Source organism: Oncorhynchus gorbuscha, linkage group LG05, assembly GCF_021184085.1.
Source record: "Oncorhynchus gorbuscha isolate QuinsamMale2020 ecotype Even-year linkage group LG05, OgorEven_v1.0, whole genome shotgun sequence".
In the NCBI taxonomy this organism is placed as follows: domain Eukaryota; kingdom Metazoa; phylum Chordata; class Actinopteri; order Salmoniformes; family Salmonidae; genus Oncorhynchus; species Oncorhynchus gorbuscha.
Genome location: NC_060177.1, coordinates 53717024 through 53856415, shown reverse-complemented (window position 1 = coordinate 53856415; position 139392 = coordinate 53717024). Strand labels below are relative to the sequence as shown.

Genomic DNA, 139392 nt, shown 5'->3' with positions numbered 1-139392 from the left:
CCTGTATCCTCCTCTGTCAAAGTTGCTTCTTCTGGCAGGATGGAACAGCTTGACATTGGCTCACTTGACCCACTAAAAGCTGCTGCTGGCACTGATAATCCTACATCCTCTTCTGGTCCTGTTAGATTGCTTGTGCCAGCAATGGCTGCACTTGAACTGCATTTGAAAACGGAATATAATTTAACTAATTTTGATACTGTCACGCCTTGGTCATTGTATCTTGTGTTTTTGTTATATGTTTGGGTAGGCCAGGGTGTGACATGGGTTTATATGTTGTATTTCGTATTGGGGTTTGTATTAATTAGGAGTGTGTATTAGTAGGGGGTGTCTAGTTAGGCTTGGCTGCCTGAGGCGATTCCTAATTGGAGTCAGCTGATTCTCGTTGTCTCGGATTGGGAACCGTATTTAGGCAGCCTGAGTGCGTGTTGTATTTCGTGGGTGATTGTACCTGTCTTTGTGTTAGTCACCAGATAGGCTGTAATTAGTTTCACTCGTTTGTTGTTTTTTGTATTTTCAGTTATTTCATGTACCGCTTTATCTTCATTAAAAGTCATGAGTAACCTACACGCTGCATTTCGGTCTGACTCTCTTCAAATGACAGACGAAGTTCATTACAGATACATCATTTGCTTTCTCATTTTTGGCCTTCCTCTTTTGGGCTCCACTTGTGTTGATACGTTGCTTATTTTTAAATCCATAATTTTCTATTCTCGACTCTATTTTTTTTCCCGGCCATTGTCTCTCAATAGCTAGCTTAACTGTTGCTTAAAACGATGATAGAAACAACGACACTTTAGAGAGTATTTGCACAATGAATCCCAGAATGCGTTTCATTATCTTAACACGGTATTGAAACTATTAAATAATATGATTTATTTAGCAAATTAATTTGATTTATTGTCATCAATGCACTAAAATATCATGCTAACTTATGTAGTGTAAAAAAACAAACATTTTGTTGGTGAAACCATCAGTGGGATCACTTATCATATAGCCTACATTAAAGAAAGATCTTCTCCTCAAATTGTGGATGTGATGGACTGGTGTCAACAATTGATGCTTGGGCATGGTAGGGCGGTATTCAAATTATATATGGGGCCGCAGGTCCGGGCCTGTCACCGGCCCATGTACGTAGCGGGCCCTGGTGCGACCACCCCGGCTGAAGTACGCCACTGGTCTGACTACTATTTTCTGTATTTTTCATTTTCAAAATCAGTTTTGCAAACATTACATTTCTGAAAATGTAAGGGTTTTCTTCTGGTGAAAGAGAGGCGGACCAAAATGCAGCATGGTGGTTATTCATGTTTTTAATAAAGACGACTATACTTGAACAGACTAAACAAAACAAGAAAAGTGAAAACCTAAACAGTCCTCTCTGGTACAAACACAGAGACAGGAACAATCACCCACAAAACCCAACACAAAACAGGCTACCTAAATATGGTTCCCAATCAGAGACAATGACTAACACCTGCCTCTGATTGAGAACCATATCAGGCCAAACATAGAAATAGACAAAACCTAGAAAAACAACATAGACTGCCCACCCAACTCACACCCTGACCATACTAAATAAATACAAAACAAAGGAAATAAAGGTCAGAGCGTGACAGAAAATCTGTTTTTCACTTTATCATTATGGGGTATTGTGTGTAGATTGATGAGGAAAATGTTTTACTTTTAGAATAAGGCTGTAACATAACAAAATGTGGAAAAGGTTAAGGGGTCTAAATACTTTCTGAATGCACTGTATAGCTTAATAAGTAACTAATTCTAAAACAGTGAAATATAGAAATGAAATCAATTAATTATAAATTACATGACCCTTTCCTGGACTAGATTTTTTTTAAACACTAAACCCTCGCCTTGACTGAACTTGAAAAAGCATGACCCTCCCCCATTTTCTTCCAGGTAACCATTTGGTAAATTACAAACCATCCTTTACAGCCAGTTGCATGTTGAATAAAATGTTAGTGTACTACAAAACATCAGAACTTTTCCATGTACACCATTCATTGGGCAGTTCTACTTCAATCATCTTCTATGGCAATACTACACATACAATATATTTCATCCTACTGTGCTTTACTGCAACAAATAAGTTCTGCCCTTGCCAAGAATAATTTTATCATGAAACAACACAATGCCTATTCTACGATGTTGAACGTAATTCTCTTGGAAATGATGTGGACACAACGTTGATTCAACCAATGTGTGCCAGTGGGAAGTGTCCTTTGGTCCTACATTTGTAAATCGTCAGCTGTTTGCATTGAGCTTTAAATAGTAAATACAAAAACAACTATTCAGGTACAATGATAGTAAACAAGCATAAATCATAGGCTGTCATATAACATGAAATGATGAGTAATGAGGGCCAAAAACAAACTCAAAACCCTCTGTCTTCAATTAGATAAAACATTATACCGATTTTTAGTGTGACTACAAACTAATCCCATGATGGCCTAATCATTAGCATGACCAATACTGTATTATGTGACCGACGGAGGCCAGGAACAAACATCACGGAACTTGACCTCTTGAACCCAGAGTCAGTCATATAGAGAGATATGGCTCTGCCTCTGCCTGAACCCCCTCTCTGCTAGATCATAATAATACCAATCCCATCCAACCTCGGGATAAAATAATGTACCAGATGTTTCATGAGACCAATTTTCTGGTCATTTCTATTCCCTACCGGCACGCATCTTTAACTTGGGAACACACAAAACACAAACAGGGCCAGCTCCGGGCAGAAAAACCCATTTACGGATCTTCATGGAACTCAGACAAAGCTAAGTGGATTTTTCATTACCCATGTCTAATAAGGGGAAGGAAAATTACAGCTGCGAGTATTAGTTTGGTTTGCTGATGGACATTTTTCCTCTAAAACGAAAGGACCAAAAGGGTATACTACACGTGGCACGAGCATTAGAGAAATGAGCACAATGTCTCCACATGCGCCCACCACCACTCACCTGTAATTTGGGGAACATACAAACTCGTTGGAGAACGAAAAGGCACTTTTTAACTCCTACCTTGATTATCCCCTTCAGACTGCAACAGAAAGAGGGGGTGGGGCAGGGGGTGGTGTAAAATCAAGGAAAAAAACATTGCAAATGGCCTCTATTAGCAGTCAAACATTTTCTCATGTTTCTTCTCAAATAACTCATACTCTTTTCCTAAAACAGGAGAAAGATGCCTTGCTAGGACATAAGTCTTTATTTTCTGAAGTTCAGACTATTTATTGAATATGACCTGTTATAGTACCAGATAGTTCATGGATTATGAATAAGAAGAGTGTAGGGCATGAAAAAGCTCTGTAGACCAAGGTATTTATGCATTAATATGGTATTGTTATTTTGCAGGCATTCTATTAAAGTGATGAACAGTCGACACATAGTATAGCCTAGACAAGGCCTGTGCGGGATTCAAACCCACCACCATGTTCTTGCAAGCACCACACGCCAACCATCTATGTATCCACTTTACAGTAAGTATCAACATACAGTACCAGTCAAAAGTTTGGACACACCTTCTCATTCAAGGGTTTTTCTTTATTTGAACTATTTTCTACATTGTAGAATAATAGTGATGACATCAAAACTATGAAATAACATATGGAATCGTGTAGTAAGCAAAAAAGTGTTAAACAAATCAAAATATATATTACATTTGAGATTCTTCAAAGTAGCCACCCTTTGCCTTGATGACAGCTTTGCACGCTCTTGGCAATCGCTCAACCAGCTTCACCTGGAATGCTTTTCCAACAGTCTTGAAGAAGTTCCCACATATGGTGAGCACTTGTTGGACGCTTTTCCATCTCTCTGCGGTTAAACCCATCCCAAACCATCTCAATTGGGTTGAGGTCAGGTGATTGTGGATGCCAGATCATCTGATGCAGCACTCCATCACTCTCCTTCTTGGTCAAATAGCCCTTACACATCCTGGAGCTGTGTTGGGTCATTGCCCTGTTGAAAAACAAATGGTAGTCCCACTAAGCTCAAACCAGATGGGATAGCGTAACGCTACAGAACACTGTGGTAGCCATACTGGTTAAGTGTGCCTTGAATTCTAAATAAATCACAGACAGTATCACCAGGAAAGCACCCCCACACCATCACACCACATCCGCCATGCTTCACGGTAGGAACAACACATGCGGAGATAATCCGTTCACCTATTCTGCCTATCACGAAGACACGGCAGTTGGAACCAGAAATCTCAAATTGGACACATCAGACCAAAGGACACATTTCCACCAGTCTAATATCCATTGTTCATGGACCAAGCAAGTCCCTTCTTATTTGTGTCCTTGTGCACTGGTTTCTTTGCAGCAAATCGACCAGGAAGATCTGATTCACACAGTCTCCAGTTGATGTTGAGATGTGTCTGTGAAGCATTTATTTTGTCTGCAATTTCTGAGGTTGGTAACTCTAATGAACTTATCCTCTGCAGCAGAAGTAACTCTGGGTCTTCCAAGAGTGTGCAAAGCTGCCATCAATGCAAATGGAGGCTACTTGGAAGAATCTAAATTCTAAAATATATTTTGATTTCTTTTAACACTTTTTTGGTTACTACATGATTCCATGTGTGTTATTTCATCGACTAATAGTGAAGACATCAAAACTATGTCGAAAATAGTACAAATGAAGAAAAACCCTTGGATGAGTGCTACTGTATATGTATCCACTATTCAGCCTACAATTTCAGCCATGTAATGCACCCACCCAAACAAGCCCGTCTCCTACTTATGCAGATAATTCACCAGGCCTATAGGTTCTCACTACCCTGCACAACACGCTTTCCACAGTGGGCACAGTCATTAACTCATAACAGGCTAATGACATGCAATGCAGGTTCCTAATTTCGAATGTTGTACCTGATTAGGGCTTAATGAAGTCAGATGGATGCGTGTGGATGCGTGTGGACAACACGGAATAGCAATAAGCAAAGGCCGACTATTACTCCGTTTTTTTAAAACGGGGGAACAGAGCGGATTCCCCATGGCCTGAGCATCACTCCACTACTCACAGAAAAAAAATGCAGGAATTCTTCTGCAGTAAATGACTGAAAATGTGTCATTGTGTAGTAGCCCACATGGACTAAACTGCAGTAAAGGCCGAACTGTGAAAAGTAATTCTGAGTACAGAGGATACAAAGAAAATCATTAACTCAGATTTGATTACTTCAAAATTGTAGAATAAAATACTGTCATACATTAGCAAAAGTTATTCTCATCTATCATCAGTGAGAGACAATATAGAACAGTAGACCTACTATCAAAAACGTCCTTCTTAAACATACTGTATTTTCATACTGTAATAAAGCTCTTGTTTCTTTATACACACAAAAAGCTCATTTCAGAATTCAGAATCATTTTAACAAAAAGGTTTTAATCAAGAGTAGCCGAATGGCTGCATGAATTAACTTAACAACAGAGGTATTGTAAAGCCCAGTCATCAAAGTCCTCCACAGTCCACATCCCAGAGTCCTCCCGCCCGTGCCTACCTTTCACTCGCTCCTCCAGGGCTCGGCAGTTCTCCTCTGTGACTGCATTGACCTTGAGGACCACAGCCTTCACGTCAGCAGGGTCCAACCTCAGAGTCATTACACAGCACATGTCCACCAGGCCCTGCTAACACGCCTTCATCCCTGCGTCCATCTGGGCCAGGTCCAGCTTCAGCTTCTTGGCCACTGAGAACCCCAGCAGGCCCGTCAGAACCTGGTCTGAGAGGTCCACATCCATGTAACCCGTTCCGTCCGAAATGGAAGCACTGACCCGCCACTCCACCTTACTGTATTTGAGGTTCCCTTGCAGGGTGACAATGAAGGCTTTCACATGCACCTCGCTCACTCACTCCAGCACACCCAAGGGGCTCACACTCTAGTGCCACAAAGAGGGAAATAGGCTAATTACAGTTGACCGAGAATAGAGCAGCATGGCACTTAACCCTAACCCGGGTATAATTTGTGGAACGAATCAACAGGAATCTGTTCTAAAAACGTTGTAAATAACAAGGTTGCCAACAAATAATGCATACAAAGTTGTATAGCGGCTGAATACGATACCGGGTAGGGCGTGGGCTAATTCATTAAGTTTTTCACTCAGCGTGTTTATTCCGAAAAATGTCTGTCCTCACTCTGGTAGCCTATTGACAAACATTAAGAATAAGCTTTGTGGTGAGTTGTTGCCTATTTGGCAGCTATTTAGCTAACGTTAGGTGAATTGATCATGTTACTTTGTATGTGTTTGTTGACAACCTTGTACTTTAAAGTTTTTGGAACAGATTGTTGTTAGAACGTTCCACAAATTATACCCACCCCAAGCAAGTTAATGTTTCCGATATTTTTGGACTACTAAACAACTATTGATTTAGAACCATGGAGATTTACCGCAAGTCGCAAAGAAAACAGGAGCTGCCTCCACTATTCCAGCACCTTTTCAACATCAACATCATCAAATCACATATGCTGTCCACCATTCTGATTTGTGTGTTTGTGTGTGTGTTTGTGCAAGTTGAAAAAAAAAACTCGCCCTACTTATAGAGAAATGCCAATCCCATACTCCCATCTTTCATGTTGACGAAACGGTCTATGACTCATACAGTACAAGCTTTAATTTATTTTTGTCCTAGGCTACCTGGCTAAAATGCTTGCTCGCTAGCCTAACTTCTTTGATGGCCAACGTTAGCTAGTTAACGTTAGCCTTCTACATCTAGCTACATATTAACCTTTCATCCTCTCAGTCCAGGGGCACAATGTACCGTACGAATTTATGGTGGGATCAGAATCGCCATTACAATCATTGGCCAGTACAGAGAATTAAGTTAAACCACAAGTCCAAACCGCTATCCCCATCTATGGCTATGTTGGGAAAAAGGACCATTTTAACTGGCTAGCTAGCCATCAGAGGACAACACTTTTTTTTGGTGCTCCAGGACCATTCACAGTTGAGCTCGCTCCGTTTTTGCTCAATGCTGATTGGCTATTGTTTTCTACTTTTTTTAATCAAGTGAGGCCAAATGCTTGCTGGCTTCCCTTGCATTCAATGCTATGGGTGGCAACAATGTCATACTCTTCATAACCAGATAGAATCAGATAAATGGCCTTACACATGACATACAGAGACCGTAAGGCACTGTTTCCCTCGGATGCTGTCTCCAGTGAGATTACATTCAGCCTCTTGTGAATTGAAGGAAAATTCTGAAAACACAGAGATGAAATATACATTATTTTGTTTTTTGTGTGTCATTTTTGGTGTAAGACTGGCTTCCCTTGGCATCCATGAATACACGTCACTGCTTAGAAGTACTTTTCACATGCAAACTTTAAAAGTCTGAAATCAGAATCTAATATGCTTCCCAAAGATAACACGGTTGCTGTCATAGAACGTTTATTTTGATTGGCGATTTTCTGCATTTATCAGTGCCATCAGGTAATAATACTGTCCATATACCAGTATTATTAGGGACATTGTTCTTCTTGCAAAGCATATATACTTTTTAATCGAAATATTATATTGTGTGCATGTAACCGTACTCATTGAGTGATAGTCATAAACCTTAATTTACGTTACAATGGTTTGGGTTAGTTCTGTATAATTGTAGCTATCTGCCCCAAAGTACAAGTGCAGCTGTTTTTTGGCGAATCGCCAAGGCGCCAAAAGTTGGAGGCATGGAGATTCCAAATGTTTGTGGTGCTAAGGTTCCCAATAATCATTTTTGGACTTCGCGCGAAACACACTAAATATGTGATATATCTACATGTTAGAACGATAATATCATTAGCTAGCTACAACCCTATATGAACACAACTAGTAAGTATGATGACTAGTAAGCATTATGATCAAGACTGAAAGTAAAGGACTGCTGCAAGTCAACCAAACTATTTCGGTACGGAAGATGGTGGGAACTATATCTTCAGACCCGCCTCCATTATGTGAGTGACAGATGAGTTATCCAATGATTGCTATTTATTTACAATTCAATGTCACTTTCCACCAATCGAAGCAGCTACCTCTTTCTTCAGATACACATGATTTCTTAGCCATTTTTTGTTCTTGCGTTCTTCCTCAGCGAAGGGTCGAAAAGGAGTAGCAACGATACACGGTATAGCGCAGGTCTGTTTTACACACATTTCGATGTATCTCTGCAACGAATAAGTCCGTCATTACATGTTGATGCGATGGTATAAGCAAACACATTTGAAAGAATTCGCGTATCTAGCTATACCATTTCCAACTAAGACAACTAAAGTAGCTGGTTAATTATTGTAGTTAGCGATCCAGTGTAGCAGGCTAGCTAGCATAGCTTACACAGCTAAATTTAGAAATGTATCAAGTGTAATTAGATATGGCTTTCAGAGCTTTATCCTAAAACACGATTGTGTTTCTTGTCCCTAACTAACGTTAACAACACTAGCTACATATTACTGTAGCAGTCCAACTGCTCACGTCGTTAGGTAACGTTAACATTAGCTAGTTACCTTTACTAGCTAGCCACCTTTTCTAAATACTTTCACCAGGTGAATGAACTAAGTAGCTTCCCAATATGCTAGCGAGCTATGTTTTTCTCGTATACACAAGAGAACTAATAGCTTGCTAACGTTGTTTTCTCAAACCGTATGTGCACATATGGCCTAGGAAGCCGATAGTGGGCGCCATAATTCGCCACGGCACTGTCGTCTAGGACTGATGTGCATTCCCTGTATATGCTCTTGTCCCCGGTGGACCATCCCGTAGACAAAGCATCCTCCGTTCAGTTTGGAAAGGCATAATTTCCCTCAACTAGGAGAGCCGTCGGGGGGGGGAATGTGTAGTCTTAATAAATCTAGATTTTCTACCACCATTTTCTGACCATTTAGGATGTGGTACACCCTTGGCCTGACGTGGTGTGCAACGTCCTAAACGAAACGTATTTGATTACAGTAAGACTACACATATTTTTTCCCGACAGCTCGCTATTAAAAATTGTAAGGAGGGATGTGATGCCTTGCAGCTTGAATGGAGGATGTTTTATGTACGAGCCGATCCACGGGGGACACGAGTGTATTAACGAGAATGCACATCAATCCTAGACGATCATTGGATCAACGCTGTAGGCTAGCTCGCACCATTAATCAAAAATAATGCCAGATGAGCAGATGTATGATTGTTTCTAGCTATTTGTTTAATTACGATCAAGATAATTATCGGCGCGAGGTGATTCTGAGATGAGCCCTCGTTGCATTGTAATTTTGTCCCGACTCCGATATCATTGTGACGGGTCGTATTATCAAATACATCTGTTTTGTAACTTCACTCATGCATTGACTTTCTTTAGAATAATAAATTAAAAGTGCATTATTTCTCATCAATTCAGTACGTGTGTCTTCTGGTCGCCTTCAGAATTGTATTAAAGGCCAGGGGCATATTCATTAAGCCAATTCTACTGCAAAATGTTTGTTAAACGAGACAGGGAGGGAACCTACCTAAATATGTCCAATATAAATTCTAATTTAGCTCTGTTTGCTTCTTAAATGTTTTTTTTGTAATGAATATGGCCAGTTCAAGATAATACATTAATTTGAATCAATGCTGTTCCTCATCACACCTTTTAATTTTATGAATGTTGTCATTCATTGCCAAATGTTTATGCACCATTTATTACAATTTTATAATCATAGCGGTGTGATATACAATTATTCTTGGGTAGGTTATTTTTATGCCGCTAATCAACCTTTGCCTTTTTTCAGTAGGTTTGCAGCAGCTCTGAGACTTTGTTTAGTTCCGCCCATAACACGCCCATCTTCTCACCATAAATAGTAGTAAGTGTTGGTCACTAGTCTAGTCTCTCTCCTCTGTCGTACTTCGTTTCGTCAGTTCTGAAAACCCCAAACCCTGATCTCATCTCTTTCCCTCGACCATGTCCATCCACAGCCAGTCAGACAGAGGTGCCCGCTCCTCTCTCCCCGCTGTTACCTGCTCCCAGGACCGAGGTGCCTGCCCTACCCAGCCCGGTGTTAGCCGACAATGGAGACAGAAATTGAGCAACAAGAAAAAGAGACCTCATTCAGCAACACAGAGACAAACGGTGAGTTGTAATCCTTTTGTGTATTAATTAAATAATTGTAACTGATCTAAAAAATGAATAAGAACAGTGTAGTTATTTTTTAAGCGGCGTGGTGCAAGGTTTATGCCCTCCTGTGTTTAAGACTTACTAATAATCAATGTCTGGTCGAAAATATAAACATTTAGATTCCTAAATTGAGGCTGCCAGATATGTGCCAAAAGAAAGTGCAGAGCAGTTTTAATATGTAAGGACAATGAGTGGGCTATTAGTATTACATGTATATCATTTCTACATCAACTGAATGCAGATCCAGAGAACCAGTCAGTGTGTTCAGGGCTCCAGACTAACATTTTCCCCCGGTGACACTAACTTTTTCAGTTGGTTGCACCAGCCTATGATTTGGTTGCACCATTAGTTTTTTTTTGCAATAGAACAACATAGTCATAATCACCTTCAAGTCATTCACAGTACTTTAGACAGTGTACTAGACTATAGAGCTGGTAGGCTATTCAAGAAACAAGTTGTATATTTAACATGTCCAGGTAGGAATGCATTATTGAATATATTTTGATGTGGTATCTAATCCATTGATTGTCATGAATTGTGGGTTGACAGTTGGATATTGTAATATTTTACTGTTAAAATAGGGCTCCAGAATTGTCTGTAGTTTGTTGTTCAATACAGGTGAATTTGTGTGTGTTTATGTCCACTAATTTATTTTGGGCTAATTCACCACATGAGGAAGTGAACTCAAAACACATTGGCAATACTGAACTAAAATATAAACACAACATGTAAAGTGTTGGTCCAATTTCTCATGAGCTGAAATAAAGATCCCAGAAATGTTCCATACGCACAAAACGCTTATTTAACTCATTGTGTGCACAAATGTGTTTACATCCCTTTAAGTGAGCATTTCTCCTTTGCCAAGATAATCCATCCACTTGACAGATGTGGCATAACAAGAAGCCGATTTAAATAGCATGGTCATTACACAGGTGCACCTTGTGCTGGGACAAACGGGCACTCTATAATTGGCAGGTTTGTCACATAAAACAATGCCACAGATGTCCAAAGTTTTGAGGGAGTGTGCAATTGGCATGTTGACTGCAAGAATGTCCAACAGAACTGTTGCCAGAGAATTAAATGTTAATTTCTCTACCATAAGCCACCTACAACGCCGTTTTAGAGAAGTTGGCAGTACATGCAACTGCAGACCAAGTGTAACCACGCCAGCCTAGGACCACGACATCTGGCGTCTTCACCTGTGGGTCGTCTGAAGAGGGAAAGGGGGGGTGCTGAGGTGCATTTTTTTAAAGCCCTTTTGTGTAAAAAAAAAACACATTCTGATTGGCTGGGCCTGGCTCTCCAGTGGGTGGGCCTATGCCCTCCTAGGACCACCCATGGTTGCGCCCCTGCCCAGTCGTGATATCCATAGATTAAGGCCTAAGGAATTCATTTCAATTGACTGATTTTCTTCTGTGAATTCTACTCAGTAAAATCTTAGAAATTGTTCTATGTTACAAATATATTTTTGTTCAGTATAAATCATTAACACCAAATATAATGCCTACTGCTAGTAGTCATGTATTAATCTAACAGTACATTTAATGTCCTCATGCTGGGTAAACAGTCGCCACAGCAGCCATTATGGAATGGCATGTTGCGCTGAACAACAAAGGAGCTGATTGGCTGACACTGCCATTCCAAAATGCCGGCGGTGGCTACTGCTAGCTAGCATGAGAACAAAAAGGGATGTTTTCTGGAAAAACAAGTATTTCAATCTTCTCAGGGTATCAGTTTGGATGTAGGTGAAATACAGCGGCACATCCCATCCCTGGGTTGAGGTATGTTTCTGACCCATATCTCGGGCGGGCTCTGCGGTGTCTTAATCTAACCATGATTGCATTCCAACCTCAGTGCGCTCAGTGTAAAACAAGCATAATGGTTGGGTCGGAATCTGCTTGCGACTACTGAGCTCAATATAAAATATTGAGAAATAGATATTATACCCACATAAAGCTGGACATCCTCTCGTCAACGGTTTCAACAGTAGTTGCTTCTACAGCTGTGTTTTACCTGCAATTGGATTTTGAAATGTTATACAATCAGAACCCTCCTTTGTTTTGTGTGTGTGGGGAGCGCACATCAAGGAAAAGGAAGAGAGAATGGCTCACTCATCACTAGAGGTCGACCGATTATGATTTTTCAACGCCGGTACCGATTATTGGATGACCAGAAAAGCCAATACCGATTAATCGGCCGATTTCGCTCTCAGAGCGAGTGACGTTTGAAACGCTATTAGGGCGCGCTAACTAGCTAGCCATTTCACTTCGGTTACACCAGCCTCATCTCGGGAGTTGATAGGCTTGAAGTCATAAATAGCGCAATGCTTGACGCACAACGAAGAGCTGCTGGCAAAACTCACGAAAGTGCTGTTTGAATGAATGTTTACGCGCCTGCTTCTGCCTTCCACCGCTCAGTCAGATACTTAGATACTTGTATGGTCAGTCAGATTATATGCAACGCAGGCCACGCTAGATAATATCTAGTAATATCATCAACCATGTGTAGTTAACTAGTGATTATGATTGATTGTTTTTTATAAGGAAAGTTTAATGGTAGCTAGCAACTTACCTTGGCTTACTGCATTCGCGTAACAGGCAGTCTCCTTGTGGAGTGCAACGAGAGAGAGGCAGGTCGTTATTGCGTTGGACTAGTTAACTGTAAGGTTGCAAGATTGGATTACCCGCACTGACAAGGTGAAAATCTGTTGTTCTGCCCCTGAACGAGGCAGTTAACCCACCGTTCCTAGGCCGCCATTGAAAATAAGAATGTGTTCTTAACTGACTTGCCTCGTTAAATAAAGGTATAAAAATATTTTTTAAATCGGCGGCCAAAAATACAGATTTTCGATTGTTATGAAAAATTCGGGCCGATTTCAAGTTATCTGCCTTTCCGATTAATCGGTCGACCTCTACTCATCACAGCAGCAGGGTCCAGTGAAACAGTTACTTCGAAACTTGCGTGAAGGGAATCATGAGGATAATGCACTTTACTGTTCGACCAAATCGTGGTTTTAGCTGCCCGAAAAAATAGGACTTTTTAAACTTTTGATTGGGGTGACCAGCTCGTTCCCATGTGGCCCAAAAAAATTTAACTTGCGAAGTCAAAAGGTTGAAAAATACGACTAAACGGTCACATTCTGGGGCCCTGGTGTGTGTGTGAGAGAAAGATTAGACTCTGTTTTTCATTCTCAGGTAAGCGTCCCACAGAAGACGTGGAGGAAGAGCAGTCCTTTAAGCGCTCCAGGAACACAGACGACATGGTGGAGCTCCGCATACTCCTGCAGAGCAAAGTCAGTCCTCTTTCTCTTCCTCATTCACAATCCCCTGCCTACCTTCAACAGCCACAATCTCTTCAGTGACTTAGCCTCCTATGTAGCCTAACTTTTTTCCCTTCCCCAGTTATCTATTTAACCTTTTTTTTTTACAAGATCTATGGAGGATATTTTTTAAACTTTGTTATATCACAATAAGTTAGGTATCACCTGACTTTTTTTCCCCTCCGGTTCAGAATGCAGGAGCAGTGATTGGGAAGGGTGGTAAAAACATCAAATCCCTGCGCACAGACGTGAGTACATTTACACCACTCTTTTTGTCTGGGAATTTACAGTACCCCCCCCCCTTCCGTGGTTGTACTTTGGTAGTGTCTGATTTGACTAGTTTGTCTCAACTTTTGCATACAATCTAAATTGGTAGGTTGGGCTTAAGAAAATGGGTCTTGTTAACTATGGTTGGGGGAAGTAAAGCTGTGAAGTTTTTGGGTAACTGTTAATGGTGGGATATGTTGTGTATTGAGACCTGCTCTACACCTGTTGTGGTGTCATCATTCGAAAGTGTAATGTCTTTTATCAAAATGCCCCCCCGCCTCGCATAATCGATACGAAACCCATGGCCTTTTTAGCTGAAATGTATTTTTGTTTGCGTAATGAATAGTGATATTACTACCAGCCATCAGCACCGCTAAGACTGTCATTAATGCTTGAGTGGGCCCAGTGTATTTTAGGGTGGAGCTGTTATAGCACCCGACACCAATTCAACCTATAGGAAATGTCTTGTATATAAACAGCCTGGCCGATTCTCAACTAATTTCATGTCATTACCCCTCTCTCTTTCTCCACCTTCCATCATTCTCCACTCTTCTCCCTCTCTCCTCTACCGCTATCCCTCTTTCTCATCTCCCTGTCTACATCTCCCTCTCCTTTTCTGACTCCATTCTACCCCCAAACTATTTCTCTCTACCTGAATACCTTTGTCTCCTCTTCTATCTCCTTCTGTTCTTAAAAAAAAAAAAAAACATTCTGAGAGAATATCAAAATGAAGAATATTAGCCTGTATTAAAATGTATTCCTCTTCCCCCTCCCTCTTCCCTCTCCTGTTTTTTTATTTTTGTTTATTTTTGCCCACTTCCTCTGTTGCCCATGTCCTGGATCGCCCCTCCTGCGCCCGCCCACCTGACACCCTGGCTGGCCCTGCCCATAATCGTGCCCCTCCCTAAATGGGCGCCTTACTTCATTGACATCTGTGTGCTCGAATGGCCCTGGCCCCTGCCCATGCCACGCCCACGGCCCTTGCAGTTCAATGCCAGTGTGTCAGTCCCAGACAGCAGTGGGCCTGAGCGGTATGTCCCTAAGCTCCTCCCTCTCACTGCCTGACTTCAGAAATAAACAAACCTGCCTCTGTTCCTGTGACAAACATGTCAACTTTTGTTCAGTGACAGCATTATAAGCCTCTGTTTTCAGTGAGGGTTTCAACAAATACTTTAAACCTGCCTTTGTTCTAGTGACGGTATTTCAACATTCTATTTTATTTCAATGACAGTATCTCTCCCTTCAACGTTCCTCACCTCCCTCCTTCCCCTCTCAGAGTTGGTGTACTGGTCTGTTTTAGCTTCTCACATTCCCCTCCTACCATCTTCCTCTTCCTTGTTACCACAGATCTTTTTTAGGGGGTGGTGGGGGGGGGGTTGAACCACTATAATTACGTAAGACTTATTCCAGGCAGAGCTGCTAGGGTTCAAGTGTTGTGTGTCTTTTTCCCTTCTACTCTCCATATTACCTTTGCCGTAGTTGGAACTGTTGAAAGTTAACTTATTTGTCACCTCATCCCTGTGGCCCATGTCGCTCCTCCTTGCCTTCCCTCAACATCCTCCTGTCCATTGGTGGGAGCATAACGCACTGTTACCCTGCCATCTCTCACCCATCTTTAAGTTTACTTTAAACTGTTCCTTGTTTGATTATTTTGATTAGCATAGCGTACTACTGTCATTTTTTTATTTACCTTTTTGTTCTTTTTTTGTGTTTTTTTTCTCCCCCATGTTGTGTTACAATACAATTGCATTAGTGCTCTGGCAGCAGGCACCATCGGTGCAAACCGCTACCGCCCCCCCAACCTTTCCTTCCTTACCACCCACCCACCCACTTCCAGTGGTCACTAAAACACACCTGCTTTCTTTGGGTTCCTTTTACCTGTTTAACAAAAAACAAAAAAATGGTGGTCTCCTTTGTCAGACACACTGGGGGGGTTAATTTTCTTTATTTGTGTATTTCTGGATACCTGCTGATATGTTATAGATATAAATTGATATTGGGGTGTTCGGTCCTCTTATTCCTCTGTTGTAATTTGAATGGGGTTTGCACATAGAACCAGAATTACTACATATGGCCGCTGGTCCAATCATCACAGAACATTGACTTGAATGGGAATGTCCATTCTAGTAATTCTATTTCTATGGGACTGTACCACAACAGCTACCCGGTTAACCCCCACGGCTGGGACCAGGTGAAAGGGGGAGGATCTTCATTTATTGTCAGATGTTATGGTTGAAGTTCTGCTGAGGGAGAGTCAACCTTGGTTTTGAAATACTGTTTCTTTCCTCTCTAACACCTGGTCACCATTTGATTGGTCCCCCTGGGAATATCCTGCGCTGTTATTGGTGGCTCTAAAGCATTCTGAGCATCAGTGCTGAAATCGAGACCGTGGGAGAGATCCTCCTCAAGATCATCCCTACTCTGGAGGAGGTGAGCCTGCGGTTGGAGATGAGGGAGAATGAGACCAGCATTATGGCTGCCTATATTTTTCAGTTATAGTCCTGTGTGGTACTACTAGATATTGAGTGTGCAGATAAAACAAAACATACCATTTCCATTGGGATATAGATATAAAATGCTAAAGTTTTACCCCCCCCTCCCCCTAGTACCAACAGTATAATGGGATGGACTTTGACTGTGAGCTGAGGCTACTGATCCACCAGAGCCTGGCAGGTAGCATCATTGGTGTGAAGGGAGCCAAGATCAAAGAGTTACGAGAGGTACAGTTATGCGCTCTGAACTACTCCCACTCTTTTCTCCTCACCTGGGTCATGTCCAGTACATTTCTAAAATACTTGATGGGCCTACTACCTGAACTTGTCCAATAAGAATGGAAATGTTTTACTCTCGTTTAGAGCTTATTGAAGGTGACCCTGGTTCAGTCTTTCTGTGGGTTCATCTCAGTCCTAAGGCCTTGCTTTGTCTAATTTGACCTGTGTTGACTCTGACTGTTGTAGAACACCCAGACCAGCATCAAGCTGTTCCAGGAATGCTGTCCCCAGTCCACGGACCGCGTGGTTCTGGTCTGCGGAAAGTCTGAGCGCGTCGTTGAGTGCATCAAGATCATGCTGGAGCTCATCGCTGAGGTTGGTGCTCTTATCAAACTGTTGGTTCTGTTGTCGAACCATTTGACTGAGCTGTAAATACCACAGCCAGCCGACTGTAGAAATGATGTATGATCCTATCCCCGTCAGGCTCCCATAAAAGGGCGCGCCCAGCCCTACGACCCCAACTTCTACGACGAGACCTACGACTACGGCGGCTTCACCCTGATGTTTGAGGAGCGCGGGGGTGGCGGCAGCCGGCGCCCCATGGGGGGCTTCCACATGCGAGGGGGACGAGGTGGCGGAGGTTTTGACCGAGGGCCTTCTGGACGAGGGGGTCGAGGGGGGCCCGTGCCTCCCGCCCGCAGGGACTACGAGGAGATGAGCCCCCGTCGTGGACCCCCGCCTCCCCACCCAGTGAGAGGGGGGAGGGGTGAGAGTCGTGACCGCAACCTGGCCCCACCACACAGAGGAGGAGGGTAAGAGAGCTTCACCATCGCTCATCTCCATTTCTTTTTCCCTACACCTCTTTCTATCCATTTTGCTTTGTCTACATCAGTTTGCGCTCAAAAGTGCAGGGACATATGGTCTTTCATTCATAGTGTGTGTGGGCTCGTGTGTTTTCCATTTCCACGTTGTTTGCAGAGATGACCAGTACTCCTATGACTCCTATCGAGGCAGTGCAGATGCCAGACCCAAGTAAGTCCTTTTCCAGCCTTGTAGGCCACTGGTCTGGAGTCAGTGAGTACTGTTACATGCAACAAAATGCCATTATCGTGGATATTCAGATTAATATAAAAGTTTGATTAAAACGTTACATACAGTTCCAGTCAAAAGTTTAGACACGTCTACTCATTTCAAGGTTTCTCTTCATTTTTATTACCATTTTTTTTACATTGTCGAATAATAGTGAAGACATCAAAACTATGAAATAACACATGGAAGTAACCAAAAAAGTGTTAAACAAATCAAAATACATTTTATATTTGAGATTCTTCAAAGTAGTCACCCTTTGCCTTGATGAAGGCTTTGCACACTCTTAGCATTCATCAAGGCAAAGGGCGGCTACTTTGAAGAATATAAAGTATATTTTAATATGTTTTGGTTACTACATGATTCAATGCGTGTTATTTCATAGTTTTGATGTCTTCACTATTATTCGACAATGTAAAAAAAAAAATGGTTTAAAAAATTATGAGAAACCCTGGAATGAGTAGCTGTGTCTAAACTCTTGACTGGTACTATACTTTGTCAGGAGGATTTCTGTAATAATACTGTTTACATGAACACATCTGAAATCAGGGTACTTGATGCCACTGATAAATGCAGACAATCGGTAATCAAAATAAACATTCTACCATGTTGTTTTTTGTGACGCATATTTTCGGAGTTTATATAACGTTTCAATGTGACCTACTTTTAAGACGTACATTGTTGTTCCGAACTCACTTCACTCGCTCTGAAGACCCCCTGAAGTGAGTTCGGAACAATTGAATGTACGCGTCTTAAAAGTAGTTCACAGCTCGCTTGGCTGGTACATGCGCAGAACAAATGCACTGCTGGAACGCCGATTTTGAAGGTCTTCACATTTCCTAATCATTTGAAAGATTGCTCAGAAGACCAGGTTTTAATCGGTTTATACTTACTTCGATTTTGACTTTACGCAAATTAAGATAAGCCGAGTACGGTTTTTACATGACTTCTACATAATCTGCCTACTGCCATAATCTGGTTAATATTGAATTACTACTTTGCATGTAAACGTCCTCAGTCGGTGCTGTGGTCAGTCAGTCTAGCCTGAGTCTGTTCCTCTGATTACTGGCCTCGTCAGTGTTTCAGCCCTGCCATTAGTCTGTCAACGGCGCTCACTTTTGTGTTCTACATGGGTCTGTGAATGTGTGTGGTTTGACTTGGATCAGAGAGCTGCTGAACAGCCCTCTGCCTTGTCAATATTTTTCTCAAGTCAGACTTTAATTTTCTCTGTCTTTCTCTTAGCAGTGACCGAAGAGGGAGACCAGGAGATCGCTATGGTGATAACATGGTTAGTGACCCTTAACTAAATGCATGTCGCTGTCGTCTTGGTATCTATTGGCTGAAGCATCATATGCTGAAAATTGTTGGTCTTTCCTAGACAATGATTGTGATTGCCTGATAATAACCTCATCGCCATGGCCACAGCTAACCCCACTATAAAACCCAACAACACCTTTACCACTAACATGTAATAAACATTACTTTACCATAGTTAACCATATGACCAAACCATAAAAACAGGTAATAGGTAACTTCAGTAATAATTGACCACCATAACCACTACCATCTATGTAATTGTGGTTGGGGGGGGGGGGGGGGGTTGCTAGGTGTTAATAATAATGCTTTGTTGACAGACTGGTAGGTTATCTTTGAGAGCTGGCAGGATACTGCCTCCGGTTGCTCGGCAACTGATTTTTGAATTGCTTGTTGCCCTGGTGACTGAGCCGCTGAATAGCAGGTGAAAGCTGTGGAGTGAGTGGCGGATGGATGCAAGCGGAGAAGGGGGCAGGGGTCTCCAGCATCAAATAGGGGCTTTTGTAAGAACTGGCCTCCTCAACCCTGACTTGATCGGAGGGATCGGATCGATAGTTACATATCACAATATTATTTTGGACAATATTATATTGATACTTTGACTCCAAGTGTCATTGTTTTATTTTACGCTACCATGTTGCTAAACTCAGCCATTTTTAAAAATTCTATAGCATGTTCTCCGTCTTATTTTTAAATAGTGAGCCAATAGCACTTTTTTTCCATGGCTGATCAAAAATGTATTTTCTAATCCTCCGGTCTCTCTGCACCAGACTTACAGTGAGCAATATGTTTGGACATCAAATCGCAGTATCGAATTGCACTACATATAGAATTGTGAGAATCAATACATAATGTATCGGCACCTAAGTATCGAGGTAATATTATATCTTGAGGTCCCTGCCCTAGTCCTGATCATGCAAGGCCAGGGTTGCTTGCATCCATGAGTGTATACAACAAATCACAAGGGAATGTGTGTTTAACCCTGCTCTCCCTCTCTTTTCTCTTTCTCCAGGGTGGGGGTGGATATGGTGAGTTGTTCCGTTCTCCCTATGTGGATCTGTCTGAGTTCAGTTTGTCACGCTGTCCCCGTGGCACAATAGTATTTCATTTGTAAAGCGCATATCCCATTCGCAATGCGTATCAGGTAGAAAACGAACCAAACCAAATTCAACGACAAAACATCAAAAAGTAGGATCATTTCAATACAATAAACCATTACCTGCTAATAAAAAATAGACTGTGAACAGATTAAGCAATCAAAGATTAAAAGCTAGCTTGAAAAGGTAGGTCTTTAAATGTGTTTTAAACAAGGAAATGGAAGCTGCCTCCTTGACATGCAGGTAGAGCGTTCCAGACCTCAGGAGCCACATGTGAGAAGGCCTTTTCACCTGTACTGCACAGGTTTGTGTCCAGGCAGTTTGAGTCTGGTTATCGTAGCGGTGTGCTGGGGAATAGTTCTTTAGAATTTGGCATATGCATTTAGAAGTTGGCATATGCATCACCCTTGAGGGCCTTTTAAGGTGAGCAGCAGAATCTTAAATGTGATCCTGTATTGAACAGGAAGCCATTGGAGGCTGAGTAAAACAGGGCGACTTGAGTTTTTTTTGTGTAGTTTGTGAGCGCATCCTGGCAGCTGCGTTCTGGATCATCTGGAGTTGACAGGAGCCTTACTGTCAGCAGTGCTGAGATGTTACTAGGGCATGCACACACTTCTCATCCTCCACAGTGAACAAGAAAGACCTGATACAAGGTGGCAAAATTACACTTTATTTTGCGAATGTGTGCTTCAAATAAGAGGCTAGAGTCAAAAATTACACACAGGTTTCTGGCAGTGGGGGAAGCTGTGATGGAGTCATCATCCAGAGGAAGGGAGAATGTGCTCATTTTGCTCTGTGTACTCTTATAGCAAATAAACACACGCTCTGCTTTGCTTTTGGAAGTTCAACTGCATCCATCTCTTGATTGCATCTAGACAGTCTGTTAGTTTGATTGTTAGTCTGACTTGTCCTCACATATTTGTGTCATCAGTGTAAAAATTCAAGTTTAGTCCAAATCTCCGTATAAGTATACCAAGTGGCTGCGTGGGTGTGTATAGAGAACAGGAGTGGCCCCATAGCAGAGCCCTGTGGAACCCCTTGAGTGACTGTGGCAGGGTTGGATCACAAATTATTGTTTGTAAGTCAGGAGCTAAACCACAGGAGTGATGTGCCAGAGAATCCAAGCTAGTTCATAAGTCTGCTGATAATCGCATGATTCTCTGTGACAAAGGCTGCTGTGATGTCCAAAAGTTTTAAAAAGATGCTAGTGTCTCCATCAGCTGTCATCAAGAAGTAATGTGTAACTTTTACCAGGGCTGTCTATGTGCTGTGCTGTGCATGCAACCCGGACTGGAAGGGTTCATGGATATTGTTGGTTAAAGGTAGTTCTGTAGCTGTATTGAGACCACACATTCAAGGATCTTTGATAGAGAAGGGTAGGTTGGAAACAGTGGTGGGAAAAGTTCCAATTGTCATATTTGAGTAAAAGCAAAGATATGTTAATAGAAAATGACTCAAGTAAAAGTGAGTCGCTCAGTTAAATTCTACTTGAGTAAAAGTCTAAAGGTATTTTAAATACACTTAAGTATAAATAATTTATAATTTCTTATATTAATCAAACCAGATGGCACCATTTTCTTTTTTTAATTACAGATAGCCAGGGGCACACTCAACACTCAGACATAATTTATAAACAAAGCATTTGTATTTAGTTAATCTGCCAAATCAGAGGCAGTAGGGATGACCAGGGATGTTATCTTTTTCAAGTGGGTGAATTTGACAAGTTTCCTGTCCTGCTAAGCATTCAAAATATAAGGAGTACTTTTAGTTGTCGGAAAATGTATGGAGTAAAAAGTACATTTTATTTAGGAATGTTATGAAGTAAAAGTTGTTCAAAAAAATAGCTAATTACAGATACCAAAAAAACTACTTATGTAGTGCTTGAAAGTATTTTTTACTTAAGTACTTTACACAACTGGTTGGAAATTGGTCTGTAATTGCTTAGGGTGTTAGGTCCAGGTTTTTTCAAGATTTGTATAATGGAGGCAGTTTTCAGGGAATTAGGCACAGTGCCTGAATTAAATAATTTCTGATTTTGGTTATAGTTGGACTGAGAAGAGTGAGGCTGGATTTTGCTTTGGCAATAGGGTCGAAGGGGCAGGTAGTTGACCTCATATTTTGGACAATTTCAGAGACCGATGTTGGGCTTGTCCTTGATAATTTGTTGAAACTGCAACTAGGAGGCTCAGTATGAAGAATAGGGGCACACCCCAAGCAAGGGGTAGTTTGTACAGTGCGGTACTTAATTTTAAATTGGAAAAAAATCAAGAAAACTCTTCCATCAAGCGATGCAACAGTAATCTGGGGGTTTACATTTCTATTAGGACAGAAAATAGCATTCTGGGGTTTCCTCTCACAATTTGCAATGCGACTGCGTGCAGTGTTCAGTACTTCTGTATGCAATCTGATGATATACCAGGGCTTGGGCATGCATATGACTGACAGTTACACAATCAAGGCAGCATAGGATATAATACTCAACAGCCTTGAGTGTATTGTTTTGAACCAGTGTACTTGTCGGCTATCTTTGTTTTGTCATTTCGACTGTTTATTGGAAGATCCTCTTTGAAACGTGTTGGCCTGCTCTGTATCAGGTTGGTAAATACGTGTTTGTTTATGGTGCCAGTCTGCAGTGGGTGTGTACATTTTAGCATATTTTCTTCTTTTTTTTAAAACTTTCCCTAACTGTAGCTCTATTTTCTCTCTCGCCTTTCAAACAGATAACAACTCTTCCTGGGACTCCTATCAGTCTGGTGAGTCTGTAGAAGCACTTCCCACAGCTTGGTATTCAATATGTTAGGTTATGGTGTTGTTAGAGCCTAAACACTTCCTCAAGCTGTTTCTCTGATCTCTCCTTGTGTGTATGTCACTGTATGCGTCCGTGTGTGTTAGGTGGACGCGGTTCCTACAATGATATGGGAGGGCCAGTCATCACCACACAAGTGACGATCCCTAAAGATGTGTGTATAACCAGAAGAGGGGGGACTCCCCATTTACCTCTCACACACACACCGACACACTATGTTCTCACACAGCAATGGCTCGGCCTGTCTCGCCCTCCATGGCCTATGAAACCCTTATGCAACATTCACACGCATACACAGAACACACTTTTCCTGTATTTTAACACTATTGTGCACGACATTCAGTTGACCCTGGTGTTTTCTACAGCTGGCCGGCTCCATCATCGGTAAGGGAGGTCAGAGGATCAAGCAGATCCGGCATGAGTCTGGCGCCTCTATTAAGATCGACGAGCCACTGGAGGGTTCTGAGGATCGCATCATCACCATCAGTGGCACCCAGGACCAGATCCAAAACGCTCAGTACCTATTGCAGAATAGGCAAGTTCTGGACGCCCTCTGAGGGAATAGAGTTTCATGTCTGCCTTTTCTATACCTTCCTGTTTTTATAGCCACATTTTGATCTCAAAATATATATGTGTAGATATATATTTTTCTACCTCCTTTTAATCTCTTACTGTATTTGTCTCTGCTGATGTTGACTAACCTCTCTCCCATGCAATGTGAAAGTAGTTTCAGCTTCCTCTTGTGAAATGTCTGTATTAAAATCTGTACACAATTTGTACAAAATACTTGTACAAGTATTCTTATATTGATACAAAATTGTAGGTCAATATTGGTTCGTGTTAATCATTCAACATGTCATATTTTTTAAGAATATGATCGGTGAAATGTTTGGTTTTATGACCTAAGAGCCTTTTCGGTGTGAAGCAGGGAGTGGACTTCTTCCCTGCCTGTTGCTGTGTGGAAGACTAGTGATTTTGTTGTTTTTAGTTAGATGAATCGACAACAAATCACAGTCCGCCAAACGGCACAGGCTCCTCCTCTTCTGTCTCCCCGGCAACCGGCAGCGTGTCTCATTGCGCAGATGTTGAAATGCTAACGCTGCCTCGTAGCCATGGTGACTAACCTTGTCTCCCTTCCTCCTCCCCCAGCGCACTGCACCTGCTCGGACACCAGGACTAACCCTCGCCTCCGACTAGGCCCGCATCACGTGCTCTCTCCCCATCTCAGACTCTCCCAACCCCCTCTCCCACCCTCAACCACCTCTCCCACCCTCAACCACCTCTCCCACCCTCAACCACCTCAACCACCTCTCCCACCCTCAACCCCTCTCCCACCCTCAACCCCCTCTCCCACCCTCAACCACCTCTCCCACTCTCAACCCCTCTCCCACCCTCAACCACCTCTCCCACCCTCAACCACCTCTCCCACCCTCAACCCCCTCTCCCACCCTCAACCACCTCTCCCACCCTCAACCACCTCTCCCACCCCCAACCCCTCTATATCTTTATTGACTCCTGTGAATTTTCTTTTTACTCTTTCAGTGTGAAGCAGTACTATTGTCAGTTCCTCTAAACCAGGAGACTCAGATTGAAGCAAATCCCTCACATCCCCATCTTATTGTCCTGGTTTGTGGGCATTTTGTTAATTTTTTATTTTATTTTAAGGTCCAACATTCCTATGTTAAATGTAGACGTTCTGCATTTTTTTGTGTAGTTCTCTACTCCATCTCTTGTATTTGTATAAAATCAAAATAAAACATTTGTCAAAATATTTGGAGTCTCCTGACAGACAAGTGAACATTATCTTTATTTTTGGATGGGTTGATTTCTATTAGTGTGTTTGTCAGTAGAGTACGACTGTCCCATGTGTGTTTTCTTTCTGTCGGTATTAGTTACTCACACACACACACACACCACCACTCACACACACACCTTACCACCACTCACACACACACCATACCACCACTCACACACACCCCTTACCACCACTCACACACACACCTTACCACCACTCACACACACACCTTACCACCACTCACACACACACCATACCACCACTCACACACACCCCTTACCACCACTCACACACACCTCTTACCACCACTCACACACACCCCTTACCACCACTCCGTGCAACATGCAGAATGTACGCCTTTGTTTTTTTTTAAGGAACATTTTATTTTATGATTTAAAAAAATAAATGTAGAAAATTGTCATTTGTCATGTTTTTAATTTTAATGAAATGTATCGGGTGACATGGGGATTATACACAAGTATTTTTATTATTCATCACATTTCCTGGCTGTACACTTTTGTAGTACTTGTTTTTTTTTAGTCTTGGCGATATAGTCATGCCATAAAGCCTGCTTTATTAGCCATGCTGAACAGTCCTTATTTTTGGCATGGGACATGATAATATGGTTACAAGCAATGTCTGGTGTATGCGTCTCCTAGGGGGTTAGGCTTTTCTTCTAGAATCCTTTAAAAAAAAATGTTTTTAAATAAAGATTGAAACGTCTGCAGATGCTTGGCTAAGTTTTATGGAGATCCTGCTTAGTAATGTTCTTGATGTCGCCAATGTCCCTCTGACATTCCTGTGGCCCCATAGGTCAAAGAAATACTTCAGCCTGGCCCATGCCCTGCTGTAGAGAAAATGGCTGTCTTTTTATTTTATTTAAGTAGGTAAATAGGTTAAGAACAAATTCTTATTTACAATGACGGCCTACCAAAAGACAGAAGGCCTCCTGCAGGGACAGGGCTGGGATAAAAAGAATATGCATATATATATATATATATATGTGACAAAACGCACATCACGACGAAAGACAACACAATAGTACATCAAGATAGACCTAAGACAACAACATAGCAAGGCAGCAACACAGCATGCTAGCAACACAAAACATGGTACAAACATTATTGGGCACAGACAACATCACAAATGGCAAGAAGGTAGAGACAACAATACATCACGCAATGCAGCCACAACTGTCAGTAAGAGTGTCCAGGATTGAGTCTTTCAATGAAGAGACTGAGATAAAACTCCAGTTTGAGTGTTTGTTGCAGCTCGTTCCAGTCGCTAGCTGCAGCGAACTGAAAAGAGGAGCAACCCAGGGATGTGTGCTTTGGGGACCTTTAACAGAATGTGACTGGCAGAACGGGTGTTGTATGTGGAGGATGAGGGCTGCAGTAGATCTCTCAGATAGGGGGGAGTGAGGCCTAAGAGGGTTTTATAAATAAGCATCAACCAGTGGGTCTTGCAACAGGAATACAGAGATGACCAGTTTACAGAGGAGTATAGAGTGCAGTGATGTGTCCTATAAGGAGCATTGGTGGCAAATCTGATGGCCAAATGGTTAAGAACATCTAGCCGCTCAAGAGCACCCTTACCTGCTGATCTATAAATTATGTCTCTGTGATCTAGCATGGGTAGGATGGTCATCTGAATCAGGATTGTTTGGGCAGCTGGGGTGAAAGAGGAGCGATTACGATAGAGGAAACCAATTCTAGATTTAACTTTAGCCTGCAGCTTTGATATGTGCTGAAAGGACAGTGTAACATCTAGCCATACTCCCAAGTACTTTTATGAGGTGACTACCTCAAGCTCTAAACCCTCAGAGGTAGTAATAACACCTGTGGGAAGAGGGGCATTCTTCTTACCAAACCACATGACCTTTGTTTTGGAGGTGTTTAGAACAAGGTTAAGGGTTGAGAAAGCTTGTTGTAGAGCATTTAACACAACATCCAGGGAGGGGCCAGCTGAGTATAAGACTATAATCTGCATATAAATGGATGAGAGAGCTTCCTACTGCCTGAGCTATGTTGTTGATGTAAATTTAGAAGAGCGTGGGGCCTAGGATTGAGCCTTGGGGCACTTTATACACTGCACTCTGAGGTAGTTAGCAAACCAGGCCAAAGACCCCTCAGAGACACCAATACTCCTTAACCAGCCCCCAATAATGAAATGGTCCGCTGTATCAAAAGCTTTGGTAAGTCAATGAACTTTTTTAAACATTTTATTTCACCTTTATTTAGCCAGGTAGGCAAGTTCTCATTTACAATTGCAACCTGGCCAAGATAAAGCAAAGCAGTTCGACACATACAACAACACAGAGTTACACATGGAGTAAAACAAACATACAGTCAATAATACAGTAGAAAAATAAGTCTATATACGATGTGAGCAAATGAGGTGAGATAAGGGCCATGGTGGCGAAGTAAATACAATATAGCAATTGCTTAGAATCAAGGGCAATGGTGACATCATTAAAGTTGCAGTGACAGATCCATAACCTGAGCGGAAACCAGATTGCATACCAGAGAGAATACTATAGACATCAAGAAAGCCAGTCAGTTGATTATTGACACATTTTTCCAACACTTTTGATAAACAGGGCAAAATATAAATATCGGCCTATAACGGTTAGGACCAGCTTGATCTCCCCCTTTTAAATTAAGGATGAACCGTGGCTGCCTTCCAAGCAATGGGAACCTCCCCAGAAAGGAGAGACGGGTTAAAGAGGTCAGAGATAGTCTTGGCGATGATGGGGACAGCAAACTTTAAAAAGAAAGGATCTAAATCCTCATCTGGGTCAAGTTTCAGGAGCTCCTTTAGCACCTTGGACTCAGTGACTGCCTGCAGGGAGAAACTTTGTAGCGGGTCAGGGGGAAAAAGAGGGAGAAGCTTTGTGGCTAGTCGCATTAAAAGGGGTGAGAGATGAGGAAATGTTGGACGGGCAAGGATGCATGGCTGAGTCAAATAGGAATCCTGACTTAATGAAGTGTTGATTAAAGAGCTCAGCCATGTGCTTCTTGTCAGTAACAACCACATCATCACCATTAAGGGACATGGGCAACTGTGAGGAGGAGGGTTTATTCTCCAGGTCTTTAACTGTTTTCCAGAACTTCTTGGGGTTAGACCCACAGAGAGAAAACTGCTCCTTAAAGTAACTAACTTTGGCCTTCTGGATGGCCTGAGTGCACTCATTTCTCATTTGCCTGAACGAGAGCCAGCATGAGTATGCGGGTGCTGAACCTTTCACCAAATTCAATTCTTGAGGTGGAGTAACTCTGCAAGATCACGGTTGAAAATTATGAAATGTAAGTTTATGCCACTGGTTATGTGTAGTACACAACCTAGTGTGTGTGTATATATATATATATATATATATATATGTATACATGTATACATACACACAAAGCAATTGAGTAGATGTCCTGGAACAAAATTCTCATGATCACCATACTCATCTAGTGTTTTGACAGACTTTCAACTTTATGTTCATGCTAATTTCACTGTTTCGGAGTCATGGCCAAGCAACAAAGGGTTCAATGTCCAAACAATGTTCCTCTCTGCTGTATAACGGATCTAGGGTGCAATATGGCATGGGAATCCAAACGTAATAGCTCCATTTAGCTTGTTACACTTACTGATAAGATAACCGAGTGATTCATTTTGGATGAGTAGCAACAACCTGAAACGGCATATCCTTTGATACTGAAAAGTCAGTTTCAAAACCCAGAGATGCAACATTGAGAGACTTCCTGGAACGCATGTGAAACATTTGTCTGACACGTGTTTTTCGACCCGAAGCACGCAGCCAAGACAACGCAGGGGTGGCTTCGGGACAAGTCTCTGAATGTCCTTGAGTGGCCCAGGCTGAGCCCGGACTTGAATCCGATCGAGAGACCTGAAAATAGCAGTGCAGCAACGCTCCCCATCCAACCTGACAGAGCTTGAGAGCATCTGCAGAGAAGAATGGGAGAAACTCCCCAAATACAGTTGTGCAGAGCTTCTAGCGTCATACCCAAAAGACTTAATACCATCAATACTGTTGAAACTATTTCTTTGAATTGTTTCAATAAATGTGAATATTTGTTGCTACTTTTTAAGTAAATACCTGCAGTCAACTTGAGCAATACGTTGGAAGATGAAGCAGATCACATTCATTTCACCTGTCACATTATTTTACATTATGAAGCTTACCGTACTTCCCCAGAACAGGTGAGCCAGTCACATGTTTGTTTGTAAATAAAGTGAGAAAGCAGGAGCAGATGAGTCCTACTGAAAGTCAACCATTTTTTGTGATCAGGGACGTGCAACTATAGTTTTACTTCAAGAAAATACATTAGTGCAACACATTTGGCAGAAAATAGCTTCATCAGATGACAACAGAACTACAATGTTACTTGGCTGGCAGCCACACAAGCAAAGGAGCTTACAATGTAAAAGCACTGTATTTTTTATTCCTGTTTACCATAGAATCAGCTACTAATGGTTTGCATCAAGTTGCATTTTAATCTGGCATTTTAGCAGAAAAGTAGGCTACATCGAGAAAAGTCCAGGAGAAAAGTAGCTACACATCAGTCAGAGCGTTGTCTGCTGATTGAATGCCCATTTGTGAATTCTCATCTGAGTGGAGAAACCGCAACTGAAGCACAAAATTAGTCTGATGCCAAACATTTTTGATCTGCCTTTACAAAAACGCAGCAAGATATTTGTTAAGCATTTTATTATTTTATACTGTGTGAAAACGCATCCTTCTGCATTACCGCGACCCCTAAGTTTAAACTTGCTACTTATCTAAGTAAGTGTCTGAATTAACAAGGCGACGGGGACAGCATATTGTGTTAGCTTTCTGATGTGTTTGAGAAGTCAAAGCGTTTTGGATGAGAGTTATCTGTACAGCTGCCACTATTATCTTGATTTCCTTGCTTTTTTTCTCCTCTCCCTTCTCTGGCATTCTGCTCCTCCACCCCTCTTCTCTGAGCAGAGTGGGCAGGCCCATTGCCCTAGCGACTCCAGACTCAACACAGACACAGTGTGTACACATGCTGCGCCAGTACTGTTCCTCCTTCAGACAAGCATGTGTCAAGACATTTTCACAGTCTCTCGTTCACATTCACTTGTGATATGTCCAAACTCACCAAAAATGACATTCGGTAGCTCCTACCTGTACTGCTAGATTGCCGTCTTTGCGATTTGTATATTTTTGTTTGCACCCATTATCATAATTAGCTAATAACCTCCATAAGAATTCGCTATTACTTGTGTTAAATTTGTTAGCATGCCGGTAATACCGTAAATCCGGGATGAGAGAATGACAGTATTCTACACCCTATTCTACACAAAATACCCCATAATGACAAACTTAAAACATGTTTTTAGAAATGTTTGCAAATGTATTTAAAATAAAATACAGAAATATCTAATTTACTTAAGTATTCACACCCCTGAGTCAATACTTTTTAGAAGCACCTTTGATGGCGATTACAGCTTTGAGTCGTCACGGGTATGTCTGTATCAGCTTTGCCATCTGGATATGGGGATTTACACACAATCTTCCTTGCAGATTTTCTCAAGCTCTGTTAGTTAGATGGGGAGTGGCGGTCAACAACAATCTTCAAGTCTTTCCACAGATTTTCAATGGAATTCAAGTCTGTTCTTTGGCTGGGCCACTCTAGGATTTTCACATTATAGTTCTGAAGCCATTCCTGCATTAATTTGGCTGTAAGCTTGGGGTCATTGTCCTGTTGGAACATAAATCTTCACCCCAGTCTAAGGTCGTTTGCACTCTGAAACAGGTTCTCATCAAGGATTTGCCTGTATTTGTCTCTGTTCATTGTTCCCTCTATCCGTTCCAGTCTCCCAGTCCATGCCACTGAAAAGCATCTCCATAGCATGATGCTGCAATCACCATGCTTTACAGTAGGGATGATGTTAAATGGGTGATGAGCTGTATCTGGTTTCTCCAGACATAGTGCTTTGCATTCAGGCCAAAGAGATACATTTTTGTTTCATCAGATCACAGAATCTACGAATCTCTTGCCTTATGCTCTCAGAGTCATTTATGTGCCCTTTTGCAAACTCTAGGCATGCTGTCATGTGCCTTTTTCTCAGGAGTGGCTTCTGTCTGGTCCTTCTCCCATAAAGCCCAAATTGGTTAAGTGCTGTAGAGCCTGTTGTCCTTCTGGCAGGTTATCCCATCTCAGCCAAGGAACTCTGTAGTTCTGTTAGAGTGGTCAATGGGTTCTTGTCACCTCCCTGACCAAGGTCCCTCTCCAGTTACTGATTTTGGTCGGACGGCCAGCTCCAGGCAGAGTCTGGGAAGTTCTATAATTTTTCAATTTCCCAATGATGGAGACCACTTTGCCCTTGGAAACTTTCAACACAATTGTTTAATACCCTTCATCAGATATCTAGTTGAAATCGGAGGTTTACATACACCTTAGCCAAATCCATTTAAACTTAGTTTTTCACAATTCCTGACATGTAATCCTAGTAAAAAAATCCCTGTCTAAGGTCAGTTAGGATCACCACTTTATTTTAATAATATGAAATATCAAAATAATGGTAGAGCGAATGATTTATTTCAGCTTTTATTTCTTTCATCACATTCCCAGAAGTTTACATACACTCAATTAGTATTTGGTAGCATTGCCATTAAATTGTTTAACTTGGGTCAAACGTTTCAGGAAGCCTTCCACAATCTTCCCACATTCATTTGGCTGAATTTTGGCCCATTCCTCCTGACAGAGCTGGTGTAACTGAGTCAGGTTTGTAGGCCTCCTTGTCTGTACACGCCTTTTCAGTTCTGCCCACACATTTTCTATAGGATTGAGGTCAGGACTTTGTGATGGCCACTCCATTACCTTGACTTTGTTTTCCTTGAGCCATTTTGTCACAACTTTGGAAGTATGCTTGGGCTCATTGTCCATTTTGAAGATGTCTTGAGATGTTGTTTTAATATATCCACATAATTGTCCTTCGTCATGATGCCATCTATTTTGTGAAGTGCACCAGTCCCTCCTGCAGCAAAACACCCCCACAACATGATGTTGCCACCCCCGTGCTTCACGGTTGGGATGGTGTCCTTCAGCTTGCAAGCCTCCCCCTTTTTCCTCCATACATAACAATGGTCATTATGGTCAAACAGTTCTATTTCTGTTTCGTCAGACCAGAGGACATTTCTCCAAAAAGTACAATCTTTGTCCCCATGTGCAGTTGCAAATCATAGTCTGGCTTTTTGATGGCGGTTTTGGAGCAGTGGCTTCTTCCTTGCTGAGCGGCCTTATGTTATGTCGATATAGGACTCGTTTTACTGTGGAAATAGATACTTTTGTACCTGTTTTCTCCAGCATCTTCACAAGGTCCTTTGCTGTTGTTCTGGGATTGATTTGCACTTTTCGCACCAAAGTACGTTAATCTCTAGGAGACAGAACACGTCTCCTTCCTGAGCCATGACATAATTTTATGAAATTTCCTAAGCTGTTTAGAGGCACAGTCAACTTAGTGTATGTAAACTTCTGACCCACTGGATTTGTGATACAGTGAATTATAAGTGAAATAATCTGTTTGTCAACAATTATTGGGAAAATGACTTGTGTCATGCAAAAAGTAGATGTCCTAACCATACTTGCCAAAACTATAGTTTTGTGGAGTGGTTGAAAAACAAGTTTTATTGACTTCAATCGTATGTAAACTTACGACTTCAACTGTATGCTTCATCACAATAATAGCGAAGACATCAATACTATGAAATAACACATATGGAATCATGTAGTAACCAAAAAAGTGTTAAACAAATCCAAATATTTTAACAAATCCAAATATTTTATACTTGACATTCTTCAAATATAAAATATTAGGTGTGTTCAAAAGTTAGGTGTGTACACATTTTTGACTGGTATGCATGTAAATAAAAAAAATGCTACAATTTCTTTAAACGTCTTTTCACGGTCATTATGGGTTATTGTGTTTAGATGCGTGAGAAAAAAACGTGGAATAGGTCAAGGGGTATGAATAATACATTCTGAAGGCTGTAAATTGTCCTTGAACCTTTGAACCTTTGAATGTCTATAAATGTCAATAAAACTGTACTTGACAACAACTTCATTTGATAACTCATATATGTACCGTAATAGTATTATAGCTGCCCATCACAGAGCAGCATCCCTCAGGACACGTGTTGGAACACCTGTTGTCACTGTATCTTAGTTGTCACTATTAGACTAAGCATAGATGATTTGATGATGTTGAAATATTGAAGTTGAAATGGTGTTGGAATAGTGGAGGCAGCTCCTGTTTTCATTGCGACTTGTGGTTCTAAATCTATAGTTGTTTAGCAGTCCGAAAATCTCTGAAACATTAACTTGCTTGACTGTGCGGTCATGTAACTATTTGAACTAGATGTTCATCTCCGGATTTGTGATTAAACAAATCATTTATTCTAGCATTGTGTCTTCTTATTTTCTCATCCTTAGGCCTATACATCACTGTGACAAGGGATGTGTCACATGTGCTCCCTCTCCGGCCTCTAGGTCACCAGGCTGCTCGTTTAGGGCGCACACCTGTCACCAGCATTAGGCGCATAATGACACACCTGGACTCCATCACCTCCTTGATTACCTGGCCTTTATATGTCACTCCCTTTGGTTTCTTCCCCAGTCGCCATTGTTCCTGTATCTGTTCTTGTCATGTCGGTACGCTGTTTGTGTTTCTTGTTTTGTTCATTTATTAATTAAATGTATTCACTCCCTGAACTTGCTTCCCGACTGTCAGCGTACATTGTTACTATATGAACTAACAGGTTATAGAGAAAACAATGCAATTATCACAACATAGGTTGTAATATGGCTTTTTTCCCCTTGCTGGGCATCCTCAGTGACCTTTACCCACACACCGCTACTGCACACAACACAAACTCTCCAACATAATGTATGTGTGGAGAGTGGCTATTTGAAGCACAAATTGGCCTCAAATGCAGTTGGAGTAATGTGGGAATGGTGCACTGTGGAAGCAGGGGTTAAGCCGCTTTTCAACTACACACAATACAGTATACTATGCTATACATACATTACCTTATTGATTATACAGTGGCATATAGACATCCTACATTTGGTTAAACACCCACACTACTGGATATCCATCTTTTAGAGCTGAAAGACTATAGAGCTTAGCCATGTTACACAATGATTTAGATCAACAAGTCATTGTTTTAGTCAAAGTATGATATATTTGGGCTTGAAGTACCAATTCTGAACTGCCCACTTCTCGCAAATCCGTGTGAATGCGGTGTCTTTTCCTAAGACATGACATACAAATTATTTTCAGCCTAACTTTTGTTTCAGGCATAACCTCAGGAAGTAGGGATGCAGCACACCCTGAAAAATCATAATTTAAAAAACAAGTCAAACATGTTTTGCCAAACATTCTAAGCACCCCCAACCCCAAACTGCTTTCCTACGGCTATGGTTTCAGGGCTGGGTTTTATTTGAATGTTACCATCTGTAGTGGAATTTTACTGTGTCTCTTTCTGCTTAGTGTCTCACACTTATCGTACATGTTTGACCTGTTGCATACTTAGAAATGCGCCTACAATATAGACAGATAGGGTGCCTGAGGTTTGCTCTCAAAAGGTCGGCCCGGTAGGATTGGAACATTGGCTGAACACCCAGACTGCTAGATAAGGTTTGGTTGCCAGGTGTTCTTCTCCTGGGCAGCCATTCTCTGTGAGCAAACGCTTTGCTGAGAAAGGATGCACTTTTTTGAAAAAGTGATAGTATAAATATCCTGAGGGGGAAATACCTCCTCAGAGCTTCTGACTAACTTGTAGTGTGAAGTGCTGTTTGTAATCGCTTCACTGGCGTGAATTAACATAAATTAATTTCAACTTGACTATGGGATCCTTAGTGGTAATTTCCTCAACACACCCACCAACATGGCATTGTTAATTATTCAGAAACAGCTGCAAAGTTATTCCACTTCATGACTGAGATGAGCCAAACAGCCTTGTGTCCATCTGCCTGAGCCATGGAAAAAAAATCTAATAAGTGTGTTTTTGCACATCCACTTGTTTTGTTTCCCAGAAAATTATCATAATCCATTGGATAATTTGTCAATTTTCACTTATTTTCAAGCTAGTCTGTAGAAAAATTATATAAATCTGACCATCTTAAAAATGGCATAATTGTGTGATATGATAGCATTGACCACTAAAGTGTTGCTTCACTACACGTTCCACTTTGATTGGTGTAACATTAGTTAGAAACCAGATAATGAAAAGGCACCTGCAAAATAAAATTTGAGGAATTTGTAGTTAGTTACATGTCATTTGCGGCATGCATGATAAAGATAAAAGTCCTTGTAGCCTATCATTTCACTTCCCCTGTGAGAACCATAAGCATGGGCTAACTTGGCCTACCTATCGAAGGTTGCACCGTGTCCAAGACAATGTAGAAAAACTCATATCAGCCATCTTTCAATTGTTATCCATATTACCGGAGCGTCAAACTTATTCCTTCTAACTATTTCTGTGGTGGATTCGCAGCCGCAATTTATGGAAGATGCCAAAACTTTGGAGATAACAATAGATGGCAAGGTCAAAGACAGGTCAGTGATTTCCATCTGTTGTGAAGTTTTCCCTAAATTAATGCTTATGACAAATCCAGCTCCACAAACAGCCAGAGAGTCAGCTGGCTAATCTTTTAAATATGGTGTAGTTAAAAAAAACCAAGCAACAGATAAGATTAGCTAGCTAGATAAGGTTAGCATGCTAGCTAGATAAGGTTAGCATGCTAGCTAGATAAGGTTAGCATGCTAGCTAGATAAGGTTAGCATGCTAGCTAGATAAGGTTAGCATGCTAGCCAGCTACACTTACAGCTGTCAGTGCCCTATTTGTTGATGTTTATCAACTTCACATGGACATTCCCACACTCAATTTGTGAATTTGTATAAGTAGCCTTCGTCAATTGGAGGCAGGAACCTGTTCAATCTTATGCTTACAACTCGTGCTAAGTTGAGATATTATATTGAATTAAATCAACCAGACTCAGAGGTCAACTTCAACATGTCTTTACTCCATCACGGTCCGTGTAACCCCTCACATTCCTTCACCGACGTGGTGACATCATATCTCAGTAAGTCACATCAGTACACAACAGAACCCAAACGTGTATGCTCCCCACAAAGGCAACTTCAGATTCTTGTGGCTGATTTTCTGGTTCTCATGGAGGCTAGGGGAGAGGAGGCTACTCTGCTGACTACTGTACAACAGGCCCTAGTCCACCTGGGGACACTTCACTACTCAGACACCCTGACAGAGACATTAAGAAACTGTAAGTATTTTTCCCCTGTTATGTGTGCATGTACCTTCTTTCTTCTCTCAGGTGAGTTGCTCAGCTCAGGCGACAGTAGAAATGTGGAGATGTGTGTCTGCTCTATCTGGTGTGTGGGAGGATCAAGGTGCACCTGTGGAGTCTGGTTGAAGAGCGAGATGGCCAAAGCTACAATATCAACTCTTTATCTCTGACACAGGCCCACACAGAGAAACTGACTATTTTTGTGATTAAAAAACAGCAGAAAATCTAAATGTAGTTGTTTTCCTATTTTTTAAAAAGTGTGAAGAAAATGGGGAAAATAGAACAAATGGGGGAAATCCGAATAATGGAAAAACAGAAGAGAAAACGAAATTTTGAAGAGAAAAAACTTGAAGTAGATAAAAAACAAATACCGAATATATAAGGCCCTACTAACGTTTTTTGCTGTGCATGACTGCACTTTAGAATGTGTGTCATCTTGCAGCACAGCATTTTGGGCAAGGTTGAGGTCAGGTCCAATATTGACTATGCACCCAAGAGGAAAAGAGGTTGGCCATCCTACATTGGGCCATCCATTTAGAGTAATATAATATATATATACAATTTAGCAGACACTTTCAACCAAAGTGACTTACAGTCATGCGCGAATACATTTTTACGTTTGGTAGATCCTGGGAATACCAAGATGCATGACAGGGTTATAAATGCTTTGTGAAGCCTCAATTTAATATGATTTATAAGGCCTTTATTAAGAGGTGCATATGTCACCCTTTACAAAGCACAGGTTTATGTCTTATTTCAGTTGAAGTCATTCAGTTGTACAACTGACTAGGTATCCCCCTTTTCCCTTTCCTTTTCTATTTGACATAGTGGTTTTTTTCACATTTGACATTGGTGGTTATGGCACACAGTTATGCCACATTTATTAACCTTTTATAAAGCATGACATGCGGTTGTAGATGATTTGTAACAAATGTAGTGTTTATGAAGGCTTTATAAGCTGCACTTAATTTAAAGCAGGACACAGTTTTGACTTAAATCACAAGACCTGAAAATGATTGTCTAACATAGACTGAGCTCCCGAGTGGCGCAGTGGTCTAAAGCACTGCATCTCAGTGCAAGAGGCGTCATTACAGTCCCTGGTTTGATTACAGGCTGTATCACATCCGGCTGTGATTGGGAGTCCCAGAGGGCGGCACACAATTGGCCCAGCGTCGTCTGGATTTGGCCGGGGTAGGCCGCCAAATAATTTGTTGTTAACTGGCTTGCCTAGTTAAATAAAGGTAAAATTTATTTTGCAAAGTCCGGGTGTACAAAGCTCTTAGAGACTTACCTAGAAAGACTCACAGCTGCAATCGCTGCCAAAGGTGCTTCTACAAAGTATTGATTGACTCAGGGGTGTAAATAGCATGCTTATGCAAATGAGATATTTCTGTATTTAATTTTCAATAAATTTACACACAGACAACAAAAACTTTTTTTCGCCTAGTCATTATGGGGTATTGTGTGTAAATGGGTGAGATTTAAAAACATCTTTTATCAATTTTGAATTCAGTTTGTCACACAAAAAAATGTGAAATAAGTCAATGGGTATGAATAGTTTCTGAAAGCACTGTAAACATTGCCTTGTATTTTTTATCCGTTTTTATCTCAATATCAAATCATTTCTGGGTAACACCGTTCTGTGATTGTTTTCAAACAAAATCATCATAAGAAAAAATAGCTTCTTAGCAAGAGCAATTTTATATCTGTCTGGCAGTGGTCTGAGTGGCAAGGGGGAAACCGAAAATGAGCTGTTATTGGCAGAGAGGTTTGGAACATTTTCTTATTTGGTCTATTAACTCATTTATTGCTTGGGGATGTCACCAGGCAGGACAAACACCATCCCACCAAAACAGGCTGAAATTTCAGGTGGTCTTTTAAAACAGCTCCCACTCTAAAAAGGCATTATTATAGTTTTCACAATTTTACAGTATTATTACAACCTCATGGTGTGGAAATATATATAAAACACAAGGGGGGAACAAAATCACGTTTTTGACTGCACTGGACCTTTAATACCTTCCTAATTTGCAAACAGAACCCATGGTTTGATTAACAACACTTCCCAATTTTCCAGTTACCCACTGATATGTATAAAAGGGGTATACCTGCAAGAAACTATTAAAATAAGAGCTGTTTGGAAGGGGGTTGCCTTGTATTATTTTTTTTTACCGGTAATACCGGTGTCTGAATTGTGTATTTGATAACTTAGAATTTTCCTGCAGTAGCACAACCACGCCGTTGGGCGGCGCTGTAGCATCAGATTGTGTCTTACAGCGAGTCTCTTTCCTTGGATAGAAAAGCACGAGCTTTCCTTGATTTATCGGTGAAATCCATGGCAACTAGAGATAGACAACAAAAGTAGTCAGACAAGTAACAACAATGGAGATGGACGGTAAGATAGTGGAAAACTAAACGTTAGCTAGGTACTGTAGCGAACCCAGCAATCAACGGTCAGCTCGAACAGTTTGTTTTTGCCAGTCTGTTTGTTCGAGTTAAAAAGTTGAAAAAGTTGAAGTTGAACTTTGTTCTTTCAAATCAACAACGCCAGATATGACAGCTTTTCATTTCACAGTCCAAAGTGCGAAAAGTCGTGGTTTCTGAAGTGAACAAGTTACTGTACAACTAACGTTAGACGTATTTCTTTCAACAAGCCTTTATCGAGAAAACAAAGTGGGTGTCTTGTGTGAACATCCCGAGAGGTAGACAGGGTGACTCATTTAGTATCAGACGTTACCAGTGACGGGTTTGGTAATGGGAGAGGTTGCGGTTCGGGTCAGACCGTTGTTTCCCAAAAAGGTGCTCCACAACCACCAGCAGTGTGTGGTGCCCGACACCGTCCAGGTGATGCTGGGTAGCGACCGACCACGCCTTTGGACCGACGGGTCAGGTTTACAAGTCCTGTGTCAAACCTCTGGTGGCATCTCTAGTTGACGGGCTACAGTGTTCGCCTATGGACAAACCGGGTCTGGAAAGACATACACCCTTGGTGGGGGACATGTAGGTAAGTTATTGGTCCAATGCAGCCGCTTTTATCTCAATATCAAGTACTTTCTGAGTAACAATTAAGTACCTTACTGTGATTGTTTTCAATTAAAATGGTCAAAATCAATTCGCTTCAAGAGCTAGACTGTCAGGGAGGGGTCTGGGTGGGAGGGGAAACCTGGAAATGTGGTTGATGTCACCATGGAAGGCTAAACTCCATCCCACCAAAAACAGGCTGAGATTTCAGGTGCTTTTCAAACAGCTCTTACACTAAAAGGGCATTGTCATTCTTTTCACCATTTCAAAGTATTATTCCAACATCATAGTGTGGAAATATATATAAAACGTAGGTAAATCTAGTTTTGACGTCACTGGGCCTTTAAAAGTGTGAGCCCAATTGTACTCTTTGACATCATGCAGACACCAAGTGCATTGAGGGATGATGATGTTCTGACATGAATCATTGAATAATCTATCTACTATGATTCTACCCTGAACTGTCATTTGAGGCAAATGCAGAGAATCTTATGATTATACAATTACACTATTATATTATCATCAGACAACTCTGCTTTTGTGTTTTCACCAAGGAAGTTGCTCTCTCTCTGTACTTGTACCCTTGTTAGCATCTCTGCCGGAGGAGGAGAGTGGCATCATTGGTCGGGTTGCAGCAGATCTGTTTGTGCTCTTGGGGGAGAGGAGAGCTGCGGATGCCAGGGCTGCGGTAGACGTTAGGGTGTCCTACATGGAACTGTACCAGGAGGAGCTCAGGGACCTGCTGGAGGTCCAGACTGGCAACAAGGAGCTGCATGTCAGAGAGATGGTACACTGGTAACACCCCTCGCTCTGTCTGTGCTAGGGTGTGTGTGACGTGTCAAGTGTGTGTGTTTAACCCCCTAAGGCCGATGTCCGCGCCCCATAAAAATCTGTCAGTTTGCATGGGATGTATCTCAATCCACTGCATATGCCTATGTCGTACTTCCGCATCCCTGGTGACAGAGCTAGACCGTGGTTTGTCAGACCATAAGACATCCCGAAAATCGGTCTTCTCACAAAATCATCTGTATCATCCGAACGGTTTGGCCTACAAAACTATGGAAAGATGAGACTCAAGAACACCAGGATGTTCTCCGGTTTTCTCTACGCCCTCCACAAGTCTCAGGAGACTCGTCTGAAGTTGGTACAACCAATCTGACATCTTCTTTCTGTGGTGTCCAAACTGTTAGGGCTACACACTAATATGACCCCTCTGCACAAAGGTGAGACTCACACACACATGTTTTGCTCTAGGAGACCCACAGGCCTCACAGGACTCATCTGAAGGTCCCCCCGGTACAAGTTGAAAAAATGAATGGAAGTACAATGCATTCGGAAAGTATTCAGACCACTTGACTTTTCCACATTTAGTTACTTTACAGCCTTATTCTAAAATTGATTAGAGCATTTTTTCCCCCTCATCAATCTACAAACAATACCCCATAATGAATGACAAAGCAAAAACAGGGTTTTTAGAAATTTCAGCAAATATGTAAAAAAGAAAACAGAAATATGACATTTCTAAAAACCTGTTTTTGCTTTGTCATTCAGTATGGGGTATTGTGTGTAAATTGATAAGGGGAAAAAAACAATTGAATCATTTTTAGAATAAGGCTGCAATGTAACAAAATGGGGGGAAAGTCAAGGGGTTTGAATACTTTCCACATTTTTGACATTTATTTTTATTTAACCAGGAAGGGCTCATTGAGATTTAAAATCCATTTTCAAGAGGGTTCTGGCCAAGATCGGCAGCACCAAGTCATTACAAAAATTACAGACAAACAACATGGAAAAACTACAAATAATCTAGTATAAAAAAAACATAGAATTCACAAGAGTATAACAAAATCAAAAACAGCAAATTAAAAACATTGACAGGTCAGGGAATCAGTCTCAAGATCCTTCATCAGTGATTTAAAAATACTAATCAGGGCGAGTTCTTCCAGTTTAAAAGTATTTTGTAAGGCTTTCCAAGACGATGGCGCAGAGTACATAAAAGCCCTTTTATCAAATTCAGTTTGGACATTTGGAACAGTTAGCAGGATAAAGTCCAGCGAACGAAGAGAGTACCCACCACATTTCTGAACAATAAAAATGCCCAAATAAATAGGTAGTAAACCCAAAATGGCTTTGTAAATAAAAGTATACCAGTGACTGAGCCTACGAGTGACTAGAGAAGGCCAGACAACCCTGGTATACAAAGTGCAGTGGTGCGTAAGGGTTTTGCAGTTTAAAATAAATCTCAAAGTGCCAATGGAAAGGGTGTCAATTGATCTCAAACACTGAGCGGAAGCATTCATATATAAAATATCCCCATAGTCTAGTAAAGGCATAAATGTAGCTGATACTAGCCTCCTTCTGGCTTCAAAAGAAAAACAGGCCTTATTCCTAAAATAAAATCCCAATTTCAGCTTCAATTTTGTTGTAAGTTGTTGAATGTGCAATTTAAAAGAGAGGCCGTCATCAATTAAAATTCCAAGATATTTATATTTGGTTACAACCTTAATCTCCTTGCCCTGACAGGTAGTAATAGGTGAAAGGTTCAGAGGTCTATTTATTGCTTTAGAAAACACCATTAGTTTAGTTTTGTCAGTATTGAGGATAAGCTTCAATTGACACAAGGTATGTTGAACAGTATAAAAAGCTGTTTGCAAGTTCTGGAAAGCTTTTGTAAGAGACGAGGCACAACAGTAAATAACAGTATCATCAACATAAAAATGAAGTTGCGGATGTTGGACATTTGTCTAAATCATTTATATAAATAGTGAATAGGAGAGGACCAAGTACAGAGCCTTGGGGCACACCATTAAAGACAGACAATTTAACAGCCCATCAAATTGAGTGCACTGAGTTCTATTAGACAGATAGTTAGCAAACCATGCCACTGCATGCTCCGAAAGACCTACACTCGACAATCTCTGCCTTAGTATAGCATGATCAAAAGCCTTAGAGAGATCAATAAAAAGTGAGACACAGTGCTGTTTTTTGTCAAGGGCTTCAGTGATATCATTTAAAACCTTCATGGCAGCTTTAATTGTGCTATGCGTCTTCCTGAAGCCCGATTGGTACATTGATAAAATAGTTAGTAAATAAAAACTCTTAGCTGTTCACTCACAAGGGTTTCAAGTATTTTCACCAGGGGTGACAGCTTTGAGATTGGCCTATAATTATTTAAAAGAGTTGGATGTCCCCCTTTTAAAAGTGGTAGGACAAATGCTGATTTCCAGATCTTTGCACTGTACATGATGTATGGAATCTGACTGTAGTGTGTGGGTTTGTTTCAGTGGTAGTTGTGGCAAGAGAAACTGTGAGTACCTCCGGTGGGGAGTTGCTGAGCGTCCTGGAGGCTGGCAATGCCCTGAGGCACACTGGCCCCACTCAGAAGAACGAGCTCTCCAGCCGCTCACATGCTATCGTTACCCTACAGCTGACACAGGATGACCACGACAATGGCTCCCTCCGCTCCTCTAAACTCCACCTGGTGGATCTGTCTGGGTCAGAGCGGGCTGCACGCACCGGGAACACAGGCCTGCTGGTGTTGGGCAACGTCATTCTCGCACTCTCCAACACGCACTCTCCAATCGCCGGCACAACCACGTGCCGTACCCCGACGCCAAGATCACGCGTATCCTCCGGGACTCACTGGGCGGCTCTGCTCACACACTGATAGTGGCCTGCGTCAGCCCTTCCCACCACAGTTTCGCAGAGACGCTGAGTGTGCTTCAGTTTGCCTCACAGCCATGCTACGTGAAGAACCAGCCTGGGTTGTGTCCTGCCAGGGCATGTTCGGGCTGGCAGCCTGGAGAGGCTCGTGTGGGGGAGCTGGAGCAGGAGGTCCAGACTCTGGGAGAGGCACTGAGAGAGAAGGATAAGACAAGGAGAGGGATTGCTTTGAGTGACAGCACCAAACAGGCCACTCAGGAGGAGCGTGATGACAGGGGGGCGGCTCTAGTGGAGGGAGTCCCAGTACCGCTGCCTTGCACAGGACGCTGCCTTCCTATTGGAGGAGCTCCAGAACTCCACCCGAAGTCCTGCTCTGCAGCGGCGTTTGCAGGAATGGCTGGAGAGGCACAGGGAGCTTAGCCACACTGGCTATCAACAAACTGTGGGGGGTGCAGGGGATGAGTCTCAACAGATCACCATCCTCCAGCTCAGACGTGAGCTCAAGAACTGCCAGGTTGTGTGTATAGTGGACTCTGTTTCTCAGCTTTGTTTGCTCAGTATAATCTGTTTACAAATTATATTCTAAACATAGGTATAAATTGTATTTGTCTCTCTCCCCCCCCCCCCCCCCAACTCTATTTTACTCAGTCTCTCTCCCACTCTCCCTTCTTCCATCAGTATACTCTGGCTATAGACAAGCAGGTGTTTGACCTGAGGGAATCTGAGCTGGAGCAGGTGTAGAGGCAGGTGCAGACACTGCTACAGGAGAAACAGACACACCTCCAGTCCTTACAGGAGGAGAGGGAGCACAGACAAATTAAGGTAGAAAGAGAGAGAGAGGATATTGAGATACGACGATTGAATGGGGCATTTCTACAGTGGGTGATGACTGATGTTTTTTCCGTTGGTTGGGCGTGCAGAAGGAGCAGCTGGTGGAACAGCAGCTGTTGATAGATCGTCTCTGTGGTGACCTCCTGACCTTCAGGATGGGATCCTTTAGACCCTCGCTGGACACTGGGGCTTCTGGGAAGTCAGCGAGGAGACCTCCGTGTTCCCATGATCAGCTAAGGCCATGGTTGTACGAGGTGTGTGTGTGTGTGTGTGTGTGTGTGTGTGTGTGTGTGTGTGTGTGTGTGTGTGTGTGTGTGTGTGTGTGTGTGTGTGTGTGTGTGTGTGTGTGTGTGTGTGTGTGTGTGTGTGGCTGTGTGTGTGTGTGGCTGTGTGTGTGGCTGTGGCGGTCACAATTATTGTCAGCTGGTGATTGTCAAGCAAATAACTGTCAGTCTCCGGTAATTGCCCGTTAATTAACATAAACACATTTAGCATCTCCTGGCTTCCACACATAGCCTACAAGCCATTTAAAAAAGTCTAATACATCCATGTAATATAGCCTACACCTTCACAATAAATGTATTGTTTATTTTAGACAGGTCTAAAGAAGCACGATATGAAGAAACTGTAGTGTATTTCAGAAGAAAATAATAGTACAGTGTACTCTGAGTTGTTCTGATGTGGCTATGCCAAATGGCTGTGGGCTACACTTGTTCATTTGGCAGACAAGATTTGTTTAGAATTCCGTGGCATTATTTTATATTGTTTTATAGTATGAAGAATACAATTGAGCAAAGTTCAATAAAATATAAATATTTTCTCCAAAGGATTTGAGGGAGTGCGCACATTCGGCTATTCTGTGTGAAGCGGTTGACAAAGGAATAGGTCTTCCTATATGCTTAATTTAGAGTTATTAATGTAACTTTAGTTGTTCTACAAACGATATGTTTTGATTTTTAATACATTCATTGTAAGGCTGCATGATGCGACTCTAATGAGGATTTGAAAAAATTGACCATATTTACTTTTCATCAGCCAACAAGATGAGAAGCCCTAAGGAACAGCAATAACACTAGCCTATATCAGGCTACTATTCCCTATAGTACAAAAGTCGACCTATTCTATTCTGTGCGAGAAATAAATATTCCAAACAGTCTGGGACAGTTGTGGGATTCGATAATATAACCGCTAGTATAAAAACATTTTTTTTATGCAATGTGGCTGACGCAACAGATCAGAACATTTAGCTTAAAATGTTGATAAACTATAAGGCTATTTCTTCACATTCTAAGCGCAGCAATGTGCACATAGTAGTAGGCTAGAAGCATGACTGTTCCATTAGTGGAACACACCATTATCAAAAGTGACCGCAAATGCAATTATGCATGTGATGCTTTTATTATAAAGGTGCATTTCTATGGTGAAAATGATCTTCCCCAAACTTGAAACTCACGTGCTGCTTATATCTGCCAGTTAGGCTCTACACACCCTGTAAAGCAGATTGATGTGCATTCATTTGAAGAAGTTATTTGGCCACTTTTATTAGAGACCATCACTCTGTTTTCTCAATTGCATAGCCTATAGAAATATTGCGAAACATTAGCTCATGGGCTCTCATTAAGTGTTTGATTTAGATTTCCAAATACATTTTCATTGATGTCAGAGTGATTAGAGGGACAATAAAGTGCTGAGTACCAGGCAGTTAGCAAGTTTTCTAGGCCACTAATGACCAGCAGCAGCATCAGAGTTTGGAGAAGACTAATTACTGTGACTAAATGGTAATTTGACTGCCTTCAAGACTCGTGACCGCCGGTGTGGCGGTATGTGTGCCACAATGGAGTTTCTGTTAGTGTGTTTCTTATGTAGATCCATACTAGTCCTCCGGCCTGTTCGTTGGAGAGGGTGATGGCTGCCTTTAAGACCCGCAGTCAGCTGCTGCTGGCTCAGATAGAGAGAGATGAGGTCCACTGCCCTCAAAAAACACTGAAGGAAAGGAGCGAAGATGAGGAAGAGGAGTGGGGAGAAAGGGATTCAGGTGAGCAAGTCTGTAATACTGTAACATCCTGCTTCAGAGCTATGTAATTGTTCTGTTTGCTCAAGACAGACTACTTCTTTAATCAGATGGATATATCGCAGGCGCTCTATGAACCGCACATTGACAAGCAAACAGAATCCAGCCTGTTCATTGCTAAGACCGGCCTGTGCCTTTTGTAGGGTGCAAGGAGCGCAGAGAGAGGCGGAGTCAGACGGTGAACCTGCTGCGCCTAAAGAAGGCGGAGACACAGAGCAGGGCTAGCCTCCAGAATTAAAAGTGTAGCCATATTACATCGGCAAGGGATCACAGATTTGAGTTGCCCCTCCTTGCAGTCATGGTGATTCCTTAGATCTCATTTGGATATTCAACATAGTTGAAAATAAGCAAACTGCGTGTGTGTTTTGCCCCTGTACGATGCCCAGCAGTCTGAGAGACGTATGTGGCTAGAACACGAGGAGCGTGCTCTGGAGAGGAGGAGGGGCCTGCAGGAGCTGGAGGAGGAGCTGAGGTGCAGAGAAGAGAAGAGGTGCTGCGGCACCGAGAGGCCTGTGTTCAGGAGAGGAACCAGCTGCAGATCAAGAAGCTTCGCTCCAGCCAGGTAAACACAGAGCGGGGCTTAGAAATCCAAAGTATTGACGTATGAGAAAAAAAAGAAAAAAGAACCATACATTTTGCGTGTGTTGGCATTCCAATGTTGTTGTCTGCAATTGAAAAGTGCGTGTGCATACGTTCACGTGTGTACCTCAGGCTCTGAGTCAGGACTTGCTGCGCGTGTCGGCCCATCTGGGAGATCTGGATCAGGAGCTTGAGGAGAGAGGAGGGGTAGAGAGGCGACTGTCCCTCTCTGCAGCAGGGCTGTGTGGAGTGTCAGTTGCTGAAGGAGAGAGAGGGATCCTGCATCAGAAGAGGGACACGCAGCTGAGGGACGGCAGGGTGCTCACGCCAGAGGTGAGCTCCTTAACGTTGCCTATTTTCCTTCAGCGTGGATGTCACACTGACTACAGGGGGCTGATGTAGAAATACATGGTGTGTGTGTGTATAGGAGGAGCATGCTCTGCTGCAGTCGGAGGAGGTCTTGGAGGCTCTGGATGCTGCAGTAGAGTTGAAGAACTATTCCATCCAGGAGAGACAGAGACCTCGGGACACGGAGATGACCACAATGACGTCATGAGGGCGCCGAGAGAGCTGTCACTTCCAGAGGCCTCGGCACTGTTGGTCAAATACTTCAACAAGGTCAGAGTCCCAACACACACACACCACACACTACTTTGAGCAACCAAGCTACCGTAATTCAGTTATTTTCGATGAAGGAGGCGACATGAGGAGAGTGATTTGACCATTGGCGAGCGATACGACCAGATTTGTTCAAAGTGAAACTCAATGCAAATCATCATCAGAGATTTCGCAGTGTGATAACCAGTCTGGGGAGGGAGGGTCTTACTAGCCTAGCTAGCTTTAACACTGCTGGATAGTGAACATGCTATTTTGCATGCTGTTTGGAATAAACACTCACAATGGGCGAACTAGGTGATGCCTACTACAAAGTAGTATCTCTAGTTGACAGTACACTCTGCAATAGAACCTTCATTTGGGGAAAGGCTGGGGTGCTGGGATTGAGATTAGGGGGTCGAAAAGGATTTGGGGCAGAATTGAAACTGGAAAAGGGTTTGGGACAGAAGTGGGACTAGTTTAAAAGTTCTTCTTAGGCAAACATAAAAGAGATGGTTCACTGCACTCCTAACCTTCCATTACCCTCCTGCTAAACTACCCGTCAATAACTGAGTGGATAGTTGAAAGCGTTCCCTTGGCCCCTCCAGGTGCTGTGTCTGCGGGAGTCGGAGCGGCGGCTGCAGTTGCAGAGTGGCGAGCAGGAGGCGGTGACCAGGGAGATGGAGGCAGCTCTACAGCGCCTCACTCTGGACACAGACTGCCGGCTCACTGAGCAGCATCAAGAGCACCAGCACGACATACAGATACCAATGCAGCAGCTCCAAGGTCAGTTTGTATGCGTCAATGTGATAAATGTTTATGAGTGTGGGGTATTCCTGCCCCTTCGTTGTGTTTGTCTGTTTTACAGTATTATCACTGCTCGTTTTGTCCTCGTGTGTAGAGGGTGGCTCAGGGGACAGTGGACAAGTGTTCCATGTTAGGCTGCAGCAGCTGGAGAGAGACCTATAAGAGCTCCAGCCGTAAGCTGAAGAGGAAGCTCTGAGAGCTAGTCACCGACTCCCCCCGCCCCTAGGCTCCAGACCTGCAGACCCAGGGCAGGAAGGCGGCCAGCGACGGAGCATTGGACAGCCCCAGCCCGCAGATTCCCAGAGTGGAGCTGGCCCCGGTCCGTCTGTCCTGTAGAGAGCCGAGGCAGATCTCACCCTCTGCCTTCTGCAGCACTAGGAGGCACTCTACCCTGAGGGCCAGCAGAGGCTCATTCCAGGAGGACTCCATCGAAGTGCCCCGGAACACTGACCATGAGGCTCCAGCACATACTGACCACTTTTTTCCTTCGTCCACACTAATCTAGAAGAACAGGTTAGTTGAAACTAAGGGCTCTTTTCAATCAGATCCGCTTTAGCCGACATCCACATAGTGGTTGTTTTGGCAGAGGTGTCTAAAAGTGGCTCACGACAGTATACCTAAAGCTGGACATTGACATTAGCTGCACGGCGTCACATGAAGTCATCCCATTCAGCCACGTTGAAACAGTGTAATGTGAGATGTAATCTACACCTCCATTAGGATGATAGAAATCCTCATTATTTAGTTGAATGATTTTTCAATTTGAGTGTAATTACAATGTATATACAAAAGTATGTGGACACCCCTTAGAATTAGTGGATTCGGCTAATTCAGCCATACGTCCGTTACTGACAGGTCTATTCAATCGACCACACTGGCATGCAATCTCCATAGACAAATATTGGCAGTAGAATGGCCTTACTGAAGAGCTCAGTAACTTTCAACTTGGCACAGTCATAGTATGCCACCTTTCCAACAAGTCAGTTGGTCAAATTTCTGCCCTGATAGAGCTCCCATGGTTACCTGCAAGTGCTGTTATTGTGAAGTGGAAACGTTTATGAGCAACAACGATTCACCCGTGAAGTGGTAGGCCACACAAACTCACAGAACGGGACCGCCGAATGCTAAAGCACATAGCGTGTAAAAATCATCTGTCCTCGGTTGCAACACTCCCTACCGGTTACAAACTGCCTCAGGAAGCAACTTCAGCACAAGAACTGTTCGTCGGGAGCTTCATGAAATGGGTTTCCATGGCTGAGCAGCTGCGCACAAGCCTGAAGTCACTATGCCAAGCGTCGGCTGGAGTAGTGTAAAGCTTGCCCCCATTGGACTCTGGAGCAATGTAAACAAGTTCTCTGGAGTGACGAATCCCACTTCACCATTTGGCAGTCCGACGGACGAATCTGAGTTTGGCGGATGCCAGGAGAACGGTACCTACCCCAATGCATAGTGCCAACTGTAAAGTTTGGTGGAGGAGGAATAATAGTGTTGGAGAATATTAACACTACAGCATACAATGACATTCTAGACGATTCTGTGCTTCCAACTTTGTGGCAACAGTTTGGGGAAAGCCCTTTCCTGTTTCAGCATGACAATGCCCCCATGCACAAGGCGAGGTCCATACAGAAATGGTTTGTCAAGATTGATTTTGAAGAACTTGACTGGCCTGCACAGAGCCCTGACCTCTACCCCATTGAACACCTTTGAGGTGAATTGAAACGCAGACTGCGAGCCAGGCCTAATCGCCCCAACATCAGTGCCCGTCCTCACTAATGCTCGTGGCTAAATGGAAGGAAATCCCTGCAGCAAGTCCCTGTTACAGCAGAAAAGTGGGGACCAACTCCATATCAATGGCCTTTATTTTGGAATGAGATGTTGAATTACAATGATCGCAAGAGCAGCTGCTCACCTATTTGACGGCTCCAACACAGTTACACCTCTGACTCCACCAAAACATCCGCTATGCGGGTGACTGCTATCACCTGTTAATGCTTGATTTGATTGAATCTAGGCCCAAGTCAAATAGGACTCCTCTATTTGTTGTTCTCACTTATGCAGTGAGATTCAGATCAATATGGATGAAGAAGAGGCTGCAAGGAATGGAAGCCACTAATTGTGAAACTATTGAGACGCACGTAGACTGATCCCAAGCGCAGAGTGAAAGCCCTGTTCACTTTGCAACACATAAAGCAGGCTGAATAGCATTTGAAACTGCAGACTGACTTACTCAGAGATCAGATGAGCACACAGCTAAAATATCACTATCATGTGTATTATCAATGAGTTTTTTAAATAATTTCCTTTTATTTTTTTATTTTTTTAATTTGTACTTTTAAAGATGATTTTTGCCTTAGTTTACAATGTGTTTTATACAGTAGTGTGTTTGCAGTGTTCTAGACCTTCAGGCCACTCGATAACCCTAATCAAGCCATTGGTCATTTGTGCAATAAAATGTACCTTCCCCTGCTTCCGTAGGTGTGGTTTGGTTATTGTAGTGTTGCACAACTGTTGACATCAAATGAATTGGATCAAACCTCTTAATTTGCAGTAGTTCACTAATTGGACATACATTTTTTTGCAGACTGCTGGTTAATGCATGTGCAATCTGCACATGCATGGTCATGGTTGCATGGTTTAATGGTCATTTCAATAATTTATATACCGGTACCCATTGATTCTATTCTTGAAAGATACTAATCAAAGTCAAAAATGTTAGTCTGATGCCTGACTGACACACAAGGCTAGTGATCCACCATCACCCCTGAAATGTTTTTGTTGCAAAACAAAAATGTAAAAAATTCTATGTCATTCATGCTTGTGTAATGTAGTTCTCAAAATATGAGCTGCAGAAATACATCTAAGAAAGGCAATTGGAAAAATAAGAATCATTCCATACTTTTTTTTTTACAAATACATATACCATTTAATATCTATATATTTAGAATTGGATTGTTTTCATTATACACTGCTCAAAAAAATAAAGGGAACACTAAAATAGCACATCCTAGATCTGAATGAATGAAATATTATTTTTAAATACTTTTTTCTTTACAAAGTTGAATGTGCTGACAACAAAATCACACAAATTATCAATGGAAATCAAATGTATCAACCCATGGAGGTCTGGATTTGGAGTCACACAAAATTAAAGAGGAAAACCACACTACAGGCTGATCCAACTTTGATGTAATGTCCTTAAAACAAGTCAAAATGAGGCTCAGTAATGTGTGTGGCCTCCACATGCCTGTATGACCTCCCTACAACACCTGGGCATGCTCCTGATGAGGTGGCGGATGGTCTCCTGAGGGATCTCCTCCCAGACCTGGACTAAAGCATCCGCCAACTCCTGGACAGTCTGTGGTGCAACGTGGCGTTGGTGGATGGAGCGAGACATGATGTCCCAGATGTGCTCAATTGGATTCAGGTCTGGGGAACGGGCGGGCCAGTCCATAGCATCAATGCCTTCCTCTTGCAGGAACTGCTGACACACTCCAGCCACCGCTGTGCGGCCCCCCAAAGAAATGCCACCCCACACCATGACTGACCCACCGCCAAACCAGTCATGCTGGAGGATGTTGCAGGCAGCAGAACGTTCTCCACGGCGTCTCCAGACTCATGTCTGTCACATGTGCTCAGTGTGAACCTGCTTTAATCTGTGAAGAGCACAGGGCGCCAGTGGCGAATTTGCCAATCTTGGTGTTCTCTGGCAAATGTCAAACGTCCTGCACGGCGTTGGGCTGTAAGCACAACCCCCACCTGTGGACGTCGGGCCCTCATACCACCCTCATGGAGTCTGTTTCTGACTGTTTGAGCAGACACATGCACATTTGTGGCCTGCTGGAGGTCATTTTGCAGGACTCTGGCAGTGCTCCTCCTGCTCCTCCTTGCACAAAGGCGGAGGTAGCGGTCCTGCTGCTGGGTTGTTGCCCTCCTACGGCCTCCTCCACATATCCTGATGTACTGGCCTGTCTCCTGGTAGCGCCCCCATGCTCTGGACACTACGCTGACAGACACAGCAAACCTTGCCACAGCTCGCATTGATGTGCCATCCTGGATGAGCTGCACTACCTGAGCCACTTGTGTGGGTTGTAGACTCCGTCTCATGCTACCACTAGAGTGAAAACACCGGCAGCATTCAAAAGTGACCAAAACATCAGCCAGGAAGCATAGGAACTGAGAAATGGTCTGTGGTCACCACCTGCAGAACCACTCCTTGTCTTGCTAATTGCCTATAATTTCCACCTGTTGTCTATTCCATTTGCACAACAGCATGTGAAATTTGTCAATCAGTGTTGCTACCTAAGTGGACAGTTTGATTTCACAGAAGTGTGATTGACTTGGAGTTACATTGTGTTGTTTTGGTGTTCCCTTTATTTTTTTGAGCAGTGTATTTTCTTTTACTGACCACAAAGTAACAAGTATATGACCTTTACATACAAAAGCAGAAACTTCATAAATAAATAAATATGTTAACTAATAAATAGATGTTACAAGATAATACAACTGTTTGGTTCTTATTCTGGTGTGACATACAGCAGTTTGCCTTCACAGAGAACCATCAATACTCAATGCAACAGGTGTCAACACATTCATGAAACAACACTGGTAGAACTGAAATGATGTTCTACCTAGGCAATGGAAAACAGGAATGGTGGTTCACGAAACATTCATTTACAATTAGCAGTAGTTTAAGGGAATGAAAGCGCACACATGTTCTCCCCCACAAATCTTTACTAGCTACTTCAAGATATAGTGAAACACCCTAATCCTTCATCCGTTTCCTAGATCACCCGTTTTAGATGGATTTCTAAGGCCAAAATTCATATCCATATCAGTCTTGATCTTGCTGGCCTGGGATCTAAGCATCCCCCAACCTTAAATTGGCAACCATGATTGGCAATTGTCACAGCCCAGCTATTGTGCTCTATCTAATAGGATATTCACCATTATGTTCCAACTTTTAAAGCAAAACTGAATACATCATTATTTTTTGAATCTTTTTTCCACTCTCTCTGCAAATGCAGCCAACCACTTCTCCAAAAGAAAAACAAAAAACATTAAGAAGTGGACTAAAAGTACAGTGGAACATGAAATGCCAGAAGACAAGGTTCTGAGAAAGCAACAAAACTGACAGAATATAGAGTGGCTCACTGGAGTATATCAATCATTTAAAAAGAAATAAGACCAATGTTAAATAGTCAACTGTTTTTTGGGACTCATTTCTGCTCAGACAACCATAAGTCACATGTACGATCATATATGTATCATAAATATATGTTTTGAAGGTTGAAAATGACCTTTGTCTAGTTCTCATTTAAAGTACAATTCATACACAACAGTATACAGAGACATAATATAGAATAGACAAAAGGCAGAATGAGAAAATCAAAACTCTGCCCATTGCTGACATGGCTCCAACTGATTCATGACTCCTACCAGTGTGCAGTGCCACACGTCGTGCCCATACACACAGGTTTACAGGTGATACAGACATGTGGCAGGTGTCTGTTAGGACATGGCTGATTTGGGAGTTTAACAAATAATGTAGAAACCAGTGATTTAATGAAAGATGGAAGGAAGAGGAAAATCCTATTTTTAACTGTCTGACTTTTCTTGTCTCCCCGTAAGAAGTTACCATTCTATTCTTTAAAGGGTGAACCGGCCGTGATCGGGAGTCCTATAGTCCTATAAATTCTCAAGTATATTGTGATATAACATCTACCTACATGCAGTAACAACTTACTTGGGACAAGGTTACTTGCGAGGTAGTCTACTTATTCAACACAGTAGAAAATCGAAGCTGATTTAATTTTCTCCCTAATGCTGTCCTTTGGCACATCTAGCAGGCACATTACCTGTTAACTAATTTACGTAGGTAAACTACTGCTCCAGACAGGCTGTAAATATAAGTTTAAACTCCAACATTATGGACATTTCACTCAACCAGGTTAATCCTACTCCTGTACTGAATTGCACTTTAATAAATATTCTTGGTAACTATCACATCTTAAAATATTCCAGGACTAATTGTTAATCTTGTTTTTTTTTAAATAAAATTAAATGTTTAACCGATATTCAGTTCTTGAGTAACTATGGCAGAATTCTTTTCTATATTCATTTGAACTGGGTCTGTGAAACCAGCCTTGTGTATGTATATTCTAACTAGAGGTCGACCGATTATGATATTTCACCGCCGATGCCGATTATTGGAGGACCAAAAAAGCCGATGCCGATTTTTAAAAAAAAGAAGAAGAAATGTATTTCTAATGACAATTACAACAATACTGAATGAACACTTATTTTAACTTATTATAATACATCAATAAAATCAATTTAGCCTCGAGTAAATAATGAAACATGTTCAATTTGGTTTAAATAATGCAAAAACAAAGTGTTGGAGAATAAAGTAAAAGTGTAATATGTGCTATGTAAGAAAGCTAATGTTTCAGTTCCTTGCTCAGAACATATGAAAGCTGGTGGTTCCTTTTAACACGAGTCTTCAATATTCCCAGGTAGGAAGTTTTAGGTTGTAGTTATTATAGGAATTATAGGCCTATTTTCCTCTATACCATTTGTATTTCATTAACCTTTGACTATTGGATGTTCTTATAGGCACTTTAGTATTGCCAGTGTAACAGTATAGTTTCCGTCCCTCTCCTTGCTCCTCCCTGGGCTCGAACCAGCAACACAACGACAACAGCCACCATCGAAGCAGCTTTACCCATGCAGAGCAAGGGGAACAACTACTAGAAGGCTCAGAGTGAGTAACGTTTGAAACACTATTAGCGCTCGCAAACTAGCTAGCCATTTCACTTCGGTTACACCAGCCACATCTCGGGAGTTGATAGGCTTGAAGTCATAAACAGTGCAATGCTTGACGCACAACAAAGAGCTGCTGGCAAAACGCATGAAAGTGCTGTTTGAATGAATGTTTACGCGCCTGCTTCTGCCTACCACCGCTCAGTCAGATACTTAGATACTTGTACGCTCAGTCAGATTGTATGCAACGCAGGACACGCTAGATAATATCTAGTAATATCATCAACCATGTGTAGTTAACTAGTGATTATGATTGATTGTTTTTTTATAAGCTAAGTTTAATGCTCTCTAGCAACTTACCTGGGCTTACTGCATTCGCATAACAGGCAGTCTCTTTGTGGAGTGCAACGAGAGAGAGGCAGGTCGTTATTGCGTTGGACTAATTAACTGTAATTTTGCAAGATTGGATCCCCCGAGCTGACTAGGTGAAAATCTGTCGTTCTGCCCCTGAACGAGGCAGTTAACCCACCGTTCCTAGGCCGTCATTGAAAATAAAAATGTGTTCTTGACTGACTTGCCTAGTTAAGTAAAGGTATAAAACAATTAAAAAATATATATTTTGTTTAAATCGGGCCCAAAAATAGATTTCCGATTGTTATGAAAACTTGAAATCGGCCATTCCGATTAATCGGTCGACCTCTAATTCTAACCCCACTTCAATCAAGACAGGCCAGTGTCTACAAGGCATACCACATACATCCTATGATGACTAAGTATATGTCACAGTTAACAATTAAAAATAAATCAAACTGTTTCCCTGACAGAATAACTGGAGGTAAAAGTGACCCTTCCCTTGGTGTTCCATGACATGACCTGAAATGACAGAGTACCGGCTGGTATTACATAGATAAGGAGAAGGCAGTGAAAAGTGGAGCACATCTCAGTCATGTTCATCAAGGCACGCAATTGAAAACATTGTGACTGAAAATGAAATTGACAGTTTCTTATAGGACTAGTCTAAGTAGTGCCTCCCTATGTCTGTTTTATTCCATTTGGTGCCTAATGAACTGGACCCTGATCTCTCTGTTCGGTTGCAGCTGTTCAAACTGACCACAGAGAATGATAGAGGTCTCTATTAGCGAAAACGCTGTTTTAGCATGGGCAGCACCTTGTCATCAGGAGGGATCAGCCAATCGTAAAGAAGAAAATCGACTACTTTCAAATGGAGATGGCCTCAACGGCACTGCCCATGCTGTCACAGACGCTATAATAGAACAGATACAAATATGAGTCCTCTATCTATCTCTATGTTTGAGAAAGACTGTTGAGGAAGAGAAGTGGATGACTCCTGGAGATCACTTGTTCTCAATGAGAGTCTGCACCTTGCACACCAGTTCCCGGGCCAGTGTCAGGATCTGCTTGCTGTTGTGATGCTCAGCCATTTCTGAAAGGAGATGAGAAGATTTCATTCCCGCTGGATCACTTCCAACATTGATGCACAAGGCTATAATACCATATTTATTTTGTGTGTGTTATTCATTGAACCATTAACTTACTCAGCACAGGTACTCATTCAACATTATTATTTGCCTTTCAGCTATTGACAAAGTGGGAAATTACAATAAAATAAAAAAAAAGCACTTTTAGATTTCTCTAGGAAATTAAAACAGTGGAACGCTCCACATCAAACAATCTGTAATCTACAGCTTTTGCCCTATTCGAGTGTTTCATATTAGCTGCTGCAAGGTGGTAGACAGTTTACTATTTAAAAAAAAGGTATTGTAGTACTGTACACATACAATTTTGGGTTTGAGTACAGCGGGTAAATATAATCCCATTCACAATGTTCAGCATTCACAATATTACTTGCATTGTCTGTTGTGACCAAATTTATGTTGGGCCACAAGTTTCCACTTTGATGGGAAACTTGTCTGAGTCTTATGAGCGAGAGGAGAGGGAGCAGCACACACACACTTAGTGGAGACAAAGCAGCAGTGGGAAACGTCTTTGGGCGCACTTTTAGCGAATTACATACATTTGCTCTGAGGTGGTTTAAACTGCATTCTAATGTTGACTTTGCTTAAAGAAAACGGTATCAAGCTAAGTGTTTTATGCATGCTCAGTTCTTGGGTCTCGGGTCTGCCCGAATTGAAATTTGAAATGGAAGTTTTGGAACTCCCTTGCGTGGTTCATTTTATAGGGAAAAGTCCTCAATGAAACTGATACTGTACATTTGCCTCTGTTGGCCATAAAGTAGCCTATTCATTTATATGCTACAATAAATATGTTAAAATTATACTGTTCAAAAGTTTGGCGTCACTTAGAAATGTCCTTGTTTTTGAAATATAAAAATAAAAAATGCAATTAAAATAACATCAAATTGATCAGAAATACAGTGTAGACATTGTTAATGTTGTAAATTACTATTGTAGCTGGAAAAGGCAGATATTTTTAATGGAATATCAACATAGGCGTACAGAGGCCCATTATCAGCAACCATCACTCCTGTGTTCCAATGGCATGTTGTGTTAGCTAGCCTAAGTTGATCATTTTAAAAGGCTAATTGATCATTAGAAAGCCCTTTTGCAATTATGTTAACACAGCTGAAAACTGTTGTTCTGATTAAAGAAGCAATAAAACTGGCCTTCTTTAGACTAGTTGAGTATCTGGAGCATCAGCATTTGTGGGTTCGATTACAGGCTCAAAATGGCCAGAAACAAAGAACTTTCTTCTGAAACTCGTCAGTCTATTCTTGTTCTGAGAAATGAAGGCTATTCCATGCGAAAAACTGCCAAGAAACTGGAGATCTCGTACAGAGCTATGTACTACTCCAGTCACAGAACAACGCAAACTGGCCCTAACCAGAATAGAAAGAGGAGTGGGACTCGTAACCAAAAGGTTGCAAGATCGCATCCCCGAGCTGACAAGGTAAAAATCTATCGTTCTGCCCCTGAACAAGGCAGTTAACCCAATGTTTCTAGGCCGTCGTTGACTTGCCTAGTTAAGTAAAGGATTTTTTTTGTTGCATATTTCCCAGCATGCCTTTACATTACATTACATTTAAGTCATTTAGCAGACGCTCTTATCCAGAGCGACTTACAAATTTCAAGTGAATGTGAGAGATACCCACCCATGACTGTGCTGTTAGTGACAGAGCCATGGTTGTTGCATTGAATAACTAGTCCTGAAGCCTTAACCAAGTGATTGCCTAAGTGAGTGAGTTTAAATTCAAATTAAACCCTCTATGACCATATATTATACATTTTATAAGGCCTTTAGTTGTGGCCTGGTTATCCCCAACATTGTGGTCTGAATATAGTGCTACATCTGACCTGCAAGCCACAATAAGATGGTTAGTGAAGTGATTAGTAATTCCTAATGGAATCCAGCCAGAGTTTTTTTCAACACTATGAATATTTTATCATTCAGAATGACTGCAATGGTGAAGGACTTGATAAACAAGATTACCTAAACCATCTAAACTGGAACAACCATTTTAGTAACAGGTGCAATAAATCCAACCATTTACAAATTGGATTAGTTTAGAAAAAGGTAAGTTACTTATCTCTGTATAGTGTAAGATCAATTAATCAATCAATGTGCATGCAGAAACGTAGATACTAAAACAATGAATTATAAAAAAATCTGCCTGCAACAAAGCATTCTGGGAAGAATGATGAGGCCTCACCCATGTCTTTCACTCATACAGTTAACGGAAATCAACTTCGACAGTCGAGTAACCACAATACGTAGTGTTGATTCCACTGTGATTCCACTGATTCCACTGACCTAAGCTCTCGATATGCTGGTTGAAACGTTTTAGTTTCTCTTTTGCTAGCGTCACACTGTAGCACTGTGGGAGCAGGCTCAATTTTAAGTTTGATTTTCTTAAAAAACACCTGCGTCGCGGTGAAGGGTAACTTTTAAACTAGTGCAACTGTGTGAAGAAAGACTCCAGACTTCCAATGCTCCACAAACAATTGAATGAATGTTGATTTCATTGTTAAGACGGTGTACCGTTGAAAAACTTAATGATGTCGGTGAAGTCCATGTTGTTCTCCAGAATGATGTCCCGGTAGACCTCCACCAGTGCCAGAGCGATAAAGAGGACAAAGTGGCCAGAGGAGGCGTACTTTGCTGCCCAGATGGTTTCCCACACCGCAAACACATCGTCATACACCAGCTCTGAGAAAGAAAAAGGTACAGTGGATGCAGAAGTCAGGTGTGGTTGGGGTATGGCAGAGCCGGATTAACAAATCATAGGCCCCGGGAGGCCCCCATTGATGTTGTTCGTCACTCTCACTCAGATATCAATAACATGGCATAAGTCATGGCAAAATGTGTCGGATTTCAGGTAATTGGCTTTAAGACTGAAAAGAAAATGACTCTCCGCTACATGGCAAGATGTGTACAATTGCAGAAGATTAACTCTCTCTCTGCCGTCAAGGGGGGGGGGGACTAAAATATTTTGCCAGGTATGTGGGCCCCCCAACCAATTCTCGCTTAGGGCCCCCAAAAGGCTAGGACCGACCCTGAATCAGTTACCCAACCAAGGCAGGGCCCCCTAGTTACCCAGGTGGGCCTGTTTTTCCTGAGTGATCTTGCCATATCTTTGATGTGGAAACGGCTCATTAAAACTAGGTCTTGTTAGCCTTCTTCTTTTCTGTTTGACATTTGGTTGCCGGTATGAAAACACTCAGTTTAATTGGCATTTTCTATGGTATAAAATCCCCTAATAGCAGGATGTAATTATTACCACGCTTTAAGTCTAGAAGGAACCATCGGTAGCAGAAGTAGAAGTGGGTGTAGTCGCCATTTTGGTGCATGAGCTCAAAGAGCTCAGAATCCAGGATCTACAGAGGGATAAGAGGAGAGAGGAAGGAGGAGGGGAGAGGGCAAACAGACAGTTGAAGGAAGAGGGATGGGTTGGGGGGGAGTAGAGGAAATGGGTCGGGGAAGAGAGGGGGGAGGTTAGTGGAGAACAAAGTTGGATGTGTTATATTCACTGTATCCTACTATTCATGAAAACTGGATGCATGCCAAAATATATTACTTGACTAAAAGTATAATGGGAATTAATATGGAGTTGGTCCCTCCTTTGTTGGTGCATCCTGTTTCCATTGATCATCCTTGAGATGTTTCTGTGGTCAATTTAATTGATTGGACATGATTTGGAAAGGCACACACCTGGCTCTATAAGGTCTCACGATTGACAGTGCATGTCAGAGCAAAAAACAAGTCATGAGGTTTAAGGAATTGTCCGTAGAGCTCAGAGACAGGATTGTTTCGAGGCACAGATCTGGGGAAGGGTACCGAAAAATGTATTCAGCATTGAAGGTCCCCAAGAACACAGTGTCCTCCATCATTCTTAATTGGAAGAAGTTAGGAACCACCAAGACTCTTCCTAGAGCTGTTCGTCCGGCCAAACTGAGCAATCGGGGAGAAGGGCCTTGGTCAGGGAGGTGACCAAGAACATGATGGTCACTTTGGCAGAGCTCCAGACTTCCTCTGTGGAAATGGAAGAACCTTCTAGAAGTACAACCATCTCTGCAGCACTCCACCAATCATGGAGACTAGTCAGGATCGAGGGAAAGATGAACAGAGCCAAGTATAGAGAGATCCTTGATGAAAACCTGCTCCAGAGCACTCAGGATCTCAGACTGGGGCGAAGGTTCACCTTCCAACAGGACAATGACCCTAAGCACATAGCCAAGACAGAGCAGGAGTGGCTTCGGGAAAAGTCTCTGAATGTCCTTATGTGGCCCAGCCAGAGCCCAGACTTGAACCCAATAAAACATCTCTGGAGACATCTGACAATAGCTCTGCCGAGATGCTCCCCATCCAACCTAACAGAATTTGAGAGGATCTGCAGAGAAGAATGGGAGAAACTCCCCAAATATAGGTGTGCCAAGCTTGTAGCGTTATACCCCCAAAAAACTCTATGCTGTAATCGCTGCTAAAGGTACTTCAACAAAGTACTGAGTAAAGGGTCTGAATACTTATGTAAATGTGATACCAGTTTATGTTTGTATTCATTTACAAAAAAATGTGCAAACATTTCTAAAAACCTGTTTATGCTTTGTCACTATGGACTATTGTGTGTAGATCGATGAATTCAATAGTTTTTTTCACCTTCATTTTAGAATAAGGCTGTAATGTAACAAAATGTGGAAAAAGTCAAGGGTCTGAATACATACATTAGTGTATATATAGAAGTTACAAAGTGTCTCTGGCCTCACCTGGATGAGAGAGCGCATGTTGGCAAATTGAGTGTCCATGCCACCGCCATGGGGGAAGTTCTGATTCATCCGCTTCATGAGCTCAGTGAAACAGCTGAAGGCCATGGCCTCTGAGTGAGAGAGAGAGAGAAAAAAGACACAGGGAGAGATGAGGAAAGACCGGGAGAGAGATTGAGGAAAGACAGAAATGTTGAGCGGTCCACTTCCATCGCCATTTCTGTTGTCCTCCCTGAAGCACAACAGTATCCCTGTCCTCTGTTTCATAAAAGACAGTACTGTGCAGCAGTCTTCATCGACCTCGCCAAGGCTTTCGACTCTGTCAATCACCATATTCTTATCGGCAGACTCTACAGCCTCGGTTTTTCGGATGACTGCCTTGCCTGGTTCACCAATTACTTTGCAGACAGTTCAGTGTGTCAAATCGGAGGGCATGCTGTCCGGTCCTCTGGCAGTCTCTATGGGGGTGCCACAGGGTTCAATTCTCGGGCCGACTCTTTTCTCTGTGTATATCAATGATGTTGCTCTTGCTGCGGGCGATTCCCTGATCCACCTCTACGCAGACGACACCATTCTATATACTTTCGGCCCGTCATTGGACACTGTGCTATCTAACCTCCAAACGAGCTTCAATGCCATACAGCACTCCTTCCGTGGCCTCCAACTGCTCTTAAATGCGAGTAAAACCAAATGCATGCTTTTCAACCGATCGCTGCCTGCACCCGCATGCCCGACTAGCATCACCACCCTGGATGGTTCCGACCTTGAATATGTGGACATCTATAAGTACCTAGGTGTCTGGCTAGACTGCAAACTCTCCTTCCAGACCCACATCAAACATCTCCAATCGAAAATCAAATCAAGAGTCGGCTTTCTATTCCGCAACAAAGCCTCCTTCACTCACGCTGCCAAGCTTACCCTAGTTAAACTGACTATCCTACCGATCCTCGACTTCGGCGATGTCATCTACAAAATGGCTTCCAACACTCTACTCAGCAAACTGGATGCAGTCTATCACAGTGCCATCCGTTTTGTCACTAAAGCACCTTATACCACCCACCACTGCGACTTGTATGCTCTAGTCGGCTGGCCCTCACTACATATTCGTCGCCAGACCCACTGGCTCCAGGTCATCTACAAGTCCATGCTAGGTATAGCTCCGCCTTATCTCAGTTCACTGGTCACGATGGCAACACCCATCCGTAGCACGCGCTCCAGCAGGTGTATCTCACTGATCATCCCTAAAGCCAACACATCATTTGGCCGCCTTTCGTTCCAGTACTCTGCTGCCTGTGACTGGAACGAATTGCAAAAATCGCTGAAGTTGGAGACTTATCTCCCTCACCAACTTCAAACATCAGCTATCCGAGCAGCTAACCGATCGCTGCAGCTGTACATAGTCTATAGGAAAATAGCCCACCCATTTTCACCTACCTCATTCCCATACTGTTTTTTATACTGTTTTTATTTATTTATTTTTCTGCTCTTTTGCACACCAATATCTCTACCTGTACATGACCTGATCATTTATCACTCCAGTGTTAATCTGCAAAACTGTATTATTCGCCTACCTCCTCATGCCTTTTGCACACATTGTATATAGACTGCCCATTTTTTTCTACTGTGTTATTGACTTGTTAATTGTTTATTCCATGTGTAACTCTGTGTTGTCTGTTCACACTGCTATGCTTTTATCTTGGCCAGGTCGCAGTTGCAAATGAGAACTTGTTCTCAACTAGCCTACCTGGTTAAATAAAGGTGAAATAAAAAAATAAAATAAATAAAAAATAAGATCATATTCATTGTACTCTTTCTTCACATTCCAATACTGCCATATGATAGAGATAGTCTATGATGAGTCTCATTGACTGATTGTCGTTTGACTAAGCTTATGTAGAATCTTAATTTGACCTATTGCCACAGAAAAATAATCCTGTCGAAACAGGATTTGAATGTTTAGTCAGTTATGTTCCTTGATTGGTGGTTAGGCTATTAACTGGCCAAAAGTAGGCTACATGAAGTGAAATACCGTTAATATAACTGTGCGTTAGTGTGGGTTTTCAGTGAAATTATGTAAATCACGAAGCTCATCTGCACTTCCTGCAATTTTCAGCAACAAAAGAGTGATCAAATTAAGATCCTACATCTATATGTGTCACACTCAACGTCAACAAAACTAAGGAGATGATTGTGGACTTCAGGAAACAGCAGAGGGAACACCCCCCTATCCACATCGATGGAACAGTAGTGGAGAGGGTAGTAAGTTTTAAGTTCCTCGGCGTACACATCACAGACAAACTGAATTGGTCCACCCACACAGACAGCATCGTGAAGAAGGCGCAGCAGGAGGCTGAAGAAATTTGGCTTGTCACCAAAAGCACTCACAAACTTCTACAGATGCACAATCGAGAGCATCCTTTCGGGCTGTATCACCGCCTGGTACGGCAACTGCTCCGCCCACAACCGTAAGGCTCTCCAGAGGGTAGTGAGGTCTGCTCAACGCATCACCGGGGGCAAACTACCTGCCCTCCAGGACACCTACACCACCCGATGTCACAGGAAGGCCATAAAGATCATCAAGGACAACAACCACCCGAGCCACTGCCTGTTCACCCCGCTATCATCCATAAGGCGAGGTCAGTAAAGGTGCATCAAAGCTGGGACCGAGAGACTGAAAAACAGCTTCTATCTCAAGGCCATCAGACTGTTAAACAGCCACCACTAACATTGAGTGGCTTTCTGTCAACACACTGACTCAACTCCAGCCACTTTAATAATGGGAATTGATGGGAAATGATGTAAAATATATCACTAGTCACTTTAAACAATGCTACCTAATATAATGTTTACATACCCTACATTATTAATCTCATATGTATACATATATACTGTACTATATATCATCTACTGCATCTTTATGTAATATATGTATCACTAGCCACTTTAACTATGCCACTTTGTTTACATACTCATCTCATATGTATATACTGTACTCAATACCATATCTTGCCTATGCCGCTCTGTACCATCACGCATTTATATATCTTTATGTAGATATTCTTTATCCCCTTACACTTGTCTATAAGGTAGTAGTTTTGGAATTGTTAGCTAGATTACTTGTTGGTTATTACTACATTGTCAGAACTAGAAGCACAAGCATTTCGCTACACTCGCATTAACATCTGCTATCCATGTGTGTGCTGCCATCCTGTTAGAAGGTAACAGATTATTTTATTACAATGGTTAAATTGGATTTTTATTGTGTTCAATGGTGTTATTTGCCCCCTAGTGGCGCTTTCTGGTACTTAGAAAGACAACGCAAACGGGAAGTTCAGAATTTGTTTTGCACGCAAAGAAGCAGCTACAAACAACGCTACGGTGCAGGTCTTTCAATGTAGTTATTTCTTGTCACGCTTCAGCCTTGGAAAAATATTTGTTTGTAAGTTGGATTCAAGCATTTAGCTAATGATGATAATCTTGTTATTGATAGAGTTTCTTACATATCAATGTTGGTTGCATTTACTCACAAATTGCAATGCCTTTTGTGTATGTCGTTAGCTGTATTACTTTGCTCATGCGTCATGCAAACGAATTGTAAAATATACAATACTGTAGTTTTGTTACTGGTTTTAGTGTAATATGCTTTGTTATTCTACATAGATGGTTATACATTATTAGAGTAATGAAAGGAGCAATTACCATATGGTTAACAATTAGCTATATGGTTTGGCATCATGCCAGATGCATGGTACCTTAGCTCGTGCTTTGTATTTATGCAACTTCAAATGTTTAATGTACATTACAGTATGTCGGTAGTATGTCGGTGTGAATTGAACACTAAAGTATATTCTTTTCTGTATTTTGCAGTTTCACAACATAAACGTTTCAATATATTCATTCAAGAAAAGTCACGCCTTGGGAGTTTTATTGAAGACTTAGTTGTTAGCTATCTGTCTAGTTTTGCATGGGAACGCAACTCAAGGGCAGAATAAAATGTGTATGTGACAAATACAATTTGATTTGATTAGATTTTTTTTTAAAGACTGCTCAAATCAAATTTCGGAATGCAAAATATTCATGAAGGTGACACATTTTTCTTCCATCGCAAAATTCATATCGCAAATACCAAGGAGGAGAGTGAGGGAGGAACACACAGTCACAGCCTTGCCTCAACGGCGTTAACTCACCATCATCCAGAATGACAAGGAGGGGAGCCAGCAGGTCACACATGCCCTGCACATAGCCAATCTCCAGGTGCTGCCAGATATAGCTGAGAAGAGAAGTCGACATCACGTGCGGGTGTAACTCATTCATTCTTCCTATTTTCCCATTTGACATTGAGGTCCACACATAACATAATGACTTATAGATTATTTCCAAACCTTTCTGCAAAAGTGCACTAGAGAATTATGAAAGACATTGTTTTTATTTTACCTGCACATGATGTTGCGCAGTTTCTCCAGGTTGGCAGGGGTAAAGTACCAGTAGTTCCTGTCACACCTCTGGACATCCTTCTCAATGCGGTGCAGGTTCATCGTGTACATGTCCAAAAGCTCTTGCTACAACAAAGGCGCACCCCCCCGCCCCCAAACACACAAAATGTTTAAGCATAACCTACTCGTAATTGTAAAAACAAAAAGCAAAATCTTGATTATTATGAAAATAAAATGGCAGGTGCCTACAGAATAGGTGGTTCCGATGGATGACACTGGAGAGATGTCCTCGTTTGTCAGCTCTCTGCCCACGGTCAGGGAGTCAAATTGTGGGAAGATGCTCTCCATCTCAGGCTCCTCGGACAAGTTTAACTCTGTGCCCTCTGGGCTGGTTTTGCACTGCTCCTCCTCCTCCAGTTGGAGCTCCAGATGGGGGACTGAGCCCTCAGAGAGAGCAGCCCCGACCCTGGAACTGTCACACGGACCAATCCGGTCCCACAGTGGGGCAATGGAGACGTTTGCCATCTCAATGGCTGAAGGAGACTCCTCAGATTCCGTGGTGGCCAGAGCCTCCTCACTCTGGGTGGTGCTACCAAATGCTTCCATTGCCCTTGCCACCCTGGTGTCTGCTACGGGGCTTGTATTCTTCTCCATCGCTGACCGCTTGGTCTCCTCCTCGCTTTTTCCCACTTCCTTAGATTTTGTAATGTCCTCCACATTTTCCTCTGCAACTTCTTCGTGTGACATCGTCTTAACCCCCTTTGTTTCGGTTACCTCTTCAAATTTTAAAGTCTCATTGGCTTCTACTTCTTTCTCAGTTTCTGTCTTCTCCACACTCTTTGTTTCTCCAGCCTCTGAAGTTCGCTCAACCTCGAATTCTGATGTCTTGTCCTCCATTGCTTCTGCAGTCATCGTTGATGTCAATGCCTTCTCCTCTTTTGGCTCTCTATGGTTTGTTTGGGATGTTTCAGTCTCTTCTGGATCTACAGACTCTGGTTCAGATCCTTCGTCCTCTGTTTCTCTTGACTCTTGAGTTTTCAATGTCTCTGCTTCCAGTGACTGCAACTCCTCTGTGTCTGCTCGCATGGTTGGCTCTCCATCCAACATTTTCACCACTTCTGTCTCAGGCTCTTTAGCCTCCGTTGTTTTGAACTCATCCGTTTTGGACTTCACCGTTTCTTCTACAGCATCCACTTCTGCTTTCGGTAACTCAATGTCCCCCTTTTCATTGATCCTTACCTCTTTCTCGGCAGGTCCAGTCACGGGTGTATTTTCTTCCTCTATTTTCTGGCTCTCTAACGCACCTAGGTCTGCTGCCTTGTCCTCCCTTGTCTCTGTGTTTTTGTCCATTTCAATCTCTAGCACCTCTGTCTTCTTGTCAATTTCTACTTCTGGCATTTCTGCTTCTACTGTCACTGTATTTTTGTCTATTTCTATATCTGGCACTTCTGTCTCGTTGCCCTCAATCTCCTGGGTCACTTCGGTCGCACTCTCTTTTTCCTCCTTGGCCTGGAGGTCCTTCTCCTCCTGCAGGGCCGGGGGTTGGGCTTTTGGGCTATCTGCCTCCAACTCTTCCTCATGGGCTCTGACTGGGCTCTGTGGGGCTGGAGCCAACTGTGGAGGAGTGCTGGTGATGTTTTTAGGGGTGGTGTCAGGTGCAGTGCTGTCCTCTGTGCTCAGAGAGCGGTCTGACAGGCCCGAGGTGACTGAGAAGTTGCGAGAGGAGGGGTGCCCCGAGTCTGGGGAGCTGGTCCCATTGGGCAGGGCTCCTCCATTGGGGATCTTGGGCACCTGCTTGGCCTCTTTGCTCTTGGGCTCGGTCTCGATCTGATCCACCTCCTCCACAGACTCAAACACCTAAAAGAACAAGCCAGAGGGAAGCAGGCTAAGGGAAGGGAGGATGTGAACTGAAGAACTAGCAGGCGAGAGAGTGTGGTTTTGAGCAGGTGAGATAATGTGGGGTTGAGGAATACTGGTTCAAAAAAGCAAAAGATCCCTTTACACATAATATAACAATATAAATATAACTGTAATAGACTAGAGCAGCGTTTCCCAAACTTTTCTCCTTCTTCTTCTTTGAGATTGGGTTGGTGGATCGCATCCAACTTTTAAGGTACATACACCACCACCTACTGTACTGGAGTGTGAGGCCAGTCACAGCCTACCTCATTCAATTTTCTCTAAGAAAGTGAAAAAGAGCCCTAGACAACATTTCCCTCCGCTTTCCTCCCCCCACTACATCACCTAAACCCCAACCCCGTCCAGCCTCTCTAACCCTTTCACACAACCTCTCCCTATCTACGTCATACAGTTCACAAAATAACACATGGTCCACCGTTTCCTCCATTAAACACTCATCACACAGACCTGTTTCATGTCACCCAATCATTCACAAAATGGCATTCAAACCCGTGTGCCCAAACTGTAGTCTATTCAGCACTACATCCCATACTCCCCACCTCTTCCTTAGCTGACTGGTGCATGCAATAAAATTGCTTCCTCTCACCATTAGCATCCCACTCGCTTTGCCAAAGATCGAGCCCTTTTGCCTGGATCAAGTACTTAACATCCCCACGGCCCAACGGGACCTGAATATCTACCCTCTCTCCTCACCGCACTCTTAGCCACCACATCAGCCTTCTCATTACCCTCCACACCCACTTGGGGAGGAACCCAACAAAAGCTTACCACCACTCCCATCCTCTCCAATCCCATTAGCAGCTACACAACTCTCCCCTATCCGACCTGCCCGTCTTCACACTACTCAACACTGCAGCTGAATCAGAGCAGATCACCACTCTGAATGGCTTCACCTCCTTCACCCATCTCAAACCTAGAATCATGGCCATCAACTCGGCCACCTACACTGACACATAATCAGTTAACCACTTACATACTCTAACATTGAAATCTGGGATATACACTCTTGCCCCCTAACTACCACTGTCTGGATCCTTTGAACCATCTGTGTGTATATATATATATATATATATATATATATATATATATATATATATATATATATATATATATATATATATATATATATATATATATATATATATATATATATATATATATATATATATCCTTAAAAATAAATTTAAAAAATGATCTGACAGACAGACAGACGAAGTCGGAAGTGTACGTACACTTAGGTTGGAGTCATTAAAACTCGTTTTTCAACCACTCCACACATTTCTTGATAACAAACTATAGTTTTGGCAAGTCAGTTAGGACATCTACTTTGTGCATGACACAAGTCGTTTTTCCAACAATTGCTTACAGACCGATTATTTCACTGTATCACAATTCCAGTGGGTCAGAAGTTTACATACACTAAGTTGACTGTGCCTTTAAACAGCTTGGAAAATTGCATAAAATTATGTCATGGCTTTAGAAGCTTCTGATAGGCTAATTGACATTATTTCAGTCAATTGGAGGTGTACCTGTGGATGTATTTCAATGCCTATCTTCAAACTCAGTGCTTCTTTGCTTGACATCATGGGAAAATCAAAAGAAATCAGCCAAGACCTCAGAAAAAAAATCGTAGACCTCCACAAGTCTGGTTCATCCTTGGAAGCAATTTCCAAACTCCTGAAGGTACCACGTTTATCTTTACAAACAATAGTACGCAAGTATAAACACCATGGGACCACGCAACCGTCATACCGCTCAGGAAGGAGACGTGTTCTGTCTCCTAGAGATGAACGTACTTTGGTGCGAAACTTGCAAATCAATCCCAGAACAACAGCAAAGGACCTTGTGAAGAATTTTTAATAGGATTAAATGTCAGGAATTTTGAAAAACTGAGTTTAAATGTATTTGGCTAAGATGTACAGTATGTAAACTTCAACTGTACATACACATATATACACACACACGTGTTTTGCGGATACTATTTAATGAAGTTGCTAGTTGAGGACTTGTGAGGTGTCTGTTTCTCAAACTAGACACTAATGTACTTGTCCTCTTGCTCAGTTGTGCACTGGAGCCTCCCACTCTTTCTATTCTGGTTAGAGTCGGTTTGTGCTGTTCTGTGAAGGGATTAGTACACAGTGTTGTTCGAGATCTTAAGTTTCTTGTCAATTTCTCACATGGAATAGCCTTCATTTCTCAGAACACGAATAAACTGACGAGATACAGAAGAAAGTTCTTTGTTTCTGAACATTTTAAGCCTGTAATTGAACCCACAAATGCTGATGCTCCAGATACTCAACTAGTCTAAAGAAGGCCAGTTTTATTGCTTCTTTAATCAGCATAACAGCTTTCAGCCTTGCTAACATAATTGCAAAGGGGTTTTCTAATGATCAATTAGCCTTTTAAAATTATAAACTTGGATTAGCTAACACAACATGCCATTAGAACACAGGAGTGATGGTTGCTGATAATGGGCCTCTGTACGCCTACGTAGATATTCCATTAACAATCAGCCTTTTTCAGCTACAATAGTCATTTACAACATTAACAATGTCACTGTATTTCTGATCAATTTGATGTTATTTTAAATGGACAAAAAAAGAGCTTTTCTTTCAAAAACAAGGACATTTCTAAGTGACTCCAAACTTTTGAACGGTAGTGTGTATACATGTATACATCTCCACACCCAGTCTCATGTCCTCACCTTCCCTCAATCATATCCACAGCTACACTTGGTTTCAGAAACAACCACGGAGGAACATTCCCCAATGCAATTGCCGGCCCTTTCTCGCTCTCCCCTGGTCCATATTCTACCACTTTCTACCCAATTGTCCACCCTTCTGCTTACCCACTCCTCGGTCCCAACATTCCCCATTTGCCATGACCGCAGGATATCTTTTTGAACTCCTTTTCAACCTTTCCCAGTACGCTAATGCACGTTTGTCCCGCTTTATCCTCAGTGCCAGTTCCCCACTATCCACCTGCAATGCCTCAAGAAGTGGTGTCGTCCTGAAGGCACCAACAAGCACTCTCAGGGCCCTTGACTGTATCCTATCCAGGCGCTGTAGTACCGTTTTGGCTGTCGATCCATATACAAAGCACCCATAATCCAAAGATGACCTGATCAATGCCTGATATATATATACAACAGTGTTTGTCTATCCGACCCCCAATCACATCCTGCCACTACCCTCATGAGGTTCTGGACCTTCATCCCCTATTTTCAATATACTCAACATGTCTCTTCCACGTAAGCCTCTCATCAAACCACATACTCAAAATACTTTGACTCAGACACCCGATCTATATCCTGAACGTATATTTGCAGCCTAACATCTTTAACCTTCCTCCTATACAAACACCATAAAGCAGGTCTTGGCCACAGACGTCCTAAACCACCATGTTAGAGGCCGATCTTCCACAACTCCCACAGGTTCTTCCTCATCACATATTCCACATTCCTACCTCTCTCCCATCCAGCCCCATCATCAGCATACAAGGCCACACTCAGTCCCTGTCCCACCTTTTTAAATATATAATCTATCATCAGGGTGAACAACACTGGACCAACCACACGTCCCTGAGAAGTACCATTGTCCACTTCAAACCACATTGACAATTCTGGATCATCACACGTTTCCACCCAGCAGGTATCACCCCAGTCCTCAGCACCTTCTTATACAACCCTAACACTGCTTCCAACGCACGTTAAACATCATAACACACCCCATCTTCTCCAGGAGCAGTCCGTCCGCATCCCTCCAACGCCCTCGTCATATCATACATAGAAAACTCTGCATCCATATCTTCTCCTTACTCCCCGTTTTTCATTAAAACATGTCCACGCTCCTTTAACTTTCCCCAAAGTCTCATCTTACAGGTGCTGACATCTATGAACCACTGCAAATGCACCACCTAGGAGAGTTGGCTTTTCTTTACTTGATACAGCGTTGACATTTGTTTCTACCAACACTGGAATCCCAGGATTTTTACCCTTCCCCGTCATTTTCTTTTTTACATAGGTGTGCAACATTAGAAATATTATAGTTGTATAAAACGACAAAAATGGAAAGATTAAATGTATAAAAAAGCAACAAATTGTGTGTCGCAACAATGTCTAGCTTTTGGAGGCGCTCTAAGATGCTTATCTTGAAGCCATAATACAACATATTTCCATAAAAATAGTGATTGTGTTCTACACTTTTCAGTATTGTGGGACTAAGCAGCTCTAGTGTATGAGTTATGCTACAGAAGTGGTGCAAATTGGGGGTTGGAAGAAAAACTATTCCAACATACAGTATATACAGTATTTACCTGAATTCCTTATCATCCCACTAAATTTGTCACTACCAAAACATAGTGAGAAAGTTGCAATGAAGGGAGAACCATGCACTGTAGTAATTTTATTAACCTTCTATTACAGATACAGTAGCAGTCAAAAGTTTGGACACACCTACTCATTCAAGGGTTTTTCTTTATTTTTTACTATTTTCTACATTGTAGAATAATAGTGAAGACATCAAAACTATGAAATAACATATGGAATCATGAAGTAACCAAAATAGTGTAAAACAAATCAAAATGTATTTTATATTTGTGATTCTTCAAAGTAGTCACCCTTTGCCTTGACAGCTTTGCACACTCTTGGCATTCTCTCAACCAGCTAGGTAGTCACCTGGAATGTATTTCAATTAAAAGGTGTGCCTTGTTAAAAGTTAATTTGTAGAATTGTAGAATCTTTCCTTCTTAATGAGTTTGAGCCAATCAGTTGTGCTGTGACAAGGGGTTGTAATACAGAAGATATCCCTATTTGGTGAAATACCAAATAGCTATTAAGGCGAGAACAGCTCAAATAAGCAAAGAGAAACAACAGTCCATCATTACTTGAAGACATGAACGTCAGTCAATCTGGAAAATGTCAAGAACCTTTAAAGTTTCTTCAAGTGCAGTCACAAAAACCATCAAGCGTTATGATGAAACTGGCTCTCACGAGGAACGCCACAGGACAGGAAGACCCAGAGTTACCTCTGCTGCAGAGATAATTTAGAGTTAACTGCAACTCAGATTGCAGCCCAAATAAATACTTCACAGAGTTCAAGTAACAGACATCTCAACATCAACTATTTAGTGGAGACTGGGTGAATCAGGCCATCATGGTCAAATTGCTTCAAAGAAAACACTACTAGAGGACACCAATAAGATGAGATTTGCTTGGGCAAAGAAACACGAGCAATGGACATTAGACTGGTGGAAATCTGTCCTTTGGTCCAAATGTAAAATTTTTGGTTCCAACCTCCGTGTCTCTGTGAGTAGGTGAACGGTTGATCTCCACATGTGTGGTTCCCACCTTGAAGAATGTAGGAGGAGGTGTGATTTTTGTGGGGTGCTTTGCTTGTGACACCGTCTGTGATTTATTTATAATTCAAGGCACACTTAACCAGCATGGCTACCACAGCATTCTGCAGCAATATGCCATCCCATTTGCGCTTAGTGGGACTACACCTCCAGGCTGTGTAAGGGCTATTTGACCGAGGAGAGTGATGGAGGGCTGCATCAGATGACCTGACCTCCACAATCACCCAACCTCAACCCAAGTGAGATGGTTTGGCATGAGTTGGTTCGCAGAGTAAAGGACAAGCAGCCAACAAGTGATCAGCATATGTGGGAACTCCTTCAAGACTGTTGGAAATGCATTCCTCATGAAGCTGGTTGAGAGAATGCCAAGAGTGTTTATTCCAATATTTATGTAACTAGGCAAGCCACTTAAGAACACATTCTCATTTACAATGACAGCCTACCTCGGCCAAACCCAGACGATGCTAGGCCAATTGTGCACTGCCCTGAGACACCCTGTCACGTTGGTATGAAGAGATTCTGGAGACAGGCACAGGAACGCATAATAGTTTTTTTTATTAAGCCCAAATTACGGCGTGCCGTGTAAAGGCACGGGGACGAAGACCAAACAAACACGTAACAAAACACAAGGTAGAAACCCAAAACAAAAGAGCGAGGAGTACCTCGAATAAATAACACGTGCAATGATTATCACACGGGACAAGACCCGTAATCATCTGCACAATCCACAAGGGCACAAAAGCCCAAACCACACAGCACAGCACAGCACACGCACCAACGGATGGAAATCAAAGGGCACACTTATACAAGTACTAATCAGTGGGAATAGGGGACAGGTGTGCGTAATGAAAGTTTGAGGGATCCGTGACACTCCCAATCACGGCTGGATGTGATACAGCCTGGAATAGAACTGGGGACTGTGACACTATTTCATAGTTTTGATGTCTTCACTATTATTCTACAATGTAGAAAATAGTCAAAATAAAGAAAAACCTTTGAATGATTAGGTGTGTCCAAACTTTTGACTGATACTGTACATTTTATAAATGCTATATGCATAGCATTTAACTAGATTTTTAAAACTGAATTTATAGAAATATAATCTCTATTGTTCTCTGTTGACTGTATGAATCTGAAACGTGTTAATTGATTGAATTACTTACACATCCAATTAATGATGTTGTTAGATGTTTTAATTATTACTTGGGTCCAATGGGTGGGGATTGCTATGGGTTGAGAGTGATCAGCCAATCATCAGAGAGCATTGCCTTCTTCAAATTGGGTTACCTATGGTTTGTAAACCAAAGACTAAGGTAATATCCAGGCCAATAACAAGATTTATACCAGGACATTGGTCCCAAGATCCAGACCCAGTGAGATAAGACTTTATTTTTGTTATGTCTCAAGACCAAGACCACTAAATCAAGAGTCCATAGGCCCTTTCTTCAATTGTAAGAAACTCAAATAGAGTACATTTGAGTACAGTAGGGCACATTATAGACATCTATGTTTTGGCCAAATAGATTTGGGAGCCCCCCCTGCTGGCTATACATTTCAATACTCTACACTTTTTCCTGAAGTGTACACTTGTCCCCTACCCACATGGTGGTCTTCTGTAGCTCAGTTGGTAGAGCACGTCACATGCAACTTTAGAAGGGATTTATCCTCAATGGCGCTGCCCATGCTGTCACAAACGCCATACTGCCACAGATACAAATATATCTCTAATGGTGTCAATTATCTCAGTTGTGACCATTTCAGTTTGTACAATTTTGACTTATTTTGTATTTAAAAGAATCCCCATAGCTAGCCATCTTCCATTTGGACGGATGTACATCCAAGCGAACATATATTTTAAGTCACAAAGGCGTACTCCTTATACTTCTTGATACATTAGTGACACTGTAAAAAAAATACATGAAGATTTACCAACTTGCTCACTGATTTTCCCCTAATGGTTTGCAGGACAGACTACTCACCATGTGGGGGTACAGTCTCGTCACCTGGTGACATCTGCAGGGGTGTGACTTAAGGCACATTTATTCTAAGGTCTTCTAACATGTGTGTTTCAGTAGTGACATCAAAAGTTGGGACAGCCTTTCTGAGAAAGCTGTTTAAAAAGAAACCAAACTACTTATTAGATCAGTGTATTTCAACGTAACAATACAACTCAAATCATTAATTGCTTTATTTTCTATGAAGTTCAGGGGTCAGGGTTCGGGACAGCCACTGCTCAATATAAACAATGACTTTTTCCTATATTGTGTACTATATTACTTTGTACACTATGTTTTATTGCCTTGGATTGAATTAGAACATATCATGATGTAAATAAATGTCCTAAGTTTGGAGACTTAAGCGTTTTTAAAATGGTTTTTGCGGGAATGGGACTGTAATTTGCTAAACTTTTGTAGAATCACCTGTATACAGGCGAGTGTGTATTCAGCCCTGTGTGTGTTATTATTCGTATGATTAATTATTATGAATAATAGCTACTTTCAATTATGTGAACATAGAGGGGGATAGAATGACATACAAAATCAATGTAACATTTCATCTACAGTATTTAATAGGACTCTCAGAGTGCATGAGGTGTACCTGGGTGCTGCTGCTGGAGTCACTCTGCAGGCGAGCCAGGTTCTGTCTGTCTGAGCTGCAGCTCTGGGAGGACTGGCATGGTTAGTACCAGAGAACCAGGGGAGAAAACAGGTCAATAAAAACCTGGCACAACACAACATTCTAATGTGGACAAGTAGGCCTGTATGCAATGATACGTAACTGTCATAAAGGCCGTGTATTATTGGTGACCCAAGTGAACACTTCACTATATGCTTTGTACTTTGAGGCGTTGGAGATCTAACATCTTGGTCAAAACAACATATTGGACCACCGGGTATCCTGTGTGCCGCAAGGCTATGTGTGCGTGTGGACAGGCGTGCGCGCGCCACCTCATTGCTGATGCTGGAGTCATGGTGCAGCATCCTCTGGACAGGGTTGGGATTATCCACGCTGGCCGAGACAGACAAGCACTTAGCCAGCGCCGCTGCATGCTGCTCCTTCTCCCGCTGCCGCACGATGGCCTCGCAGCCCAGCCACTCGCTCATGGTCTGCTCGTAGCACGCCCGCACCTGCTCATCCACCTGCAGTGTCACAGGGCAAGGGTCAGGGGTTGGAGGTCAAGGGGTTTTGGTGGTGACATTAAATGGCAAGGGTGACAGACACCAACCTCTTTCCTGTCAGACTCAGACATGCCAAACTGGTAGTGGCCCAGGAGGAAGGGCCACACCTCCTTACGCAGCGAAGGATCAACACCGCCGAAGTACACCAGGCGCAGCAGCTCCTGCTCGTTATAGGCCTGGAGAGCAGAGAGGGACAGACCTCAGTCAATGAGATATAGAAAGGCCTCTGTACAGACTTGGGTTCAAATACCAGTAGTTGTCGTTTTCTTTAAGTTACTAGTTTTGTGAGTTTGATCGAGCCTGTCTAGAGTGCGGGTTTCACTTTTAGGACCATTCCATTGGTTCTATTGTGCCAGGTGAGCCCAGGTCGGAATATACTGTACAGTACACACAACGACGTACCCACACATGAATAGACTAACGTTTACATATACTGTACACTGACATAAAACAATTCACAAGAACACATAGTCTTCAAAACAAAAAAAAGCAGGCCAGTGGCTTATCTAGAGTAGATAAATTATTCTGCAGAATGGTTGTGTACACTGGATGTCAGTGGGGGTCCTAATTCACTGTTGAATAATGTAAATACATAATAAAAAAATATTTAACTAGGCAGATCGGTTAAGAACAAATTCTTACTTACAATGACGGCCTACCCTGGCCAAACCCGGACGACGCTGGGCCAATTGTGTGCCGCCCTATGGGACTCCCAATCACGGCCGGTTGTGATACAGCCTGGAATCGAACCAGGGTGTCTGTAGTGACGCCTCAAGCACTGAGATGCAGTGCCTTAGACCGCTGTGCGGGAGCCCATAATCTAGCCCTTTTAGCTAAATGCCCAGATTGAATACAGACAGTAGGACTGTACAAACACAGGATTGGACACACATGGATGAACCAGATAGATTATTAGCCACCTGAATCTCTCTCATTGGTTGATTAGTCAACTGAATCTCTCTCATTGGTTGATTAGTCAACTGAATCCCACCCATTGGTTGATTAGTCAACTGAATCCCACCCATTGGTTGATTAGTCAACTGAATCCCTCTCATTGGTTGATTAGTCAACTGAATCCCTCTCATTGGTTGATTAGTCAACTGAATCCCACCCATGCAAATGTCTGCTGTTGATCTTAATGGCAAGCCACCCTTGCAGATGTTTGGTTGTGTGAGTAAGAATGTGGTGAGTGATTTGCTGATTAATGGGTGAATATAGATGAGTGTGTGTGTATGTGCGTTTGCATCTCGTCGCCAGGGGGTTTGGGCTGGTTGGTACTGTACAGTGTGTATCTCTGATGATGTTAGCGACGCTGCTAATAATGTGATGGTGATACTTACAGTGCAGTCCTGAAGGAACCTCTGCCACACCTCAGTGGTGAGGCCCGTGAAGGCATCGCAGGGCACATCGGGTGCCACGATAGTGTGGTTGACCAGGGCCGAGAGGTGTGTACGTACAGTGGACAGTTGACGACAATAAGCTAGCCCTGAAATATAAAAACATAACCGCTTTCAAATGATCCTCCTTTCTGAGATAAAGTATTTAATAAGGCGTTCAAACATCCGACACCTAATTATTAGTTGGACGCTAGGCTAATTGATGAGCTGTTTGAAATTAAAATACATTGCAACGCATTGCAAATCATCTAGGGGTAGAAAAGATAGAAGAGTTGTGTTCACAATCACGTACAGCCATAGAACGCCCGGGAGATTATCTGATACTTCATTTGGTCACACAGCAGCTTCAAAGGGGCTCTGTAGAGGGAAACAGCATATAAATCAAAGTGTCCTCCATAATGCCTTCTCTTCGATCTTCAGCCTTTACCGATCCTACTGACCTGAGAAGGATACGAGCACCACAGACCCGGGTTCAAATACTAGTTTAGGTCAGTGGAATCTGTAAATGCCAGGGATGATGTCTGGGTAACCACCAGTGTGTGTCTGTCTCTGACCTGTCATGGTTGCAACCGTTGGGGGGTCCTCCATCTGAGAAGCTGCCCTGGGTACAGGATGAGTAGGAGGACTTCCTGGGGATGGGTTGCCAGATGTTGGCTCCCTGGTCCATCAGCTCTGGAGCCACTGCATCACAGAACAACACACACAAGCATCATGGTTAGCGCACAGTATAAGGTTTGAAACATATCAGCCCCACGTCAAGTACATAAATCAAATACTTGAAAGTATTTGAGGTGTACCTGATTTAGCTTGGTGTTGCCATTGTACTGGGCAAACTATATCAAGCAAAGCTCAAGTATTTGTGAGTATATGACTTATATGTACAGGAAACTGCCAAAATAAAGGAAATGTAATGAACGCAGGTGCTTCCACACAGGTGTGGTTCCTGAGTTAATTAAGCAATTATAACATTCCATCATGCTTAGGGTCATATATAAAAATGCCCAGTTGCCCATTATTTTGGCTACCATGGCTAGAAGAGATCTCAGTAGCTAGGTTTCCATCCACTTGGCGATAGTTTCATGCAAATATTTAAAAAAAATCTGCATAAAGAAAATCTGCACGTTTTCCCACCAGTGTTGTGTTTCCACCAAACTGACTTTGTTGCGGATAGAAATCAGTGCGCGATGACATAAGCAAAAAAAGGTACATTTTGTGTGCACATTTTCAACTCTAACGATAGTTTTGTCACAAACAGTTGTGTTAAATAGCAAATGCGACCACTCTGGTCTTGACACGTACGCTCTAGCCAACAGCTCACAGATACAGTGCAGGTAGGCTGTGTGAGTTGGCTAGTCTACATGATGGGATTATTCATATTTTTAGTGGTCAAAACGGCAGACAAACATAAATCATCATGTCACCAGAATAAGACTCTCGGTATTTACTAGAAAGGAGCATCAAACTCATCACCTTGCTCTTTCACCAACCTGTGAAGTTCATCATCATGTATTTAATCTGTAGCCAAATAAACTGCATGGTTTGTTGAGTCGTAGTGGGACGACCACACAAGATATCATCGCGTGACTCCAAGTTCACTTTGATATGATGGTTATTATATCAATATTTGTGCATAAAAGCCTTTGCATCGCAGTTTCTCGCATAATACAGTTGAAGACGGAAGTTTACATACACTTAGTTTGGAGTCATTAAAACTTGTTTTTCAACCACTCCACAAATTTATTGTTAACAAACTATAGTTTTGGCAAGTCGGTTAGAACGTCTACTTTGTACATGACACAAGTCATTTTTCCAACAATTGTTTACAGACAGATTATTTCACTTATAATTCACTGTATCACAATTCCAGTGGGTCAGAAGTTTACATACACTAAATTGACTGTGCCATTAAACAGCTTGGAAAATTCCTTGTGTTTTTTACTCCTAAATGTCTTTAGGAGCTTCTGATAGGCTAAATGACATCATTTCAGTCAATTGGAGGTGTATCTGTGGATGTATTTCAAGGCCTAACTTCAAACTCAGTGCCTCTTTGCTTGACATCATGGGAAAATCAAAAGAAATCAGCCAAGACCTCAGACATTTTTTTGTAGTCCTCCACAAGTCTGGTTCATCCTTGGGAGCAATTTCCAAATGACTGAAGGTACCACGTGCATCTGTACAAACAATAGTACGCAAGTATAAACACCATGGGACCACGCAGCCGTCATACCACTCAGAAAGGAGACGAGTTCTGTCTCCTAGAGATGAACGTACTTTGGTAGGAAAAGTGCAAATCAATCCCAGAACAACAGCAAAGGACCTTGTGAAGATGCTGGAGGAAACAGGTACAAAAGTATCTATATCCACAGTAAAACGAGTCCTATATCAACATAACCTGAAAGGCCGCTCAGCAAGGAAGAAGCCACTGCTCCGAAACCGCCATAAAAAAGCCAAACTACGGTTTGCAACTGCACATGCGGACAAAGATCGTACTTTTTGGAGAAATATCCTCTGGTCTGATGAAACAAAAATAGAACAGTTTGGTCACAATGACCATCGTTATGTTTGGAGGAAAAAGGGGGATGCTTGCAAGCTGAAGAACACCATCCGAACCGTGAAGCAAGGGGGTGGCAGCATCATGTTGTGGGGGTGCTTTGCTGCAGGAGAGACTGGTGCACTTCACAAAATAGATGGCATCATGAAGAGGGACAATTATGTGGATATATTGAAGCAACACTTCAAGGAAGTTAAAGCTTGGTCGCAAATGGGTCTTCCAAATGGACAATGACCCCAAGCATACTTCCAAAATGATGGCTTAAGGAGTTATTGGAGTGGCCATCACAAAGCCCTGACCTCAATCCATAGAACATTTGTGTGCAGAACTGAAAAAGCGTGTGCGAGCAAAGAGGCCTACAAACCTGACTCAGTTACACCAGCTCTGTCAGGAGGAACGGGCCAAAATTCCCCCAACTTCTTGTGGGAAGTTTGTGGAAGGCTACCCGAAACGATTGACCCAAGTTTAAATTGTTTAAGGCAATGCTACCAAATACTAATTGTGTGTATGTAAACTTCTCACCCACTCTGAATGTGATGAAATAAATAAAGCTGAACTAAATCATTCTCTCTACTATTATTCTGACATTTCACATTCTAAAAATAAAGTGGTGATCCTAACTGATCTAAGATAGGGAATTTCTACTAGGATTAAATCTCAGGAATTGTGAAACTGAGTTTAAATGTATTTGGCTAAGGTGCATGTAAACCTCCGGTGTATGTAAACTTCCAACTGTACATTTTACAGACACAAAAAGATCCCACCATGTCAAACAAAAGAAATCTGTTGCATTCATAAATTTGCACCAAAACATCCTGTTTCCATCATAGCTGTTGGGATTTTGTTTTTAAAAAGGTATATCTTAACTTGCATAAAAACTGTGGATGGAAATGTGGTTAGTGACTTTAAAAGAGGGGTCTCAAAGGAGCATAAAGGGTGTGTGAGGTTTAAAGAGTGTGTGAGTGTGTCTCAGTCACCAGATTGCAACCCAATTGAACACTTCTGGGAGATTCTGAAGCGCCGCCTGAGACAGCGTTTTCCATCGACAAAACACCAAATCATAGAATTACTTATGGAAGAATAGGGTCGCATCCCTCCAATAGAGTTCCAAACACTTGTAGAATCTATGCCAAGCACATTGATGCTGTTGTGGCAGCATATGGTGGCCCAATGCCCTAACAAGACACTTTATGTTGGCGTTTCCTTTATTTTGGCAGATACCTGTATTTGACCCTGGTCAAACTCTGACCTATACTGTAACTGCACAGCCTCAAACTCTCAGACACAGTCACATTGCACCATCATGATTTGGACACCCCTGGAGATGATTCTCAAGACACGATCACACCTGAATTAGACAGATTGGGTATGATACTGGACATGATCCTTCATTAGATTAGAGGATAGGTTAATAGCTGCCATAGAGGTTAGGTGGTATTGGAGAACAAATCAAGCACATCACCAAGGACATTTGGGGAATCAAAACATGTCAAACTGTGGAGGGTGTACAACTGTCTGTTGGCATCGTAATGACGACATTCTTATTGGGCTTTCTTTATTCTGTTAGCCCGCACATACTAAAGTTCTTCACGCAAATTTTTCATAGACGTCAAGGCATGAATTTCTGAGTTGTGTGTGCATCTGAACTTAGGATTCAGCCTTTAACATGTCAATTTCAACATTTGCTCTTTTGCTACTACTCTAAACCACTATGCACCTCGACATAACGTTTTGATTTTTCGATTGGAAGACCCGTTGTTCAAGAGGGACTGAGGTTAAGGAAAGGGGCCAGAGAGTGCATGATTAGGGGACTCATTTGTAAGGTTTGCAGGGAGGAGACAGAGTGCGAGGTGGTGATTGAAGCAAAGGAAGTGGACAGACAGACAGATGGAGGAGCTGAGGTGTGGCAACATTACAGCTGTTCCCTGTGGTGGTTGAGGAGTGGTCTCTGGAATAGCTGCAGGAGCGCTTAGGGACCACCAAGATCCCTTTGGTCGGGGGCTTTCCTCTCAGATGGAGGGAGAAGGAGCGGGACAGGAGAGGAGCCCCCGGGGAAACACGGAGAGGGTGTGTTATAGTCACTGGAATGGACAATGAGGACAGTTGGATAACAAAAATAAACAAAAAACATCACTCCGGGGCCACCTGAAGTTAACACTCGGATAATAGGTGTCATGGAGCAAATGAAAACCAGGATGTTACCAGTGCTCTGGAGGAGGGGTCAAAGTCACTTACCAAACTCTGATTGGCTGTTGGGGAACAGGATGCGGAAGACATAGTCTGTGGCCTCATCCTCCTCCTTATCAGACACTGAGTCCGAGGAGCCCTGTGAACACTTGTTTCTCAGTTTAGGGAACACCTTCCCCTGTAATCAGAAATGAGGTGAATAGTACATACAATAAATGCCAACAAAAACATTGTTAGCTAAATCTGTACCTAGATTTCTTAAACATCCACACTTTCACCAAACAGGAGGACTGGCTATACAAGCCATATTTAATGAGGTCTGTCTTAAAGCAGCCATGTGTGGTTAGTTTTTATCATTTATTTTGCTCAGTAGACATGATGTAGTCTTTACAGTCTAACACATACAGTGTCTAGTGAAAGTCTACAAACTCTTTTCCCAATTGTCAAAAAAGGCATTCAATTAGATTTTTCCCCCTACAGATTTACACAACCTGCTCCACATTTTCAAAGTAAAAGAAAAAGTATAGAACACTTTCTAAATCAAATTAAAAAAATCACACCAATAGTTAATACTTGGTGGAAGCAGCTTAGGCAGCAATTCAATTTTTTTTACAGATGCAATTCAATTTGAATAATATTCTACCCTGTACAACTCTTAAGGAAACATACTCTATATATACAAAAGTATGTGAGTGAAGAGGCATTTTCAGCCACACCCGTTAGCACACTGCCATGGAATCTACATAAACAAACATTGGCAGTAGAATGCCCTTACTGAAGAGCACAATTCCTTTTTTATTTTTTAAGAAGCTCAATGACTTTCAATGTGGTAATGTCATAGGATGCACCTTTCCAAAAAGTCAGTTCTTGAAATGTCTTCCCTGCTAGAGCTGCCCCGGGCCAAATGTAAGTGTTGTTATTGTGAAGTGGAAACATCTAGGAGCGATAACGGCTCAGCCGCAAAGTGGTAGGCCACACAAGCTCACAGAACGGCAGCAGCACAACTGTTCAGGAACTTAATGAAATGGGTTTCCATGGCCGATCAGCAGCAAACAAACCTAAGATCACCATGCACAATGCTAAGTGACGGCTGGAGTGGTATGAAACTCGCCGCCATTGGACTCTGGAGCAGTGGAAACGAGTTCTCTGAAGTGATGAATCACACTTCATCGTCTGGCAATCGATTCGGCGGATGCCAGGAGGAACCTGCTCCAATGCATAGTGCCATCTGTAAAGTTTGGTGGAGGAGGAATGATGGTCTGGGGCTGTTTTTCATGGTTTGGGCTAAGTCCCTTAATTCCAGTGAAGGGAAATCTTAATCTTAATGATATTCTATACCATTCTATGCTTCCAACTTTGTGCCAACAGTTTGCTCAGGACCTTGGAAGGCGAAGGTTCACCTTCCAAAAGGACAATGATCCTAAACACACTGCCTAGAAAAATCAGTAGTGGTTTCAGGACAAGTCTCTGAATGTCCTTGAGTGGCCCAGCCAGAGGCCAGACTTGAACCCGATCGAACATCTCTGGAGAGATCTGAAAATAGCTTTGCAGTGACGCTCCCCATCCATCCTGACAGAGTTGGAGAGGATCTGCAGAGAAGAATGGTAGAAACTACGCAAATACAGGTGTGCCAAGCCTGTAGCGTCATATCCAAGAAGACTCAAGGCTGTAATCGCTGCCAAAGTTGTTTCAACAAAGCACTGAGTAAAGGGTCTGAAGGCTGCTTTGTCATTATGGGTTATTGTGTGTAGATTGAGGGGGGAAAAACTATTTAATCAATTTTAGAACAAGGCTGTAACGTAACATGTGGAAGTCAACGGGTCTGAATACTTTCCAGATGCACTGTTTTTGTAAAAATGGCTCAATATCTGTAAATTCGGTTGGGAATCATTAATGGACAGCAATATTCAAAATTTGTCTTGGATTTTCAAGAAGATAAAATGTCAGGACTGAGACTGGACACCTCAGGAACACTCAACACCTCTTTGAAAGCCATTCTGGTTTCTTTGGCATAATTTGAGGGGGGAATTGTCCTGCTGAAAAATGTAATTATATCCCAGGGTTGTGTATTCAGGAGACTGGGGCAAGTTTTAATCTAGGTTTTGCTCCTTTCACATTATTTTGATCCTGACAAACTCCCCAGCCCCTGCTGGTGACAAGCATACTCAAAACATGATGCTGCCCCCACAATACTTGAAAATATAAAAGGGATCAACAACATTGCATTCACTTCACATTACTGGATTTTTTTACAAAGTGAAAAGAAGGAAGCCTGTGCTAAAAAATATATATTTCATGTCATCCATTATGTTTGTAAGTATTGTGGTGGTAGCATCTTGTTATACAGTGGGGAGAACAAGTAATTAATTTGCATTTTATTGCATGACATAAGTATTTGATACATCAGAAAAGCAGAACTTAATATTTGGTACGGAAATCTTTGTTTGCAATTACAGAGATCATACGTTTCTTGTAGTTCTTGACCAGGTTTGCACACACTGCAGCAGGGATTTTGGCCCACTCCTCCATACAGACCTTCTCCAGATCCTTCAGGTTTTGGGGCTGTCGCTGGGCAATACGGACTTTCAGCTCCCTCCAAAGATTTTCAATTGGGTTCAGGTCTGGAGACTGGCTAGGCCACTCTAGGACCTTGAGATGCTTCTTACGGAGCCACTCCTTAGTTGCCCTGGCTGTGTGTTTCGGGTCATTGTCATGCTGGAAGACCCAGCCACGACCCATCTTCAATGCTCTTACTGAGGGAAGGAGGTTGTTGGCCAAGATCTCGCGATACATGGCCCCATCCATCCTCCCCTCAATACGGTGCAGTCGTCCTGTCCCCTTTGCCGAAAAGCATCCCCAAAGAATGATGTTTCCACCTCCATGCTTCGCAGTTGGGATGGTGTTCTTGGGGTTGTACTCATCCTTCTTCTTCCTCCAAACACGGCGAGTTTAGACCAAAAAGCTCCATTTTTGTCTCTTCAGACCACATGACCTTCTCCCATTCCTCCTCTGGATCTTTCAGATGGTCATTGGCAAACTTCACAGGCCTGGACATGCGCTGGGTCCTTGCGTGCGCTGCAGGATTTTAATCCATGACGGCATAGTGTGTTACTAATGGTTTTCTTTGAGACTGTGATCCCAGCTCTCTTCAGATCATTGACCAGGTCCTGCTGTGTAGTTCTGGGCTGATCACTCACCTTCCTCATGATCATTGATGCCACAAGGTGAGATCTTGCATGGAGCCCCAGACCGAGGGTGATTGACCATTCTCTTGAACTTCTTCCATGTTCTAATAATTGCGCCAACAGTTGTTGCCTTCTCACCAAGCTGCTTGCCTATTATCCTGTAGCCCATCCCAGCCTTGTGCAGGTCTACAATTTTATCCCTGATGTCCTTACACGGCTCTCTGGTGTTGGCCATTGTGGAGAGGTTGGAGTCTGTTTAATTGAGTGTGTGGACAGGTGTCTTTTATACAGGTAACGAGTTCAAACAGGTGCAGTTAATACAGGTAATGAGTGGAGAACAGGGGGTCTTCTTAAGGAAAAACTAACAGGTCTACGAGAGCCGGAATTCTTACTGGTTGGTAGGTGATCAAATACTTATGTCATGCAATAAAATGCAAATTAATTACTTAGAAATCATACAATGTGATTTTCTGGATTTTTGTTTTAGATTCTGTCACTCACAGTTGAAGTGTACCTATGATAAAAATTACAGACCTGTACATGCTTTGTAAGTAGGAAAACCTGCACAATCGGCAGTGTTTCAAATACTTGTTCTCCCAACTGTAGGTACGCTTCAGTCATATTGGTACTCCCCAGTAGGAGCATTCAGCCATATTGGTACTCCCCAGTAGGAGCATTCAGCCATATTGGTACTCCCCAGTAGGAGCATTCAGCCATATTGGTACTCCCCAGTAGGAGCATTCAGCCATATTGGTACTCCCCAGTAGGAGCATTCAGCCATATTGGTACTCCCCAGTAGGAGCATTCAGCCATATTGGTACTCCCCAGTAGGAGCATTTAGCCATATTGGTACTCCCCAGTAGGAGCATTCAGCCATATTGGTACTCCCCAGTAGGAGCATTCAGCCATACTGGCAACTCCCCAGTAGGGGCATTCAGCCATATTGGTACTCCCCAGTAGGAGCATTCAGCCATATTGGTACTCCCCAGTAGGAGCATTCAGCCATATTGGTACTTCCCAGTAGGAGCATTCAGCCATATTGGTACTCCCCAGTAGGAGCATTCAGCCATATTGGTACTCCCCAGTAGGAGCATTCAGCCATATTGGTACTCCCCAGTAGGAGCAGTCCTCCATAGGAATGAATGGAATTCTACAGTATTTCAATTCAATGTTTATCTGACAAAATTACATGTATTTATGTCTTTTTTTTTGTTTTGAAAAAGATATTTACATTTCTATGTTTAGTTCACATAATATAATGTAAAAGAATTAGGGTGTCTGTAATAGAGTAAATGTTGTAAAAACTAATGTAGACATTAAGAAATGCATTTCTATAGCTTTAAAAATATATTTTATAATAGTGGAAGAGTGCAAAGATGGAGTCACGGTGGCTTCAATAGTGCGCCCCCCTATCAGTCAAGTGTATATACAGTATACATATCATTGATGTGCATGTTCCAAAATAACCCAATATTTGCTCCCCCCCCCAAAAAATCGAATAATTCAATTAAATAATATTTAGCTCTGTCAGGGACCCCCCATTCACATGGTTGTATTGAACTGTTGGATGACTAAACAGAGCATCCCCCCCACGTGTCACCCCTCAGATAGTCCCTTGTGAGTAGACATCCAGGGCTGACCTTTCCTCTCTGGGACCAGAGTGGAGGATCCAGCTGGCCATGGGGCAAGAGGCCATTCTCCAGGCAGGAGAGGAACTGGAGCAGATGGCCCCCTCTAGGGAAGCGCAGCGGGGGTCTCTGGATGCCGTCCTGGCTCACCAGCACAACCGTGCCCCCGCTGTCCACTGCAGAAACAATATTATATCTTTTATGGACCTTTTAAACCTATTATTGCAGTTTTTATGGGAAAATCATTATGAAGAAAATGTACAAATGGATTATCCATTGTAAGGATATGAACAACCTTATAAACAAACCAGAACTAGCTGTTGTTGATATCAGTAGCTAGCAGACGAGCTCCATAAAAGACATGCCAATTACATTCCAGACATTACATTGAGCCTGTCCTCTGAATGTTTAACCTCCACTAGGCTCTGCTGGTGAACCTACCCTGCTGATGACAGTGCAAATAAACAATTTCCTCCAGACGGATGGTCATGGCGTAATCCCAGTACACACTGAAAGAGATGGAATCAAAGTTGGCGTTATTGAGACATCACTCACCTAACAACAATGAGCTGAACAACAAAGTTGGCCAATGGGATATGAGTATTGTATTACTCTTGGTGTCTGTAGAACTCTGAATATGATCGGTGTTACTGAATGTAGAAACGATTTAAGTTGGGGTTCAGTATTTTGCATAAGTAAGTGGAGTGAGGGGTATTATATTGTACATTGAGAATGTGGGGCTAAGAACCAGATGCGTGTTTGACATGTTCTTTAACACTTTGGCACATACGAACATACAGGTGTGGTCCCTGCAGCGTACGCTCAAACCGTTGTGATTAGAACACTTCTTTAGAATGTCTAGTTACGGTTGACTCAACAGTCAGCGTTTGAGCTGGCCACACTGTTTTTTCACAGAAACGTTATGTCCTCAGTGTGAGCAGTTTATTTTTGGATGCAATGTTCAGACATTCATAGCAGTAGCAACAGTACCACACAATTCTCATCCAAACTGGAAAATGTAGGCTACATTATATGAATTAGCTAATAGCAATAACTATTTACAATTCATCACATCACGGGTGACCTCACCAGTGATCTAAATAATTGATTCAAAATCGAAAGTTATCTGACGATGCGTCGTTTGTGCACACCGCCATGTTAGTAAAAAAAAAGAGGTTACAAGATGAGTTGGGTCTGTTTACAGTATGCATGTTGAAGGGGGGGGGTGTCGTCTACCATCATTCACTTCCGTCATTCACTTTACTCGAAAGACGAGTGAACCATCCCTTCACTTCGTTTTGTTATAACATCGTTGGTCTGACAGACGTTTACGTGACAACCAGACTGCATTGCATGTCAACAAATATGGAGCTACACATAGCTGGAAATTAGCTTAGCATAAGCTCATCATAATCAGTACAACCTTCCAAAAAGTATTTTACAGACATCATATGTGTCCATTACAATCTATGCAAGAATCGGAATGCATGATTTGTCACCAGTACTTGAAAACATGAATAAAACAGTAAATACATTATGCTCCATACATACAGTGTGCTACAGTAGAAAAGACAACACGATATACATAAACTCTAAAGATAACGTAATAAGGCACTTAACTTTGATAGGAACACACACATATCCACACACATATTATTAGTAGTCAAGGCAATGCGGGCGCGCCAGATGGAAAATGTGCCAGGGAGGAAAAAGTTTGTGCTTGGGCTCTCGTCAAAAGAGTTAAGTAATGCCTCAAACGTAAATTGTCCACAACAGCGAAATGGGCTACGTCTATGTGAATTAATGAGGAGGCGGAACACACCTCAATTCAAATTGTTGTTTGAAAATAAAACTTGTTAGAATATAATTGACAAGTTGAAACATCGCCTATAGATAATAATAATAATAATAATATAAGCCATTTAGCAGACGCTTTTATCCAAAGCGACTTACAGTCAATGTGTGCATACATTCTACGTATGGGTGGTCCCGGGGATCGAACCCACTACCCTGGCATTACAAGCGCCATGCTCTACCAACTGAGTTACAGAAGGATAATTGGCAGGCAGCGGGCCTTGGTTTGAGGGCAGCGTGGTTTAACTGTCATGTGACATAACAATCACATTTTGGAACAGTGAGTGCATTCTGACATCACCCGCATAAAAAAAAAACTTGCGCCTTGGGGGCGACCATTAGGAGATTTTGGAACTCACGTGTGAAAAGGTTAATACAGCCACAAACATTACGGCCTAAGAACCACAGTCACTAAAATAATAAGACTGGTTGATTTGAAATATGCATGAACATTTCCCCATCAAAACCGTTCCCCTGCTGCCCCTGAAAGCAACCCTCATTATATCCCCCTCTCCAGAGTTGACCCCAGGACAGAGAGCCCTCCTGAGTCTCACTCAGACAGACACGCTGCATGATTTAGTGACACTGAGCTGCTGCACCAATTGTAGACAATAACTACAACACACAGGTGGTGCATGTCATCGCTCTGTTGTGCCATCTTGACGTACATAAATAAGAGACATGATCGTTAGTGAATTGCTCTCCACACCTGTGCTCATAGTCCAGGTCTCCCACAGAGCCGTTCATCAGCTGATTGGGCGTCCACTTCAGCGTCATGATGTCGGCGGTCTGGTGGAGAGAAAGGTATCCTGGGATAGCCTCCATGTCATCTCTCTGTAACAGCAAGAAGGATATTAGTTTGACGATCTGTTTTCTATAGTGAACTATGAAGAAATGTTTGACACTTTTTGTTACAGATTGGCATTAGAAATGTGTCTCCAAATGGGTCTGTTTTGTGGTGTTAACAACGGGTGTATTCGCTTTCACTGAATATTTGAGAGTTTCTGAAAGCTATCATAAATATGGAGGAGTCCGGGCACTGACAAGCAACGACAATATGACCAATCTCTCTACATATTTTATATGGCTCTGAGCATATCTAGAGATGCTAATTTCTTATTTGTACAGTACGTAGAACACTCCTAGAGATGGGAGAAGGATGAAATGTTTACCGGCTGCACCAGCACGTTGTTCTTTCCAAACAGCAGGGTGGCTCTGTTGTTTTGGTGCAGTGACTCCACATAGTCCCGGGCTGAGGGCGAGGGGGAAGGCCGCTCATCAATGCTGCTACTTGAATGTCTCTTCTGGATCTGGAAATGCAGACAATGCGTATGTTTTTACCCCCATTCCATTCCATCCAACCATCCAGCTTCCCTATATTGGCAAATTAGTTTGTAGTTGAGAACGTGATTTGGTGATGACATTTCACTTCCTTATATATTCGTAATCTAATACATCCGCTAATAAGCACCGATGTCTGTTGACAGACTTGGATTTTTCATTTTGTCGTCATCTTCCAAGTTGTTTCCGTGGGTCACAAATAGTAAAATTAGCATGAATTAAGTGTAAAAGGCTTTGGAAATAAAAAGCTTTTGGTACGCTCAGTGCTCCGCTGACATTTCACAGAGATACGCTTGTTTTTGTGAAAAGGAACAGGAACTTCACATTAATTTGATACTTTTTTAGGAGGCCATTTATCTACTTCCCCAGAGTCAGATGAACTCATGAATACCATTTTTATGGCCAGTATTAAGGAAGTTGGAGGTAGTTTTGCGAGCCTACGCTAACTAGCATTAGCGCATTGCACTAACGCTAGTTAGCAACTTCCTTCAAACTGCATACAGACATAAATACGGTGTCCACGAGTTCATCTGCCTCATTGCCAAAATCCCAAAGTATCCCTTTAATATGAACATCCTATAGTAAAACATGAAAATGCTGCATTTAATATCTCGAAATCGATATCTATATTAACTCTATATTGTTTTATGTCCTCTGGATTTGAGAAGAAAGATGACTAGTTCAATGGTGAGCCTCACAGGTAGCCTTAATTCTCGCACAGCATCCAGCCTTGCTGACGCGCTGCTATTTTACAGATGTTTTAAAACTTTTTTCCTCTGGCCTCTAACTTAGTCACCCTAATTTTGACCATCCCTACAAGGGTAAAAACTCAGATACCTTTTGAATGGGGTATGATAGAGACATGAGGTTTGGACCAATCATTTTCTTAGAGAATTATCTACACAATTAATATATCATTTTATCCATTGGTTAAAATATGCATTTTTGATTGGACACCCTACACATCAATGGTACAAAATGTATGTATTGTGCCATATTGGGGCGGCAGGTAGCCTAGTGATTAGAGCGTTGGGCCAGTAACCGAAAGGTTGCTAGATCGAATCCCCGAGTTGACAAGGTCAAATCTGTCATTCTGCCCCTGAACAAGGCAGCTTAACCCACTGTTTCTAGGCTGTCATTGTAAATAAGAATTTGTTCTTAACTGACTTGCCTAGTTAAATGTAAAACATATTGTTCATTTTGCGCATTTAGTTTGTTTGATACTATTTACCACAAAAATGATCCACTGGGAATGAATTAGCGATGATTCAACTTATTCAGCTCTGTAAAAACCCTTTTAAGCCCTGTGTTTGAGTCAGGTTGCTACACTTGCATTTGCTTGCTTGAAGAAAAACTAAATGGGAAACCATCTCACCACTTTGTTTGTGTTGACAATGCCCATTACATTTGCCTCTGTGGTAAAAATGATACAATGCTGCAATAAGCAACTCTCCATTGTCAACGTGGCATGGGAGTGGGATACGTGGCGAGATGTTTCTAGTTGCAGGGGTCAGTGACAATATGAAAATACACTCTTGTCCTCTCTCACGGGACGCACTGTGCTCCTTAATGCATTGACAACAGCAGGTCTTTCTTCTACTGAAAGAGAGAAGCTGAGGTTGGCTTCTATGACAGGATTGGTCACTGATAACTGAGCTAATTATGTGCAGTGTCAGCCAAACAAAGTTGTGAAATAATCAATAAAGCGACGTATATGGGATAATGTGCTCATGGACAATCCTATTTGGGGGAGTTTGGTAGACATGTTGGATGAGATTCAGACCCCTACTCTTCCCAGGAACCTTACACAAAGGGCAGGCCTCTTGGTGGGGGAGTCCTGTCTGCAGTGACCACTGTGGATGCGGTGTCTCTGGACCAGCTCGTCTGCTGAGGGGTCTGTCCAGAAGTGGTCCGCCGTTTTCATCTTCGTGTACTCCAAGGCACAGGGCCCCACTGCCAGAGTACAGAACAATGGCATGTAAAGAAGTGCGTGAGGAGAATCCCTTACATCAATTGGTGCCCTGTGTGAGTAGAATCCCCTTCCCTACACTGATATAATGTCTGAGATGAGATGTATGTGAGTAAAAGCTTAACAATGTTACCTAACAAAGAGGCCAGAATGGGTCCGTCCACCGGATCCATCAGAATGGCCTCTTTTTCGTAGAATTTACTGGAACATAAAGATGTGATGGAGGTGAGCCATGAATTTCTGCATTTTAATTTCCTCCTCCTTGCAGGTGACCATGCCATTCTCCCCCCCCCCCCAATATGACTCACCTGCTGTTCTCCACGAGGTAGAGCACGATCTTGTCCAGCACCTTCTCGAAGAGGGCCGTGCGGATCCACAGGTTTCTGACCACCTGCGGGCTGAGGCTCGACAGCCTGGGCAGTCTCCGTACGCTGTCCTGGTTGGGCATGCTTTGGTTCCGCCTGAGGGAAGGAGGAACCCAGAAGTTTCCTTTCTATTACAGTATGTTACATCTTTGTTGCATCAGTAAACTATAAATATGTGTGAGTAGATGCCGTATGACAGAAATCGTGACAAGGACTTGTTAGAAGTACTATACAGTAACAGCTCTTTGATTTTGAGTGCTACAGTCTGTCTGTACAGGGATCCGGTGGTGTGTGTGTGTGGATATGGTGTGTGTGTGTGTGTGTGTGTGTGTGTGTGTGTGTGTGTGTGTGTGTGTGTGTGTGTGTGTGTGTGTGTGTGTGTGTGTGTGTGTGTGTGTGTGTGTGTGTGTGTGTGTGTGTGTGCGCTCTCACTTGCTCTCGATGATCTGTTCCAGCTCCTGAGCCTTCCTGCACAGCTCCTCTGCCGGGGTGAAGCTCTTCCCCACCTTCATGAAGAGCGCTGCTATTTTATTGCTACGCAGGAATCCCGCCGCTCGCCGCTTAAGCCCATGTAGAACGCAAGCCTCCACCGCAGCTGTGTACATACACACACACACACACAAATAATAGTAACTTCTAAAGATTGATGGGAAACACCACAGGAGAGTTCACTGAAATTATTCATCATGATGACAAGGTTACGTTCTGCATTTTCCTTTACTTGTATTATTTGTTAACTTGTCAACAAGTTAATAGGATATTTATTGTAATAAGTGATATTGAATTGTGTTTGGTTGTAGACAAACTGGACTTAAAGCCAGACTAAGTCAGTGGCACAGATGGAGTTATCCAAGCAGAAGATAAATCTCCTTCAAATGTTGATTTATGGTTGTTTCGACAATTCAATATCACTAAATATCATTACATTTGAAATCAGAGGTTGAAACCCTAGGGCAAATATTCCCACTCATTTTTATTTTATTTTTAGCTCTGAGCAAATTTCAGGTCTGCTGAGCACAAACTTGATCGTTTTGAAAATTATGTACTTCTTCCAGCGTGCGTTTACTGTGAACACGGAGGCTGTAGCCACTTTAAGTTACAGTTTTAACAGTGGCCAAGTAGGCTACTGTAGCTATTTGATCATAATGTAGGCCTACCCGAGTGGCCTACCATCAAAATCAATGAAGAAAATCACATCCCATAACATTTTAACATGGAAAAAAGCTGTTCTATCATTCAGCCTACAGTAGCAGCCAATGTGTGTTGTTCAATGTAGGCCTACAATCCATGAGACTTTTGAGAAAACATTAACCTGTTTATCCACTTGTCCTTCAGACAAAATAAAATGCATTATTATTCCCATGCCATTATTACAGAGAATCAGACAAATAATGCTACCCTCTGCCTATTCGCTACTTAGCTTATTCAAGCAAGTCTCAAAATACAGAACGGCCCCTTTAAGACAAAAAAAAAATATTTACCTGACTTGCTTTTCAAAGAAATAGGAAGAAAGCGCATTTTATGGCTTATAAAAGTGTTGAATACAAAGTGTTGACAGTGCTGAGTAAGATCTTAAACAGCATCTCTTTGTTGTATTCGTTGACAGCCTCTCTCTAGTCATGGTTTTAAACGTTTTGAGATCACACAGTATCAACTGCTGTAGCTTTCTTTTATACCCGCTACCTTACTGCATACACGGCCATCTGAGCCACCCGATTGGCTAGCGGTAGGCCTATAGTGCACTTGATTTGCTCTCTGGGCCCGCCGGGAAGGCAGAGCTTGTACCTTCAGACACATGAAATGGTTCAAAATCGCAACAGTTCGCCTACCTGCCCAACAGCCCGAGACGAATAAAATAATAATAATAATAGGAACACAGGGCTTTATCGTTGGGTTTTTAACAGAATTGTTTGGCAGTCAACTAGGAACGCCTTGGATCACGATCTACCGGTTGGTGACCACTGCTCTAGAAAGTTCAATCTCTCTGTGGGCTAATATTTCTGCACCGGCAGTCCAGGAGAGCTGCGCGGCAGTCTCGGGCTACTGCGCTAGGGAACATTGCCTTGGCCAAATTGTATTGTCAATTTTTTTGTTGAATTGAAAACAATAACTGTTGATGACTTTACAAATGCTATACAGGCCTAAATAGCGTCATTGATGTTATGGGTGATAAACTATTGTCACATTTCATTTGCTCTGTTAAACCTACCCTTTGGAATGACTTCGATAGCAACAGTGAATCTATTTAGTTTTTCAGTGGAGTTCTCTCAACAATCATTCTCACGATAGCACGTTGGTAATAGTCAGTGACAGGTGGCATAGCTAAACTGGGTGTGGTTAAAACTCTGGATGGGAGACCGAAAGTTTGCTGTAGATAGGTCAATGCTCCAGTAGGAAGTGCTGCCCAATTATTTATTTATTTTGATAGTGGATTTAACCGTTGAAGATCTGATGTTGTTTTAAAGGTACACATTCAGCATATTTTCAACAAGGTTTGTCTATGTAGAATTTTGGTTACAAGTTTTTTTTTTTTTTATCCAAATATTTCCATTTAGATTCCACTTCACAATAGGTTGACAAATTACGTTGATTCAACCAGTTCGTGCCTAGTGGGTAACTTCTGTGTAATTATGACTCAGCCGCATGATAGACACTTCAGACAAAGCTTTGCGGCTTGAGGCTCTTATGAGTGGCTCAAAGAAGCCAATCATTTTTGTCAGGTTATCCATAAACGTGAGCTTTGCAGTAAATACAAGAGCACAGACACACACATCCATACAGTACAGAGACACACATCTTCCTATAAGGCCTATGTGGCATGCCTTGAGCGATGTTGACATTTGAGCTCTCTCTCAGGACTAATCCTGTTGTTCTGCTCACATGGGGAAGGCCATGGTCGTCATGGAAACCCCTGCTGATGGAGAGCTTCAGCACTGGGACTGAGAGAGCAGTGGAGGGCTCTCTCTCTCTCTCTCTAACTAGATTACAACAGGATAAAGGCGTCTTTTTTTAGGACTACAAAAATACATGTTAAAGGACAAGTGCAGTCAAAAACGTGATTTCCCTATGTTTTATATATCATTTCCACACTGAGGTTGGAATAATATTGTGAAAACTATTATAATGCCCTTTTAGTCCATGGTGACATCGTCATGCGGTAGATTTAGTCCACTTGTTTGGTTGATCAAGATTTTTTTGTCGAGCAGTGGCAAATATCTAAAAGCAAAACGATGGTACACGAGACACCTGTCCATTGCGGAGGATTAGTATAACTAGTACTTTACTAGTGCACCATCATTTTAAGTTCTCATCTACAACGTTTGTTTGGTAACAGAAATTTCTGTTAATGAATTCAATTATATTATTATTAGTCTTACCGTTGTCATTGCAGAAGTGGGCACGTTGTTTGCAGAGCGCACAACCTAGGCTACACTTGTGAGGAAAAAGTTTGGGTTTATTTCTTATGGGGCTCCCGAGTGGCGCAGCGGTCTAAGGCACTGCATGTCAGTGCAAGAGGTGCCACTATAGTACCTGGTTTGAATCCAGGCTATATCACATCTGGCTGTGATTGGGAGTCCCATAGGGCAGTGCACAATTGGCCCAGCACTGCTGGAGTAGGCCATCATTGTAAATAAGAATTAGCTCTTAACTGACTTGCCTAGTTAAATTAAAAATGAAAAGAATCCCTTGTGCAATTAGCCTAAAGCTGTGTCTGTCCAGAGATCACTGTCTCCAGGAAACTCCAGGGGCCAGAGATTTTTAGAAAATGTTCCAAGTTTGCTAGTGTGAGCTTCAGGCCAGATCTAAGTTAATAGTTGATACAATGTTTTATAGGATTTTTATTTTTATCAATATATTTTCTACCTGCAATGTTTTTATTTGTTGGCTTTACATAGGCTTTTTATTTTGACATATTACATATTGGCAATGGCAATACTTTTACATTTGTATCATTTTCATTTAGATAGAATTTTGATTAACCACATGACATTGATTGAGATATTTCGACATTATTATAAATTAAATTAAACTGTTCCAAGGAAATGTGCATTTGAAAATCATAAGTGGCACGCAGATGTGTAGAAATGTACGATAACATGGCACTCCAAATACAAAAGGTTGCCGACCGCTGGTGTTGCCTATTACCAGCAACTTCAGGAGCATAATGGCAGAATCTGCTAAGGCCAGTAGCAACGGAAGGAGGAGGAGAGACAGGTTGTTTTTCTTCTGGTTAGGCTATATTTATCTCTGGCTCCCTCTTTAGGGCATTTTGTGTGGCTTTATTTTATAATTGCAGTGCTTAAAGCATCAGACAAAGCAGCCTACATATATTTGATTTTATTCAAACATCTATATATGGAATAATTCACTTTTAACATTTTAACCAATCGATTGGTCAAAAGAACAGATGACTCTGTCAACCAAAATGTTTGGGGGTCGGGGACAGCCCTAATAGGCCAATAAGTAAGAGAGTTCCAAACCCCTCTGCCAATAACGGCTAGTTTTCCATTTTCCCTTCTCCACTCAGACCACTCCCAGACAGTCCTACCAAAATTCTTGCTTGAGAAACTGCTCTTTGCTACGAAGCAATGTTGGTATATTTGTTTTTATCATTTTAATTGAAAGCAATCACAGTAAGGTACCAACAACGATTTGATATTGAGATAATAAAACCTGACCACGCCTTCCTAAAAAATGTCAGCCTGCGATGCATTTTTTTTTATACCAACTTAGCCCACCGGCTCTACAGTATCCTCATAACATAGCCCATATGAAAATCATTATCATACCATGTCCATTATTGCACTGAATAACTAAACTTATCATGTATAGAAATAGCAACAACTAAAGTTTACACAGATCTGCAAATAATAAATGAAAGCATGTAATCAGAGTTATCATATTTTCCAGTTGTTCAGTAGCTTTGTAATTGTAATGTTGGAGCAGTTTTCTGCATACACTCACTGATACAGTATCTACTCTCTCTCTCTCTCTCTTCCTTTCTCATTATCTCTGTTGTCTTTTCCTTATTATTACAGGGGAGAGAGAAGCGCCATTTGTAATAAAACTCAAGAGGTCTCAATAGGATGCACCTTGTCTTTCCAGCTATTACAAAACAATTTCAAATATTGAAAACAATATTCCAGAGGGTGAAACCTACTTGGCTTTGTGATACTTTGGCTCAACATAACCCGGGGACGATGCAACCAAAGCAATATTCACCGCGTCAAACATACCCTGTGGTTGAAGCAGTCACAGGAAATGAGTGGCTGGACCCGGTCCTCTCTCTACACAGGCACTCTTATTAAAAAGGTCATCACAGCTACGGAAGTAATGACCCCTAATCAGCATGTGTCTGTGGCAACAGAACACATTAGGGGACTCCGTGTGTGTTGCTACTGACCCGGACCGGCTCATCTAGTGCTACACTCACAGGCGATTTCAGCACAATGACATGAACACATTCTAAATATGGCCAACCACCATATTGGCTTAGATGAATTCTTTAATGTGCCAAAATCCTGGGTGCCTTATGGAGTTGGCAAAAGAGCAGAAACAGATCGGACTCAGGCTACGTCCACGGCCACACCTTTAATACTAAGCTTAATTAACAATTGGATGACTGTTGACCATCTCGGTCACAGCAGTGGAACGAATAATAGCTCTTTTGGTGAGGAGAAAAGGATGAAGAGACGTGTCAAATGGCTAACGCTTGACATTTTCCCAGGCGCTCCTGCCTTAGCGACTTGTAAAATGTGACCATGATGATAGAGGCTAATTACTCCCTGGTGACCTGCCCAAGCAAGTCCTCTCCTCCACCCCTCGCCCTGCCGGTCCATCCTGTGATCTCTGCACAGACACATAAAAGAGCCACAACAACACAGAGAGCCTACGGGGGGGGGGGGGGGGAATGCAAGGGGGAGCTAACACCCACCACGGTGTATGAGCTCGAGGGAAAGCTCTTACTTCCAGGTCTGTTAAAAGGCAAGCTACTCTACTGTTGCTGTGGGAAGGGGAGAGCCTTTCCTTAGAGATGGATCTCACAGTTGTCAGCTAGCAGCCGCTCAAACGTTCCACCCACAGGTTGACGTGATATGCAGATTTGGTATTTTCCTTTGCCACTTTTATCAGTTGATAAAATAGCCTGCGAACCTCGGTAGGATGTCAGTGAGGCTTGATGACTAACATGTCACCCACCCTCCCCCACGTCAGTGACTGTGAGATGATTCTTTCACACCCCAATGCAGTGCAACAGATTGCCATTATCACCTATCCTTATGCTTACAACAAGCCTTTTTTTTACTAAAGTGTTAAATCACCTAAACTCTTCACAGGGCTCTACGACCTTGTTCCCTGCCTGTGTTACATAAGAGGCTTCCCAGCAATAGTTGCAATGACGTGATTCTGACAGATTTTCTTTGCGATGTCAGGTTTTATAGACATATTTTAAGGTACCAGAAAATGGGAAACCAATATTATTCTTATACCAAATATAATAAGAGTGTATATAACATTAGGAACACATTCTTAAAATTCAGTTGCACCCCCCCCCCCCTTTGCCCTCAGAACAGTCTCAATTCGTCAGGGCATGGACTCTACAAGGTGTTGAAAGCGTTTCACAGGGATACTGGCCTGTGTTGACTCCAATGCTTCCTACAGTTGTGTCGAGTTGGCTGGATGTCCTTTGGGTGGTTTACCATTCTTGATACACACGGGAAACTGATGAGTGTGAAAAACCCAGCAGCGTTGCAGTTCTTGACACAAACCGGTGTGCCTTGCATGTACTACCATACCACATTCAAAGGCACTTAAATATTTTGTCTTTTCCATTCCCCCTCTGAATGCTAAACATACACAATACAGGTCTCAATTGTCTCAAGGCTTTAAAATCCTTCTTTAAATCGGTCTCCTCCCCTTTATCTACAACGATTGAAGTGGATTTAACAAATTACATCAATAACGGATCATACCTTCACCTGGTTTCACCTGGTCAGTCTATGTAATGGAAAGTGCAGGTGTTCTTAATGTTTTGTCCACTCAGTGTACATCTGAAAAAACACCTGGCCAATGGAAGCTGTCTGACTCATATCCGACAGGAAACCTGTTCCTTCTGATTGGCACAATGACCAAAGATTATATTTTTAGGTGATTAATGAACAAATATGTCCCAATAGTTAAAACTCACCACAAAACGAGACAATGTGGCTGCTGTCTTCATGTACAAACTTCCTGGTGACAGCCTCCTCCATGATCTGCTTCACCTGTGAATGACAGAGGGAGACACTCAGAGACATTCTCGATAAAACCACTAGTCTACGGAAACGAGGAAAGGATTTACCAGTCAATTTCTACTGCATTTTATCAACACTGGTAAGAGATCGGAGGGGTGGAGGGAAGGAGAAAAGGAGAGAGTGAGAGAGAATGAGATGAGTGCGTGCCAAGAGTACACGCCAAGTTAGATGAATGAGTCACCCAGCTTGCATCAAGCTGATCTCAGATGGATAGGGCTGAAGAGGGTTGAGGTTGGGTGGTTTGGTGAGTGGGCTACTATACCCACACTTCTGGGGCCCACCTCACAGCCTGGCTTTGTAATCAAATCTCTTGAAATGTGAATGGAGAAAGAGAGCGTGAAAGCACAGTGTCGCCGGCTTTTCATGTATCGCCGAGGCTGGCACCATACGACACCTGCAATTGAGTCAGTGACGTCAGATATAGCAGAAACCTCACTCGTGCAGACACAGCTTCGGGGGTAAAAAGCGGGAGGGGGTGTCAGAGTACGACTCATTTGAAGGGTTTGGTTTTATCGAAACCGTGGTTTCCCCCTTGCTGACCTGGACACAGGCTGTCCTCGCAGGGACAACATCAGACCTGCACCCCAGATGACTGATAACTCTGACCCTGGTGAATCCTAGCACTGCCACTGCTCTACATCTGGGGAATCAGCCTGCATAGAGAGAAGCCCAGATAGCACTAATTTCCTGTTGTAATGAGTCTTTCCTCTGAGGACATATTACCCTGCACAAAGAGAGGTGGTGCCTGCCTAGAGAACACAAAGACACAGACACACACGCACAGCTGTGCAGACAGAGAGGAGCTTTGAATATCACTACGGAGGGCGGATTAAAAGTTCACAATGTTCCATTGAAGCAGAAGCAGAAATGACTTGATTGTGTATCTCTGATTGTAAATCTAGTATGGTTAAACAGATGTGGAAGTATTATTGTCTGTCATAAATGTAACAGAGTAGCCTTGCCTGAGACCTGTACAGTAACTTGCTAATTCTTAGGCTTAGATCAGTGGGGAGTCTTTTGGCGTGAAGTCGGGTCACAAACAAACACACAGCCATTTCAGTTTGTGGATGTAAATCTTGCCCATAACATGATGGCTGGAGTACATTGGTGGCACCACATTCCCGGAGTTCCACTTCCTTGATCTGTTGGCTAAGACGGTTGGCTGTGAATGGTGTGTGATGTGGTGCAGAAGGTTGAGAGTTCAAGCCCTGCAAATGCACTGTGACATACAGTGGGGCAAAAAAGTATTTAGTCAGCCACCAATTGTGCAAGTTCTCCCACTTAAAAAGATGAGAGAGGCCTGTAATTTTCATCATAGGTACACTTCAACTATGACAGACAAAATGAGAAAAAAAATCCAGAAAATCACATTGTAGGATTTTTTATGAATTTATTTGCAAATTATGGTGGAAAATAAGTATTTGGTCAATAACAAAAGTTGATCTCAATACTTTGTTGAATACCTTTTTGTTGGCAATGACAGAGGTCAAATGTTTTCTGCAAGTCTTCACAAGGTTTTCACACACTGTTGCTGGTATTTTGGCCCATTCCTCCATGCAGATCTCCTCTAGAGCAGTGATGTTTTGGGGCTGTTGCTGGGCAACACAGACTTTCAACTCCCTCCAAAGATTTTCTATGGGGTTGAGATCTGGAGACTGGCTAGGCCACTCCAGGACCTTGAAATGCTTCTTACGAAGCCTCTCCTTCGTTGCCGGGCGGTGTGTTTGGTATCATTGTCATGCTGAAAGACAATGTGTTTCCACCCCCATGCTTCACAGTAGGTATGGTGTTCTTTGGATGCAACTCAGCATTCTTTGTCCTCCAAACACGACGTGTTGAGTGTTTACCAAAAAGTTATATTTTGGTTTCATCTGACCATATGACATTCTCCCAATCTTCTTCTGGATCATCCAAATGCTCTCTAGCAAACTTCAGACGGGCCTGGACATGTACTGGTTTAAGCAGGGGGACACGTCTGGCAGGACGGCGTAGTGTGTTACTGATGGTAGGCTTTGTTACTTTGGTCCCAGCTCTCTGCAGGTCATTCACTAGGTCCCCCCGTGTGGTTCTGGGATTTTTGCTCACCGTTCTTGTGATAATTTTGACCCAACGGGGTGTGATCTTGCATGGAGCCCCAGATCGAGGGAGATTATCAGTGGTCTTGTATGTCTTCCATTTCCTAATAATTGCTCCCACAGTTGATTTCTTCAAACCAAGCTGCTTACCTATTGCAGATTCAGACTTCCCAGCCTGGTGCAGGTCTACAATTTTGTTTCTGGTGTCCTTTGACAGCTCTTTGGTCATGGCCATAGTGGAGTTTGGAGTGTGACTTTTTGAGGTTGTGGACAGGTGTCTTTTATTCTGATAACAACTTCAAACAGGTGCCATTAATACAGGTAACGAGTGGAGGACAGAGGAGCCTCTTAAAGAAGAAGTTACAGGTCTGTGAGAGCCAGAAATCTTGCTTATTTGTTGGTGACCAAATTCTTATTTTCCACCATAATTTGCAAATAAATTCATTAAAAATCCTACAATGTGATTTTCTGGATTTTTTTTCTAATTTTGTCTGTCATAGTTGAAGTGTATGATTAAAATTATAGGCCTCTCTCATCTTTTTAAGTGGGAGAACTTGCACAATTGGTGGCTGACTAAATACTATTTTGCCCCACTGTATAGATAACTAGTAAGGGAAAGGGGATACCTAGTCAGTTGTACAACTGAATGCAATCAACTGAAATGTCTCTTCCGCATTTGACACCAAGACAGTCGTGAAGAGGGCACGACAAAGCCTATTCCCCTCAGGAAACTAAACATATTTGGCATGGGTCCTGAGATCCTCAAAAGGTTCTACAGCTGCAACATCGAGAGCCTCCTGACTGGTTGCATCACTGCCTGGTACGGCAATTCCTCGGACTCCGACTGCAAGGCATTACAGAGGGTAGTGCATATGGCTCAGTACATCACTGGGGATAAGCTGCCTGCCGTCCAGGACCTCTACACCAGGCGGTGTCAGAGGAATGCCCTAAAAAAGTGTCAAAGACCCCAGTCATAGACTGTTCTCTCTCCTACTACATGGCAAGCGGTACCGAAGTGCCAAGTCTAGGCCATAAGACTCCTGAACAGGTAATCAAATGGCTACCTGGACTATTTGCATTGTGTGCCCCCCCAACCCCTCTTTTACGCTGTTGCTACTCTCTGTTTATCATATATGCATAGTCACTTTAACTATAAATGCATGTACATACTATCTCAATTGGCCTGACCAACCAGTGACCCCGCACATTGGATAACTGGGCTATCTGCATTGTGTCCCGCCACCCTCCAACCCCTCTTTTACGCTACTCTCTGTATATCATATATGCATAGTCACTTTAACCATATCTACATGTACATACTACCTCAATCAGCCCGACTAACCGGTGACTGTATATAGCCTTGCTACTGTTATAGCCTCGCTACTGTTATAGCCTCGCTACTGTTATAGCCTTGCTACTGTTATAGCCTCGCTACTGTTATAGCCTTGCTACTGTTATAGCCTCGCTACTGTTATAGCCTCGCTACTGTTATAGCCTCGCTACCAATATTTTTCCATGTCTTATATATTGTTGTTTTTATTTCTTTACTTACCTAATTGTTCCCTTTTTCCACTGTTGGTTAGAGCCTGTAAGTAAGCATTTCACTGTAAGGTCTACACCTGTTGTATTCGGCGCACGTGACAAATAAACTTTGATTTGATCAGAGAGGTGCGGGGAGGTTGCCTTAATTGACATCCACGTCTTCGCCGCCCGGGGAACAGTGGGTTAAGTGACTTGCTCAGGTGCAGAATGACATATTTTTACCGTGTCAGCTCGGGGATTCGATCCAGCAACATTTTGGTTACAGGCCCAACGCACCAACCACTAGGCTGCCGATCTCTAGAGTTTGCATAATCAACTAAATGAGACAAAACAGAAAAATTAGGGTAGGGAGGTGAAGAGAAAATTAGGGAAGTGAAAACATCATATTCTAAAGATGTAGGATCTGAATAATCACTCTTTTATTGCTGAGAATTTTCCTGCACTGCAGGAAATGCAGATGAGCTTAGTGATTTACATAAATTCACTGAAAACCCACACTAACGCATTAACACGTGCGATTCTCACACTTGTATATGTATTGCGATAGCAACATTGAGATTTTATTGTGGTTCCATGGTCCAAACATATTGTTTACCATGTCTGCTGTAAAGGGACAAGGGAGCCATGTGAAAATGAGTTTTGATCAGTCATGGAAATAAGATATGAAAACATAGAAGATGGAGAACAAGCTATGAAGGAGAAATAATGGAGTTTTGTTGCAGGTACAGCCAACGATTGCAAAAATAATATTGCGATATTGTCAAAACGATACAGTGTCATGTACACGTTTAAAGTTGCATTTAAAGAACAAAACAAATTGGCAATATAACTTTCATAACAGTTACATTGGCAAGCTAATAGTTTAACCACCGATAAAGCAACATTATGGACTAAACGTTCAAATCCTGTTGCTGCAGGATTATTTTGCTCTGGCAATATGGGTCAAATTAATTATCTGTACATCTCATCACGAAATTGCATAACATTTGCCCAACTCAGTTTCTGATTAAAGTACATTATAGTACATATACACATGAGTTAATCCCTCTGTTGGAAATAATATTGCAGTTTATACACTTAGACTTTTATTTAACTTATTATACATGTTTTTTTGTCCAGCTTCAGGTCAATTGGCTTTACATTTAGAATGTCACTATCATGCCCTCTCTACCCCGGAGAGGATGGGTTTCTCCTCAGCAGGGCAGTCCCTGGTCTACAAAGCCACCCGGAGTTTATCCCAGAAGATCCCAGTTTGCTCCCCAGCTCTGGGCCAACTCAAGTAGGTGAGTCTTTTCACCAGCCTCAACATGCGATGGTCGGGCGATAACTGCTGGTCCGGGAACTAATCCAGAAACACCAGGATCAACACATGCTTCTGCTCATCAAACAGACTGAAGCTGGACATCTGCATCTCCCGAGAGTACCATTCACTCTCCAGGTAGCGACGACTGATCATGTCGATGATCTTGCGGCTCCCGGAGATGGCGTCTGTGATGTTGTCTATGATGGGTTTGCCTGGCTCGAAGAACCGGTGGTGCAGACAACCTCCACCCCTGCTCTCTCTTCAGCTTTGGCAGAAGCTCCCCCAGGACCCAAGGCTCATCGTGGGCATTGTAGAAGACAGTGGCATCGTACTGACCTCAATGAGGCGCATGTCTCTTCCTCCTCTTTGTATCGTGGAGATAAGCCAGGAAGAGGTGGTAGGCATAGACCACCTTCCATCTCAGGAGATGGTAGGTAAAGGACCCCATCAGGATGAGGAAACGCAGATAAGTGGTGGAGATTAAGTAGTAGAAGCCTATGTCGATTGAACAGTAGTGGGTGTCAAGGTCCAACAGTTTGGTAACTCTTTTGTCAACTGGGATGATACAGGCATAATCATAGGCATCAACAACTTGCCATTGGTTGTCTATTTTCACCTGGGGACAGGGGTGACATGACCTCCCCACATTCTGAAATAGTTTTCTAATTGAGCTGTGATACAAAACGTGGCTCCGGTATGCTTTAGGACCATGCAGACGCCTCAGGGAGGTCAGGTAGGCCGTTTTCCGGTATCAGCCGGCTGTATGAAGTCAATGCTTCGGAAAGGCTGGAGAGATGGGACAGAGGCAGCTGCTGTCTGCACTTTTTCTCAGAGTTGTAAAAGCAAGCAGAGATGAAATGGGCTACTCTTTAGTTGACTGATGTAGCTAGCAAGGTAACTGCTGTTTGACAGATAAATAAATATTTACTCCCAGTGCTGATGTACTACTAATGTAACCGACTAAAGTTAGCTAGCTAGCTAGCTCGCTCACTGACTTTAGCTATTATTTTTGACTCAATTACACTAGACCTGAATCAAACGATGAAACCAGCAGCCAAATGATTGAAGACCGATATTCTGACGTTTTTCTGCGTTTTTCTTAGTCAGTATAGCAATGTAACGTTATCAATCTGTCAGTTTCCTCACAGCTAACTCCCTACTTTTCACACAGACATGGTATAAACAGCTCTACAGGCATCACTTTCATAGTGCACAGTCAGTACGCAACACTATGCTCATTATGTCTTAGCAGGGTCAGACAGCCAGGGAAGACCACTCTACAGAGCTCAGGTACATTTTGCAGTACATTATAACAATCAGTGAATGGATACAAAGTTCCATCTGGAGTTGATGGGTAGGCTACAGTCTGGGATAAACGGTTATTTAGATTGTTGAACCATTGATTATATTCATGGATAATATAACGTATAAATGTACACCAATGTAATTCTTTGTCATGTCTTATCTGAGCAGGATCAGATGGTGACAGGGGTCTCATCAGGGTCAGGCAGCCAGGGAAGACCAGTCTGGTTATGGAGCTGAGGGGAATTTTTGCAGATACAACACTATTTTCTCTGTGCAGCAAACACTGGAAAAGCAAGAAGCTTCAAACTATTTTAAGGCAGTCTGACAAACCTCTAAAGTTGATTTCCAAACTGTATCAAGGGTTGATAGAGGCTTTTCCTGATGACACACAACAAGTAAAACAAAAATGTGAGGAAAACCTGGGAGACAACACTGATGATAATGAATGGATACAGATATGTTTGAATGCCCAGTCATGTTTATATCATCCCAGACATAAATGACTGCAGTTTAAGACCATCCATAGAACGTACTACATGCCAGTGAAACTGAATATCATGCACACAAATGTAACTATTCTGCTGGAGGTGTAAAACGCAAACACGGGACATATTTGCAGACAGTGCATTTGGAAAGTATTCAGGCACCTTGACTTTTTCCACATTTTGTTACGTTTACAGCTTTATTCTAAAAGAGATTCAATTGCTTTCCCCCTTATCCATCTACACGCAATACTCCATACTGACAAAGCAAAAAAACAGTTTAAAAAAAACATTTTTGCAAAAGATATAAAGTTAGCCATGGAAAACTGCAAATGTGTTGCTACTGCTCTCAATAATATTGCTGCTATGAATTTATCAGGCGCTATTGACAAAGGTCAGTGAGAAAAAGTTGTGATGGACTACTTTCAGGAGGACGATTTTTGTGGCATTGCACATGGTCAGTGTGAACCAGAGTGACTTGACAAACGGGCCAAGCAAGCTGTACAAACAAAACGGAAACTACACAGGACATCTTATTTAATGAAAGGGATTGCAGTCTGCTGTGAAGCGTTCATTCATGTACACGGGTAAGAGTCTATCTACAGTTTCAGATATTATACATTTCTAATTTTGTCAGAATGTTGTTTTCAATGCAAGTTAAAGCTTACTGTTAGCTAGCTAGCTAACATTAGGTGGCTGGCACTTTAACATTACATGTATGATCTGTGAAGTAATATTATCTCAGAAAGCCATTTGCATTGCTAGTTATAGCCTAATGTTAGCTAACAACAGATTTTTACATTGTCAGCTCGGGGATTCGATCCAGCAACATTTTGGTTACTGGCCCAAAGCTCTAACAACTAGGCAACCTGCTACTATGCTAAAATATTTGTATCTAGAATTTGTCTTTCAGCATCAGCATAAACAACACGTTTTGATTGTTTAATTTACCTCCAACATGATTGGCACTAATTTTATTGATCTCCCATTATTTCTGTATTAGCACCATTTCTTCACCAACTACGGAATTGGAGAAACACATGTGGATCTGAATTGTGATAACTGCATTGGTGAAAAAAACAAACAAGTTTGTGGTCTCGAGATTGCTGGTGTTGCGAAGGACAGCACTGCGACAGGGGTCAACATCCCATAGCTGTTTGGACTAGAGGATTGTATGGTACTAGTGGAAAGCTATGGCTGGCAACAACACCTGACTTCGTACTTCAGGCCGCTGCCGCAGATCAAGCAGTACCAACACTTCAGGAGAATATCATTTTAATTGCATTGTATAAGGTTATTCTTCTTATCTAAACTTGAGAGGTGAATTGATGTTTTGCAAGGTTGTAATTTCTCCTCAAATTTGTTTTCTTATTTCCTGTTTTACAGCTTTGATGCTCTGGAGCCTGGTGTTGTTGTTGCCAATGAGCGTTCGGACTCAGTCGGGACCAGGTTTCAGCTCCTGCGCAACGCCGACATCATTCCTCCAATAGATGGTCTGCCTGTACAAGCACCACTTGGACTGGAAACAGCAAGACAAACTTACATTTCTGAGAAGATTAGGGAGTTTTGCGATGAAGAGACTATGGACATCACATGCCCTGCACCAAAGTCAAGGGCAGGAAAGAAACAGGCTCTCCGAATATAGATTCCCTTGTTCATGCGTGGTTTGAACGGACCAGTTCATCACTGGGGTGCGAGTTCCCAGTGGCATTGACACTTTTTCTTATATTTTCTTTATATTGACTCCATCTATTTTTGATATTGCTACTATGCAAGTAACCATTTACTGTACTGTTTATACCTTCTGCAGTGACCCATCCACTGAGCTAGATGTGGCTGGGGGTTATAGCATTTCTTTCACCAATTTAGACAAGTGTGTCTGGGTAAGAATCATCTAATATTTATACAATATTTGTTATCTGGACACTTTCTGTTTACCTGGAATTTTTTCTTATTGTAGGCTACAACTTTTACCACTTTTAGTCTTAATCTTTACTACACTACTTAGTGTTTAGCACATTACCTCACATGTGAATCCTTAAAGAGATGGGTGGGTCTGGCTTTAGAGGGCGTGAACAGTGCTGAATAGGTGTAGACAAAGCTCTCTCCAGTAGGTGTACCAAAACATTCAATGGCCACTTTCTCAAAAGTGGGATTACAAGTTCATCAACTTTCAAAGCAGAATTACTTTCCCATTGTTCATCAAATGCAGTGTATGATATAACATTTTGTAGCTCTGTGTCTGCTTTTATCCAATGTCAAAAACACCATTTCAAATTTTGCTACATAACACTGAATCAAGGTGGTCAGGCACAGTTAAGGATACTAATACTATATTATCCTACTTATCATGTTTCACATTAGATTTATTAACTACTAAAATGTAAAACGTTTTTTTTCTTTCAATTCTGGTGCAGCTCTGCACACAAGCTTATTAGCTACCTAGCTCAAGCTTGTTAGCTAGCTAGCTCAAAAAGGACATTCAAAGTGCCTTCATAGAAGCCAATCCTCTAGGTATAATTATGTGGACCTAACTCAGATAATGCATGCCATAACAAGATGCCCAGCTCTTCAAGCCTCCTCCTCAACACTCTCTCGCTCTCTCCCCACCTGTAACATTTCAGTCGCATCTTGTTTAGATTGCCTGCTCTATCCACACTAATTGGTGAAGTCATTTAATGAGATTAAGGTTAAAAATAAAAAAAACTATAGGATTCAAAGTTTAAAAATGAAACAGAATTTAAAAAATGATGGTTCAGTTCAGAATGAAATGATTGGTTGGTTGGAACCAAAATTATTTTCCAATGGTACATACACACAAAAAGTAGGTTTACATGGGAGAGATGCGTTTTACCGTGAGGTGTTGTCTTATTTGTTTTGTGAAACCAGGTTTGCTGTTCACTTGAGCATATATGAGATGGAAGGGAGTTCCATGCAGTCATGGCTCTGGATAATACTATATGTTTTCCTTGAATGTGTTCCAATCCAAATCTATTGGTCGCATACACATTTAGCAGATGTTATTGCGAGTGTCACAAAATGCTTGTTCTGGACTTGGGGACTGTGAAAATACCCCAAGCGTGTGTGTCAGCGCTGTGTGTACATTTACTACGCAAACAATTTGGAATTTCCAACACATTAATGTTTCTTATAAAAAGATCCTTCCTCGCAGCACTTGACCATATGACTGGACAATAATCAAGATAAGATCAAACTTGAGCCTGCAGGACTTGCTTTGTGGAGTGTGGTGTCAAAAAAGCAGAGCATCTCTTTATGACAGACAGACCTCTCACCATCTTTGCAACCATTGAATCAATATTTTTTTACTACAATGACAGTTACAATCTAAGGTAACACCAAGTAATTTAGTCTCCTTAACTTACTCAACAGCCACACCATTCATTATCAGATTCAGCTGAGGTCTAGAACTAAGGTAATGATTTGTACCAAATACGATGTTCTTAGTTTTAGAGATCTTAAGGACCAGTTTATTGCTGGCCACCCATTCTAAAACTGACTACAACTCATTGTTTAGGGTTGCAGAGATTTCACTAGCTGTGGTTGCAGATGCGCAAAAGGTTGAATCATCAACATATAGTGCGCATTTGGGAAAAATTCAGACCCCTTCACTTTTTCCACATTTTGTTACGTTACAGACTTATTCTAAAATATTTTTTTTATTAAACTCTCAGCAATCTACGCACAATACCCCATAATGACAAAGCAAAAACCAGTTTTTAGGCATTTGTAAATTTATTACAAATTAAAAACAGAAATATATCATTTAGATAAGTATTCAGACCCTTTACTCAATACCTTCTTCAATCACCTTTGGAAGCGATTATAGACTCGACTTTTCTTGGGTATGACACTAAGCTTGGTAGCCCTGTATTTGGAGAGTTTCTCCTATTATTCTCTGCAGATCCTCTCAAGATCTGTCAGGTTGGACAAGCTCCCTGCCACTGAAAAACATTCTCACAGCATGATGCTGCCACCATCATGCTTCACCGTAGGGATGGTATTGGCCAGATGATGAGTGGTGCCTGGTTTCCTCCAGATGTGACACTTAACATTCAGGCCAAAGAGTTCAATCTTTCTTTCCTCAGACCAGAGAATCTTGTTTCTCAATGTCTGAGAGTCCTTTAGGCACCTTTGGCAAACTACAAGCGGGCTATATTGTGCCTTTTACTGAGGAGTGGCTTCCGTCTGGCAACTCTACCATAAAGGTAGAGTGCTGCAGAGATGGTTGTCCTTCTGGAAGGTTATCCCATCTCCACAGAGGAACTCTGGAACTCTGTCAGAGTGACCATCGGGTTCTTGGTCACCTCCCTGACCAAGGCCCTTCTCCCCCGATGGCTCAGTTTAGTCGGGCGGTCAGCTCCAGTAAGATCTTTGGTGGTTCCAAACTTCTTCCATTTAAGAATGATGAAGGACACTGTGCTCTTGGGAACCTTCAATGCTGCAGAAATGTTTTGGTACCCTTCCCCAGATCTCTGCCTCGACACAATCCTGTCTCGGAGCTCTACGGACATTTCCTTCGACCTCATGGCTTGGTTTTTGCTCTGAAATGCACTAGTTTACTGTGGGACCTTGTAGAGACAGCTGTGTGCATTTCCAAATCATGTCCAAATAAATTGAATTTACCACAGGTGGACTCCAATCAAGGCCATGGCTCAGGGGGTTGATGTCCTTGATTATCTTTTTGTCCTTCTTGTGACATCGGGTGCTGTAGGTGTCTTGGAGGGCAGGCAGTGTGATGCGTTGGGTCGACCGAAGTTTTTGAAGGTCTTAGGAACCAAGCCAAATTTTTTCAGCCTCTTGAGGTTGAAGAGGCGCTGTTGCGCCTTCTCTTCCACACTCTCTGTGTGGGTAGACAATTTCAGATTATCAGTGATGTGTACGCCGAGGAACATGAAGCTTTTCACCTTCTCTATCGTCAATGTGGATGGGTGTGTGCTCCCTCTGATGTCTCCTGAAGTCCATGATCAGCTCCTTCGTTTTTGTTGATATTGAGGGAGAGGTTATTTTCTTGGCACCACTCCACCAGGGCCTTCACATCCTTCCTGTATGCTGTCTCGTCATTGTTGGTAATCAGGCCTACTACTTTTGTTTCGTCTGCAAACTTGAAGATTGAGTTGGAGGCATATGTGGCCACGCAGCCATGGGTGAAAAAGGGGTAGATCAGATTTAATATTGTAGATAGACTGGCTTTTATCAATGCAATTGTCTGCAGCATCATTTCCAATCCCCCATATTTTTTTGTAAATATATAAATTATATAGATATTTTTATTTATATACAGTACCAGTCAAAAGTTTGGACACACCTAGTCATTCATGGGTTTTTCTTTATTTTTACTATTTTCTACATTGTAGAATAAGAGTGAAGACATCAACACTATGAAAGAACACATATGGAATCATGTAGTAATAAAAAAAGTCTTAAACAAATCAATATATTTTATATTTGAGATTTGTCAAAGTAGCCACCCTTTGCCTCGACGACAGCTTTGCACACTCACACACTGGCATTCTCTCAACCAGCTTCCCCTGGAATTGTTATTTGATAAAACCTTTATTTAACTAGGCAAGTCAGTTAAAAACAAATTCTTATTTACAATGACAACCTGGAAAGCATTTCCAACAGTCTTGAAGGAGTTCCCATACATGCTAAGCACTTGTTCACTGCCTTTCCTTCACTCTGCGGTCCAACTCATCCCAAACCATCTCAATTATATTTTTTCCCTTTTTTCTCCCCAATTTCATGATATATCCAATTGGTAGTTACAGTCTTGTCCCATCGCTGCAACTCCGGTATGGACTCGGTAGTGGCGAAGGTCGAGAGCCATGCGTCCTTATGAAACAAGACACTGCCAAGCCGCACTGCTTCGTGACACACTGGGCGCATAACCCAGAAGCCAGTGTCAGCGTGCATGCACCCGGACTGCCACATGAGTCGCTAGAGCACGATGGGAAAAGGACATCTCAGCAGGCCAAACCCTCTCCTAACCCAGACGATGCTGGGCCAGTTGTGAGTCACCTCACTGTGACACAGCCCGGAGTCGAACGCGGATCTGTAGGGACGCTTCAAGCACTGCAGTGCCTTAGACCGCTGCGCTACTCGGGAGGCTCAATTTCGAGTCTCATAACAAAGGGTCTGTTTTTTTTTACATTTGAAAACATTTCTAAAAACCTGTTTTCACTTTGTCTTTATGGGGTATTGTGTGTAATCTAATAAATTTAAGAATAAGGCTGTAACGTAACAAAATGTGGAAAAAGTCAAGGGGTCTGAATATTTCCTGAATACACTGTATTTCTAAGGTTACATATAATATAGGCTATTGAGGCGTTGAATAAGGCCCTGTCTGGACCACTTCTACCGGAAGAAAGGAACCAAGCCAGAAGTCGGTGTACAGTATCCGATCTAAGCTATCAACTGCTTTTGTTTCATGTTTCTCTCAGGAGTGTGAGAGGAGTCCACGTGGAGTGAGGATGGAGAGAAATCTGTTCTAAACGTTTCTTATGTTGCTGGTATCATGGTTGAAGAAAGGACAAGACATAATAATGAGTGGTAAAGATGAAACATTGAAATTGGGACATTATCATGGGCCATCCCATGATCAGGTTGATTGTAGAGGTCTACACCACGTAAAATTATAGTAATTTAGATTAAGAATGCATTGAGATACTGATCTGTATTATAATCGTGATTAAAAACGTTAATAGTAGAATTATGGGATAATTATACTGAATGTTAATATGAATGTAAATTCTGCTAATATTGATGTGTGTTGAAGTGATTTTTTTACTAATAGTGATAAGACCAATTTGAATCACTGAGCAATGTCATTCTAAATTTTGGTTGGATAAATATTTGATTTTTTAATTATGATTTGGAATATGAATGATTTCCCTGACCCATTCTCCATTCCTGACTACATCTCTGAGCATAAGGACTTAGAGGGATGCCTGTCCTATATGTTGTGACGACGTCTGTGTTTAGACACTGGTTCTCATGTAACTCATGTATTTCTATGTTATATTTGTATTTTTCTCAACAATTGATTATTCTGTGTGATTAAACCTGTGCAAGTTTGTATTGTAGAATAAAGGTTGTAAACTTAGTTTCAGAAGGGAAAAAGCTTACATATAAGCTAAGGTATTTGACATTGAAGGGATTTTGTTTTTTATTTTATATTAAATATTGAGTACGTAATTACTGTTCTGATTCTCCAGAAGGGACAATGTCCCTTGAGAGGGTAATGTCGTGGCTGAATCAGAATTAGTTAGGTAACATAGATAAATAAGATGTTTTATCTTATTTTTGTCATTAGAATGTCTTCTTTTGGACTATACTGTTGGCAGTTGCAGTTATCCCTTCTCAGCTAGGGCTCAGTCACTTGGGGCCCAGAGAGGGGAGAGGTCAGGCTTGTCTTCATATGTCAATGTATCTGTTAAACCATGTGATGCTATGAAGAATATCAGAAGGGGAGGAGGACAGAATGGAGGCTTGTCTTCTTATGGGAATGTGTCTGAAACTATTGTATGTCCCCTCTGAGGTTGCCCTTATCTTGACCTAGTATATGACCTAAGAGGCTCACTGTCTCCGTGAGCTTGTCCAGGAGGGATTGTATTTGAGATGGGGGTATCTAGAATTGACAATTGATATATGCCATTGGATGAGGTAATGTTTTGGTTCTAAGTGGTACCAAGAATGAGATTGGAATCTCGTCTAAAGAGACCAAACTGAACAGTAATTTATAGCTAATGCTGTCTGGCTATGGGATACTCCTCTCTCAATTAAAAGTTCTTCCTTTGTAATGTTCCTAAGATATGTTATTCGTCATGTGAGTTGAGAGGGGTGTGTCTTGGCTAGAAATTATGCTAAGAATGATTTTGTAAGCACTCTCAGAGAATTAATTTATAGACACTGAGTTGATCTGAGAGTCACAGGGCTATGGTGAAGCTCATATATAATTAAAGATGGACTTTATAATATAACTCTGACTTGTGTGTGGTTTGCTCTCTCAATGTTTAGTAATACAGGAAATTACCATGACAAGATGCACTCAGAAATACTCATCCTTCCTCATTATAGAAATGCTAATAAAAATACATTAGATTTATGTAGGATTTTTTTCTAGGACCCAAAGCCCATTTGCATAGTTTACTGAGAAGGGAAAAACACTGGTGACTCATATGATATTTGACTTGAACCATGGTAATTAAAGTATGCTAACTAAGGCTTGGATACAACTGATGATACTAACGTGTAAATACAGCGCATATTCAATTTTGGCCCCCTGAAAGCATTAAAATAGAAATGCTATATACCAATATCAAACCAAAAGCCCTGCCTTTGGCCGTCTGAGTTCACAACCTTGTCAGCGTCGGCAGCAATGTTAAAAATCAGCCACAAACATGACTCATGCTGCCATCACGATAACAATAGCAATCCCAAAGTATGATCTCTCACACACACACACACACACACACACACACACACACACACACACACACACACACACACACACACACACACACACACACACACACACACACACACACACACACACACACACACACACACACACACACACACACACACACACACACACACACACACACACCTTGTTCATTAGGGGCCCACCCTGCTGTGAGAGAGAGAGGCTCAGGAGGCCGCAGAGTGACACAGTTAATCAGAGCAGCTGAAACATCAGGCCTCTGGTCAATACTGAACATGAGACAATACAATGATATGAATCATTCACTGTTTTTAAATTTAAGGTTAAGTTGATGAAAATACTTGATTTTTGCAGAAAAATTTGAAGTGCATCTCCTTGTTGTTTTACAAGCAGTACATGCTGGCTGTTTTAAAATTCCCCCACAACCCACATTCCCACTGAGATGAAGGCCTGAATATTGAATATTGATTTTTGCAAATTACCATGTGTTCTCAATGGCTTACAGTACCTACATCAATAACAGCACCACTTCTGACCCCTAGTTAGTCCCCTTTGGTTTGCCCACGTGACCTTTTCTTTATAGGAGAGGATGAGGTGGTGGAGCTGTGTCCTCAGGGCCCAGGGGCAGCTGCTCAAACAGCTGGTGTGGTATACCCTCATGCCTTAAGGCAACGCCGAGTCCAATATAATTGAATATACCACAGGTGGACTCCAAGTTGTAGAAACATCAAGGATGATCAATGGAAACAGGATGCACCTGAGCTCAATTTCGAGTCTCATAGCGAGGGGTCTGAATACTTATGTACATAAGGAATTTCAAAACAAAATGTGGTCAATTTGCACAAACAAATACAAACCTGTTTTCGCTTTGTAATTATGGGGTATTATTGTGTTTCGATTAATGAGGACATTAACATAAGAAAATGTGGGGGAAATCAAGGGGTCTGAATACTTTCCGAATGCACTGTTTATGGTTGTTTTGCCTACTTAAGTGGAATGACCTGATTGCATGTTGCTGTGGATAAGAGATATGTAGGTGATAATGTAGGTCCAATCAGTAAGGCGGTCTGAATGGTGTGCTGCTTTGACGGCATCCCATATTCACATCGTTTCCTCTCTATGGGAATTTATATTTGATGTTGATGCGCTCATCAACGTCATGTCACTCCTCGTCCTTTACTATCAAATAGCCATGTGCAGAATGTCAGTCACCTATTACCCTATGGCCAATGAGCAGAGCTGACTAATGCAACTTTCCCACGCTTGCTAAACAACCTATGGGCATACCTGGGTAATAGCTACCTTGCTCTCTTTTCACCAGTGGTGGAAAAAGTACCCAACTGTAATACTCGAGTAAAAGTAAAGATAACTTAATATAAAATGACTCAAGTAAAAGTCACCTAATATGGCTCCCTGGGGAAACCCCCCCTTCAGTGCCCCCCGCCAAAAAAAAAACATATTCTGCACTAACTAAATATTATATATATAATAATATATATATTTTTTTAAACATTTGGAACAAATGAATAATCATAACATTTAAAACTATATAAATATAAAAAATATGCACAAAAATAAGACTTAATTATTCTTAACGATTTCGCACAAACCAGTAAAATGCAACAATATGTCTGTGAAGTATTATGAATGAATTGTGGTTTATTTGGTAGCTTTTTGTAGTGTGACTGATTTTACTTATTGCATTACTACTGTACAAAGTTAGAGGTGTGCTATTTGATAGATTCCCCTGCTCCCCCTACCTCAGACTTCCAGTAGGGAGACTCGAGGTCAACATAACCCCACCCCCCTCTCCATCTCGTTCTTCTGAGTGGGAGACCTTCCCAGGCAGCAGCCTGCCTAGCTCACAAACTAGAATCAGGGTGCCCACACCGACAAGGTTACGTTACCCACAGTCCCACACAGTGACATGATATCATTGACGTGACGTGCAAATGAGCGATAGAAAACCGTTCGCGCAAATGTCACCATTCCTGATTTTTTTGGTGTGGGCGCCCAATGCCACCCCCGGCTAGAGGCGCCCGAGACGGCTGCCCATGTCGCCTATACCTAAATCCGCTACTGCAGCTATGTTATGTGTGATGATTGTGAGGTGCTATACAAAGAATACAATAACTGATTCAATAAATTGAAGTGCATAGCATATACAGTTGAAGTCGGAAGTTTACATACACTTAAGTTGGGGTCATTAAAACTAGTTTTTCAACGACTCCACAAATTTCTTGTTCACAAACTATAGTTTTTGCAAGTCGTTTAGGACATCTACTTTGTTAATGACACAAGTAAATTTTCCAACAATTACAGACAGATTATTTCACTTATAATTCACTGTATCACAATTCCAGTGGGTCAGACGTTTACATACACCAAGTTGATTGTGCCTTTAAACAGCTTGGAAAATTCCAGAAAATGATGTCATGGCTTTAGAAGCTTTTGATAGGCTAATTGACATCATTTGAGTCATTTGGAGGTGTACCTGTGGATGTATTTCAAGGACTACCTTCAAACTCAGTGCCTCTTTGCTTGACATCATGAGAAAATCAGCCAAGTCCTCAGAAATTATTTTGTAGACCTCCACAAGTCTGGTTCATACTTAGGAGCAATCTCCAAATGCCTGAAGGTACCACGTTCATCTGTACAAACAATAGCACGCAATTATAAACACCATAGAACCACGCAGCCACCATAACGCTCAGAAAGGAGATGCGTTCTGTCTCCTAGAGATGAACGTACTTTGGTGCGAAAAGTGCAAATCAATCCCAGAACAACAGCAAAGGATCTTGTGAAGATGCTGGAGGAAACAGGTACAAAAGTATCTATATCCACAGTAAAACGAGTCCTATATCGACATAATCTGAAAGGGCGCTCAGCAAGGAAGAAGCCACTGCTCCAAAACGGTCCTAAAAAAGCCAGACTACGGTTTGCAACTGCACATGGGTGTCACGACTTCTGTCGAAGTCGTTGCCTCTCCTTGTTCGGGCAGTGCTCGGCGTTCGACGTCACCGGTCTTCTAGCCATCATTGTACCATTTTTCATTTTCCATTGGTTTTGTCTTGTCTTCCCACACACCTGTTTTCAATCCCATTCATTACCTGTTGTGTATTTAACCCTCTGTTTCCCCTCATGTCTTTGTCAGAGATTGTTTTATTGTCAGTGTTGTTTATTTGTTGTGTTGGTGCGCGACGGGTCTTCGTACCCATGTTTTATCATGTCTGTACTTTTTAGTGTTATGGAGCATGTTCTGTGGACATTTATTAAAAGACTCCATTTACACTCCATTTTGACTCTCCTGCGCCTGGGGACAAAGATCGTACTTTTTGGAGAAATGTCCTCTGGTCTGATGAAACAAAAATAGAACTGACCATCGTTATGTTTGAAGGGAAAATGGGGAGGCTTGAGCAGAAGAACACCATCCCAACTGTGAAGCACGGGGGTGGCAGCATTATGTTGTGGGGGTGCTTTGCTGCAGGAGGGACTGGTGCACTTCACAAAACTAACCCTAACCCAACCATACTTCCAAAGTTGTGGCAAAATGTCTTAAGGACAACAAAGTCAAGGTATTGGAGTGGCCATCACAAAGCCCTGACCTTAATCCTATAGAAAATGTGTGTGGGCAGAACTGAAAAAGCGTGTGTGAGCAAGGAGGCCTACAAACCTGAATCAGTTACACCAGCTCTGTCATGAGGAATGGGACAAGATTCACACAACTTATTGTGGGAGGCTTGTGGAAGGCTACCCAAAATGTTTGACCCAAGTTAAACAATTTAAAGGCAATGGTACCAAATACTAATTGCGTGTATATAAACTTCTGACCCACTGGGAATGTGAAAGAAATATAATCTGAAATAAATAATTCTCTCTACTATTATTCTGACATTTCACATTCTTAAAAAAAAAGTGGTGATCCTAACTGACCTAGAGACAGGGAATTTTTACTAGGATTAAACGTCAGGAATTGTGAAAAACTGAGTTTAAATGTATTTGGCTGAGGTGTATGTAAACCTCAGACGTCAACTGTATATGGAAGGGCTTACATGTATCAATCTTCACAATGAAGGTGTTTATGTTTTGTGCGAATGAATTGAACATCGCCAAATGCATCATAAAAACATATTGCGCCTATATAAGCCAACCCTTGATGTTTACAAAGCAGCACACAACAAACTCACTTTCTCATCCATAGCCTAAAAACGCATATCAAGTGCAAGTTAGCTGTTTAGCTCACATCTGAAGGCAGGGGGGCATTTAGGACGTCTTCTACTGTGGATCGCTAAAATATCCTAATGATTATGATCACACTTCCTCAATTCAGAAAATATTATGGCGACACTATACCAATAATGGTTTGGTATGATTTAGAAACCAAGCTCAAGTTATCAGTGTATCCTGTTATAACCTGAACTTCTAGAAATATCTTCACACCTAGAAAAAAAACCTACAGGCTGCCGTCATAACTGTCAATCTTGTTTTCTTAAAAAAAAAAGAATTACAGGGGGGTAGTTTGGAAAATGTTTTATTCCATCTGTATCGTCCTCTGGAATAACAGACATTCTGGAGTAATACATACATAAGCAACGTTCTCTAATAATCCTAATTCGAATAGGGCTATAGCCTTAATAATAACTCCTGCAGAATTAAGCATTTCTTGCAGCAAAATGATACACCAAATGCAGGCAATTTTTTTAAATTTGGGAACAGAAGATCTGTAGGGGTGCTGTATTCATCATAAAAGCATCATAAAAGCTGACAGTACTTCAACCAGATAAAATATGCATCGAAGCCAAACTGAAATCTTATCAGAAACACGGTCATTTTCACAGCTTTCTTCTTCCTTAAAACTGGTCAAACTGATGTCATTTGGACATTTTGCACAGAAAATATTATTATTATATATTATAGATTTGTTGTTGTTTTATTCTATTTTCTCCCCAGTCCCTAAACATCTCTGCTTTGCAAAAGATGACAGAAACTAGATTTAAGCATTCATTCTATCATTCTATAGCCATTTGTGGCAACATCTGGCCTATCCTAAAGGACTGTAGGCATTATCGTCCAGATTTTACATTGTAATGTTGGCCTAAATGCATAGGTCTTATTGTAGCCGACTTCACAGTGGTGTTTTGCAATATCGCTGTTATTTTAACCTAAAACATTTCAGTGGGGAATATTTCATTAATGCTTCATGAGCTCAGTATGCCTCCTACTGTCACGCCCTGGTCTTAGTATTCTGTGTTCTCTTTATTATTTTGGTTAGGCCAGGGTGTGACATGGGTGATTATGTGTGTCTTGTCTAGGGGTTTTTGTAGATTGATGGGGTTGTGTGTAGTATAGTATTCTAGGTAAGTCTATGGTTGCCTAGAGTGGTTTTCAATCAGAGGCAGGTGTTTATCGTTGTCTCTGATTGGGAACCATATTTAGGCAGCCATATTCTTTGGGTATTTCGTGGGTGATTGTTCCTGTCTCTGTGTTTTGCACCAGTTAGGACTGTTGTCGGTTTTCACGTTATGTTTATTGCTTTTGTAAATTGTTCGTATTTTTCATCTTTTATTAAAGATGTATAAAGATAACCACGCTGCATTTTGGTCCTCCTCTCTTTCACCAGAAGAAACCCGTAACACCTACTGCTTATTTTCTCATCACTATTCATTGTTGTCAACAAAGTGTTTATCTGAGCAATTTACCAATTAACTAACATTTCGGTCATTTTTAAACCACTATAATTTACAGGTTTATTTCTGTGAGCTCAATGCACAGTTTCTCAAGAGATCAAGCATGAACTGTGCGAAGTAGTAGAGTTGTAGTTTCCAACAGGCAAATATTTGACATTGTTTAGGGCAGAAAATGTGGTCATTAACTACAATGACCATAATCCATTGCGTTCCTACTTGTCCGATCTGGGAGAGAAGAGACAGAAGATGCGCGATCAAGTGGGAGAGAGTAGTTGCTTCACAAGGAATCTCTAACTGAAAATACATGCTCTAAGTGATTGATAGTTGGTGTTCAGCAGTCATAAAAGTGTGCCTTAATTACTTTGAAGGACTACTAAAATCGTTATTTTGTCAGACAGGATAGGCAGCAGTTCTACAGAGATGATGACTTGGAATTAAATAATAGTCATCAAATAAAAACAAATGAAATATTTTATTAAAGTAATGTGAATAATTATGGTTAAGAAGTGATAGGCAGTAATGGGCAGTCAATAGCATCATGGGACTTTAATTAATTGTTTTATTCTGTGGTTTTACAGCATTCGACCCACAGTGCATAGCTCATTTAAATGTTTAAAACCACTATCAAAGCTAAAATTTAAAAAAACTTCACAATTTCTTTATAATCAAACCAAAACCGAACCGACCTCAAAGCAGTAATCGTTCATCAGTATCAGCAAACAACTTAACTTCAATTTGTTATGACGGTCCTTGAACCTAGTTTCAGCCCTCCCAGTAGCAAACCAAGTGGCAGGGCTGTCATTGACTGGAACATATTAATGAATAATTGTGGCTGTGAGCTGCAGTTTGTTACCTGCTAGATTTCATGCTTGTTGTCTAATAAAATGGTTTATCATTACATGTGTTGCTTCAGCTTTCAAAGGACCAGGCTACATCTTTCCTGTACTGAATTGGGGGAATGCATCTCCCTGCAAGCTTCAGCCTCCGATTTCGCCCGCCATGGTGGTCATACCACAACTACTGGTAGCAATCACAGACCTCCCTTCACAGTTGTATTTTTTTATTTAACCAGGTAGGCGAGTTGAGAACAAGTTCTCATTTACAACTGCGACCTGGCCAAGATAAAGCAAAGCAGTACGACACATACAGAGTTACACATGGAGTAAATAAACATACATTCAATAATACAGTAGAAAAACAAGTCTATATACGATGTGTGCAAATGAGGAGATAAGGGAGGTAAGGCAATAAATAGGCCATGGTGGCGAAGTAAATACAATATAGCAATTAAACACTGTAATGGTAGATGTGCAGTAGATGAATGTGCAAAGTAGAAATACTGGGGTGCAAAGGAGCAAGATAAATAAATGAATACAGTAGGGGATGAGGTAGTTTGGGCTATTGACAGATGGGCTATGTACAGGTGCAGTGATCTGTGAGCTGCTCTGACAGCTGATGCTTAGAGCTAGTGAGGGAGATGAGTGTCTCCAGTTTCAGTAATTTTTGTAGTTCGTTCCAGTCATTTGCAGCAGAGAACTGGAAGGAGAGGCGGCCAAAGGAGGAATTGGCTTTGGGGGTGACCAGTGAGATATACCTGCTGGAGCGCATGCTACGGGTTGGTGCTGCTATGGTGACCAGCGAACTGAGATAAGGCGTGGCTTTACCTGGCAGGGTCTTGTAGATGACCTGGAGCCAGTGGGTTTGGCGACGAGTGTGAAGTGAGGGCCTGCCAACGAGAGCGTAAAGGTCGCAGTGGTGGGTAGTATATGGGGCTTTGGTGACAAAACAGATGGCACTGTGATAGACTGCATCCAATTTGTTGAGTAGAGTGTTGGAGGCTATTTTGTAAATGACATTGCCGAAGTCGAGTATCGGTAGGATGGTCAGTTTTACAAGGGTATGTTTGGCAGCATGAGTGAAGGATGCTTTGTTGCGAAATAGGAACCCAATTCTAGATGTAATTTTGGTTTGGAGATGTTTTATGTGAGTCTGGAAGGAGAGTTTACAGTCTAACCAGACACCTAGGTATTTGTAGTTGTCCACATATTCTAAGTCAGAACCGTCCAGAGTAGTGATGCTGGCCGTGCGGGCAGGTGCGGGTAGCAATCGGTTGAAGAGCATGCATTTAGTTTTACTTATATTTAAGAGCAGTTGGAGGCCACGGAAGGAGAGTTGTATGGCACTGAAGCTCGTCTGGAGGGTAGTTAACACAGTGTCCAAAGAAGGGCCAAAGGTATACAGAATGGTGTCGTCTGCATAGAGGTGGATAAGACTCACCAGCAGCAAGAGCGACATCATTGATATATACAGAGAAGAGAGTCGGCCCAAGAATTGAACCCTGTGGCACCCCCATAGAGACTGCCAGAGGCCCGGACAACCGGCCCTCCGATTTGACACACTGAACTCTAGTAGTTGGTGAACCAGGCGAGGCAATTATTTGAGAAACCAAGGCTGTTGAGTCTGCCGATAAGGATGTGGTGATTGACAGAGTCGAAAGCCTTAGCCAGGTCGATGAAAACGGCTACACAGTATTGTTTCTTATCGATGGCGGTTATAATATCATTTAGGACCTTGAGCGTGGCTGAGGTGCACCCATGACCAGCTCTGAAACCAGATTGCATAGCGGAGAAGGTACGGTGGGATTCGAAATGGTCGGTAATCTGTTTGTTAACCTCTTGCTCCTACCGGACATGCAGGCGTCCCATCTAGACATCTAGAAATGCAAATGCGCTACGCTAAATGCTAATAGTACTAGTTAAAACTCAAACGTTCATTAAAATACACATGCAGGGTATTGAATTAAAGCTACACTCGTTGTGAATCCAGGCAACGAGTCAGATTTTTAAAATGCTTTTTCGGCGAAAGCATGAGAAGCTATTATCTGATAGCATGTAACACCCCAAAAGACCCGCAGGGGACGTAAACAAAATAATTAGCATAGTCGTCACTACACAAACCGCACAAATAAAATATAAAACATTCATTACCTTTGACCATCTTCTTTGTTGGCACTCCTAGATGTCCCATAATCACTATTGGGTCTTTTTTCCGATTAAATCGGCCCATATATAGCCTAGATATCGATCTATGAAGACTGTGTGATAAACTTAAAAAAATAGCGTCTTATAACGTAACGTCATTTTTTTAAATTAAAAAAGTCGACGATAAACTTTCACAAAACACTTCGAAATACTTTTGTAATGTAACTTTAGGTATTAGTAAACTTTAATAAGCGATCAAATTGATCACGAGGCGAAGTATATTCTTTAGCTGTCCGTCTGGAAATAATGGTAAATCTCAACCAAAATATCCAGTCGGAGACCGGAAGAACTGCGCTGCCTTGCCTCTGTTTGACCAAGAAACAAATAGTAGGCAAATGACAAGACTCTAGACAACGTGTGGAAGCTGTAGGTATTGCAACCTCAGCCCCATTAAATGTGGTTCACCTTTATCAATGGGTTCAAGTCGCGCATGGATATATTTTTCCATTTTCAGTGATCAGATTTTCCTGCACTTTTCGATGAAACGCACATTCTGTTATAGTCACAGCCGTGATTTAACCAGTTTTATAAACGTCTGAGTGTTTTCTACCCATACATACTAATCATATGCATATACTATATCCCTGGCATGAGCAGCAGGGCGCTGAAATGTTGCGTGATTTTTAACAGAATGTTCGAAAAAGTAGGGGGTAGGAGTAACAGGTTAACTTGGCTTTCGAAGACCTTAGAAAGACAGGGTAGGATAGATATATCAGTTTGGGTCAAGAGTGTCCCCCCCCCCTTTGAAGAGGGGGATGACCGATGCTGCTTTCCAATCTTTGGGAATCTTTGGGAATCTTCCAAACACCATGCATAGACAGGTCGGCTATCAGTCTACACCATACAATGTCAAAGTAACTAGCGTGATCATAGCTTATTGTTTGTCACACGGTCATGCCACTGATAATTTATGTATGCAAATTGGGCCTGGCGGCAAACTTCTATCACAAGCTCTCGTCACTAAACAGTTTACTGCTGAACATCATGTCTCTCGTCTTTGAAGCACAGTCTCGTAGTTAATCGCCAAAGTAGTTGTAGCACAAGGCGTACTTCCTTCCATATCTGGGGCCAGTGCTCCAAGCTTCAAGATTACTTGAGTACTCATTCAACTCATTTGGATTTCTCTATTCTATTCTCTATAAAGACTCTATTTAGTTGACAATTTTGTGAAATCGTATTTGGAAGTATTACGTGCTCTAGTACTTTAATTTTCAAAAGGGTGAGCTAACATCATGATCATGCTAATTCATAGCTATTCTCTTCAACGTTGCATTATTAACTTTTTCAGCGTCTTAAAGTTATTTTTACACCACAATTAGTATAACTGGATAAATTGGCTGCACGTAGGGCTCATCACTCTCCTATGTGTTTTTATTACATACGCACTAAGAACCCTAATCGCATCCTACCCAGCTAACAACGGCTGGTCCCACAGTCACCACTTTATTGCATTTTTACGAATTATCTTTGAAAGACAGGGTCCTGAAAAAGGGACGTTTCTTTTTCTGCTGAGTTGATATGTTTTGGCAGCCTATAAATGATTTGTAATTCTGTTCCGGACCCCTGACCATACACTCAAGACAAATGATACCTGGTGTAAACTATGTACCCCCACTGTCCAACAACTACTGTAGGTTGATTGGTTGTCCTCTGCCTACCTTTCATTTGTTAGGCTCAATTAATCAACTTCATAATGGCTCCACGATACCTCAAATTATAGTTATTGGATAGTTTGTCATTTCATGTGAAGAATAATTAGTCATGCATATAGAGTTGTTGGTCATTCATTATTGCTTCGTTCATATAATTCTCATTCCGTAGCCACAGTTGTTGAGTATCCAATTACAAATGTTTGTGATTATTGTAATAGTAAATTGAAAAGGTGGTTAATCATTATTACACATTCTCAAATTGAACAATGTTAGGCACTCTACAGGCCTGCATTGACATGTGTCCCTACCTCATCGCATTACAGCATGTGTGGTTGGATTCTAGGTACGAGCAGATGTAGCATTCAGTCGGTTTCTACGTAGACGTAGATGCAGATGAAACTAAGATTCTGGTGCTCAGCAGGCCATGCGTCATCATAATTAATTTATCTATTCAAATCACATTACCACATACATGGTTAGGTTCTACTTGCATCTACATAGCATTTGGTTAGGTTCTATGTACAAGCAGACCTGCATTTCATCTAAACACATCAGCAGATGTTCAATTCTGGCACTCATTCTTTGCATGGGATCTCTTTTCCAAATAATTAATACATTTGTTTCCAATTTCTAGAGCCAGTCGTTGCTTGGGACGTGTCCCATCTCCCTGGTTAAAATGTTGCATGGCTTGTCCCTTCTCCCTGGTGAGTAACTCACATTCTTTCTGGGGGTGTTTCGATGCCAGCTGCCTCGCACAGGGCTACCAGCATCACAACATCTGACTCTGAGGATAATCCCTCAGGGATGAGGACCCTCCCCAAACAATTGTACCAAAATGTTTATACTTTAATTTGGCCTTTGTTGTTCATTCAGTTCGCCTGTCCTCGATTGAAATCTAGATCATGTTGGTTCAATCGGTAAGGCGGTCTAAATGGCTTGCTCCCGTAATAACCGACCGCATGACGGATGGCAGATAGCCTAGTGGTTAGAGCGTTGGGCCAGTAGGTTGCTAGATCGAATCCCCGAGCTGACAAGGTAAAAATATGTAGTTCTGCCCCTGAACAAGGCAGTTAAACCCACTGTTCTTAGGCCGTCATTGTAAATAAGAATTTGTTCTTAACTCACTTGCCTAGTTAAATAAAGGTCAAAATAATAACATATTCACATTGTTTCCTCTCCATGTGCACACACATTTGAAATTGTTTTGACGGTATAAGACGGTATTTTATGTTTTTGAATAATAAAAGTTTTCTATGAGTAGTGTGTGACCCTACATTCTATGTGATTTCAACACATACATTCTATGTGATTTCAATGGGTCTCTCTCCATTCTGATTGTTTTATACTGTTCAATTCAACTTCAAACAAAAATAACTTTCGGCATTTGCATTAACTTCTGCACTCATTTCAGATCATTTCCACACGGACACATAAGGCTGTATGATCAGGGCAAAAAAATCCAGGGTTTATTTTTAACTACATGTTGCATTTACAACTTAGATCAAAACAATGAGGTGAACTGTTAGAATCATGGGAAATTAATGAATATTCTAATTCATATTTTTATTTATTTTAAATGTAACCTTTATTTAACTAGTTAGATGATAATATTGGGCACTTTTAATAAAATGTTGTTTGTCATGACAATTAATTAAAATGCCACGGAGGAGTTATTGTAACAGGGTAATAGGAACCAAAGTCTTGGTCAGTGTTTCCTAGGGAGCCCCATCTTTGGCTACATTAAATGCGTTCTCTTAGCCCCTTCATGTAGGGCACATATTCATGCTTTACCTATTCCTCTTTGATTTAGAACTGTTGCACAAAAAACATGCTGATTTAGGCCTACACCATCACTAGTATTAGGCTGTATAGCTATGTTTGCCTAGCTAGCTAGCGATCAGCATTAGCGGCTAACACGGCTTAGCCACAACTTTCTAAGAAAAGACAAACTAGCTGTTTGCAGAAAGAAACGAATAGTGTAATTATAGAACGCTTGTGGATTTATATCAAGAAGCAAAGATGAAACAGCATCGTTGTCATCAACATTGTTGCCTGTGCTGCATTAACCACGCAGACTGAACTCAAGTGTCTCATGGTCGAGCAACAACAAATGCTTTCCTTGAGTGACAGGGGGCGGGCCTAGGTCTGTGTGAAAAGCAACATGGAGAGAGATGACTCAAGTGGCGGAGTAAACTATACAAATTGACGTTACACACGGCATACCACATTTAACAAACCAAACATGAAAATACCATTATAGAAGGTAAAGCAAAAACCCAAACCAGCCCGTGCATCAATACCGGTATATAGTAATATCTGATGTTGACAAGTCCTTAGCCACGTGTAGAATGTCAGTCACGTATTACTCTATGGCCAATGAACAGCAGCTGAATAATGCAACTTTATCACGCATGCTAAACAACCTATGGGCATACCTGGGCAATAATTACCTTGCTCTCTTCTCACCAATGGGAATACATGTTGTGATGTATTTAAATGAAGGCTTACTCTCACTTGCGTCTTACTACAAAAGGTTCACAGCCGCCACAGCCTCGGAAACTCTTCCTCCCAGCAGGGAGGCACTCACAAATGTCAGCTCTAACTGGACATTAAATGTCAAATCTAGACCTACGTTGTAATGTACAGTATACTGAGCAAAAATATAAATGCAACATGCAACAATCTCAAAGGTTTTACAGAGTTACAGTTTACATAAGAAAATCAGTCAATTGAAATATATTCATTAGGCCCTAATCTATGGATTTCATATGACTGGGAATAACGACATGCCTCACAATGGGCCTCAGGATCTCGTCAAGGTGTCTCTGTTATTTAGAATTGCCATCGATGAAATACAATTGTGTTCGTTGTCCATAGATTATGCCTACCCATTCCATAAACATAGATTATGCCTACCCATTCCATAAGCCCACCGCCACCATGGGGCACTCTGTTCACAACATTGACATCCGCTCACAAACATGACGCAATACACGTGGTCTGCAGTTGGGAGGCAGGTTGGACATACTGCCACATTCTCTAATGGGGTTGGAAGCGGTTTATGGTAGAGAAATTAATATTCAGTTATTTGGCAAAAGCTTTGGTGGACATTCCTGCATTCAGCACGCCAATCGCACGCTCCCTCAAAACTTGAGACATCTGTGGCATTGTGTTGTGTGACAAAACAGCACATTTTAGAGTGGCCTTTTATTGTCCCCAGTACAAGGTGCACCTGTGTTTATTTTTATTTATTTATTTCACCTTTATTTAACCAGGTAGGCTAGTTGAGAACAAGTTCTCATTTGCAACTGCGACCTGGCCAAGATAAAGCATAGCAGTGTGAACAGACAACACAGAGTTACACATGGAGTAAACAATTAACAAGTCAATAACACAGTAGAAAAAAAGAGTCTATATACATTGTGTGCAAAAGGCATGAGGAGGTAGGCAAATAATTACAATTTTGCAGATTAACACTGGAGTGATAAATTATCAGATGGTCATGTACAGGTAGAGATATTGGTGTGCAAAAGAGCAGAAAAGTAAATAAATAAAAACAGTATGGGGATGAGGTAGGTAAAAATGGGTGGGCTATTTACCGATAGACTATGTACAGCTGCAGCGATCGGTTAGCTGCTCAGATAGCAGATGTTTGAAGTTGGTGAGGGAGATAAAAGTCTCCAACTTCAGCGATTTTTGCAATTCGTTCCAGTCACAGGCAGCAGAGAACTGGAACAAAAGGCGGCCAAATGAGGTGTTGGCTTTAGGGATGATCAGTGAGATACACCTGCTGGAGCGCGTGCTACGGGTGGGTGTTGCCATCGTGACCAGTGAACTGAGATAAGGCGGAGCTTTACCTAGCATGGACTTGTAGATGAACTGGAGCCAGTGGGTTTGGCGCGACGAATATGTAGCGAGGGCCAGCCGACTAGAGCATACAGGTCGCAGTGGTGGGTGGTATAAGGTGCTTCAGTGACAAAACGGATGGCACTGTGATAATAATATAATAATATAATAATATATGCCATTTAGCAGACGCTTTTATCCAAAGCGACTTGCAGTCATGTGTGCATACATTCTACGTATGGGTGGTCCCGGGAATCGAACCCACTACCCTGGCGTTACAAGCGCCATGCTCTACCAACTGAGCTACAGAAGGATAAACTGCATCCAGTTTGCTGAGTAGAGTGTTGGAAGCTATTTTGTAGATGACATCGCCGAAGTCGAGGATCGGTAGGATAGTCAGTTTTACTAGGGTAAGTTTGGCGGCGTGAGTGAAGGAGGCTTTGTTGCGGAATAGAAAGCAGACTCTAGATTTAATTTTCGACTGGAGATGTTTGATATGAGTCTGGAAGGAGAGTTTACAGTCTAGCCAGACACCTAGGTACTTATAGATGTCCCACATATTCAAGATCGGAACCATCCAGGGTGGTGATGCTAGTCAGGCGTGCGGGTGCAGGCAGCGAACGGTTGAAAAGCATGCATTTGGTTTTACTAGCGTTTAAGAGCAGTTGGAGGCCACGGAAGGAGTGTTGTATGGCATTGAAGCTCGTTTGGAGGTTAGATAGCACAGTGTCCAAGGACGGGCCTGAAGTATATAGAATGGTGTCGTCTGTGTAGAGGTGGATCAGGGAATCGCCCGCAGCAAGAGCAACATCGTTGATATATTATCACCCCCCCCCTTTAAGATTTACATGCACTATTGTAAAGTGACTGTTCCACTGGATGTCATAAGGTGAATGCACCAATTTGTAAGTCGCTCTGGATAAGAGCGTCTGCTAAATGACTTAAATGTAAACGTAAATATGTACAGAGAAAAGAGTCGGCCCGAGAATTGAACCCTGTGGCACCCCCATAGACTGCCAGAGGACCGGACAGCATGCCATCCGATTTGACACACTGAACTCTGTCTGGAAAGTAGTTGGTGAACCAGGCAAGGCAGTCATCAGAATAACTGAGGCTACTGAGTCTGCCGATAAGAATATGGTGATTGACAGAGTCGAAAGCCTTGGCAAGGTCGATGAAGACAGCTGCACAGTACTGTCTTTTATCGATGGCGGTTATGATATCGTTTAGTACCTTGAGCGTGGCTGAGGTGCACCCGTGTCCGGCTCGGAAACCAGATTGCACAGCGGAGAAGGTACGGTGGGATTCGAGTTGGTCAGTGACCTGGCTTGACTTGGCTTTCGAAGACCTTAGATAGGCAGGGCAGGATGGATATAGGTCCGTAACAGTTTGGGTCCAGGGTGTCTCCCCCTTTGAAGAGGGGGATGACTGCGACAGCTTTCCAATCCTTGGGGATCTCAGACGATATGAAAGAGAGGTTGAACAGGCTGGTAATAGGGGTTGCGACAATGGCGGCGGATAGTTTCAGAAATAGAGGGTCCAGATTGTCAAACCCAGCTGACTTGTACGGGTCCAGGTTTTGCAGCTCTTTCAGAACATCTGCTATCTGGATTTGGGTAAAGGAGAACCTGGAGAGGCTTGGGCGAGTAGCTGCGGGGGGGGGGGGAGCTGTTGGCCGAGGTTGGGGTAGCCAGGGGGAAGGCATGGCCAGCCGTTGAGAAATGCTTGTTGAAGTTTTCGATAATCATGGATTTATCGGTGGTGACCTAGACAGGGGTATGGTGGGGTGCGGGTACAGCGGAGGTAAGCCCAGGCACTGGGTGATGATGAGACATGCTGGTTGTAATGGGTGAGGTCACCGCATGTGTGGGAGGTGGGACAAAGGAGGTATCAGGGGTATGAAGAGTGGAACTAGGGGCTCCATTGTAAATTAAAACAATGATAACTAACCTGAACAACAGTATACAAGGAATATTGACATTTGAGAGAGACATACAGCGTGTAATGATCATGCAGTTTAATCTGCATTTTGATATGCTACACCTGTCAGGTGGATGGATTATCTTGGCATTTGAGAGAAATAAGCTTTTTATGCATATGGACCATTTCTGGGATCTTTTACTTCAGCTCATGAAACATGTGAACAACACCTACACTGTACATGTTACGTTTATATTTTCGTTCAGTGTAAAACATTTCTTTATAACATCGCGTTATCAAGCAGAATTTGCTTCCTCTATTAATCATCTATTATTTATGGATACCAACATGCTATGAAATACATTCATTAAGCTTTAATAATACTGTATGTATGCAGCTATAATGTCTTGTTCATTGATGAAATGCTTATAGATGTGTAATACATGGATGTGTTAATGTGAATCTTTACCAAAAAACTAAATCAAACCACTGAAATACAATGGGGCACAGCAAATGTGCATTGATTGGTTGGCAGCTAAAGTAAATGTGCAAACTGGGGTAACATCACTTCTCTCAGGCATTACTGGTTCTATCCCATCATCAGTCAGAATCTGGATCCTATTCAGTCATCACAGAATCTAACTGGTGAGCTGTATTAGCCGACGACCTGCAGGTTTCTATGGCGACGGCACGTGTCATTCTGTTGCCTCAGTCCCCACCAGCTATCTGAGAGATAGTGTAGCTGGTGGGGACTGAGGCAACAGTGACAGAGAACGTCAACAAGCCAATTAATCAATGAGAAAAACAGATGACTGGTATTATGCATGATCATTGGTTCGCATTTCCCTTCATCAGCATAGGAACCAGTTAGGTGGAGGGATACTGATTAAAGGTCGACCAATTAATCGGAATGGCCGATTGATTAGGGCCGATTTCAAGTTTTCATAACAATCGGTGATCAGCATTTTTGGACACCGATTGTGGCCGATTACATTGCACTCCACAAGGAGACTGCGTGGCAGGCTGACTACCTGTTATGCAAGTGCAGCAAGAAGCCAAGGTAAGTTGCTAGCTAGCAGGTAAAAAACAATCAATCTTAACATAATCACTAGTTAACTACACATGGTTGATGATATTACTGGTTTATCTAGTTTGTCCTGCGTTGCATACAATTGATGCGGTGCCTGTTAATTTCTCATCGAATCACAGCCTACTTCGCCAAACGGGTGATGTTTTAACAAGCGCATTCGCGAAAAAAGCACTGTCGTTGCACCAGTTGGGTACCAAACCATAAACATCAATGCCTGTCTTAAAATCAATACACAAGTATATATTTTTAAACCTGCATATTTAGTTAAGATTGCCTGCTAACATTCTTTTAACTAGTCACTTCTCTTGCGTTCCGTGCAAACAGAGTCAGTGTATATGCAGCAGTTTGGGCCGCCTAGCACACTGCGAACTGTGTGAAGACCATTTATTCATAACAAAGACAGTAATTATTTTCCCAGAATTGTACATAATTATGACATAACATTGAAGGTTGTGCAATGTAACAGCAATATTTAGATTTAGGGATGCCACCCGTTAGATAAAATACGTAACGGTTCCGTATTTCACTGAAAGAATAAACATTTTGTTTTCTAAATGATCATTTCTGGATTTGACCATATTAATCACCTAAGGCTCGTATTTCTGTGCGTTATTATGTTATAATTAAGTCTATGATTTAATATTTTACAGAGCAGTCTGACAGCGGTGGTAGGCAGACTCGTAAGCATTCATTCAAACAGCACTTTTGTGCGTTTGCCAGCAGCTCTTCGCTGTGCTTCAAGCATTGAGCTGTTTATGACTTCAAGCCTATCAACTCCCGAGATTAGGCTGGTATAACCGATGTGAAATGGCGAGCTAGTTAGCGGGGTGCGTGCTAACAGCGTTTCAATCAGTGACGTCACTTGGTCTGAGACCTTGAAGTAGTTGTTCCCCTTGCACTGCAAGGGCCGCGGCTTTTGTGGAGCGATGGGTAACGATGCTTCGAGGGTGGCTGTTGTCGATGTGTTCCTGGTTCGAGCCCAGGTAGGGGCGAGGAGAGGGACGGAAGCTATATTGTTACACTGGCAATACTATAGTGCCTATAAAAACATCCAATAGTCAAAGGTATATGAAATACAAATGGTATAGAGAGAAATAGTCCTAGAATTTCTATAATAACTACAACCTAAAACTTCTTACCTGGGAATATTGAAGACTCATGTTAAAAGGAACCACCAGCTTTCATATGTTATCATGTTCTGAGCAAGGAGCTTAAACATTAGCTTTTTTACATGGCACATATTGCACTTTTACTTTCTTCTCCAACACTTTGTTTTTGCATTATTTCAACCAAATAGAACATGTTTCATTATTTATTTGAGGCTAAATTGATTTTATTGATGTATTATATTAAGTTAAAATGAAAGTGTTCATTCAGTATTGTCATTATTACAAATTACAAATAAAAAAATTGGCATCAGCTTTATTTGGTCCTCTAATAATCGGTATCGGTATCGGCGCTGAAAAATCGTAATCGTTCGACCTCTAACACAGAACCCAAACTGTCTGTGTGCGTGCGCCATCGTGCGCTTACGTGCTATGTCCCCCTACACCAAACGAGATCACAACACGCAGGTTAAAATATTAAAACAAACTCTGAACCAATGACATTAATTTGGGGACAGGTCGAAAAGCATTAAACATGTATGGCAATTTAGCTAGTTAGCTTGCACTTGCTAGCTAATTTGTCCTATTTAGCTAGCTTGCTGTTGCTAGCTAATTTATCCTGGGATATAAACATTGAGTTGTTATTTTACCTGAAATGCACAAGGTCCTCTACTCTGACAATTAATCCACACATAAAACGGCCAACCGAATCGTTTCTAGTCATCTGTCCTGCTTCCAGGCCTTTTCATATTTGAACTTATATGGTGATTAGCATCTACACTTTCATAGTATTACCACAACAACCGGCAAAACACTTAATCTTTCAATCACCCATGTGGGTATAACCAGTGAGGAGATGGCATGTGGGTATCTGCTTCTATAAACCAATGAGGAGATGGGAGAGGCAGGACTTGCAGCGCGATCTGTGTCAGAAATAGAAAGGACTTCTATTTTAGCCCTTGGCAACGCAGACGCTCTTTGGCGCACACGAGCAGTGTGGGTGCAATAATTGAATCACATGGATTTCTAGATGTATTTTGCGACACTCGTGCACGCAACGTGTCCTGTCTGATCAGCATGTAATACTGACTGTGTTTAATTCTATAACAATAAATATGTTGGCCCCTTGAAACTGTGTATATTAATCTAGTTCCCAAAAACGTTTAACCTTATTTGCACTTTTGACGCTAGAGTACACTTCTCTTCCATTTCTCTTGTTTAGGCTAAATATATTTGGTGCCCCCTATGAGCAGTAATACTTTTGACAGTTAATAGGTAACTTGTTAATTGCCCAAAGAACAAGATCACTTCCATGCACAATATGAATCTTTACTGTCGTGTTCTGCAACAGCAAGTGCTGGTGTCATTCTCTTTCAAGTATCACTCTTCATCTCTGCTGTCACAGTGAGGATAAAATCTCATCAAACCTGGCAAGCCTCCACTACTGCATAAGGGGGCTTGGATAGAGTCTATTTACACAGTCTTCCCATTAACTCCTGCTACACAGCCACAATCGGAAAAAGAGGGAAGACAGACCAAGGCCCATACACCTTTCCCCATCCCCATGGGCTGAAAAAGTGAAAAACAACTAGCGCAATTATGTAAGCCAAGCCGTTGGCTAAAATCATCTGTTCACATTTCCTACTGTGCATTATTAGAGTGAATGACTCGTACACCAAAATCAAATACTGAGAAGTGACAGACTTGAGGCAAGATGAATTCACATTGAAATGCCTTGGTTAAAAAAGGTAGTTCAATATTCAAAACACCTTATTGCAAAATGTCTTGAAGTAAGTTCCCTACTACTGGAAGCAAACAAAGAACCTTGTAAGGCCTCAACGATTTCCCTTGCTATTCTCAGTCTCCTTTGCTAAATATGGACAGTTTAAACACAGCATTTCATAATCACAAATGGATGCATTGTTGGGTACGTTTCAAAATGTTACTCCTTTATAATTATAATTTGTAGTATGTAATTCAGTTGCCAAGAATAGTAATAACCACCATTTATTCACAAAGCTTGATAACACATTCATTACCACCTCATTAATGACAACAGAGGCTTTCCTTTCCTGTTATTTGTGTTGCGTCTCTGTGCACCCAGGTAATAATATGATTGTCTACAATGTCTTCCATTCATGTGTGATTTGAGACCATGAAAAACATCTATTAGCCTGGAGGTTTCCCTGAGACTGGGCATCATAATTATGCGATATATTGGTTACGACCTTGCTGAAACCTTATCCTAAGTAAGAAGCCAAGCAGAAAAAAGGTGTCTGATACAGAAAAGCAAATGAAAGGTGAGCTGTTGCCCACTGTGCCCTACTCCTCCTCTCACCTTATGTAAACACAGGTGTGTGTGTGTGTGTAGGAGAGGGGGAGGGGGAGGGAGAGCGAGGGAAAGAGAGCGAGAGCCCCAGATACGTCCGGTATAGGCTATTCACATGCTTCCTTCACTGAACCCCACAAGAATAATGTTCTGGCCTAGACCCAGGTGTACATTGTACAAAGTGGCACGTAGCCACGTCACATCACTGCCACGTCATTAGACAAGCCGTATCCAAGGAGAGAAAGAACGAACTAACACAAACAGAGCATAGAATACAACAAATCATGTCCAGGCGAACGTTCACGATCGGATCCTGACTGGTGCTGCACATAGATCTCATTTGTGGGTGATATCCTTAGTTTGGCAGCTTGCTACTTGTAAAAAGGTTAGCCGATGTAGTGGTAACACTTTTTTATTAAGGTCTCTTAATAAACCATCGATAAAGAGGTTACTTCCCATTTGTTGATAATTGTTCCTACGTTTGTAAAATGTCATTTACGCATTTATAAACACTATTTTAATTGAACTGCCTTTTTCAGCATTATTCACATTTTCATTTTGTGAGTACAGATTAGCCTACATACTTTAATATCTGGTAGAATAGCACTACATCCACTCATGTGTATTTGCTATCCATCATTGCAAATAAGATGAACATTGGGACAAGGTGTAAAATACATTTTAAAGTCAAAAATATTCTTAGAAGTTATATAAAGACAATTTTAACTAAGCTGCCTTTTTCGTCAGCATGCTATGCTAGCTAATGCTAAAGCATCCGGCAGCAACTCACCCCAAAGCTAGGTGTAAGGGGTGCGTGTTGGTGGCAGGGAAGTCAGGCGCAGGAGAACGAACTTGGTACAAACGGAGTTGTTTAATAAATGCTGACAAAACTCCAAAACAACCAAAATGTACAAAATAACAAAGTGGGTACAAAACCCAACACTAAATAGCACATCACATACAAACAAAACAATACCCGACAAGGACATGAGGGGAAACAGAGGGTTAAATACACAACATGTAATTGAATGTAATTAACATGTAATTGATGAAACCAGGTGTGAAGGAAGACAAGACAAAACCAATGGAAAATGAAAAATGGATCAGTGATGGCTAGAAGGTCGGTGACGTCGACCACCGAACACGCCCGGACAAGGAGAGGGACCGACTTCGGCGGAAGTCGTGACACTAGGTGCCACATTTTCATGGAATCCAATGGGCCGCATTAGTATCAGCTAGCCTAGAGACTATTTAGAGATTACTTATAGAGACATTTACAAATGTAGGAATAATGATTAATAAATGGTAAGTAAACTCTTTACATTACTGTTTATAAATAATTCATTAAGGGACCTTAATATATAGTGTTACCAATGTAGCTAGCTAGTTAAGGCTGTGACTCAAAGGCAGATTACAGACATCGCACTACACTTGACTTGTAGAACAAAGTCTACATACAGACTACTTTCTATTCCATTTTTTTCTTCTGATGCATGTAGCCTAGCAGCTGAACGTTCATGATGCTAAAAGCTCAACAGTTGGCCACTGCCTGTCTTCTATAGCTACTAAAAAAAAAAGCTTTTAACAGCTCACTTTTAGTGATTCAAGGTCCATTTGCTTTCAGCAACCTCTTTTGCAGGGTGCTCAAGGTCTAAGGTCAAGGTCAGAGGCGTCTGTGCTTTTTCATATTAATAATAATCATATTGTATCACTGTATCACTCTGCTCCACTGCAGTTTAAGCGCTGAGCACTGAGGAGCTGAAATGAATGCGGGATCTTGGGGGAAGCGAATCTCAGTAGGGCCTCTCAAGACAGGCAGGTTTTTAATCACCAGGTGGGTATGTGCTCTACTGATAAGGCTGGTGACAGGCCTTTATGAAGATCAGGAGTAAGCGACGGGAGTTGAAATCTTTCCTTCATTCAGACACAGACTTGATTTGATGTCTTTGTTTGCGTGACACACGGGCCTCGCCCTTTTATGACACCAATAAAGATAGAGTGAGTCCTCTGATAAATAGACAAAACCGACTAATCACATCTCAAAGAACCCCTGAAGACAGGAGAGGAAAGTAAACGTGTTTCTTTGATCCATTATCGGCCTACTACACCAAGTATGTGGTGCTTAACAATCTGACCTAAAGACATCTGGGAAAGATTGAAATGATTTGATGAAGAAGATGCCGATGATGAGAATATAAATACTGTAGGAGAAACCCTTATTATTGAAGTGATAATCATTTTTTGTTGTTGTTGCAGTTTTAGCTTATTTTAGACTTCTCTAGGGTGTTGCTGTTTCCTCCATTTTTTAATCTCCAGAATATCTTGTCGAGACATTTTTGATGAAGGTAGTAATACTAGTAAAGACAGATTGTGTCAGTTAGCATTGCATTCAAAACCATGGGTAAAGAGCCGTGTTTGGGATGTCAAAAAATAAACTATAGCATCCACACAAAATAAATGCACTATACCTTTAAGATGACATGGATTTCTATGCAACAACTCTTCAATGGATTGATTGAACATACCTATAGCTTATTTAGTTAGTAACATAATTAGATGTCACTACGACATTAGAATGTGGCTTAAGAGTCTCGAATGACTGCATTATAACGCATTCTACTTAATGTTATAAACATTAACAATAAATGGGTTTAACAACAGCCAATTTCCCTTATGTTTCACAAAAACCCATATGAGTTTGGGCCAATATGTTGATGAAGGCTCAAATAATAAATGGACCCTATAGGCTAGAGTTCCATGACTGGACCCTATAGCCTAGAGTTCCAAGACTGGACCCTATAGGCTAGAGTTCCATGACTGGACCCTATAGCCTAGAGTTCCATGACTGGACCCTATAGCCTAGAGTTCCATGACTGGACCCTATAGCCTAGAGTTCCATGACTGGACCCTATAGGCTAGAGTTCCATGACTGGACCCTATAGCCTAGAGTTCCATGACTGGACCCTATAGCCTAGAGTTCCATGACTGGACCCTATAGCCTAGAGTTCCATGACTGGACCCTATAGCCTAGAGTTCCATGACTGGACCCTATAGGCTAGAGTTCCATGACTGGACCCTATAGGCTAGACTTCCATGACTGGACCCTATAGGCTAGACTTCCATGACTGGACCCTATAGCCTAGTGTTCCATGACTGGACCCTATAAAAATATTATAATTGTAATATTATAAAAAATATTATTTATACTATATAGCCTACCCTAAACCCCTAATTAAACACTTAATTACTTCTAAGAATATGGTCGACTTTGAAATAGATATTACACCTTGTCCCAATGTTCATCTTATTTGCAATGAAGGATAGCAAATACACATGAGTGGATGTAGAGCTATTTTACCAGCGATTAAAGTATGTAGGCTAATCTGTACTCACAAAACGAAAATGTGAATAGTTACTGTAAAAGTAAATAACTGGGGGAAAAAAACTAAAAAACATAGCCAATCTAGTCAGAGCGGGCCTATTTAAGCAATGTCGAAAGTTAACTCATAACCAAATAGTTCGTTTTTCTGATTCGATCATTGTTGCAGGCTGTCAGGTAACACCCACCTCCTTCTTGACGGTGCACAGTAGCCTCTGACGCATCTCTGCTTCTAAAACATATCAGAAAGGGTGTCATGTCATTTATTTTACCATACGTCTACATCTTCAGCACATGATATACACATAATTTGGTTATGTTTTAAACGGTCGTGTTTTCTCTTACCTGCCATTGCTGCTGCTGTTGTTGTTGTTGTTGGCATGGAATCCGGTCCCCTTTGCGTAGCTCCTTCACACAGAGACCATCAGCTCTATGTGGCTATATCGAACCGGAGAGCACTGCTTGAGGCTTTACTCACACCTCTTAAAGCTACAGCAATCACTAAATTCGATTCTTCCTCCTCCGGTCCACAGACTCTTCCCAGAAACACAAAATAAAACTGATACCTGTGAAGAATAAAGTGACTATTTTATACGTTTGCCGAGATTTTTTTTACATTTTTTTAACTCATCAAAGAGACGGTGCCATTTAGGCATAATGTAACCTATTAAATACTGAATAGCCTGAATTTGTCCAAACAGGTACCATATTCTTCACATGGCCTTCTTCTGTAAAGTCAGGAGCGTATCATGAACCATTAATTTCCATAATAATTAATCATTCTAATAACTGAGCCCTGTACTGCAGCAAATTTGGTTACAAACACATGGAAGCTTTCCCTCACCAATAAGATATTTTGCTAAACAACCCCCTGAAACATATTAGCAGAGCAAATTGAGCTCATCAGTAGATCTGGTGTCCTGGTCTTACAGCTTCCATCTCTGGGGGTAAATGGCATCTTATACTGTTGGATAATTCTATATTGCTTTTTATAGACATTGATCTGGGCTCACTGGAAAATAATCCACCATTTTCCTGGGGCACTATAAAAAGCAATACGAATCATAAGAACCATTTTGTGTATTCTAAGCTTGAATA

General features: G+C 41.9%; 4 protein-coding genes and 1 long non-coding RNA gene across 14 annotated transcripts; 4 read left to right on the top strand and 1 right to left on the bottom strand.

Annotated features, from left to right (window-relative positions):
- Positions 1 to 8031: 8031 nt before the first annotated feature.
- On the top strand, positions 8032 to 24052 carry LOC124036055 (heterogeneous nuclear ribonucleoprotein K-like). Of its 5 annotated transcripts, none has more exons than XM_046350166.1 (17): positions 8032 to 8119; positions 9736 to 9804; positions 9917 to 10070; positions 13310 to 13407; positions 13626 to 13682; positions 14689 to 14732; positions 16059 to 16131; positions 16308 to 16421; positions 16659 to 16787; positions 16896 to 17224; positions 17391 to 17444; positions 18744 to 18786; positions 19825 to 19840; positions 22630 to 22662; positions 22802 to 22869; positions 23081 to 23250; positions 23865 to 24052. In XM_046350166.1, exons 3-17 carry the CDS (start codon positions 10010 to 10012, stop codon positions 23893 to 23895), a joined length of 1320 nt encoding a protein of 439 aa, XP_046206122.1. In that variant the 5' UTR covers positions 8032 to 8119; positions 9736 to 9804; positions 9917 to 10009; the 3' UTR covers positions 23896 to 24052. The 5 variants fall into 5 exon arrangements, with proteins under 5 accessions (XP_046206122.1, XP_046206118.1, XP_046206120.1 ...); XM_046350162.1 differs by having other exon boundaries at positions 18741 to 18786; XM_046350164.1 differs by having other exon boundaries at positions 8036 to 8108; positions 18741 to 18786.
- Positions 24053 to 38776: 14724 nt separating this feature from the next.
- On the top strand, positions 38777 to 48924 carry LOC124034895 (kinesin-like protein KIF27). Its single transcript, XM_046348295.1, is given in 15 exon segments — positions 38777 to 38860; positions 39468 to 39672; positions 42162 to 42451; positions 42454 to 42954; positions 43219 to 43275; positions 43461 to 43625; positions 45238 to 45406; positions 45586 to 45662; positions 45832 to 45906; positions 45909 to 46004; positions 46154 to 46354; positions 46449 to 46541; positions 46544 to 46639; positions 47224 to 47401; positions 47517 to 48924. Coding segments are annotated over 14 exon segments (2088 nt in total). The 5' UTR covers positions 38777 to 38860; positions 39468 to 39650; the 3' UTR covers positions 47585 to 48924.
- On the top strand, positions 43192 to 45977 carry LOC124036054 (kinesin-like protein KIF27). Of its 3 annotated transcripts, none has more exons than XR_006838845.1 (5): positions 43192 to 43362; positions 43461 to 43625; positions 45238 to 45406; positions 45586 to 45743; positions 45832 to 45977. XR_006838845.1 is itself a non-coding variant. In XM_046350161.1 (4 exons), the coding sequence occupies exons 2-4, from the start codon at positions 43527 to 43529 to the stop codon at positions 45678 to 45680; spliced, it is 363 nt and encodes a 120-aa protein (XP_046206117.1). In that variant the 5' UTR covers positions 43192 to 43362; positions 43461 to 43526; the 3' UTR covers positions 45681 to 45977. The 3 variants fall into 3 exon arrangements, 1 of the variants encoding a protein (XP_046206117.1); XR_006838844.1 differs by having other exon boundaries at positions 45829 to 45977; XM_046350161.1 differs by having other exon boundaries at positions 45586 to 45977.
- A 5839-nt stretch (positions 48925 to 54763) lies between the features above and the next one.
- Positions 54764 to 138717, bottom strand: LOC124036052 (small G protein signaling modulator 1-like). 3 transcript variants are annotated; one of them, XM_046350157.1, is made up of 26 exons: positions 138640 to 138717; positions 138483 to 138526; positions 98968 to 99043; positions 92214 to 92376; positions 91725 to 91877; positions 91550 to 91617; positions 91255 to 91400; positions 89279 to 89416; positions 88816 to 88940; positions 86694 to 86761; positions 86265 to 86428; positions 81488 to 81617; positions 81169 to 81333; positions 77256 to 77382; positions 76994 to 77058; positions 76645 to 76790; positions 75352 to 75480; positions 75074 to 75265; positions 74724 to 74795; positions 65100 to 66707; positions 64852 to 64976; positions 64605 to 64687; positions 60421 to 60530; positions 58938 to 59034; positions 58199 to 58366; positions 54764 to 55625 (listed from the first exon to the last, which is right to left on the bottom strand). In XM_046350157.1, exons 1-26 carry the CDS (start codon positions 138674 to 138676, stop codon positions 55537 to 55539), a joined length of 4488 nt encoding a protein of 1495 aa, XP_046206113.1. In that variant the 5' UTR covers positions 138677 to 138717; the 3' UTR covers positions 54764 to 55536. The 3 variants fall into 3 exon arrangements, with proteins under 3 accessions (XP_046206113.1, XP_046206114.1, XP_046206115.1); XM_046350158.1 differs by lacking the exon at positions 58938 to 59034; XM_046350159.1 differs by lacking the exon at positions 81169 to 81333.
- LOC124036053 lies at positions 104781 to 107988 on the top strand. Of its 2 annotated transcripts, XR_006838843.1 has the most exons (4): positions 104781 to 104887; positions 106210 to 106367; positions 106784 to 107073; positions 107167 to 107988. It is a non-coding gene; the product is annotated as an uncharacterized LOC124036053 (long non-coding RNA). The 2 variants fall into 2 exon arrangements; XR_006838842.1 differs by having other exon boundaries at positions 104796 to 106367.
- Positions 138718 to 139392: the final 675 nt, after the last annotated feature.

Bases quoted from the DNA above. Each gene is read 5' to 3' on its own strand.
- LOC124036055 (XM_046350162.1), top strand. From the start codon at position 10,010: ATGGAGACAGAAATTGAGCAACAAGAAAAAGAGACCTCATTCAGCAAC. The intron at 13,683-14,688 runs GTGAGTACATTT...CGGCCCTTGCAG, and splicing joins TCAAATCCCTGCGCACAGAC to TTCAATGCCAGTGTGTCAGT. The intron at 14,733-16,058 runs GTATGTCCCTAA...GTGGCTCTAAAG, and splicing joins GACAGCAGTGGGCCTGAGCG to CATTCTGAGCATCAGTGCTG.
- LOC124036054 (XM_046350161.1), top strand. From the start codon at position 43,527: ATGGGATCCTTTAGACCCTCGCTGGACACTGGGGCTTCTGGGAAGTCA. The intron at 43,626-45,237 runs GTGTGTGTGTGT...TTTCTTATGTAG, and splicing joins TAAGGCCATGGTTGTACGAG to ATCCATACTAGTCCTCCGGC. The intron at 45,407-45,585 runs GTGAGCAAGTCT...TGCCTTTTGTAG, and splicing joins GTGGGGAGAAAGGGATTCAG to GGTGCAAGGAGCGCAGAGAG.
- LOC124036052 (XM_046350157.1), bottom strand. From the start codon at position 138,676: ATGCCAACAACAACAACAACAGCAGCAGCAATGGCAG. The intron at 99,044-138,482 runs GTGGGTGTTACC...TGTCATTCACAG, and splicing joins TGTGCACCGTCAAGAAGGAG to GTGAAGCAGATCATGGAGGA. The intron at 59,035-60,420 runs GTGAGGCCAGAG...ATCCCTCTGTAG, and splicing joins ACATGCGCTCTCTCATCCAG to ATCCTGGATTCTGAGCTCTT.